This window comes from Monodelphis domestica, chromosome 5 (genome assembly GCF_027887165.1).
Source record: "Monodelphis domestica isolate mMonDom1 chromosome 5, mMonDom1.pri, whole genome shotgun sequence".
In the NCBI taxonomy this organism is placed as follows: domain Eukaryota; kingdom Metazoa; phylum Chordata; class Mammalia; order Didelphimorphia; family Didelphidae; genus Monodelphis; species Monodelphis domestica.
Window position 1 is genome coordinate 13,048,989 of NC_077231.1, and position 121,896 is coordinate 13,170,884.

The following is a 121,896-nucleotide window of genomic DNA, read 5'->3' on the forward strand; positions in this document are numbered from 1 at the left end:
ATAGCTGAGCTCTTTGTGGTGGCAAAAAATTGGAAAATGAAGGGATGCCCTTCAATTGGGGAATGGCTGAATACATTGTGGTATCTGTTGGTGATGGAATATTATTGTGCTCAAAGGAATAATGAACTGTAGGAATTCCATGGGAACTGGAACAACCTCCAGGAACTGATGCAGAGTGAGAGGAGCAGAACCAGGAGAACATTATACACAGAGACTGATACACTGTGGTACAATCGAACGTAATGGACTTCTCCATTAGTCTCAATGCAATGTCCCTGAACAATCTGCAGGAACCAAGAAGAAAAAAACACTACCCACAAGCAGAGGACAAACAGTGGGAGTAAAAACACCGAGGAAGGAGAGACTCTGAATGAACACCCTACTATGGAAACCAATAGCATGGAAATGGGCTCTGGTTGAGGACCCATTTGACACCCAGAGGAATCACACATCGCCAATGGGGAGTGGTGGGGGAAAAAAAAAAGGTGATCTTTGTTTCTAATGAATAACGTTTGAAAATGACCAAATAAAATAATGTTAAAAAAAAAACCATGAACGAGTCACTTACCCCCAAGGTGCCTTTGTTTACCCATCTTTACTCCCTACTACTTAGGCTAAGTTTCACAGAGGGACTGAGTTTCCACTAAGTCTTACAATAGGGTAGAGGTGCTTTGTTTTGTTGGTGGCCTGGCCTCCATGGGCACCCAGACTGATGAAGTCCATGGATTTACCCCTTCTCTTAAAAATTGTTTTAAAGGTAGAAAATATTTAAGATTATCCAGGAAACCACTTATATTGAAACACAGTGAACAAAAAAAATTTTTTTAATGTTCTCGGACTCCAGGCTAAGAACTCTTGCCTCCTTGTAACCTAGAGCGTCCCTGCATCTCCAGAGTTATACGAGGGAAATCTCATCAGCCTGGGAGTCCCATCAGGGCCCTCCACTGCAGCTCTTAGTGATCCCAGAGCGATTCCCCAAAAGAAGGCATCACCTGCCACCCCACCAATATTGGGGATGAACAAAGAGAAAAGATTCCATCCTGTCTTTGGAGCTAATCAGGGAGAAAGGGCTCACAGGATTGTTGTGTACTTACAGGAGGAGACCACCTGCCCTGGGCAGGCATCAGGGCTGCCATCCACCAGCTACAGCTCTGGGCTGGGGTTATCAATCTGTCTCATCTTGAGCAGGGCAATGAGGCTCCCAGGAACAAACTTCCAAGGGTCCAGGGCTCCTACCACACCTGGGCCAACACTTACCTTTCTCCACAATGCCCTCAAAATCCAATGGACCCCAGGACCCTCCCCATCACATGACTTTTCCAATGGCCTGGATTTCAGCTATGAAAGGTAGTCCCAGCTGCCCAGATCAGGAGAGCTTTCCAACCACTGCCATGAATTATCCCTGTTCTCAATAGGAGCCCAGCACTCTGGGCAGAAGCTCCAAGCCCACCCTAGACAGGCTGAAGTCTTGGCTAGGCTCAGGACTGGTCAGGTCTTCAGCCTCATGACAAGGGGCTGAATTCAGAATCTCAGAGCCCTAACTTTCTCCTTCTTAATACCACATCATTGCAGGACATGTTGATGAACAGGAAAGAAAGAAAATTCCAGGATTTTGAGTTAACGAGAAAAATGAACACTATACAGAAAACATCTAGCTGGAGAGTGATCCAATAATTAAGCCCTGAGGACTTCAAATTAGCAACACTGATTACTTTTTGTTTTTAAACTCTTACCTTCTGTCTTAGAATAGTACTGGGTTTTGGTTTCCAAGACAGAAGACCAGTAAGGGCTAGGCAATGGGGGTTAATGACTCACTCAGGGTCACACAGGCTAGGAAGTATCTGAGGTCAAATCTGAACTCAGATCCTCCCAACTCCAGGCCTGACAGTCTATCTAGCTTCCCCTCTTCAGGCCTCATTTGTAAAATGAGATATTTGGATGAGAAGGCTTTGTTCTGTGGTTGAATGCCACAATTCTAAGATGATTCTGAATTGTCAAGAAAAGATAAATTTATGCTCAGTATGCTGAGGATAGCATGCTGAGGGAGGGGGAAATCTTTATATTTCTAGAAAGATCTAAAGAGAGATTTTAGAAGAACTTTTCTTTAAAAAGCTTAAATAGATATTTTCCAATTAACTGGAAAATTAGTTTATGTGAAACTCCTCCTTCTCCAATCATGAACCAATGAATCTTTGTTGTTTATTCGTTTTGGTTGCATCTGACTCTCAATGACCTCATTTGGAATTCGCTTGGCAAAGATTCTAGAATGATTTGCCATTTCCTTCTCCAGATCATTTGACAGATGAGGAAACTAAAGCAGAGTTAAGTGACTTATCTAAGGTCACATAGCTAGGAAATATCTGAGGCCAGATTTGAATCCAGGACCTGCTATCTCTAGACTAGTGCTGTATCCTCTGTGTCACCTCACTGCCCTTCTACTGACTAATTACTCAAACACCACTGAGAAGGCATGAATAGAGGAAAAATACTAACAGAGCAAAATGAAGGGCTCTCCTTCTCTCCCCCTCAAAGGAGTGGCCTCCCAATCTCCATCATTCCACACAAGGGCCAAGATTCCAAGGTGACAAAAGAGGACCCCAAACAAGTCCATGGATGAAACAATCCAAAACAGCTAATCAGGAGAAAAAAGAGGGGGATCCTATGGCCGGGAGGCCGCCTGTAGGAGAGACAGGCCTCCCAACTCAGGGTAAGGAAATTCCTGGCATTCCTGGCTCAAGGATAGGTAATTTCACACATGCAGGCAGCAGGAGAGGAGCATGAATCATCAAAGGGATAATCTCCCCTGACTTCTATAGGTCAACTCCTAAGACAGCAACACTTTTCAGAAGGAAATCCTGCTCCCAGTGCCTACCCCCATGAAATCATCTGAATCCTCCATTAGGCTTTCCACAAACTCGGACCACTCCAGCTTCCCAGAGCAGCAACCAATGCCCAAGGGGAGCTTCCCCACAGAGGAGGGGGCCATCAGCCCAAGGGTGGACATGCAGAGGAGAATGGAAAACACATCTCATGTGTACACCAGGTGACCATCTATCATGGCTGGACAAGACTGCCCTGCTGGGAAGTCTACCAGACTTTTGGAGAGAACAGAGAACTATTCCCTAGGCACTGCCTGACCCCCTGCTTGCAGAGCCCACAGGATTTAAGGGTGGCACCTACTCGAGGTCACTATTAATAAATGGGGCAGCAAGATAATCCATTGGGCCCTTCTGAAGGCAGCCTCCTTATTACCTGGGCCCAGGCACAGCTCATTAAGATTCCAAGCCTACCAAGCCAGAACAACCACATAGCCAAACAGACATCCTCTAAGACATGTCCAACAAGGGTGCCCAAGATTGACTATAAAAGCAGGGAGTCTGTGAGGGCAGTCCAGGACGAAGACCACCAGAAACTGTGGAAGAGTTATCTCTCCAGATAGCCCTCCTAGACTGAGGTATCTTTATAGATAAGGGGAAGAACCAAAGACCTAAACCACATGCACAGGCATGTGGAAATAAGCACCTTACAGGTCTCTGTGAGATGGTCTCTGAGGGCAGGTATGTATGGGCTGACAGGCAAGTGTCTGGTCCTCCTCTGTAATGGGGAAAATTTAGCTTCTGGGATTGTTATAATATTGAACAATGGCCGCCAAGGAATTTACTTATGAAATTCCTAAAATGAAACACTCAAGTCAGAATGGAGTTTATGGAGGTTTAATCACACTGGGAGTATGGAAAGGAGAGGGAGAGAAGGAGAGAAGAGAAAAGGGAAAGGGGCGACTCAACCTCTGACCAAGGCAGAGTGAGTTCTAGGCCCAAAGGGCCAAGGTGGAAAGAATCAGTCCTTAACTCACATGAGTGATCTGAAGGAAAGCTGTCTGCGGGCGTCCTCTCCCTCCAAGCTCCTAACACCAACTCCCGTCTAGCTCTCTCCACAGGAAGTCAGCGAATTCCAGAGGCTGTTCCCTACCTCACTTCCTGTGTCTCACAAGTGCCAATGGTTGACTCTAGCTTAGCTTAGGACAGCCCAGGTGGGCAGTTAGTTATTTCTGATTTGTCATTGACTAGCACATGCCCGTGTAGTGTGGGTGTGCACAATTTTTTTTTGTGCTATACCAAGATGGAGACTTTTAAAATTCACACCTCTTGCCAATGCAGACCCCCAGTAGCCTCAAGAACTCAACAACCAAGAGCAGGAGTCTGGGACCATTCTCCCTGATCAGTGGGTATCCCCCTGGCTGCCCATACAGACCAACAAGTCATAAAACCCTTCAGACTAGAAGGTTTAATAGATGTCACCATCTCATATACAAAAAGTCTGCTCAAGTGACCCAGAGAAAAAAACCCACCAACCAAAAAGGAGGGGATGCAGGTAGTCAGGCCCTTGGTGGCATTGGGTCACTCCCCGAGCCACCTCCCCCAGAAGTGCTCATTCCCATGAACCCACAGACAGAAGAGACTTCTGTTACTAGGGGTATCTGGATGGCCTTGGCCCCAAATTCAGCACATGCCCAGCTGACCCCTGCCCACTGACAAATGGAGAAGACAGGTCTTTGAACAGGCTGGGCTGGAACAGAGAATGCAGCCATAAGACCTTGGCAGAGGGACAATCCCTGCTCTCTCTCTGGATGGTGACTGGGGAGAACAATGGCACCAACTGTCTCCCTACCTCCTCAAGTCTCTCTCAGCTTCTAAGAGGAAGGAGTGTCAGGCTGTGACCCCAGGAGCTCCAAGAGGTCCTACGACAGGAGTCAGTATGGGGCAGAGACCTGGTAGATGGCCCAACAGAGACATGTCAGGCTATTCAAGCTGTGACTCCCAGAGATCCAAGAGGTCACAGTGGCTACACGAGGTACAGAGATATAAGTCCACACAGGGCAGAGGCTTGGCTAATGGCTCAGCAAACACACGTCCTGCAGCCCAGAAGCCATTTGTCCATCAATCATGGGACAATCAGTGAAGGAAGATCTTGGCAAGAGTCACTTCAGGTTCCAGCCTTCTCCAGGGACTAGGGGGCTGAGGGCAGATGGGTTTAGGCTTCTGTCTTCTTAGCAAATATCTATCCCTTTGGAAAAGATAAGTTACTGTTGGGGCTGATACACCATCTGGACCAGGAATCACTGGAGGAAGCACCTTTTCAAACCTAAGGGAAGACTCCATCGAGTACCAGGAATGCAACCCAGAAGCACTTAGGAGTTCTTAGGGGAGTGAGCCCAGGCCAATAAGCATCACATGCTTGCCTTGTAACCCAGGAAGGCCTACAGTACCAGGTTTCTCATCACCATTGTGGAGATGAACAAACCAAGGGTCTTGGAGGGAAGTCCTTGTTCACCAAAGAGCTAATAAGGTCACTGTGGCCTGAGGACCACTACCAACGTGGTCACTACTCAGCTCCTGACTCTGCCCCTCATAGTGACCTCTATGTATCACTATGTACTCTCAGTTTCCTCATCTGAAAAAGTAGAACACTCTCCTTACACCAGCCCCTGCCTCAAACAGTAGTCCTTAGAAAGTGTCTTGTCCACAAGAAGGGTACCAGAAAAATATAAATAAACAAAAGTCATTCTCCTGAGTCCAGGGGCAAGATCAGTGTCAACAACACAACACAATATCCCAACTCATGATCCATTTCCATTCCAAAGGACAATGGATTCAGCATCACCACCCCCAGCAAAAGAAGGGCCAATCCTAAGAGCTTCAGAAGCTACCTTGGGGCTAGCCATGGGACAACACAACTTGGCTCATAGGCCCTTCCTTCCTTTTTCTGTATCCTCTCCTGTTCACTACCTCTGAAGGCCACAGTCAGTCTGTGCCCTGTGGCACCAGAAATTTGAGCCACTTGCTCAAGGCACACACCAAAGACACCATTCATCTCAATTGGCAGACTGGTCTAAGGAGAAGATGCTGCACCCCCCCCCCCAAAACCCCCACCCCTCCTAGCTGAGCTGAGTCCTATGCTATGGACCTAGCAGCAGTACTGGCTCAGGTCCTGTGCCCATGATGAGTGGATCCCCTACCTGATCATATCCTGGTTCCCAGGGCACTGCACACAAGCATTCCTCAGGCAGCGGAAACATTCTGCAATGAGCTGCAGGTGGGGGTCCAGGTACACCAGGTGGCCAGTCTCTCGGCATGCCAGCTCTACCTCATGGGAGGATTTTGTCAGGATTTGTTTGATGTCCTGAAAGACCTGCTTAGACGCTGTTTCTCTGAAACAAGAGGAAAGGGAGATGGTCAAGGGGAGAGGGAACTTCCCAAACTGGCTGAGAGGACAGGCACCTGCCAGGCAGAGCCCCACCAGCAGCCCCCACATCATGAAGATTTAATAGGAGTCTTAGTCAAGATGGCGGCTTAGCAAACAGCAAAAGTTCAGACCTCATGGAAGACCCTTCCTTACCGATACAGACTGAATGCTCCTAGGGCACCGAAATTCAAGCTGAACAACAGGACAGAAGTGGGGAACCCTCCTTCTGGACTCAAATTAAAAGGTATGCCCCCCCAAAAGCCAGAATCCGAGAATACTCAGGGCTAAGGGGAAGGCAGAGCAAAGGTCCCAGGACCCCTCCCCCACAACCCAGAGGGCTGAGCCCCCAGCAGCAGCGAGAACCTCTGAGTGGGCAAAGGTGCTGGTTTGGAGGGTCTACCTTGTGAGCAGCGGGGAGCCGGGCTCGGAGCATCCAGCTTGGACAGTGAGGAGGAAGCCAGGGAGAGACAGGGCCGTGGCTGGGTCCCTCCATCAGGCTCCAGTCTCACCATTGCCTCGGGGCACATCCAGACTAATCCAGTTGAACCTAATCCCATCAGAACTCCTCAGAGTTTAGGGAGGCGGGCAAAGGCACTTGCAGACAGCAGAGAAGCAGCTGGAGAGAACTGGAGAGAGCCTGGACCGCCCAGCCTTCCAGGAGTCTTCAGAGGCTCAGAGCTTCATACCACATACAGCCCGACCCAGTTGAACTCAATCCAATCAAAAGCCTCCAGAGGAAAGGGAAGCTAACATTCCTCCCCTAGAGACTGTACCAAGAGATCTGACAAAGCTCCAAGAGGGGAGACTGACAGCCCCAAAACCAAAACAAAATGAGAGGAGCAAGAGCATAGACAAATACGGGAAGCAAAGAAGGGGTAAACTCGAGCAAACAACAGAAAAAGAAGAAAGAAATTACAATAGACAGCTTCTGCACAGGTAATGAGCAAAGAGCGAATGAAACAGAGGGGGAGGGATCAGCAAAGGCAAAATCAGAAATCCCAGTGAATTAGATACAGGCTTTGGAAGAACTCAAAATGCAATTCAAAACACAATTAAGAGAGGCTGAAGACAATTGGGAAAAGAACTTAAAAACTAAGATAAGTCATCTGGAAACAGAAAATAGTATCTTGAAAGCCAAAATCAACCAGCTGGAAAATGAGGCAAAGGAGATGAAAGATGAGGTGAAGAAGATGAAAGATGACCTCCAAAGAAAATCTGACCAAAAGGAAAAGGACGACCAAAAAACTAAGGATGAAATCCAGTCTTTAAGAACCAGAATACAACAACTAGAATCAAGTGACCTCACAAGGCAGCAGGACACTATAAAACAAAACTAAAAGAATGAAAAAATTGAGGAAAATATGAAGCATCTCATTCACAAAACAGAGGATTTAGAAAATCGTTCAAGGAGAGACAATTTAAGAATTATTGGCCTACCAGAAGACCATGACAAAAGAACAAGCCTGGACATTATATTACAGGAAATTATTAAAGAAAACTGCCCCGAAATCCTTGAACAAGAGGGAAAAGTGGAGATTGATAGAATCCACAGATCACCTCCTGTACTTAATCCCCAACTGACAACACCCAGGAATGTTATAGCCAAATTCAAGAACTATCAGACCAAAGAAAAGATATTACAAGCTGCCAAGAAGAAGTCATTCAGATACCAAGGAACCACAGTGAGGATAACTCAGGATCTGGCTGCATCCACACTGAAAAAAAGAAAGGCATGGAATACGATATTCCGGAAAGCAAGGGAACTAGGTCTACAACCAAGAATCAACTACCCAGCAAAATTGACTATATTCTTACAGGGGAAAGTATGGTCATTCAACAAAATAGAAGAATTTCAAGAATTCATAAAGAAAAGACCAGACCTGAACAGAAAATTTGATGTACAAGCACAGAACTCAAGAGAATCATCAAAAGGTAATTAAAAAAGAGGGGAAAAAAGAAAAACAAAAAAAAATTGAGACTCAAGTTAAAATGATATAAACTGGTGTTATTACCTGGGCAGCAAAAAGAAGTATACTTAGAGGGAACAGCAACAAACTGTATAGGATGAAGATTTAATAGGCAAGCTAAGTGACCAAAGGGAGGTGCTGAGAGTAGAAGTGGCCCCTCAACATTTCAGCAGCTTTCACTGACTAAGAAGCCAAATGAGTGGGGAAATGCAGTATGCTCCTGGGAAGCCCAAATCCATTAAAGTCTCTAACATTTCTAAGGTTTAAGATAGGAAGTGTAGAGCAGGGAATAGCAGCTGCCTAGGGCCAGAAACATTTGGATTGAGGCCTGATGCCATGATCTTGGACAAGGCCCCAAGGCCCTGAGGGCTTGGGCCATCTCCTAGGACTAGAAGGAACAGAGATGGTGCCAACCTGCACTGGTAAAGAGGGAGTCCTCACCCAGGAGCACCCTTTAGCCAGGAACTCCAATCCTGTCCCATGTCCCATGTCAGTCTCCAACTGCCAGGGGCTAGGATGGTAACCAGAGTGGAAGAACCTGAATGTGACAAGGAATTCTGCCACAGAGTCATTGTGGGCCTCAGCTGCCTCATCCAGAAGGCCCTGCAGACTCCACTGACTCCACCAGACTTCCTCATGCCCAACTGAAAACCAAATCACAACTGAGACAACCACAGCCTTGGTCCTGGATGGAGAATGGGCTCCCCATGGATGACCAGGAGCCCTGACCAATTGGGGGGAATTCAGGGAGCAGAATGGGAATCTGCCAGGTTTGACTGTGCACACTGGTTATATGCTTTAATTTTTCATCCTTATTTTCCACATGGGGTAAGGATATACTTGTATACTATACAATGTCGATTTGTAATATCTTCTACCAGTCTCTATGCTAAAGAATATAATACCATATTTATCATACTAAACTATTCTATGCTATTTATCATATTCAATTTTATTATATATTACATTAGTCTTCACCACCAATACTGTTAGCCTCATTTTATAGACAGGGTAACTGAAGATGCAGCTTCAGCTAGCCAAGCTTCCTCACTGGGTCCAGAGCTCCAACCATCAAAAGCAGAAGCTGCTCCAAGGTTACCAATCAGAGCAGTTCCCATAAACACATACACACTTGCATGCATGCATGCCATGCCTTCTGCCAATTTTTGACAGACTCTTCCTTAAAAAGATGCCATGCAGGGGGCAGCTGGGTAGCTCAGTGGATTGAGAGCCAGGCCTAGAGATGGGAGGTCCTAGGTTCAAATCTGACCTCAGCCACTTCCTGGCTGTGTGACCCTGGGCAAGTCACTTGACCCCCATTGCCTAGCCCTTACCACTCTTCTGCCTTGGAGCCAATACACAGGTTTAAAAAAAAAAAGATGCCATGTGGCCAGAAAGGCCACAAGTCAGGACTACTCATGAATGGTGCCATCAGGTCAGTGCTAAAGAAAGCCCTGTAATGGCCCACCAGAACTCAGGGAAACAGGTTCTTCTTCCTAACAATTCTGTGAGTACTTGGCTTTTTGACACAGGAGACCCTATATGTCAAGAGCCCCAGATACTGGGCTCCTCCTCAAAGGAATGATGAACTAGAGGAATTCCATGTGAACTGGAACAACCTCCAAGAATTGATGCAGAGCAAAAGGAGCAGAACTAGGAGAACATTGTACACAGAGACTGATACACTGTGGTACAATCGAATGCAGTGGATTTCTCTACTAGCAGCAATGCAATGATCCAGGACAATTCTGAGGAACTTATGAGAAAGAATGCTATCCATATCCAGAGAAATAACTGTGGGAGCATAAACACAGAAGAAAAACAACTGCTTGATCACATGGGTTGATATAGATATAATTGGGGATGTAGACTCTAAATGATCACCCTGGTGCAAACATCAATGACATGGAAATGGGCTTTGATCAAGGGCACATGTAAAACCCAGTGGAATTGCTTGTTGGCTACAGGAGGGGATTGGTGGGAGGAGGGGAGGAAAAGAACATGATACTGTAACCAAGGAAAAATATTCTAAATTGACTAATTAAATAAAATTTTCACACACACAAAAAAAATGAGAGGATTGAGGGTGCTATTCTCAGAATGAGTACTCAGCTTACAAAGGCTAGTTTGTTACCTTTTATTGATTGAGGACTTGGGGATAAGCTTGGGAGGTAGACTAATGAAAGACAGAAAGGGCAATGAACAGCTCAGTTGCTCCCCTTACCTCCCCTGAAGTGGGTTGGAAGACACTACAACCCAGTCACAGGTGTTTTGGATTGTAGGTCAGGATGTCATATGGAGTCTTGCATGGGGAACTTGTATATATTGCCCTCTTGCTGCTTAGTCAGTCAGCATGTCTTAGCCTGTCATTGAAGTGCTCCCTTTCATGAAGGGAATAAACACCTGCCTTTTTTACACCTACCTTCTGACTTCAGGTTTTGTTTATTTGAGTAAGAAGGGCACTTGTCATCTCATACCTGTGCAAAAGGAGGAGGAAGGTGCCAAATGGCAGCTCTGTAGCTCACTTCCTAGGACACCCAAAGAGTGGGATTTCAAATCAAGGCAGTATTTAGAGGAAGGAATGGTCATAGGCCCTGGACTGTGGACAAGCAAAAAGCAAGCAGCAGCTGGAGCAGATCGGGACTTCAGTTCCCTTTGCTAGTCCCATGTGAATCCTGCAGCCAAATCCCAGAGCCCACTATGAATCAGCTGTCTAAGACCACTGGAACTTCCAATCTGTGGAACGACAGCAGGCATGTTCAGTTAAATATAGACCATAGACTGCAGAGCTTAGTTAGGCCAGGAAGGTAGCAATCAGACTTTGCCCTGGATCAGACCAGCATTCCCTCCATAAGGGTACTGAAGTCAGTAAGAAGGTTCAAAGAATTGGGGGTGGGGGGGTGGAGCAGATCCCCATCATAAAAGGCTTTTATGGTGACAGAGTTACTCAAGAAACAAACCCAGAAGAAAGTGATTTCAAAACATATATGAGCAAAGTCTCAGAGAAACACCTATACACAGTTAACTAATATTCCTAGAAGAGATGAAGCAAGGGTTAATATTTTTTATAAATTAAAGTGCTGAAGGAAAAAAATTGAAAAAAAGTTAGTTATGGAAGAAAAAATTGGGAAAAGAATTAACTCCCTGACACAAGAGATACAAAACCTGCCCAAGCAACAAACCCCCTAAACATGAGAATGGATCAAATAGAAGCCAATGACTTCAAAAGGCAAAAAAAAAAGTCAAAGGGCTGAAAAAAAGAGGCAAATGTCGAGTATTTCATAGCAAAAACAACTGACCTAGAAATCAAATTGAAAAGAAAGAAGTTGAGAATCACTGGACTATCTGAATGCCAGAACCAAACAAAGAGTCTGGACATTGTATTTCAAGATATCATAAAAGATTTCTTGGAACCAGGAAGAAAAGTAGAAACAGAAAGAATCTACCAATTGCCTCCTGAATGTTACAATCCATGTATCAAACACCTGGCAGGTTCTTGAACTGCAGAGGGGCAGCAGACTTGAAATATGGAATGGAGGAGGGAGAAAAGAAATAACACAGAGACCAAGATAGATTTTAGAAAAAGCCTCTCAGCCTCTTCATTTGGGGGCTTCCAGCTTCAGTTTTTATTTGCAAGTCAATCCATTATCTTACTAACATTGGTGATAAACATTACAATAGTTCACATCAAGGTGAAAATAAAAATTCTTGTTACAGGGCAAATACCCCTTTTTTATGACTATATATGAATAGGTGCTAAGACACAGAAGGGAATGGTTTCAGAAAAACTTGGGAAGACTTCTATTAATCCATAGTGAAATGATCAGAAGAACAATATCTATAATTACCACAATATTGTAAAGGCAAATAACTTTGAAAAGCTTGGGCATTCTGATCAATTCAATGAGTAAGTAGGATTCCAGAGGACTCATGATAAACCATGCTGCCTGCCTCTGACAGAGAGGTAAAGAACTCAAGAAAGAGAACAGGATAAAATTTCTTTTGGACATGGCCGATGAACAAATTTATTTTGCTAGACTACACATGTTTATAACAAGGATTTTGTTTTTCTTTCTTTCTCAATGGTGGTGGTGGGGAAAGCAAAGTCAAATTTTTTTCTGATTTTTTTAACACTTATTTTTAAAAGAGAAAATTCAATAAGATCCCTAGAGGCAGAGGACTCACTTAGCTTTTTTCTAATGCCTGACCTAACCATGACCCAAAAGGCATCCAACTCAGAGGTAGCCTAAACCACTGGTAATCATTACTCCTGAGTACTTAGCTTCTTTTTTTTTAATTTAAATTTTTTATTTAATTAATTAATTTAGAATATTTTTCCATGGTTACATGATTCATGTTCTTTTCCTCCGTCCTCCTCCCCATAGCTGATGCAAAATTCTACTGGGTTTTACATGTATCATTGATCAAGACTTATTTCCATATTATTAGTATTTGCACCAGGGTGATCATTTAGAGTCTATATCCCCAATTATATCCACATCAACCCATGTGATCAAGCAGTTGTTTTTCTTCTGTGTTTTTGTTCCCACAGTTCTTTCTCTGGATGTGAATAGTGTTCTTTCTCCTAAGTCCCTCAGAATTGTCCTGGATCATAGAGAAGTCCATTACATTCGATTGTACCACAGTGTATCAGTCTCTGTGTATAATGTTCTCCTGGTTCTGCTCCTTTCACTCTGCATCACTTCCTGGAGGTCATTCCAGTTCCCATGGAATTCCTCCACTTTATTATTCCTTTGAGCACAGTAGTATTCCATCACCAACAGATACCACAATTTGTTCAGCCATTCCCCAATTGAAGGGCATTCCCTCATTTTCCAATTTTTTTGCCACCACAAAGAGTGCAGCTATAAATATTTTTGTACAAGTCTTTTTCCTTATGATCTCTTTGAGGTATAAACCCCACAGTGGTATGATTGGATCAAAGGGCAGGCAGCCTTTTAATGCCATTTGAGCATAGTTCCAAATTGCCATCCAGAATGGCTAGATCAATTCACAACTCTACCAGCAATGCATTAATGTCCCAATTTTGCCACATCCCCTCCAAAATTTATTGCTTTCCTTTGCTATTATGTTACCTAATCTGCTAGGGGTGAGGTGATACCTCAGAGTTGTTTTGATTTGCTTTTCTCTGATTATAAGAGATTTAGAACATTTTTTCATATGCTTATTGATTTATCTGAAAATTGCCTATTTATGTCCCTTGCCCATTTATCAATTGGGGAATGGCTTGATTTTTTGTACAATTGATTTAGCTCTTTATATAGTTGAGTAATTAGACCTTTGTAAAGAGTTTTTTGTTATGAAAATTTTTTCCCAATTTGTTGCTTCCCCTCTAATTTTGGTTACAATTGGTTTTGTTTGTACAAAAACTTTTAATTTAATGTAATCAAAATTATTAATTTTACATTTTGTAATTTTTTATAGTTCTTGCTTTGGTCTTAAAATCTTTCCTTTGCCAAAGATCTGACATGTATACTATTCTGTGTTCACCTAATTTACTTAAAAGTTTCCTTCTTTATATTCAAGTCATTCACCCATTCTGATTTTATCCTGGTGTAGGGTGTGAGATGTTGATCTAAACCTAACACTCCTATACTGTTTTTCAATTTTCCCAGCAGTTTTTGTCAAATAGTGGATTTTTGTCCCCAAAGCTGGGATCTTTGGGTTTATCATAGTGAGTACTTAGCTTCTACCAAGACCTTGAAAAGGAAGAAAAGAGAGAAGGAAAAAAGGACCAAGGGAGGCAGCAGCCAGGCTATCACACACAACAAATTATTTGAAGCTAAGATTTCCAAGTCCAAAAAGGATAACTGTGCTCCTAATTCCTTGAATAAATATTTTGTCTCAAATTCCCAAGGTGGGGAAGGAGTTTGGGTGACTGGGGGTTCAGTGGCACATAGAATTACCCTGGAAGCTTGCCTGCTGTCTGGGGGCACAGATTGAAGCATTTTCTGGGAGCTATCTGAGTGGCCTTGGGCAGCCCTGTGACTCAGCTGCCATCAGAAAGAGCAGCAAGCCCACCAATTAAGGCACACTATAAAAAGAAGGCCCTTTCACAGCCTCAGGGCAATTGTCTTTATTTTTTTTCCAAGGCCACAGCTTGGAGGAGCACATGGAACCATTTGCTAAGGGATTCTGAGTCAATCTCAAAATATAGAAAACAGTGGTCAGTGTGAGCCAACCTTTACAAGCCCACTACACTGAATTCCATTGGATAAATAAAAAAGACAGGAAACAGATCAAGCCATGCTCTCAAAATAAATGGGTTAGAGGAGATTGGTATCAGGACTCCCAGTTCAATCCCCTTCAACAGCAGTCTCATGCCTAAGAGCCTCCTACCTGACCTCCAGGGGCCTAGCCAGGGATGGCAGACAAGCTGAAGCAGTCCCTGGGGGGTGTGGGTCATAGCGAGACATGTCATTTACAAAGCCAGTTGGTCCCCACCTGATAGGAGTTGGTCAGGAGTCACTGACCCAAGACAAAAAGTTTCAATAGTCTTCACTCAGTGAGTATGAAGTAAATGTCTTAAAATGTTCACCTTCCTCCCTGCCATCTAAACAGGAGGGCCAGAAGGAACCTTAGAACTCCACTATCTAATCATAGGAGTGGAAAACTCTGAAGGGATGGGTCCTTGCTGGAAGGCTACCTCCTCCAACTCCTTCCATCGATGAGAAAGTTGAAGTCCAGACAATCCCAATAATCTGCCTAAGGCTTCCCAGGGGGTACAGAGTTGTGCTTGGAGAGGTGCTGGGATTCTGGCCCACAGTTCCTGGCTCCCTGCCCATATTCATGATTTCCAGAAGGTACAACTGATGGCATTTGTGTTCACATTTCTGATAGAAGGCAATCTTCTGCCTCTTCCCTAGTGGAAAGACCAAAGTAAAGAAGCATTCTGAGAATGCTCTCATTTGTCTTTCATGGCCAATTATTGCATGAGGTACATGACTCACCTGCTAGCCTCCCCAAAGATCACATGCCAGAGGCCCCCTTGCATTCATGACCCATTCCTGGCCATGGCTCTTTTGAGCCCAGTCAATGCCACATGGGGAAAGCTCTCAGCTACTGCCCCACTCCCTCTACTTCTACTATGGGACTTCATTGGATTACAGACTCAAGGAACTTGAGGTCCTCACCTTCACTGAAAAATTCACCTCAATCTCCTGGGCGAGACTCACTCTCTGGGGATCTGGCCAAGGGGAGACTTGGGCCCCAAAGACTCTACATGGAGGGGTTCTAAGTGGCAGAAGAAATCACAATGATTAAACAAACCACAGCCTTTTTTCCTAAGTGACAAAAATCTTCAATTCAGCAAAAGAAAAAAAACTCAGTGGTCTGAAGTCTGTAGACCTGGGTCAGAACTAAACTCTGCTCCCTTCTCCCCCTCTCCAGGCCTCAGTTTCCTGAGCTATAAATGAAGGAAATGGGGCAAAGGCCAGATTTCTAAATCCCAGGTTTCTGTTCTACCCCAAAGGTCAGGAAAAACAAATACAGATTATGAAAGCACTCTTGTTTTCCCATGCCAAATCATTCTGTTTCTTTTCTAAAAGGTGACAAGAATCTGGTGGGCCCCAACACTGAAAATCAATCACACTGTCACTTGAAACATGAACTTTCTATCTCAGTTCAAACCTCCAAGTCCTTCACCATCTCTTCTCCAATATCCTAATTCCAAGGAACTCAAATGGTGGTGAGACAATAAAAGCTGCTCTTCATCTAAGGGAAGCTGGGACTTCTGACCAAAATGAAGTGTCTGTCAATACGTCACAAGGCAATTAGACTAAACCAGCACAAAGTTCAGGAGACACCAACATGAGAAAACACACAAACAGGATTTGGCTACACCCAAAACCCACGATATGCTTCCTCACCTAGTCTATCCATCCAAACTGACTCTCTCCACACCAGCCTCTTATGAAAGTCTGGTCTTGAACCAAAAAGGCTGACCGCCACAGCCCTTAAAAAGAAAGACTGACAAGAGCCTCTTCCCCAGTTCAGTTTGAGAGAAAGAAGTCTCAGATTCATTACCAGAGGTTGGTGAAAGAAGACACCAGCACCCTGATAAACCTCAGTGGAAAAGGGCAGGCAGACCCACTCAATTAGAAAAGCTAAAATCTCTTGTGTTTCAGCCTCATCAGCCTCCCCCAACCTCATTTCCATTTTTTTCTGGATCCATCTCACCCAGTGACCCCTCATTCACACACCTGACTCAGCCCAGGAGATCCCAGGGAAATACAGAAGAGTTCTGTCTGGGCAAGATGAAAATGAGAGGCACTGATAGATAGCCAAAGACAATGTCCAGAATTCTCCCTCAGCTCTTCTTACAGCTGATCTGGCTGAAGAGGGAGATGGTTTTACCAGGGAGAAACACTGGCTACACAAGTACCAACTTGGGGCAAATAAAGGAAGGAATCTTAGAGGATCCCCCTATCCCAGCTCAGGCTCTGAGTGTTTGCAAACACATTCTTGATGGAGAAACTAGCTGTGGGCCACTGTTATCCTCCCAGGGGCAGTATCTGCTTCCTGTTTGCCAGTGCCCAAAGACATGGGGAAAGCTGCCACCACTCCACAAGGAAAAGCAGGCTCAAGGCAGGAGGAGGGGGTAAACCAAATCAAGGATGGGAATCAAGTAGAACTTGGCAGAGAGCAAAGGATTGAAACCATCCATCCCTTCCATGGATGGGCTCAATGACACAGGGGAAGGGGTGGGGGGTCCTGAGTATGTGCCTGCATATGAGTGTGTGTGTTCATGAGTATATGTGTGTTTGAGTGAGCATGTATGCATGAATGTGTGTGTGTACAGGCAAGGGTATGTTTGGTAGTATGGGAGGGAAAGGGTGTGGGGCAATTTGTGAACTCATGTGAATGGATATGTGAGTTACGGTTAGGGTGTGTTTATGGGACATGTGGGTGAATGTGCGCATGTATTTGGGGGGGGGGCGTGTCTTACCAGGACCTGCTGTCACTGCTCCTTCCCCAGCACTTCTCAGAGCTGACGCAAGTTAACAGCACTGGAAATGGCCACAAAACCGAAGAATCTAGAGGAACAACTAGGGAAATAACTGAGACTCAAACAATTCCAGTCAGAACAAAAAATGTCAGCGCTAGGATGGGCCCTTGGAACAGAGGATGGCAAGGCTGGGAGGGGCGGGAATATCGGAGGTAGGAGGGACCTCGAAGGCTGGGAGGGGCCTTAGTACAGGACAAGTCAGAGCTGGAAGGGTACTCAATGGTAGGAGGGACCTTAGAATAAGGATGTTAGGTGAGAGGAGACAAAGAACAAGGGATGTCAAGGCTGGGAAGGACCTCAGAACAGAGAATGGAGGAGAAGGAGGGGCCTTAGAACAGGGACTGACAGAAGGGGAGGCGGCAGAGAAGAGGTGATAAATAAGGTAAGAGGTTCTAAGAAAAAGGGGGAGCAGGACGGGGACGGAATCTCAGCACAACGTCACCTCCGGGGCAGGGCCTCAGCCTTCCTCAGCTCAAGTGCTTCCCTCCCCAGGTCCCAAATTCAGTTTTCTCTCCCAACCCGCCTCGGCCCACTATTCCTCCGTTACCGGTGCCGCTGCTCACGAAGCAGCCCCATAAGCTCCTGCAATCGCTCCAGCTGCTTGTCCGGCTCATTATCAGCTTCTAGCGTCATCAGCGCCGACTCCACCAGCCCCGAGCTAGTTCCAACACGGTCCAATTCCTCGCTGGGCGCCGCCATCTTTGTGAGAGGGAGGGGCCTGTGCTCAGAAAACCGCCCCCAACGGCCTGCCTGCCAATCGGCTGCGCGCCGCGGGCCCCAGGCCTGCCCTCCTGGCTCGAGCCCCGCCGCCAGCAGCTTTTCCCCCAATTGAGTATCTCGCTCCTCTTCCTACAAAGTCTAATGCCGTACGAATCCCACCCCTAACTTTCCCTTTACCAATCCGCGGCGTCCTCCTCTTCTCGTCCCGCCTCTTCAGCCTCACGAGCCCCTGTCACTCAGTCCTCCAGGCCCCGCCCCTCACCTGGCCCCAGCTCGGGCCCCGCCCCAACTTCCTGAACACCGAATCCCCTGCATGTTTAGTTCCAGGAGCCCCGCCCTCTGACGACGCCATCTGTTTCCAGCTCCGCCCCCAGGTCTCCGGCCCCGCCCCCCGCAACCTTGCTCTGTGCTCCGGTAAGGAGCTCCCAAGGAAGCAGAGAATGAGAAAGTCAGCTTTGGGAACATTTGCTAAATCTGGCTTTTAGGGCACAGGTGACTCCCACTGAACCTCCAGAAACCCCGAGATTTGGAAAGCAGACATAGATACTCCTAAAATACTGGAAGCACAGACTTGGAGGTGGGAAGGACCTCAGGAAGCGGGATATGCACCCAGGTCCTCTGACTTCAGACCCAGAACTTTCCTCTGTAACTACCAAATTCATTACTGAAGAGTTGTTTTTAGGATATATGGATTTTATTCCTTGTTTGAGTTATGAATATAGGTTTTTACACTTCAGGCATGCATTTTTAGCTAAGACGGGAAGGGAAGAAGACGAGTTTCCTCCCCACCTGGAAGCTTAATCTAAAATTCTAATTGGATAAATCCGCACTAGCCATCCTCCTCTCCTCTAAGGAGAAAAGTAGTTGCCAGCCACAAAAGGACAGAGCTGGGAAATAAAGGTGCCACAACTCACCATAGAAAACAGCATTCTTCCTGATCACCCCTGCAGATGAGTGAAATCTCCCGTCCCAGAGGGAATATAGCATTGACTTTACCTTGACTGCCATCCCTAAAAAGGGTTTGGGTCAGATAGATGAGCAGATTAAGTATTCCCTGGTGGTAAAATAAAATAAAGATGGGGGAGCCCAGAGCATATTTTTAGACTGCAAGGAAAGAGTTGGAGAGACAGAGGACCAATAGAGCATCCAAACACCCAAAAAAGATGAGAGAAGTTGGGATCCTGGTTTGGCCTTAGCAAAAGTGTCAGCACTACCTAGAAGTACAGAGAAAAGGAGTAAACAGTAAAATGGAAATGAGGAATCTTCTACAGAACCTTCTTTGCCTCCTCTGATTGTGTAATCCAAAGTCATATGTTTCACATATAATCATTAGCAAATTGTTTGCCTTCTCAAGGAGGACAGCAGGAGGAAGAAAATTTGGAACTCAACATTTTTCAAAACAAATGTTAAAAAAATTTTTAATGTGTAATGGGGGGGGGGGTTCCTTCAAGTCTAAAGTACCATGTCTCTGCCTTATCTCCTTACCCAAAGATGAACTCCCTGAGAGCAGAGGTGTGTTAGACAGCAATCTCTCCATGTACCAAGTGTAATACCTCACATACTTCTTAACGTTTTGATTTGTTGATAAGAAGTGATGTTATTGTAGAGAATAACACATCTGGAGTCAGAAAAATAGGGATCTCATCCCAGCTCTGCTTTTTGAAGCTGACTGTAAGACCCTGTGCCAGTCCTTTCCCCTCTCTGAATCTATTTCCTCTTTAGTAAAATAAGATGACACAATGACCTGTCGGAAGCCTTCCAGCTCTGGATGGAAGAATCCGCATCATTAGTACCAATGTGAAAGACTGTTTCTCCTTCCTCCTCTTTCCAAGGAGCAAACATCAGGAATATGGTTTGGCTGGAAGATCAAGATGGAGAGGGAAGGAGCTGAGCAGCTGGTCCCATTTCTGCAGCCAGACAAGGCTTGCTCCCATGCAGGCAGGCTTCTTTCTCTATTTTCTGCCTGAGAGATAGAGGACACATACCTTTTCTGACACCTGGAATGCTTCCTATCTCCACCCTCCTCCCTGCCAAACCCACCTCCAAAACTCTGTTTGGCTTTATCCTCCTTCAAGGAGGAAGGAGTCTTCTAAGCCAATGAGGCACCCACTATCAACTCACTACCTTCTCCCTCATCTGCCCACCTTCCCCTCACCCCCATGACTTGGTGCTCTGGAGAAAACTATACCAGCTTGGGGCTGCTAGCACACTGCCCTCTGGTATGGGTCTGGGGGTGAGTGATCCCTGGGTTTAAAAGTGGTGATGGACACCTGGGAGCAACTATCCCTTCTGTCACTCTCTCTGAAGTGTCAGGACCCCAGAGCCTGGCTGCAACATCCCTTCAGGACTCTAAGGACAACTCTGAGGTGGAGGAGAATAGTTTCTGGTGCTATGGCTGAGCCCCCACTATTGAATTTCCTTGCCTGATTGTAGGTTGATTTTCACTCAGCCAAACTCAATATAGAAAGGAACATTTACTAAGATGATATAGTGAGAAGAGTTGGTGTAAGACATACTCCCTCCCAATGGAATTGTAAACCTCAAATTTCCTTAGACTTATAATTGTTGAAAATTTCACCATTGGGATATTTTCATACATGGAAAATTTCTTACTGATAGTCTATTGGAATGGGAACTCCATTGGCATGGGAGGTTCCTTCTCTTCCCTTCTTAAGATTACTTTAGGACAGAAACCCTTTGCTGAACAATGGAAAGGACTTTGACCTATGCTTGAGCATAGAACAGGAATTTCTTTGAGTCTTGATTGATTTTAGAATTGATACAATGGAGATACTTGGAATAAATCTCCACCTTATTCAGTCCTAATAGGATTGAGTAAGGGCTGCAGCCTAGATCAAAATTTAATTATTCCAATCTCTACCATACTCAAGTTAACAGGATTTAGAAAGGGCTGTAGCAAAGGAGTATAGATTTAATCATTTGAAAATATGACCTTCAACAGACATGTGCAAAAGCCAGAAACCTCTGGGCGGTCCTGGGTTAAGCGAGAGCCTCCATTGACAGGGAAATTGATGAAGAGTGATTGGTAGATGTGAGGACTGAGGGGAGGCAACTTGGATGGTGTCCTTAAAGATAGGAGGGTCTGGAGACTCGGGAGAGGGGGATTGAGTTTTTGGTCGGTGTGGTTCCTGGGGTCTGAGGAAGCTTGCTCTGAAGGAAGCTGAAGGTGGGGGCCTCTGAGACTGTTTCTCCATTTTGGACACGTGAGTGAAAGGGACTGATCTCTTTTCTTTGCCCCAGCTATCTAAGGGCTTGGGCCTTTTGGCCCAGCCTAAACAGAAGGGGTATTTAAGCCCTATTCCCTTCTCTCCCCTTTCTCTCTCTATATATATCTCTAATTCCTTTCTTGCTCCTATTGTAATTAAACTCCAAAAAAGGCTGACGGCTGACTTGAGTTTTTCATTTAGGAATTACATAGCTGATTCCTTGGCGACCTTAAATTAATATATATCAGTCTTTTAAAGTGATTCCCTTGTAACAGAATCCAGGTGAAAGTGTAGAGAGTACATGTGACAAAGGGGTACCATGGATTTTGATTTTTGGCAGTTCTTTTCTCCCTTTTGAGGGGTACTCACAAGATTCCCCTAAGATAGAAGAAGTTTCTTTGCTGGGCTTTTTACCTAGGGGTGAATCTGCCTTCCAAATCTTATCAGGACCCTGCTGGGGGAGAGGCAACAAAGTGACACCAGGATGCTGGTAGAAAATCCAAAATTCTCTGGACCCTTCAAAACACTTGCAAAAACATTCACTGCTCCTGGGTAGAATGAACTAATATAATAAAAATGACAGTCCTATCCAAATTAATCTACTTATTCAGTGCCATGCCTATCAAACTACCAAAAAACTTTTTTATAGAATTAGAAAAAAATTTAACAAAGTTCATCTGGAAGAACAAGAGATCAAGAATATCAAGGGAAATAATTTTGAAAAAATGTGAAGGATGGGGGTCTAGCAGTACCAGATCTTAAACTATACTATAAAGTAGTGGTCATCAAAACAATATGGTACTGGCTAAGAGACAGGGCAATTTAGTGTTTGAAAAACTCAAAGATCCAAGTTTTGGGGACAAGAATTCACTATTTGACAAAAACTGCTGGGAAAGGGGGCAGCTGGGTAGCTCAGTGGATTGAGAGCCAGGCCTAGAGAAGGGAGGTCCCAGCTTCAAATCTGGCCTCAGACACATCTCAGCTATGTGACCCTGGGCAAGTCACTTAACCCCCATTGCCTAGCCCTTACCACTCTTCTGCCTTGGAACCAATACATAGTATTGAATCCAAGACAGAAGGTTAGGGTTTTAAAAAACTGCTGGGAAAATTGGAAAACAGTATGGGGAAAATTAGGTTCATCTATGAACATCTTACACCCCATAGTAAGATACATTCAAAATGGGTAAATGACTTAACTATAAAGAGTGAAATAATAAATAAATTAGCTGAACATAGATTAGTATACCTGTCAGATCTGTGGGAAAGGAAGGAATTAAAGACCAAAGAGATAGAGAACATTGCAAAATGTAAAATGAATGACTTTGATTATATCAAATTTAAAAGGGTTTGTACAAACAAACCCAATGCAACCAAAGTTAGAAGGAAAGGAACAAACTGGGAGAACATTTTTATAACAAAACTCTCTGACAAAGGTTTAATTTCCCAAATATATAAGGAATGTACAATGTACAAATGCACAAAAAATGTACAAAATGTACAATGTACAAATGTACAAAAAATCAAGCCATTCCCCTATCGACAAATGGTCAAGGGACATGAATAGGCAGTTTTCACAGGATCAAAACTATCAATAAACTCATGAAAAAGTGTTCTAAATCCCTCCTGATTAGAGAAATGCAAATTAAAACAACTCTGAGGTACCACCTCACACCTATCAGATTGGCTAACATGACAGCAAAGGAAAATTGGAGGGAAATGTTGGAGGGGTTGTAGCAAAACTGGGACACTAATACACTGCTGATAGAGTTGTGAATTGCTCCAACCATTCTGGAGGGCAAATTGGAATTATGCCCAAAGGCTTTAAATGACTGCCTACCCTTTGATCCAGCCATACCACTGCTGAGTTTGTACCCCAAAGAGATAATAAAGAAAAAGACTTGTACAAAAATATTTATAGTCACATTCTTTGTGGTGGTAAAAAATTGGAAAATGAGGGGATGCCCTTTGATTAGGGAATGGCTGAACAAATTGTGGTATCTGTTGGTGATGGAATACTATAATGCTCAAAGCAATAATGAACTGGAGGAATTCCATGGAGACTGGAACAACCTCCAGGAAGTGATGCAGAGTGAGAGGAGCAGAACCAGGAGAACATTATACACAGAGACTGATACACTGTGGTACAATCGAATGTAATGGACTTCTCTACTAGCAGCAATGCAATGATCCAGGACAATTCTGAGGAACTTATGAGAAAGAAAGCTTTCCACATTCAGAGAAAGAACTGTGGGAATAGAAACACAGAAGAAAAACACTGCTTGATCACATGGGTCAATGGGGACATGATTAGGGATGTAGACTAAGTGATCATCCTAATGCAAATATCAATAATATGGAAATACATCCTGATCAATGACACATGTAAAACCCAGTGGAATTGCTTTTTGGCTACAGGATGGGGATTGGTGGGAGGAGGGGAGGGAAAGAACATGATTCATGTAACTATGGGAAAATATTCCAAATTAATTAAATGAATAAGCAAACACTAATAATATGGAAATAGGTTTTGAACAATGATACATGTATAATTCAGTGGGACTGCTTGTTGGCTTTGGGAATGGGGTTGAGAAAGCAGGGTGGGAGTGGGGGGCAGAGATCATGAATCATGGAACCCCATGGAAAAATATTCTAAATAAAAATTTTTTAAAAAGAAAGAAAGAAGTGCTAAGTATCCCATGCTTGGGGAGATGGGATGTGGAGGCAGGGAGTAGATTGTCACAACTGGAAAATAACAAATAAGGATAATAATAATAGGTGGAATTTCTATAGCCCCATAAAATTTGCAAAGCATTTTATAAATAGAATCTTATTTGATTTTCACAACAGCCCTGGGAGGTAGGTGCTGTTATTATCTCCATTTTACAGTTGAGGAAACAGGCAAATAGAGATTAGGTGACTTGTCCAGGGTCACCTAGCTAGTATGTGTCTGAGTCTGGGTTTAAACTCAGATCTTCCTGACTGCAGGCCCCCATGAATATCCACCTATCTCCTGGCATGACCAGTTGGAATGAAGCATAGAGTGTGTGTAGGGGAGTGATAGGAAGTCTGAAATGGCAAACAAGAGCCAAATTGCTCCTGACCCTAGGCTGAGGAGAGTTGGGGCCTGGGGCCATAGGGAGCCATGGAAAGTGTTAGAGCCCTGATCATGAACACCTGGAACCAACAGGGTTCCAAGAAGCTCTGATTTCTCTTCTCTCATTGGAGTAGATTATAATCCCTTGACAATTTAGAAGATGGTCTTTATGCAGTGTTGTTCCTGGAAGAAAAAAAAAACAAGCAGCCATGCCCTGGTGCTAATGAGCTCAAATTGGAGAATCAATTTGGGCTGCTGACCTGTGGTTCATCGAATCCTGGAATGACAGCATGACATTCCCATGAGGGAACACCTCATCCATTTTACAGAGGAGGAAACTGAGATATGGAGAAAGGAAAGGATTGGGCACAGAGAGTGCAGAATGACAACAAGGCTGGGATATGGGCTCCATTCACTGTTCCATGTCCCCAAAGCCTCTGCATTTCAGTAGACCTCATCACATGTTGGGTTCCATGCATGGTCACATCTTTGGGAGCCCCAGGTCACCCTCACACCATTAAAAATGTTCGGAGACCTTGAGTAGAGGTTGGCAAGGAAAGCTGACATGAGTTGGGAAATAGATGGACATGGGTTCTTACCAGCTCAGAGAGGGGTTGCAGCAGAGAGCCTTGGGGTCCAGGAGAACTGGGATGAGTTCTCCCTGTGGTGCCCAGGAGCACCAGGCAACCCTTGAAGAATGTAGGTTGTAGGGGAAAGCTAAAGGGAGGGATCCCCTAAAACCAGGAAATCCCAGATCTGGTCCCTCCCTGGCCCCTCCTCCCCTGACCAGCTTAGCCCCTCCATGCCCAGGGAGGCTGCATGGCTATGGCAGGGTGGCCAAAGAACCCCAGCAGGCGAGAACCAGGGGATACTGTTCAGGTGTAGTCCAGAAACCCATCAGGGACAAATATATGAGGGAGTTTGGGGAAGGCAGCCAAGCCACCAGGAAAGGTTCCCCAGAGGAGGTGGCAGCAACTGAGGCAGAGGAGAGGAGGGAGAGCATCCCAGGCTCAGGGGTAGGGAAAGGGGTACAGAAAAGCATCATTAAAGGCATCACCCTGGGCACCTGTACTGGGAAGAGGAGCCGGGTCCGGGGCAAGGGGCTACACTCCAGGAGAGAGCCCACAGTTTGCCCTTGTTCCACCAAAATGTCAAAGGAGAGGCTCCTGCCTTCAGTTTTCACAGGAGGGTTCAGGATGGGCCCTTCTGGGCCCACACTGGGGCGTTGGGGAGGAGAGGGCCCTACTGACCAGTGTTCGTTTTGGCCTGCTTTCCGCTGGATAAAAGGGAGTGGGGAGAACCATGGTGGTCATAGGGGAGAACTTAGCTCTGGATGCCCACTGCACTGATGCCTGGCCAAAGCTCTGCCTCGCAGACCCACTGGCCAACACTTGTAGTCCTGGGGCGCCATCTAGTGGACACACTCACAAACCCTTTTCGGCCAGGACCAAGTAAAGCAGCTAGCCAGGGGCCAGGTGCAGGAGCATTTTCCAAGGGGCAGGCCGTTGAAGGCTCCCTGCTGCCCCCCCCCCCCAAGCACCAGGCACATCTGGCACTCCAGTGACGGGGTCATTAAATACATCCCAGCTCTGCCTCTAAGTCACTTCTCCACTGCGGGCCTCAGTTTCCCCATGTGTCAGACTCAGACATCGTTCTATAATTTCTCAGGCACCTCCCCTCCTTTGACCCTCTGGGACTTGGACATCAGATGCCAGATTTAGAGCCAGAATGAACCTTGGAGACCACTGAGTGCCAGCTTCTTGTGGTTCAGATGAAGAAACTATCCTGGAGGCAGAATTTGAGCTCAGGTCTTCTGGCTCCCAGCTCAGTCCTGACCCTGATGACCTGACCTTCCAGGGTGAGCACACTCCCATCCTGGGCCCCTTGGCTGCTGACCCTCTTTCCCTAGCCAGCCTGGCCCATACCTGGTACTAGTTGTCAATGAAAGTGAAAAGACAGGCTGGCCTAGGGAGGAGGCCACGTGCCCTGGATAACTCCAGCCACATGGAAGGGATCTTTCCCAATCCAACCCTCCTCCCATGGCTGTAGCTATCAGCTCCAGGGACAGGAAGCTCACTGCTGCCTGAAGAAACTCTTAGCCAGCTCTGCCTTCTTGAGCCTGGAGGCCTCAACTCCGATCTCTGGAGCTGCCCACATCTTCCTCCTTGGCCAGGGGGACACCTAAGAGTCGAAACAACCCTTTTGCCTCCCTCTAAGCTTTCTTCTCTGGGCTAAACTCTCCTTAGCAATTCTACTGTGCAAAGAGCCCTGGTGTCATTTCCTACCTGGGTGACCTTGAGCAGGTCCAATCTCCTCTCAAGGCCTCAGTCTCCTCATCCACAAAATGGGGGGCTTGTGCTCTTAATTTATGAGGCATGCATTCATTCTTTCCATTGGCCTTTCTGGTCCTCTCCCACAGGAAGCCCCCCCCCCCCCATCCTGAACCTAGTGCTCTTCTTCCTAAACTACTTTGCATTTACTATAATTTTCCATTGTTCTTCTCTCCTCAAATAGAAGCTCCTGGAGGTCCCTGGCAGGTCCATTTCTATCTTCCTCTCCAGAACCTCACATGGTTTCTGGCACACTGAGAGCACTTCACCAACCCACATTGAACAAATGCATGAATCCTGTGATTTGAATCCCACAAATAATTATTCAGTACCTACTGTGTGCAAGGTCTTCTGCCCAACCACCAGGGACTCGGCAATGAAAAAGCTGACTGGCTCCTTGAGAAGATAAAACAGAGACCTAAATTAGGATAGATGAGATGAGGTCAAGGCAAAGGAGAACCTGGGGAGCAGAGAGAGAAGGGTCTAGCTCCAGACTAAAGGGGCTTGGGTTCAAACCCCACCTGTGGCACTTATTGTCTGCTTAAGACAAGTTGGGCTACTCACTGAGCCTCCTTGGGTACCATCTTCAGTGGCTCATGGCTCATGGGGGATGAGCAATAAATGACTATTTACAAGTCTATTATCCACCCATTAAATAGATGACTGAGCTAGACCTCAAATGTCAGAACTGAGAATGAAAACTGTCAGTGATGAGGAGGAGCCTTAAAATATGGAATCAGGGAGCAGGGGATCTAAAATATGGAATCTGGTGGTATCTAGAACAGAAATTGTCAGAGGGGGAGCACCCTCATAACCTGGAATATTGGGACTGTAGGGATCTAAAACAGAATGTCAGATATGAAGAGGGACCTTAAAACAGGAAATGTCAGAACTGGAAGGTCTCTTAGAATAAGGAATGTCAAAACCGGGAGCTTAGACTCTAGAGCAGTGATGATGAACCTTTTAGAGACCAAGTGCCCAACCTGCAACCCTCACTCCACATGTGAGCCCTTGCCTTACCCCAGACAGGGGAGGGACAAAGTGCTTTATTGGGCTTCTGGGCAGAGGGGTGGGTGATGGGGAAAATGTCCTCAGGCATGTGAAGAGGGGGAAGGGAGCAGCCCCTCAGGCATGTGTGCTATAGGTTCACCAACATGGCTCTAGAATATGCACTCTCAGAGCTAGGAGGGCATTTTGTGACCAGTGTTACAAGGAAGGGCATCTGAGAATGGGTTACTACAAATTCCTAGGAAGGGGTAAGATTAGCATACAGAGACCCCAAATGCCAGCTGGTCCAAGTGCCTTGTTCTACAGGAGAGGAATCTGAGGCCCCAAGAGGCCAGGCCCTGCCTACCTTCACACCTATTATGTAGGTGAATATTTTTAAATCCCATCGCGCACCATTACAAATAAATGAACCCAAGGTGCAGATAGAAGCAATTGTTGGCTATCCATCCTGCGCCCCCCCGCCCCAAGCTGGCCTAATGCACCAATCCCCCATCCCCCCTCTGGGGAGCTAGAACAAAGACTCAGCCCAGAGAACCCTCTGAAGGGGAGCTTTGTCCTGCTGGCACTGGATCATTTTTCAGAAGCTCAGGTTACCCCGGGAAAACTTTTTAGGAAGTTTCCTGATACAGGGACATTGTTCACACACACACACACACACACACACACACACACACATACACACACACACACACACACACTGGTCAGATGCAGCGATTAGCTCAGCTTTACCTCCTCCTAGGCTACACTCATCCTCCTGGCCACAAGTGACCCAGTAACCTTAACTCACTTTTTAAACCTTCCAAAGAAAAGACTTTTTTTTCTTTAAGGAAAGAAAATACTCCAGGTTTATGTGGCTTCTTTCTTTTCTTTTCCTTTTTTCCAGTGGGGGGGAAAATCTCTGGGACGATTTCTCCTTTTATCATCATTGCTCTCCTCCCAGAAACAGTCAGAGTAAGAGGGGCCACCCCCAGGAGAGAAGAGGAAACACAGACACTCGGGGTTCAGAGTGTTTCACATGTTCCTTGAAGCCCTCCCCCAGCCCTTCTCACTCTTGGAACATGAGGGTCCTACCCAGGCTGAAAAATGGGCTTCCCTGAAGAAGCTGGGAGACTTTGGTGGTCACAGGACCTGGGTTTGAATCTCACTTCTGCCACTCACTACGGAACCCCTACAGAACTAGACTCTATCTTTCTTTATCAGTAAAATGAAGGAGTGGGGTGGATGACCCCAGGGGCCCTTCCAGCTTAGAAGTGATGAGCCTCCTGCTCTGGCTTTATTCAACCAAGAAGGGGGCACGAGCACCCTTGGAAGCCAGGCCTGAGCAGGACCTGCAGAAGCTTTCCCGGGGGCTGGGATGTGGGGGAGACCTCTTGGCTCCAGGGGCTGCCTTCCTTCATTCCTGGGCAAAGGAGTGTCTGGCAAATAGGAATCTATTATAAATCACATCTCGAGTGCTACAAATGACAAAGAGAGCTAACCCTCGCCTGAGGGAGCCTGTCCAATTTGTCAGCTCCAATGATGGGCTCCCACTGGGGAACGAGCCCCTGCATGTCGGGCGCTCGCTAATTACCTCTGGAAAGAATCCACTCAGGCAGCCAGGAGTCTCAGCTGTGGCCTGGGAGGGCGCGGCCAAGAGGTAGGAGCCGGGTGCCAGGGACCCGGGGGGCCCCCCCATCCCCGGACCCCAAGCTAGTTTCAGCCAAGGCAAAAGGAGACATGCCACAGGACCTTGGCCAGTGCCACTAGAAATGCTTGCATTAAGGCCAGTAGAAGCCCTGGGAAGAATGTAGTCATTCACTCATTCATTCACTCACTCTCTCAGTCACTTGCTGCTTCTATTGAGCATCTATTAGGCCCAAGCCCTGGTGTCAGGCTCTCTGCCATCAGAGCCAGGGGAAAGGCAATGGTCCCAGGTCCTGCCCCTTGGGGATGACTAGGCTAAGAGGGACGAGCCCTGCCCACTTCTCTGTCTCCCTCCCTCCTTTTCTCTCTCTCTCTCTCTCCCTCTCTCTCTCTCTTCCTCCTTCCCTCTCCCTCTTCCCCCTCTCTCTCCCTCTCTCTCTTTCTCCCTCTCTCTCTCTTTCTCCCTCCCTCTCCCTCTCTCTTAATCTCTCTCTCTCTCTCTCTCTCTCTCTCTCTCTCTCTCTCTGTGTGTGTGTGTGTGTGTGTGTGTGTGTGTTTATCTCTTTCTCTTTCTCACTAATTCACACACACACACACACACACACACACAGTCATGATGTTAAATAATACCCAATATGTGCATGAACCGGGGCCTGAGAGAAGCACAGCACTCCATCTATGTTTAGCCTTAGAAGACAAGCACATTCTCCATCAAGACCTGGGAGCTCAAAGGCTCAGGGGAGATCCTTCATGCTGCCTCATCCTGTCAGTATGATACTTGGACCAGAGCCTCAGTTTCTTCTTTTTGAAAAGGAGCTACTGCCTTGGCCCTGACATTCCCTGGTCTCTGTTCTAGTTTGCCTTCCATCTCTGCCCTTCTACCATCTCTGTATTCCAAGGCCCCTCCTCACTCTTAGCTTAGCCTGGCCTCCCTGGAGGCAGGAGAAGAGTGCATCTCCCCACCAATGGTTCCAATTTACACTGAGGCATGAGGATATTTTCTTTTCCATAAAGAAAACACTAGAGAGATTTCCGGGAAGAGGAAAAGGCTGCTGCCTCCACACTTCCCAAAAAGGGGCAATGGGCTGAGCTCAGGCTGAGTCCATTTCTCAGGTGGGAGAGGCCTGCCCTTCCACTCACAGGGTGAGTGGGACAAGAGCCCCAGAGCACGGAGCTCTGGCCTCTAGCCCCAGCCACTGGTTGAAGCCCTGTTCCAGACACTCTCCAGGAATTGATCTGTGCCTCCATTTCCTCCTCCATAAAATGGGAACAACAATCATACAGGTTTGGTGAAGATCCCCGGATGCCATTTGTAATGCTCATGGCAAACCCCAAGGCATCTGATCATCTTGAACCTTAATCCCTGCCATGCACAAGTGATGTAGGGAGGCCTAGAACCCTCACCTGTCTTCCTCATTAGGAGAACACCAGGAAGAATGGTACAAAGGGAAGCATTCTGGACAAAGAAATAATCCTAGCCTTAAGCTCCAGCGGGCCTCAGTCCCCTTCTGACATGAAGGTGGGAGCAAGGCGACTTCTGAGGGCCCTTCCAGCTGGTGAGCCTGGGCAAAGTCAGGGCCTCGGGGTCCTCATTGGGACTGACTGGCCAACGAGATTTCCTCTTCTCTGAATCCTGCGATCCTATGTAGCTAGGTTTTCAGACTCTAGAATAGGAAGCCTCTTGTGTCCGAGTGGAGCAGAAGAGAGAAGGGAGACTCAGCCCCTGACCCCATCAGTGCAGACCAGGAGAGGATGTAAGGACATCAAATTGGGGCAAATAAGGTTCCATCTAGCTCCTTTATGACCAGGGACCTCCCTTTCAGATGAGGGTCCTCTGCACAGTTCTACATCAGTCCCCAGGCACAAGAATAGGGGCCCATTATTGGGGGAAGGGAACAGAAGCATGCCTCAGTGATGAACCCCCAGGAGTGTCAGGGGCAGGGAAAGTGGGGGAGACTAGAAAGAGGGCTGGATTGGGGCCAACAAGACCTAGGTCCAGCCACACGCATCCTTTCCAGCCTGGCTTCGTTCGTGTAAACCCACTCCCCTGCCTTCATCCATGTCTCAATCCATCCCCTCCAAGGACTGCCCCAGTTCCTCTGATCACAGAGGTTTCTTTATGAGTTGGGGTGGGGAAATGAAGAAGCGGAGACCAGCACGGCATTATCTCGCCATATGCCCTTGTTCATCAAGTTGAGAGGTAGAAGGAACCTTAAGGATCATCTAATCCAAGGCTTCCCTCACCTTACAGAGAAGCCTGTCACATGGCTGTTCATCATAGGGATCCTAGGACCATCAGTCTAGAACTAGGAGACTTTTAGTCCCAGGACAGTGGCAGGATTTGAACCCAAGTCCTTAGATGACACCATGCTGCCCTGATCTTGAGGAATTCCCAAATTACTCATCTAGACCACAGAATGGGCCAGTGCAGTATTCACCTTTCAGTAACCTCCTGTGGCCCAGCGGCCGGCTATGGGAGGCAGTGCTGACTCATCCTGACCCAGCTCAGGAGCATGGCACTCACCATGGGTGTTGCAACAAGGAGGCCGCCAACTCTGGGCTTTGTCTGAGCTTGGGCTTCCGGCTCTGCCCTGCCTGGTCCTGGCATTCAGGTCTGGCTCTGCCTGCTCTTCTCTGCCCCAGCTCTAGCCCCTGCCCTTATCTCTGCCTCTGTCTCTGCCCTCCCCACGTCCCTGCCCAGCCTCACACCAGCTCAGGTTCTCGAAGTCTTAGCTCATAGTGACAAAGACTGGCAGGTCTTGCTAAGCTACACACTTTGGGGTCTAACCCAGGAGGTTCTGACAAGTAGCCTCCAGTCTTGGCTTGAAGAGAGGGACATCCCTGCACCCTTGGGAAGCCTGTTCCACTGTGGGACAGCTTCAGTTCTTAAGAGTTTTTCCTAGACATCAAGTCAACTCTGTGTCTATGCCTTATTGTACCTTACTAACAGAACTCATGTTCCCCCAGTAGAACCTGGAATGACCAGTTCTCCTGTCCCCTTTCTGCTTTCCCTGGTTCTCTCCACTGCAGCAAAGCCAGGAGGAGTCTCTGGGCTGCTGTCTAGCCCTCCGTCCTCCTTGTCTTTCTGCTACAGGTCATCCCTGTCCTCCCAAAGTCTCTGTAGCCATAGTTATCCAGACGAGTCTGACCAGGGCAGAGTAACTGGACTCTGGCTCTTCCCCAGCCCCCATTTGGATCACCCCTCATCTCTCAGGAAACCAGAACCCCCCTCCACTTTGTCAGGCAGCTTTCATTTTCCACTGTTTGGTTTAGATGCTGCCCCTCATTCCCACCCACCCAGGCCCCTCTCATGAGCAAAGGACCCATTCTTCTGGCCCATCCTCCTTCTTTCTTTGATCAATGAAAAGCCAAGAGCCAGCTCTTTCCCATTTCCAGGGTGTGAGGCAAAAGCACCCAGAACCAGCCCCAAAGTGGTCCACCAAGTGTTTGCTTTCTGATGAAAGAAAACTTCTAAAAATGGGAATTCAAAGGGAAATTGTGCCAGTCTCTCTAAACCCCATCAATAGTCACCTCTGAAATTAATGATTTACTGCCCCCTCCATTCAGCTGTTTGCTTTGCTCTTGGCCCCCGGGGGTTCCCTTAGCAACTATACCGTCACAAGGCTCCTTCTCTCCTTGAACCCGAGGGCACCCTCTTGAGGAAGTGCACTGGGTCCTTGGAGGGCACAGGGCTTTTCTCAGTGTTTGCCAAAGTGAAAATGATGAATCAGCCTGTTCTGAATGGGCTCCTTTGGGTACTGCCTCTCCATCCTCATGCCATTGAAAGAAACTATTTGACACCCATACTGTGTCAATATGGGCCGCCACCTTCCTCTTCTAAAGACGTGCAGAGGCTTAACAGGCTCCAGCATCTCTCTTCTCCGAGATGCCCATGCACAGAGCTAAATGGACCTCGGGTCTCCCCCTGTACCCAGGGGACCCAAGCCCTGGCTGGACCCGCTGAGCAGTAGAGTCTGCCTAAGAATAAGTCCAGTCCCAGCCCCATGGGGTTTCAGGGGGCCCCCAGGACAGTCTTCTGAGAAGGAGGGGGACTGCTGGGCTGTAGACAAGTGTAGAGACCCCCACTCCAACAAGGAAATAGGTGCTCCTGAAGACCCAGAGCAAAAATAATGATGTTGCAGTTTTACTGTGCCTTACAGAAAAGTCCAGGGCAGAGCCAGGGCAGAGCAGGCTAGCCTAGTTTGGGCTAAAATTAGGACAAACTCTAAGCCTGGCTCCCCTTTCTAGAGTATCTGCCAATTCACAGAGCTCCTCCAACCATCTTGTGAGGCAAGCCTGCCAGATGGACCCAACAGAGAAAGAGGGAGGCGGGCCATCACTCCAGTCTGAATTCACACTCAGGTCTGGACACAGCTCTTGCCTTTCCTGTTCACACTGAACTGCTCAGCTCATGATATCTATGAAGATTTCATAGAGTGAAAAGCCAATTTCTCCAAACAAGGGGGCCAGAGATAGAGTCATTAATCTTGAGCTGTTGGGGACCTCAGTGGTCATCTGGTCTGATGGAAGGGGAAACTGAGGCTCAGAGAGGAAGAGCCACTTTCCCAAGGCAACACAGTAAGAGGCAAAAGTCCTCTGATTTCTGACTTCAGTGTTATTTCTCTTTCTACTGGATGCAAAACAAGGCTCAAATTCTTGTCCATTAGGGTTGAGAAGAGGAGCTGAGACCTGGGGTTTCATTGATTTGGGGAGCTCCCACGTGAGGACACTCCTCTCCCAGTGCAGATCACCCTCTGCTTTGTGAGTTGAGAGAACTGCCTGGGATCACCCAGTAAAATCTGTGTCAGAGGCAGAATTTGAACTGAGACCTCCCGCTTTTCCATGCCTTCTCTAGCATCAAATAAACATAGATACTAAAAGCAGGTGCCAGGAGGACTGATCTCCTCTTCTCAATCAGTAACGCCTCCTTGGGCCTAGTACCTCTGCTGGCCAGTCTGATGACCCAGATTTGTATAAAATATCTGCTCTTGGGCAGAGCCCAGGGCTGGCCTATGGCCAAGGAGGTTTCAGTCAATGCTTGTAGAACAGAAATGGAAGCTAACAACTCACACAAAGTAAAATTAACTGAGCTCAGCCCCCCAAGAGAGGAGAAAATTCCCTTCCCTCTCTCCTCTGTATGGGTGAGATACCATGGGTAAGGGTCTTTTGTCAGTCTCGATTACTGTGTGATTGACTGAGTTGAATTGCAGCTCCTTTTTCTCTGTCTCTCCTCTCTCTCTCTCTCTCTCTCCTCCCCCTTCTCTCCTCTCCTCTATCCTTGTCATCTCTCTTTCTCTTCTCCCCCTTTCTCCTTCCCTTTCTATCTCTCTGTCTCTGTCTTTCTCTCTATCCCACTCCCTCTCTCCTCTCTTTCCTATATCATTGTCTCTCTTTCCTTCCCCCACTCCCTCTCTCCTCTATCTCGCTGTTTCTGTCTCTCTCCCTCTCTCCCACTCCCTCTTTCCCCTGTTTCAATGGGTGACCACCTTGGAAAGTAGGGAAGATCACATTCAAAATGAAGGTGATGAGAAAGAGAAGAAAGAAGGAAAGAAAAAAGGAAGGAAGGGAGGAGGGAAGGGAGGAAGGAAAGAAGGAAGGAAGGAAGGAAGGAAGGAAAGAAGGAAGGAAGGAAGGAAAGAAGGAAGGAAGGAAGGAAGGAAGGAAGGAAGGAAGGAAGGAAGGAAGGAAGGAAGGAAGGAAGGAAGGAAGGAAGGAAGGAAGGAAGGAAGGAAGGAAGGAAGGAAGGAAGGAAGGAAGGAAGGAAGGAACTGTTTATTGAACTGAGTTGAATTCTATGACCTGTCCCTTCCTGACTGGCTCTTGGGTTTTCCTTAAGGGAAAGTGTGTTGGATTTTGAATGAAGAACCCTAGATCACTGGGCTTGGAGTCAAAGCACATCTGAATTCAAGTATGGCCCCAGAGCCTTCCTCCAATGATTTCATGAGACAAGCCTGCCAAATGACATGACAGAAGAAGAAACCAAGGCTAGATAGGGGTGGGTCCCCATCACTCCAGTTTAGAGTACAACTGTACAACCCTAGCTGTATAAACCTGGCCAAGTCCCTTAACTTCTATCTGCCTCAGTTTTCTCAGCTGTAAAAATGGGAATAATAACAGCATCCCCACACGCACCAGGGGTGTTGTGAGGAGCTAATGAGATCATGTTTACTAAATGCTTTGCAATCCTTCAAGTTCCACATAGATAATAATATTGTCATTATGGTTGTTGTTATGTCTGAGTTCCAGCTCTTGCTCCATCTCCCTTCAAAGGTCCTTGCGGTGCCAACCTTTGGGGCCCTGGCAGAGGTGGTCTGATGGGGAAGAATCGGTAAAAACAAGACATCTCCCAGCAACGAGATGACAATGACAGGGGCCACCATCCGACCTCGGGGAGTCCTTCCTTCCAGGCTGTCCCAACCTACAGAGTCCCACACCCATGAGCTCATGTTTGCCATGCAGGTGCAGGTGAGGAAACTGGGTTAGACAAGAATGAACACGCGGCTTCATAGACCCGGGAAATGTTCCTGTTTACTCGGTCGGGCGTTGTGTGGCTGCGACGGGAATTCAGCGTCTGTCTGTCTGTCTGTCCACCAATGGGGACAGGCTTCCCTCCCTCTAACTCCCTGCTGTTCCCTTGTGGTTAATGGGGAGAAGAAGCCTTTGGAAGATGCTGAGCAGGACCTGAGCAGGGATGCCCAGAGCCCTGGCCAAGGCCCCAGGCTCCAAGCCAAGCTTTGCTCCTTGCTCCTTGGGTGGCCTGGAGCCATCTGCTTCTTCTGTACAAAAGGACAGCGTTGGGCCAGCCCTTCCAGCTTTCAATTCTATTTTTCTAGACCCCAGAAGTGCTGATCCCATCCCCTCTTTGAATGGAGTGAGATTCTAGAAATGGGGCAGCCCGAAGCCCCAGGAGAGGAGAGAGAAGAGACCTGGACTCAGTCCCAGCTCGGCCGCTCATCTCTCCCTCTAGAAGCCTCAGTTTCCAAATTGCTGTTCGTATGCCCATTTATGTCTGGATCCACAGAGATGCCAAAAAGAACTTTTCCCCATTCCATACATGCAGTGCCCCAGCTCCAACCTCTGGGTCTTTGTAGGAGCTGTGCCCTATGCTTGGAATGCCCTTCTTCCCCCCTGTCATGTGGATATGCTGATGGAGGGGCATGTCACCCTGTTAGAAAGTGGGACAGGTCTTGCCTTTGCCTCTGTGAGGGAGGGAGTGCCCCTAGGCCAAGCATCCCTAGTGGAAACTTTCAGTCTCTTCCCCAGGCCACCCATTCTACACAGTGGAAGCAGCCTGTGCCCTGGTGAGTAAGCAGGTATTAACACAAAGCAACTGCTTCCTGACTATTCCTTGATGGAAGGCTCGGTGGCTTCTTGGGTTGGCCCCTCTATCTAGTTGCTTCCAATGTGTTATTTACTTGAATGGAAACGGAAGTTGGTCCCAGGCAAACTAGCCTATACTGGATGTGAGCAACCTGGGATTTATTTATTTGGAGAAATCCCCATGAAGCCCGCCAAGAGCTGGAGAAACCCTAAAGCCCAGAGAGTGGGGCCCAAACGGTCAAGAAGTCTCCTGGAAACTGAAATCCTAGGGTGGTGTGTGCAAGAGTCGGTAGATTGTGGAATTCTCATAGTGAGCATTTATGCCTTGGAAATGAACAGATCCTACCCGCTGGGTCTCCATTTATTGTTTGGCTGATTAGCTAGACTCGAGACACAGACCTCCTGTCTTTTCCACAAACAAGACCCCCCAGCTTGGGTCTAGGCATTCTCTCTAGCTGTCCCCCATGCCCAAAACTATCTCCCCATCTCTGCTCTCACTATGGACCTCCCTGGCTTCCTTTCATCCCAGAGAAACCCCCATTTTCCCCCAGAAACCCTCACCAACCTTCTAAATTCCAAAGCCTTCCCTCTGATGATTATTCCTTCTTTAACTGCATAAGGCTTGTTTGTACATATCTATTTGCTTATTGTCCTCCCCTTTAGATTGTGAGCTCCTTGAAGGCAGAGACTGTCCTAGTGCTTAGTAAACATTTAATTGATGGATTGAGTTTCTCTACCTGCATGAGGGCACTGAACTAGGTATTCTCGTGCCTCCTAGCTCTGACACTCCCTGTCCCAGGATCTCAGGAGACCTGTTTTCAGCTTGGGAATGTTCCTTATTTCCTTGTCAATGAGGACTGTGCATTCAGGGTTGTTACACCGACAATGCCAAGTACTTCTCAGTAGACCTGCCATCTTACTCAGCTCTGTAGCATTAGATCCCTTGGTTACCAACAGTTGTGGGGGAAGTATTGTGTGCCCTTGGTGAGTCCTTTGAGCTCCATTTTCCCTTAAGAAATCCCTGGTCATCTCTCAATTTTAGACTCCCAGAGTCAACCAACTGCATTATGGCGGAGGGTGGGAGGACCTTAGAAAGGGCTGGTCCTGTGATCTCCTGGCCTCCATTTCTGGGATATTTGTAGCAGAGCTATCATCATCGTCTGCTAAATGCCCGGTTCTCACCCTTTATGGAACCCACTAAACCATAGAAGTCCAGTTTCTCAGCATCAGGAAGGGCCTCAGAGGTCATAGGCTAAGTGGTATGAGACTCCGGCACCCCTGATCATGGTTCTCTATATGTCTTGTGTTAACTTGAAGGCCTTGAGCAGCAGAAAGTTCACCACCTCCTTTTAGATGCTCATTGTTAGGATTTTTTTACCCTTGCCTACAGCTTTAATTTGCCTCAGAGACATTCACCCATTACCAATCTTTCTGGGGCTACATAGGGCAAGTCTTAAATTGAGTCAGACCAGAACAGAACATGTATTTCAGGCCCAAACTGAAAGTCACAAGTACAGAGCTGCGATTTTTAAAGTGTGAAAGGGGTGACTTGGATAGAGGGGGATGGGACAGAGTCTTTGGTCTCTTCATTCTAATTCCTCCTGATCTTTATAATTTTGTTTCACTTACTTTTGGTTTGGGGTGTTACTATTCTTTCTATTTATACTGTGTCTCATTTCCTTGGTTCTACTACTTCCTGATCCAATGGTCCATGCAGATCTCTGTACTCATCACCCCCATTATTTCTTACAGCCTGGTAATATCCCATTACATTCATGTCTCATAATGTGTCTAGCCATCCCCCAACTGATAAATATCAGTTTCCAATTCTTTGCTATCACTAAAAGTGCTGCCATAAATGTTTTGGTGTCTATGGGACTTTCTTCTTTTCAATGGTTTCCCTGAAGAATAAGCAGTCATGGAGTCTCTGGATCAAAGGGTATGTACATTCTGGTCACTTTATTTGCACAATTTTAAATTGTTTTCCAAAATAATTGTATCATTTCACAGCTCCACCAACAATGTATTAGTGCTATTATATAATAATTATATGTAACATAAGATTATGTTTTATTATCCTTAGATAACTCTGACATTGAATGGTACCATTTTTTATCATCTTTGCCAATTTGTAGAGTATGAAGTGAAACCTCAAAGTAGTTTGATTTGCATTTCTCTTATTATTAACAATTTGGAATCATTTTTCATGTGGTTTGAAAACTTTTGCAGTTTTTCTTTTGAAAATTATTTGTTCATATCCTTTGATGACTCATCTAGTAGGACCTAATTCCATGCATTTTTTTCTGGCTATCCTTCCTCCATACCGGGAATTCTCTCCTTCCTCATCTCTATATGCTGGCTCCTTTCAAGTCTCAGTTCAAATTTTGCCTCTTTCAGGAAGTCTTTCCTAGTCTCCCTTAATGGTAGTACTTTCCCCCTCTAAGATTACTTCTCATTTGCTGTGTATACATCACAAATGTACCTGGCTTTTTATACATTGTGCCCTTTATTGAATTGTGAAAGCTCCTTGAGGGTAGGCCATCTTCAGCCATTCTGTTACATCCTGTATTTAGCATAGTGCCTAGCACATAGTAGGGGATTAATAAATGTTTGTTGACTTGTTGTAGAATATTATTACATGAGGCTATATCAGGCCCCTGTGGCAAATTAAGGGACTCTTTGGTGGACCTCATCTTTTGTCTCACACAGAGAATCCGTTTCCTGTACAAATTAAACATAAAAGCCCGGGGTAGCCTTAGGAAATTATCTTTTGTCTCATTCAGATGTTGCCTTCCTGAGGCCTTCATCGGTGATGATCTTCCTCCTCAGACCACCCATAGCACCACCCTAAGTCAGGCCATTCCTTGACATGGCTTCCAATGTCGCAGCTTCTTCTTATCTTCTTGGGCACCAAAAAACTTTTAAAAAGCCCACTCACCTGACAGATCTCTCTGTCCTACTAAAATGTAAAGGTGAAAATTAATGGTTGAACAATAATTTCATGAAATTATATGGTTGTCAATATTTATTATATCTCGAGTCAGAAATTTATTTACAAGTATTTATAAATAGAGAAGAAACAATAAAGAGAAATGTGAGGAGATAGAGAAGTTATCTATCCTATCTCAACCAGAAAGGCTGGTAGTGAGTAACCTCCTCCAAGATGGAAACTAGTCTCTTAGGAAACTAGGAAAGGAGTCAGCCTTTCACTCATCCAACGAAGTAGTCCAGGGGTCAGAGTCTAAGTTAAAGCCAAGCTCCAAGCCCACCATCCAAGCTGCTGTCTCCAGGGAAGCTCCCTCAAAGACTCTCCCCAGTCAGAAGACTATCTCCAACAGAATCTCTATTTTCTCAAAGACCATCCTGGATGGAGGTAGGATAAGGGAGTAAGGATTGTCTACTCATAGGTCAAAGCTCAGGGTCTTTGGTGAATGTTTTCTACACTGTAGCAAAGTCAACTTCCTTTATTTCTTATTTTTTTAAACCCTTACTTTCTGTTTTCAAGTTAATATTAGAAGAGCAGAAAGGGCTAGACAATGGGGGTCAAGTGACTTGCCCAAGGTCATACAGCCTGGAAGTGTCTGAGGCCACATATGAAGCCAGGACCTCCCATCTCTGGGCCTGGTTCTGTATCCACTGAGATACCTAGTTGTTCCAATCAGCCTCTTTGATTCACTTTTGAATAATCTACAAGGGCCTTTTTAATCCCATCTCTGAACCGTGGGCTTGCCTGAACCCATCTCTTTATGAAAACAGCATGGTATGGTCAAGAAAGTCCTGGAATAGGAGCATGAGATTCTGAGTTTTCTACTTGGTATCACCTGAGCACAGCATTTCCACGTACAGGAGGCACCTACTCAATAGAGACTTGCAGAATGGAGCTGCAGCCCCACACACTGGCCCCAACCACAGAGAGGCCCAGATCAGAGGCTCTGGGTACCATGACACCAGCCCACCAGGCCTGTAAACAAACCCCACCCCTTGCTTCCAGCAAAGCCACCTCAACAGACCTCTGCTCTCCTCGGAAGAGTGATTTCCCCAGGAACCACAGACTTAACTGGAGAAACCTCAGGGCATGAGGTTGACATTATCTCTGGGGAAAGCAGGCATCACCTCTTTGAGGGAGCTGGGTCCCCTGAATGTCTGGTCTGGTCAGCAAAAGGATGGGGATGGAGGGAGAGGCCTCAAACCTGAGGGGCCTGGGGCTTTGGCAACTGCCAGAGTACTTAACTTTCTTGGAAACGGAAGAGTGGTGGCCCTGCTGGAGGAGAGAAGATGCCCATCTCCCACTTCACTGGGCCATTGGGTTCACATCTCCTCTGGGGTCCTGGAGGGGCTTTCTGTTCCCTCGGGGGAGTGCATTCGGAGTAGTGGGCCAATCAGTGCTGAATGGACACCAGGGGAGGAGAGCAGGGCCTTGAAGGGCAGGGGCTCCTTTAATTCTACAAAGGTAGAGAGAGACAGAAAGATGAAGTCCTCCATTCAAGTCCTGGCCCCTGGCAGCTCTCTTCCAGCCCCACATTCCACCTGCGACTCTTGCCCTGAAGACCTGGCAAGACTGGCCCAGGACCGGCACGGTGGGTGGGCGGGCAGTGCCAGGCAGCTCAGGACACCAACTTTCCCAGGGCCAGCCCCACAAGGAGCTGGCGGGCTTTCCTAAGAGGACGTTAAGGAGCAAGACCAAGATGAAGGAATGAGGTCCAAGGGGAGCAGTCCAGGGACTACGTACGGGAGAGCTCCTTTTCCATTGTGTAGACTAGGGGGCTGGCTCCAGACCGTGCCACTAGGGAAGTGATCCCCAGTCTGCAGAGGCTCTAGGGGCAACGTGACATTCACAGCGCAACGCTCTCTGTTCCATCCGTGGCCGGAAGTGGGCTTGGAGATCGTGATGTCGGAAGGACACTGGGGCCGGAGAAGGACCCCAGCTGGGCCGTGGCAGAAGCAGGGTTCAAACGGAGGTCTGTTGTCTCCAAAGCCCGCCGTCTCGGTCTCGGAGCCCCACCCAGCTCCTGCCTCTGCTTCCTGGAGCGCCCGGAGTCCCACAGATGCTCCTGGAGCCGTGCCTGCACATCTGATGCCTGGCACGGAGAACAGTCATCAGGGAGTCCCACCCCGCCCGCCGGCATCAAGCACTTCTTTTAATTAGGCCCTATGGTGGCCGCCCTCCAACCTACGGGCCAAGCAGATCAGAGTGAGTGCGCACGAGGCTGCTTTCCCTCGGCTGGGCTGCCGTTCAAGGCCTGCCTTAGAGCACGTGCTGCCGGCCGGCCAGAGGGATCCAGGGGTGGCTGATAAGGGGCGTTCCTCCCTGCCGCGGCTGTGCCAGGCGGGGCTGACCAGAGAGGTGACCCCGTGACCAGAGAGGCCCCACCGCTGCTGCCTGCCGCTCCAGAGCGGAAAACATTCCTTTCTAATTTCCAAATCCCGCAGGGCAGGCCACAGACAGAGTCCCCCCTCGGTCGCTCCCTCTCTCCTCAGTTGAGCTGGGCTTGTGCAGAAGCCAGCCTTCCCGAAACCTCAGCCCAAGCGCCAGAGGGATCCATTTCAGGCTGCGCCCTCGTCCCCCCAGAACGCCGGCCACAGCCCTTCCAGAGCCCGGGGTGGTCCAGCCTTCGGGGCTGGGGGAGCCGCCAGGATTTCAGGACCTCACCAGGACCCTCCCTTCCTTAGTCCCTCCCAGGAAGGACAGCACAGCACATATGGGGAGGGAGATGAGCTCAGGGGGAATGGCAGGTTCTGGAGAGACAGCTCGTCCTCCCTTTGTCGGGGATGAGGGAAGGAGACATAGATGGGTGCAAGGCACGGGGCAACGGTGCTCAGCTCTAAGGCTGGTGAGGCGCCTTTACCCAGAGAGATCCTGGGACCAGAGAATGCCTGCAGGCAGGGAGCTCTGACACCCTGGGTCCACCTCACAGACCCAGACACCATGGCGCTCCCACACTGCCCAGAGGAGAAGCACTGAGGCTCCCAGCGCTGGAGATCGCCCTGGGAGCTGGAAGGGAGCTGAGACTATCCAAACCCCAATCTCCTTCCCCTCTCTTTGGCCAGACCTTTGCAGTCAAACCTTCCTCCATGACAGCCGTCCTCAGCCATCTCTCCCTTTTCCTGTGGGGTTCATTGCCTGCTCTGTGGGTTGGAGCACGGGTGGCACCCAAGGGGATCCTAACTCCTCCCTGTGTGTTCATCACCTGTGTCTGTGCCTCCTGCAGTCTTTTGCCCCTCCCAGCACTTGGTGCAGCGATGGGGACGTTGGAGGAAAATGGGCATCTCCTAGGGTGAACCTGGTAGAAGGGGGCAGAATGGATGGTTAAGGGAAGGACCAGGAGGGACTTCAGAGCAGAGGCATGGACTGGAGAGTCTCCCGGTGCTCCCCATTTCCCACCTCTCCAGCCCACTCAAGCCCATCTATCTATTCATTCATTCAACATTCCTCTATTTGCCTACTCCACATAGACTCAGGGTGGGTGGGATCAACAAGTCAAGTCTAGTCTCTGCTACAGGTGGGCAAGAGCCAATGGAGAGAAGCCCCCACGCTCGGCTCCAGAGCATAGCTGGAGACAAACAGAAATTCCCAGCAGTGTGGAAGGGAATGAGAGACTCTTGCAGGGCACAAGCATCATCTCCATCCCACCCACATCAAGCCAGCTTCCTTCCTCCTTTAAATGATGCTGATCCGCGGGGGCCCAAAAGAGGACTTCACAAGGCAGCCTTCCAGATGTGCTCCAGCGAGGCCCTCCCGGACACCAGGGACCCTGAAGCTCTCAAGAGGGAAGGAAGGCTGAGAAAGTGTTGTCAAGGGTATAGCCACGCCATCCCTTATGGCTGATGCTAAGACCTCTGGTGACTCCCAGGCCAGCCCCGGGTGCTGACGTGCTTTGAAGAGAAGCAGGACCCTGGGAATCTCACTCTTCTACCCCAAGGCTACCCAACTCTCCTTCTCCCACCTGACATCCTAATGGGGTCTGCAGTTAGGGAACTTCAGTCCCGGGGGGCTCCGTTCTTTCTTCTCGCTACTTTTATCTACTTTCTGAAGGGCTGCCGGAGAGTTAGGGAGATGGCAATATCTGATCTGGGCTCTAGGCAACAGCTGCTTCCTTGATAACGCCACACAGCTCATTGGCTCTGCCTCCCTTATTGGGGAAACCATCTCCCAGGCAAACTTCTCATTGGTGAGCCCCAAAGTCTCTATTCCCGTATCCATCCCTACATTGAACGAGTATTTAGGAAGCACCTAATATGTGTAAGGTCCTGGGTGAGTCACCGGGGGACATAGACAGTGATGGCTGTCTTATGGGACCCTGAGGTCCGATGTATTAGCCATCCCTTGTGGCTCTAGATCACCTGCAAATCTGATAAGTCTGAGATCCAACAAAGTGTCCAGGATGGAACAAGACACAAGTCAGCTTCTCAGAAACCAAGAGCAGGAGATGGAGACTCTCTAAGGTTGACAGAGGAGGAAAATGAGACCTAGGGAGGGAAGGACTTGCCCAAGGTCACACAGATAGGCCCCGTAGAGTCAAGATTAGAACTCGGGATTTTTGGCCAGGGTTCTTTTCACCACTCACATCTAAATTAATGAGGTCATTTTAACACCTAAAAGTGAGGGAGCTCTCAAGACCCCAGATGAACCTGCCTGTAAGCTGGGAAATAGATGGTTCATTTGCTGATAAAAATCTTCTTGCTGCTGTGTGAGGCTTCAGAATTAAAAAGTGGTCCCTGACCCTGCCATGAATTAGACAGACAGACTTTGGGATGGAGTGTGCTTCTTCCATCTTGAGAACCTTGGCCTCCCAAGTCAGGAAGAGCTGGGTTCTAATCCAGCCTTCACACACTGGCTTCACTTCTCTGAGGATTAGAAATTCCAAATGCTATCTTTGCTGGCAGACGGAGCTCCTACTTCCCAGAAGTTAGAGGTCCTTCTTGGGGGGCCAGCCCTTAGGAGCCTGAGGAGTTCTGCTTTGGCCCTGTACCTACACTCAAGGAGCTCTCACCTGGGGCTACTGGTACCCTGAGGCAATGACAAAGGTTTGGCTACCCAGGGTGGAGAACTCCTATCTCTGTGGTAGTTATGGTCTTATAAAAATCTTGCAAGATGAGTAGGGTATGGATTATTAGTCCCATTTTATAGATGAGAATAGCTAAGGTAAAGAGGCTTGGCCACATTCACTCAGCTAGAATCTATTTGAAAACATAAATAGACAAAACACACAGATTCCCAAAGTGAGCCAAAAAGTGGGGTGGGGAGTACTGTTTGGTTGTGTGCCTTCTCCTGAAGGAAGCTGAGAGGAAGGACCACTTGGCTTCTGCACCTGTCTTTCCCTGGGGGGAGGGGGGCATGGGTCAACCTTGCTGCTAGCTTCAGACCTCCCCAGATGGACCAGAGGAAGGATAAGTGGGATGCCCAGAAGATAGAAAGACATCATCCTGGTGGAGTCATAATGGACCTTCTCATGGAAATAACCACATAGCACTTCGCAGTTTGCCAAACCCTTATTTGATCCTCACAAGCACCTGGGGAAGTAGGTGCCATTATTTATTTATCCTCATTTTTCAGGTGAGAAAACTAAGGCTGAAGGAGGGCTAATGCTTGCCCAGAGTTTTACATAGTTTATAACAAACTGAGTCAGGGATCCAATTCAGGTTTTCCTGACTCCTGGCCTCACACTCCACCTTGTATCTCCTCTTTGCCTCATGAGGTCAGGGATTGTTGACTTAAACTTTCTAAGCCCCACTCCCCACAATTCTTCATAGTAGGCACTTGGTAAATGATTTTTGAAGAAATTAATGAGAAATTATTGGAAGTAAGGTTTAAAGAAATGCAAACCCCTAGGCAACCACCAGCACTTAAGGGCACCTGAGGGAGCATGGAATAGCAAATTGAGCTAGACTAGTCCTTCAGACCCTGACCAGTGAAGAGACCATGTGTCAATTTCTTTAACTCCCAGATATCCATTTCCATATCTAGACACTCCTCTTACTCTCTGCTTTCCATTATGGCCTTCTTGAAATGAGAATTGTCCTCATTCCCAAAATTAACACTTTGCCTAATACGAATTATTGCTTAGTTTTGTTAGTGTTCTTTTTTCCCCACCAAGAACCAACCTTCACCTGTTCCATGGACCTTGCTGAGCTGCTGCCCCAGCTTTGCTCCAACTGAAGCGGCTTTGGAGTTTCTTGTGAAATCCAGCTACTTGGGCCAACTCACGAAGCCCAAAACAGTGATTCTCCTTATCAGGGAGCAACCTGGCCACCCTTTCTCTTAATGAGCTTGGGAGAGCAGAGCCATAATGAGCAATTTGGGCCCTTGGGGCTCCAATCAGCTTGGTAATTCATGGTGTGAAAATGATATGAGTAATTAAGGCAAATTCAGTTGAGTGGGTGGGAGCATTCTGCACTGTGATGACTTCCAGCTGCTAAAGTCAGTCAAACAGTCAACAAGCTTTTATTTCATCTCCTAGATCAGTCTCCACCTCTATCTAAAGTTTGGTGCCTTCTGAATTCCAGGGTCCCTAAATATGACCAAAGGCCAGGAAGGCTTCTTGCTCAAAATGGCTCTTTCCCACTTGCTCCCTTCCATTTCTTTGAGGACAGGAATAGTTCAATAGAAAGGGTTCTGATTCTGAAGCTAGAGGCCCTGTGTTCAAATCCTAACTTTGCTACCTCCTGGCTCTTTGATCAACCTCCCTGGGTCTCAGTTTCCTCATTTCTAAAATAGGGAGAATAATACCTCGTCTAGTTACCTCACAGGGTTATTGAGAAAATAGAGCCTCAACATAAAAATTTGAGCCATTATGAGTGCCAGGAGCAATTATACTTCCCACTCAAAGCCTTTGGCTATATCAGACACCAAGCCATGCAAACCAATGCAAACATAACATGCCCGTTCCTCCATAAAAAGCCAACCTCCACACCTTTGCACATCCAGGGTCTTGCTTCCTTCTAAATCTGACTCAGAACTCACTATTTAGAATCTTAGAACTGAATGCATCCTCAGGGGGCATCTAAGCCAGCCCCAAACCTGAAGAATACTCTTTATGATTCCTTTTTAGCTTTCCTGGGGGTCATCTAGGAAATACTCCTGCCCCCCTCAGCCAGCCCTTCCATTCTAAAACAGCTCTGATTATTAGAAAGCACTTTTCTCTGCTGAGCTTAGACCAGGGTCTGTCTCTACTCTTACACCTCTGACAGCTTCCCCTCTGCTGTGGTCACATGAAGCTATGGATATGAGCCACTTGGTCAACCAGGAAGTGCCCAGGTATAGACATGTCCATTCCTCCTGACACCGCCTGTGGTAGCCCATGAGGTCCTCTTCCATCTGGCTCCCAGTTGCCATGGTCTCCTCCTACTGACCCTCAGTCCTAGATATCCCAGCCTATTGCCCATTCCTGTATCTCCTCTTGTGTCCTTGCCTTGCTTTTGTCATCTCTGGGCCCAGGACGGCTCAGAAGAGATGCCTCCCTTACTTTGAAAGCTTCTGGCCCTCTGGCCCCCAAGATCCAATTCAGGGACAGCCTCCTCCACAAAGCCTCCCCAGTTCACCTCTAGACGGTCCCAGGTACTCTTGCCTGGACCCCACTCGCCATTCATTACACTCTGCACTCTCCCTTGTGTCATGGAGACTTCTAGCCATGGCTCATGTGGATGTTGGCTCCTGGAGAACAAAATCCTCTCACAGGCACGGAGACTTCTTCATCTTCCGGGGTCCTCAGATTCCTTAATGTGGGTCTCTCCTCCCTTGACCCAAATCTCAATCTACTCCATCCTTCACTAACAGCTGTGGCCCAAATGACCAGCCATCCCACCTCTACTGTCCCTGCCTGGTCCAGCATCCCAGAGCCCAGGACACCCTTCACACCACCATGACGTGTCACCAGTGCTTCCTAAGGACCTATGAGATGCTGCTGAGTGAATACATGATTGTGGGGTTCTTTATTTCCCATCTCTACCACAAATGACAACAGGGGTGCAGAAAATACATTCATTGCATTATCGCAGGAACTTGGCTACATACACGGGGGGGGGGTCCCCAGAGTGGGGAGGGATTGGTGTCTTGAACCAGGGTTCCTTTTTGGCAGCCAATCATCCCTTCTGAACATTCCGGGAGCATTGAATACCATCGAATACTGCACACGCAGGCACTGGCTGTGTTTCTTTGGGTCGGGACGTGCATGTGGCTAGAAAGGATGGAATGAAGGGTCATCTACTTCATCTCTGCCAAAGATCCTCCTCTTCCGGCCAACACCTGGTGGCCCTTTCTGCAGACGTGACAAGGCTGTAGGCCATCTCTGGCCGGGTGGGTTTCTCTTGCCCCTTCCTCCTAATCTCCAGCACAGTTCTGGGCGGGTCGTCCTCAGGACAGAGACGAGCAGACAAAGGGAAGAAAATATTGGGCCTTATACACAGAGGTGGGGATGATCCTGGGCGGCTTTGCCGACTCTCAGAACCAGTATTTGGAAACAAAAATGTGGACGTTGACCACATTGCGATGGGAGACCATCCCACCCACCACGTAGTTCATCTCCAGCTTAAGCGTAGCATAGTAGGGGCCCACGATGGGTCGGACTTGGCGCACCACACCTGTGGAGAGACAGAACATGGGGTCAGGGCGACGGGAGGGGGGTGGGGCAGCAGAGAAATACAGACCCTGCCTCCCCCCACCATGACCTTGGGCCCAGGCGCCGGCCAGATAGCTCATTTCTGTCTCCTGGGAGCTGATGCCTCCTCTTTGCTGCCTTCCTCTGGTGGGTCAGAGAGGATTGTTTTATCATGCTCATTGATTGTGGCATTCGAGAGTCTAGAGAGGCCTGTGTCCTAACCTGGACACATGCAGGCTGGTCGGCCTAGCCAAGGAGATGGGACCTGCCAAGAGGGTGCTGCCCTGTCTGCGTCAGGGAGGCCCTTCCTCATCTGGAAGTTCCCGGGTGACGGCTCACCGTCTGTGCTCTGAGGTTTGGACATGAGATGAATTCCTTGGAAAGCCTGGGGAGGCTGAGGACAATGGAGCCACGGGGGCCACAAAGTGGGAAGGGGCTGTCTAAACCAACCAAAGTGGCCAGTGTTGGTGAGGGTGTTCTCTTTCCCTTTAGGGGACCATAGCCAAGGACATATTTCTTCCTGTACTTGGCAGGACCCCTTCCTCCTCTTCCTTACAGAACAGCCATGAGCCTTAGCCTTCCCCCAAGGCTGCAGGCCTCTCTGTCCTTCCCAAGGTTCTGGTGCTGACCCCACCTATACAAGGCAGCATTTCTGCTTCCTTAATGGAATTCTTTGTTTGCCCCTCAGCCAACCCTTTTTCTCTCAGCTCAGAGGAACCAACCTACTGCCCTTCTCTGGTCAGCTTTGGGAGGACTCTCTTATTCAGCTAGTCCCCCAGGCTTCTAGAACCTTCCCCCATGTCCATGAAGACAACAAGGTGGAAGTCCTGAGTTCAAATCCTGCCCCAAAGGCTTCCTAGTTGTGGGATGCTTGTCAAGTCACTTCATCTCTTTCTGCTTCAGTTTCTTCCTCTTTAAAGTGCCAGTAGATTCCATGTCTGCCATCCAGAATATGACTATCACATCTATGACAAAGGGGTCCTCTCCCCTTGGCACTCTCCTTAGACCTCCAGCAAGGCCAGTGAAGGGCAATGAGTGTGTTCTTAAGGTCCAACCTGGGTCAGTGTGGAGGGGTGGGCAATGGCCAAATGATCCACAGAGCCTGGAGTGGGCTAGGGGGAAGGGACCCTTGGATCCTGGTCCTGTGCAGGCTGTCCCAAAGGCTTCAAGATAGGGCTTCAATGCTGGATCCTTAAGGCCCCTCCAAGTTCTAACAATCAAATCGGCCTCCCTCTGGGACCTCCATCCATGCAGGGGGATCCTACCTCCCCATCCTCAGCCCAGCCCTTCCTTCTGGGGCTGCGGGCTGTGAGGGGAGCCAGGGCCCAGCCCTTTCAAAGCATCCCCTGAAAGTGCCCTTTGGTGGGTGTACTCCACTCTGATTAATGCGTCTCACTGCCTGGAGCCTTGAGGTGCCTGTCGGGTGAGTCAGCCTCCAGATTGATGGCTGTTCCCTGAGTGAGTGTCCTCTGGGCCTCCCTACTGGGTGGGTTCACAACCCAGAGAAGAATAATTTATAGAGGGGCCAGATGATATCCAAGGCAGGTCCTGGTGGGGCAGAGATGCTCCCCACTGGGCCTGGGGGCCCAGATCATAGGAGCTCCTTCCCCCAGGGAGGGCCTTTTAAAAGGTTCTCCTCTCTGGAAAGCTGGGGATACCTTGGGGTGCTTGAACCTTCCTGGGGATGGGACTGAGGACTGACTTCATGGAGGAACTGGTTCATGATGCAGTGGGAAGAATTCTAGATAGAGAGTCAGAGAACCAAGTTTAAATCCTTCCTCTGCCTTGTAGCCCCACGAGACCTTGGGCAGATCCTCCATGTTTCCCATGAAGGGCCCATGTTCTGGGCCTTTGGAGTCAAATGAAGAGCTTGGACTGAGCGGCCCCAAAGGCTCATTCGAGCTTGAAATCTGGCTGTCTGAACTCACAGTCCATGGTTTCCAGAGCCCTTTCCTGGCCACCCTGGGAAGATGTTCACGTCTTCGTGGTCTCCACTTTGACAAGGGAGGAAACTGAGGCCACTTCTTTGAAGGTCAGGAGAGCCGGTGCTGAGATCAGCTGTGGCATGCTTCTCCATGATATGGGGAAGGGAGGAAGAAAGATCTCTGGGCCTTCCTGCCCCCAGGGATGAGCTCTGGGCCAGCCACCCGTGAGGAGCAGCCTTAGCCTAGTCCCAGAATCACCGACTCTCGAAGATCCCGACCCTCCTGAAGCATGAAAAGCCCCAAGTTACTGGCTATTCAGACTCGCCTTGAGTCAGCCCCTTCTGTGTCCGGCAGCTATCCTGGTGAGGAAGCGGCTTTCACCTCTGCCTTCGTAGACCCTCCTCTGCTGTGGCTCCTGACCCCTCCTCTAGGTGGCAGGCACGCTTTGAGGGCCCATCGTGATCTCTTCGGTCACCTATCGTGCCGGCTCCTTCCAGCTGCCTTCACAGGCCTCCTTCCCTGCACGGGCTTCCCACTGCCCCAGGCCTTCCTTAAACCAGGCACCTCTCCCCAGGTGAGGGATGCCCAGGACTGAATCCAGCAGGACGGCGGCCCTTCTGTAGTCTGTCACAATGGGAAACTGAGGCTCGGGGGGAGAAGCGGCGGGGCAGATCTCCCCGAATGAGGGTCCAGCATTCCCCTCCATTCCTCTCCTGACACTGGCCTTCCCCCGGGCCAGGCCCCGGGAGACAGCTTGGCAGGCGGCCACGGAGAGGCCGAGAGCGGCTCCCCTGGAGACTGGTCGGGGAAAGCTCTTACCTAATCCTGAGGATTTGGTGTGAAAGCCTCTGCAGATCCCATCTATCAGCGCAGGAGGACGGCTGGGCGGCTCTTTTCAGGGGGAATTTCTGAATCAGGAAGTGAGCGCCAGAGGAATGGAGCTTAATCCTTGGCCAAACGTTCCAAATGAGGCAGGAGGGAAGGGTCACGGACGGGACCATCTTCAACCCCTTTTACATCCCCATTTTAGAGATGGGGGCTGGCGTGCGGCTGGGCCAGGGAAGATCGACGGGGGGGGGGGGGGGGGGGAGGGGAGGAAGAAGGGGGTGCAGCCTGCCATTGTGGGGGGCCTGGCTAGGCAAAAGAAGGAGCTGGTGGGCAGCCTAGAACCCTCGGCCTTCTCAAAACTGCCATTCCCCACTGGGGTCCATGCTCCTTGGGGTTCAGGGTCCGGGCTCCAGAGGGATAGGGGAGCAGCTGCCCTGCCCAGACTCCAACCAGGCCTGATTCGCCTCCCAGGACACCCAGAGACAGAGAGCTGAGATTCAGCCCACGCGAAGGTCTGGTGGCCATGGTTGGGGCTGGGCCCAAATCCCTAGTTTCTATGTTCCAGCTGGAGCCATCCCAGCTGGCTCATCACCTTCCATAACATCCGTGGGCTATTCCCAAGGCTGAACTGATGGTATTTTCCATATCCTTCAGCATCTTATCCGCCCAAGAATTCTCAGGATCATAGGACCCTGCGGGATCCCCTGCAGGAAGGGGCTGACCGAGGCACCATAAGCATCAAGCAGCAGATTTGAACCCAGACCCTCAGCTTCCCAAACCAAGACTTCTTCCCTCGTTCAGAAGTGCTTGCGAGGGACCACTGGAGTCATGCGGAATCCTTCCGCTAGCTTAGCTGGTGCTCTGCTTTGGCTTGGGGCTCGAGGATCCGTCCATCCCAGCTGTTACCTCTCTGCCTCAGTTTACTCCTCTATAAAATCCGTCCGCCAGAACCACAGGTTTTCAGAGCAGGGAGAGCCTGGGTGCAGCTCCTCAGGTCCTGGCCAGTTCTAAGCACCTGCTTCCAGGGTCGAGGCTAAAAGGCCTCCAGCTTAGGAAGCAGCCCCAGGTTTGGACACTCAGGGGGAGAAGTGGGCGCCAAGGGAGAAGGGCTCAGATCCTTAGCCCATCCTTGCTCCCTGGCTGCCTCGGGGAAGCCTCTTCCGCCAGACCAGGAGGTTCCTCCTCCTACTGAGCCCAGTTTTCTAACTAACCGCTTCCCTCTCTGAGTCTCCAGTGTGCCCTGCCTGCCCTCTGGGGCCGGACCCAATAGAAGAGAAGGGGAGCAGGGAGAGTCCACATCGGGACTCTCAGGAATGAAAAGGGAGGCACGTTCCGCTTCCCCATTCCTGCTCGTGTCAGGGAAAGCCCAAGGACTGAGAGGGAGTGAGTGAGCGAGCGTACATGGGTGCAGGCACACTCACACTTGACCACAAGTGTGTGGGGGTGACGTATTTTGATTTTTTAAAAACATGGTACTCTGGTTGAGGCAGGGCAACTTCAGGATTGTCTTTGGGGAGCTCTCCTCTGCAATAAATCTCTTCCCTCAGGGCCTTTGCCCCAGCTGTTCCCCATGTCTATACCGTATCACCACTTCTTGGAATGCCTTCGGGACAGTTCAGGGTTACCTTCCTCATGAGATCTCTCAGGCACCAGTCCATCCTTTAGCTCACATACCCTGGCCAGCAGGGATTGTATTCTAGCGTGTGATGAGGAGGAGGGATTCCTACCTCAGACAGACGCCAGACGGTCTCTCTTATGAGAGAGAGAAGAAGAGTAGCTTCTGGAGCTTCAAAGGTAGTCTTGGTGCCCTCAAACGGGCCAGCAGCTTCATCAGGAATCCCCAAGCAAGGGTCAGGGATCTGAGGCCCCGAGCCGCCCTGGTCAGACACCGGTCACTCCTGGTCCATCATCATCATCGCTTCTGAGCTGGTCCCTGCCTGGGGAAGAGCCTCTAAGCCATGCCTCGTGGGGAGCAGTGGCAGGAGGAGCAGGGAGGCCTTTAGCCTGGAGAGAGCTTCCTGGAAAGGACGCCGGAGGGAGACAGACGGGATGCGTGAGCAGAAGCCGTCAGGAAAGGGGCCGTGCAGGCAGACACACCAAGAATGGTTTCCTTCCTCGAGAGGGATGGACAGACAAAATAGAGATGGGACTCCAGCCTGGGTCCCGCCTGGATCGTGCCGCTTGAGGATGTCCAGGGCCATCCTGGCCTCCGTCTCCCCCCCTGTCAGACTCAAGGACTCGGGCGGCCCGTCGGCTCTCACAAGTGTGGCCACAGTCCGGGGGGGGGATGGAGAGTCTGCCTCTGGCCTTCTGGCCTCTCCTAGCAGATCTGAAGGGGTTCCCGGCTGGCCTCCTGTCTCCCCCAAGAACTTGAGCCGCTCCCTTCAAAAGCTTCTGTGAGACACGCATCTCTGCGGCTGGCAATTGGCCAGGTTGGGCCCTGGGGAGGAGGGAAGCTTCCTCCCGGCCTGAGAACAAGCGGCCACTAGCGGAGCTCTGACTCAGGTGGCTCAGGCTGGGAAGGTGGCTTGCCAAGTCTCGGGGGAGAATACCAGCCACGGGGGGCTCTCATTACTTCCCTGGCGGGGCCTTTGAACACAGGCTTCCTGGCTTGGCTGGGCTTCCTGGGAGTCCGGAGGCAGGGGCTGCTTGGAAGGCTTTGGGGACAGCCTGGGGTTTTGTTTGGGCTTTGTGGGCCCTGCGCAGCAGCTTGAAGGGAGGTTTCACGAGAAAAGCTGGACTTTTATGTGGAATTATTTGTGATATGTGGTTGGAGGGCCTGGGAGGGAAGTGAGAGACCCCAGGACTCCCAGGGATCAGGCCTGGACCTGCAGCACATCCATTCATTCATTTCCTCCTCTGCCTGCCTCACTTTCCTCAGCTGAAAAATGGGCATTTGGGAGAAAATGACTTCTAAGGTTCCTTCTGAATCTGCCATTCCATGTTCCCGGGTCTCAGGGTCCAAGGAAAAATGGTAATGCTTGTAGGGATCCGAAGGGCCACAATTCCACCAAGGTGAGCCTCTGAATGCCCCCTTCCCAGCCCTGGCCCTCCCCGCCTCTGCCATTCTTCGCCAGTGAACTCCAAGAAGATTCCCTCGTGATGCCAGGGAACCCTTCCTTCATTCTTTCTAGAGCGGGAAGGGGGAAGGGGCTGGAGCCAAGGGGGGCTGCAAACTCGGACTGCTGCTGCCCAGGGATCTTTGGCCGAGGCCAGAGGGCCCATTCCATCTGCCCCATTCTGTCAGCCCCCAAGCCATTGGACAGCAGAATGAAGAGGCGGTCAGGATTGGGTGGTCCAATATCGCCACCTCGTGACGCAAATCCCAAACTGCGCGAGAGGAAGTTTCGTGGAATTCTGCAGGCCTGAGTTCTGAGGGCCTCTCCAGCTCTGGCATCCCCCATTCTAAGGCCTCTTCCCCGTTGTCTTTCTGTAGGTGTTCTCTGCTGTAGCGCCCCCTTTAGGTTTTCACAGCTTGTGTTCAGGACATCGCAGTCTACACTATGAATCCATCTGGACTGTTTCCTCTCTTGTGAAGACAGATTTTTTTTATCAATTCCACAAGTATTTCCTGAACACTTTGCTTTTTTTAAGCCTCACTTTCTATCTTAGAATCAATACTGTGTATTAGTTCCAAGGCAGAAGAACAATAAGGGTCAGGCAAGGGGGGTGAAGTGACACAGCTAGGAAGTGTTTGAGGTCAGATCTGAACCCAGGGCCTCCTGTCTCTAGACCTGGCTCACAATCCACTGAGGCACCCTGCTGCCCTCTTCTAAACATTTCTATTCCTTTCAGTAAAATAATCCTTGGAGAGGGGCAGTTGGGTAGCTCTGTGGATTGAGAGCTAGGCCTAGAGATGGGAGGTCCTAGGTTCAAATCTGGCCTCAGACACTTCCCAGCTGGGTGACCCTGGGCAAGTCACTTAATCCTCATTGCCTAGCCCTTACCATTCTTCTGCCTTGAAGCCAATACACAGGATCAATTCCAAGACAGAAGGTGAGGATTTTTAAAAAAATAATAATCCTTGAGATTGGGAAATAGAAGGAAATGCAGTTCTAATCCACATAGAGCTAACAGTCCAGGAAAAGCAATATGGTAGACACCCCAACTTATACAGCAATAAAATACTGCAGGAAGAGATCAAAGCTGTTAAACCCAAGCTGGACCTTGAAGGGTGGGTGACTGGAGGGAGCTCGCCCACCCTGCCTGACAGCTTGGCATTGGCAGGATTTGGCAGAGTTTGACAGACTTTGGGGAGGCACAAGGACATCAGAAAAGTGCACTCACCTACGGTCATGCCATCCAGATAGCGCTTAATGATGTCAAAGGAGTCCCTAAGGTTCCCTTCCGTGATGTCAAAGATGATGTCAGCGTGGTTGGCTGGATATGCAGGTGTGACGGCCCGAAGGAAGACGATCTCTGCCGGTGAGAAAGGGCACAAGTCAGGGGCAGACTGCCACTTTGAGCAGAGAAAGACTTGTAGATAAAATTGGACAGGGATGAAGAACGAAGGAGGAGATGTCAAAGAAGGGGGATGACCGTCAAACCAACAAGCAGACCTCTTCTGGAGAGCCCTTGCCCAGAGCATCTCCCCTAGATACTTCTTTGCCAGCATCCTTGAGCCCGATGAGAAATGTCCCTTTGAATGGGATTCTCAGCCATCGATACAGAACAAGGAGCCTCAGCTCGGGAATACAAAGCCCTCATCTCTCAGGCCACTAACAAGCTGGGTTTAGGCTAACAAGGAACAGAAGGATGTCTCAAGTGCTGCCTTCACGGCTAGAAAGGTGTGCATTGAATGACAGTGTAGCTAGGAGGGCTTGACACTGGTGGGATGGTGGCACCCACAGAGCATCATTAATGAGGTGTTCATTTGGAGGGAGGTCTTGGGGGAAGCACCTCATGGATCTGTCTCTGGTCCTGCCTTATTGAAAATATTGATCAAGAACTTGAATGAGGTCATAGATGACCAAATCTGCCAATGAAACAAAGCAAGGGGGAGAAAGTGCCACTGCATGGCAAAGCTAGGGACCAATAAGCTAGCAGATAACTACAAGGATGGGTCACGTCAAAGAAGATGAAATTGGGGTGGGGGTATTCTTTTTTTAATTAATTTATTTAGTCAATTTAGACCCAAAGAAGATGAAATTGGGGTGGGGTATTCTTTTTTTTAATTAATTTATTTAGTCAATTTAGACCTAAAGAACATGAAATGGGGGGGTATTCTTTTTTTTTAATTAATTAATTTAGTCAATTTAGAACCAAAGAACATGAAATGTAATAGGGATAAATGGCAAGGTCTACACATGGGTTCAAGAAGTCAGCTTCACAAACACTGGATAGGTGATGAGTAGGGAGAAAGACAAGAGTTACTATGAGGTGAAAAGCCCTGGGGGGGTTAGTGGGCTATGATGAGGTCAATATGAGTTAAATGTGGGACTAGGAAATCAGAAAACTTAACGTGGGGAGGAATTCCATGGAGACTGGAACAACCTCCAGGAAGTGATGCAGAGTGAAAGGAGCAGAACCAGGAAAACATTGTACACAGAGACTGATACACTGTGGTACAATCGAAGGTAATGGACTTCTCCATTAGTGGCAATGCAATGTCCCTGCACAATCTGCAGGGATCTAAAAAACACTATCCACAAACAGAAGATAAACTGTGGGAGTAAAAACACCGAGGAAAAGCAACTGCTTGACTACAGGGGTGGAGGGGATATGACTGAGGAGAGACTCTGAATGAACACGCTAATGCAAATACCAACACCATGGAAATGGGTTTGAATCAAGAACACATGTGATACCCAGTGGAATCGCGTGTGGGCTTTGGGAGAGGTGGGGGGGGGGAGGGAAGAAAAGAAAATTATCTTGTTTCCAATGAATAATGTTTGGAAATGACCAAATAAAAATTAAAAAAAAAAACGTGGTTTCTAGCTGTACAGTCAGCACAGTAGTATGATTTCCTTCCTTTGACCATGTTCAGCAGCTCATGTGACAGAACAGAAGAGGAAGACAGAGAGCTGAGACGTGGCAGGGATGGGTGACAGGAAAAGGGAGGAGGAAATTGAGATCAGAAGACAGTGCCGAGTTGAAATGGCCAAGACTGAGAAAGATGGGCATGGAGTCCAATCAGGGAGGATAGCCTGAGCCGTCGGGGAAAGACACCACAATCTTCTGACAAAAGCCAGAAGTAATCAGGAGACCTGACTCCAGCCTCCACACTGCCCACTCCTGCCCCCTCCACGTGTGCTCTGCCCACAGGCAATGCTAGAGCAGCCCTTGTTGTCAAGCTGACCCTTACCTTCAGGACGAGTGAACTCTCGGAATGTGGGCAGTGAGATCACTGTATGAGAGATGGTGTGGACAGGGTCCAGCACACAAGTGACATCATTGGGCCGACAGGACTTGATGCAGCGAACAGTATCCGTCTTCTCATGTCGGATCCTGGGAGAAACGATGGCAAAAAGACATGTGGATGGAAACGGTTACTCAGAAGAGAGATGGAGGGCAATGAAGGTAGGCAGGACCCAGCCGGGGGTGGGGTGGGGGGACATTTCCCAGGGGAAGGACCACTGAAGTCTAGGGCTGAACCTGGAGCCAGCAGATATGGGTTTGAATCCCAATTTTGACACTGTTGAGCTCTGCAGTCCTTTTATCTTGTCTAGCCTCATCTTGTTCTTTACATGGGAGCATAATGCCTGCACTGTTTACTTTTACATTTACAGTTACATTGTGAGAAAAATGCTTTGTAAAGTATGAAGCATAAAAGAAGCAGTCTTATTATTAGGAGAAATAACAAAGGGCATGAAGAGGGGAGGGGGAGACAATTAACACGACCTCCCCAAGTTTGAGTTACTTGGCTGACCCTGTGGACTTGAGCCAAGTGTCCCCGAGCATCCTCATCTCTCACAGAGGTCATAGAGCTATACTCTCCCCATCCCCACACACATACCCTCTGAGGTCTGCCTCTGACCACCTAGTGTCTGAAATACTCCAAGTGGGGGCCTGCATACAGTAGGTGCAAACTCTAAAGTGTCAGTGATTCCCTCTGAACTCTAGGGGTAAATAATGACTCCTCTGACTGGCCCTTATCTGTCTTTCCAGCCTCATTAAACATTCCTCCCTTTCCTGCTCTCTGTGGTCACACCAAGCTGGCCTGCCCTCTGCTCTTTATCTGGCTGCTGGAACAATCTTCCAAGCACAAACCTTCCCAGGAATCTTTAGCTGCCACAGACTCTCAGATGAAGCAGTAGCCATGATTCTAGCTTTAGAATATGGTTTGAAAAGTGGCAATACTAGCTTCCCTTTTACTCCCACTTTTCCCATTACTTCTTTTGAAATTCTGGATGACTTTTGCACGTCAAAGGTAATCCTATCATAATTTTGGCTATTTCTGTAAACCCACTCCTTGGCTATTTGATTGGCATACCACTAAGCCTGTAATTCAGGAAATGCCATAATCTTTGTTAAATTCAGCATGGCCCAACCATGAACAATGAATACATCTCCATTACATTATATCTGAAAATTTTTCTCATTTGTAAAAATCTATATCTACTATTAAATATTAATTGTAAATGTAAAATGTAAATGTAAATGTAAAAATCTATATCTACTATTAAATATTAATACAACTATGCTTTACAGCTATTTGCATTTATATTCATTTCAATGCATAAAATGCAACAAGGTTTCATCCACTTTCTCTGAGCCTCCATGACTTTTTTTTTGTCTACTTATTCTCACTTCTTCTACAGTTTCAGTTTCAGAGAATCTAAAGAATGGGTTTTAGAAGCTATGGAGGGAGAAAGGCAAGGGTTATTATCCTGAGGGTGTACTGCAGACCACCCAGAAAAAAGCAAATCAACGAGCCTGAAAAACATCACAAACCTTACACAGGAGCACATTATAGGAGTGACATGGGACTTCAGTTATCCAGACCTCTGCTGGACCTCTCTTTAACAAAAAGAAAGCAAACAGCTGGGAAGCTCTTATTTTACACAAGTGATGACTTATAAGAAAGTCCAGACATAATACCTATTATCAGATTGTAATGTTCTTTGCAGAGTTCCTAGCACATAGTAGGGCTTAATAAATTGTGCTCCCTTCTCTCTATTTTGTAAGTGATGACATGAAATTAGACATACAAAGCTATAAAACTTAATATATATAATGTATGTATGTGCATATGTGTGTATATGTATAGATACACAGACTTGACTAATGGGCAATGAGTTGGGTCCACAATTAAACAGGAAGAAAAGGGTGGGCTGCATGACTTTCAGAAACTTGCAAGATTCCTTTAATGACTCCCAAATTCTCTCTGAATCAAAGTGTTGCTCATCTTTTTAACACCAGGATCCTACCAGCACTGTGGTATCCTCGTGAAATATGCCAGCCTCCAAAGAGCTGAGAATAATTGTCACTCAGAGGGCATCTGAGAGGGGCATGGTAGGCATGAGCAGATTGCAACATGAAGCAAATGAATTACTATGAAGTGAAAGATGCCATCCAAAAAGTGTACAATGAAAAAAGATGATCATGGTTTTCATGATGTCAAGAAACATCTTAATATGATGTCAAGAGCAGGGAGTAACTGATAGAACTCTCCTGTGCTCCCCTTATCCTCTCAGGAGAAAATGAGAAAGGGCTCCCAAGACAATATCAGAGAAGGATGTAGCATGGGACTGAATGGAGTGGCAGCTGTGCCCTCAGAGGGTGCATCCACATCAGTGGCCTCAGAGATCCAACTGAGGTCGAGAGAAGGGGCCATCAAAGTCAAAACGATTCAGAATATTAGTCCAAGGGAGTAGAAGGTCTCAAAAATGAAATTTCAAAGATACCAATACAAGCAATTCTGATAGAAGAGAAGAGAAGCAACCTCAAGAGACCAATGGGGATAAGAAGGAAATCAATCAGCCCACTGGATTTCTGAGGAGTCTATCAATCCCAGAATCTTATAGATAGAGAGAATCCAAGGTCTCCCAGAATAACTCATACTTGAAGAATTTGCTCCACACCAGCCCTGATAAATGTTCAACTCCCTTAAAGATCTCTTGTGGCAGGGAACTCATCACCACCCAAGATAGTGAATAGCTCTTTAGGATAATTCTTGATGTTAGGAAGCTTTTCCTTAAGACTAAATATGGGGGACAGCTGGGTAGCTCAGTGGATTGAAAGCCAGGTCTAGAGATGAGAGGTCCTGGGTTCAAATCTGGTCTCAGACACTTCCCAGCTGTGTGACTCTGGGTAAGTCACTTAACCCCCATTGCCTAGTCCTTACCACTCTTCTGCCTTGGAACCAATACACAGTATTGAAAGGTAAGGGTTTAAAAAAAAACTAAATCTTTCTCCTCTGAACTTTTATCCTGTTTTTTTTTATTTTATACTTTGGGGCCAAGCAGATTAAGTTTCATCTCCCAATAGACAATGGCCCTTCAAACACTTGTGCATAGCTCTCAATTTTATGTCTCCAATTCCTTCGAGTGAACCTCATAGGGCAGTGATGGCAAACCTTTTAGAGATGGAGTGCCAGGCCTCACCTCCAAGAGCGAGTGCTGTGCCCCTTCCCCCCCAAATCCCTAGTGCACCCCACCCACCCCTTATCCCACAAAGGGGAGGGAGAAAGTACTCCCATTGGGCTGCTGGGTGGATGAAGTGAGGAAGATCCTCACTGAGTAGAGAGGGAGAGAGGAGTGGCCCAAGCTCCCCACTCCCCTCCAGGTCTGCTGCCTGCGAGCCACCTACCTTATCCCTGTGAGCTCCCATTGGGCTGCTGGGCATAGGGGTGGGTGATGTGAAAAAATGTCATCAGGCATGGTGGAAAGGGAAAATGGAGTGGTTCTGTCCAAGGCCCCTCTGCCTTTCTAGTAACAAATTCGGGGGGGGGGGTAGTCAGGGAGGGCGGCTATGTGTCAACAGAGAGTGCTCTGCATGCCATCTTTGGCACCTGTGCCATAGGTTCATCATCATCATTGTAGGGCAACCTCCAGCCCTTACCTTCCAGGTGGGCCCATTCTAGATCCAGTTCCATTTTTCACTGTCCCTCTTAAAGTGCAGCACCCAGAATCAATCACAGGCATACAGCTGTTGTCTGAGCCAGAAAGTGGGTCTGCACATCCCTTCTCAGACACTATATGCTTGTTAAAATAGTAGGAAGATGCTCTTGTTCTGGAATCATCGCTGCTTCACTGTTTGGATAATTACTTTGAAACCACAATGTACATCTCCAAACAATTTCAAGCTCATCCACTAACAAAACACTGAGTTGTTTAAAATAACTTCTGCCTGATCTGTCTTGGTTTGACTGCTGGGTGGATGCCAAATGCACCTTTTGTTTTACTGACAACAGGTATCTCACATATCACCTTTGTTATTACAGAATGTCACTAACCTGGGAAGACCCACTCCGTCTTCCCCTAAAGAGTCTGTAAGCTGATTATGCTGGCAGGCTGAAGCTTGGAAAGAGGGCTGCTTTTTCTTCTGGATATGCCTTACTATGAGTCTTATTCAAGAAACTCCTTGGAATTTCTGTCTCCCAGGAACTCCTAGGAAAAGTCCAATTTCCTGCACAAAGCCTTCTTCATAGCCATTGTATGTCTGTGCCTCACAACCAGAACCAGAAAATGTTACTGTTATTTCTTACATCACAGAATTCCATGGACTTAGTCATCTCCAGGTGGGCAGGCCCCATGGTGCAGATCAGAATGTGGGATTACTCTCTAGATCCTGGCACATAGCCAGTGCTTAATCAATACCAGTTGATTTCTTGACTGACTGATATCTTGTCAAATCTTCCACAGAGGATTCCACTCAGTGTCCTGGGTACAGGGTAGGGCGACCTGGGGGGAGTGAGATGGGCCCTCATGTTCTCCCTCATTTGTCTTATCCCTCTTGCTACATGACAATCCTCTATCTTTCCCATTCTTGCCCTTCAGAACACCACTGATGATGCTTCTTGCATCTTCTATCATGATGGATAGTCATTAACAGAATGTAAGCTCACTTTTATATTTGCATCCACAGCTCCTTACACATGGCACACAGTTAGTCCTTATTGATTGCCTGACCTGGGCATACATAGTCTTTCTCTTCCTCTTGCCACTGCGCATCCCATCCTCAGCAATTCTGATCGCAGGGCAATGACAGTGTCCTACTATTCCCAGATCCTTAGCAAGCCTAGCAGAATCCTGCTGTTATTTACTACTACATCCTAGCCAGGACATCCCAAGCAAGTTCCTAAATCTTTCAGGGTCTCAGGCCACTCTCCAAGGCTTTATTTGTTGGTCTGATTGGCAGGCAGAGCTTCCTCATCTTGGAGTTCCACTTATCAATGAAATCACAAGTCTGGACTGAAATGTATTCTAGGAATAAATTATATGATCTGGTGAAGGACTCCTGATAGCTAGGCACAGGCACATATCACAATAATTTCTTTTGTAAAGTGTCAGAAGAGGTACCAGAAAATGATCCAGACCAAGAGTGAGGTCCGAATAGTCCTGGTACAACTACCTAGAGACTATCTCAGGCTTCGAGAGCATCACTAAAGACCTACTGACTCTTCTCCCATCTATCAACAACTTTAGTGAATCATCATCTCTCTAAAGATGGAGGAAGCTATCAGGGACATTTGACAATGGTCCCCATCTTTCCCATATAACCATTAACTGAGACAAATAGAGAAGTGGAGATTCCAATGGGCTGATTATTAATTATGAAAAAGCAGATCATGTCAAATTGCTTACCATCTCTGGGAAGGGGGAGGGAAGGGAATGAGGGAGGCAAATTGGATCTTGTAACTTCAGATAATTTATGTGGGAAACTGTCTTTACATGTAATTGGCAAAATAAAATATCTTTTAAACAAGTTTTAAAATATAAAAAAGAATTTAAAAAGCCAATCATGACTGACATCAATGTTGTCATTTTGGAGCCCTTCTCATCTCTCTGATTCTCAAATGCTCAAAGTATACTTTGCTCTAAATTCAGCTTGTTTCTTTGAAATGAATCATAGGACTGGATGGCGAGCCTGAACTACAGTGGGGCCAGGGAGAGTTGATATCCTCTCTCTCCCCACCCCTACAGTAAGAACCATCTCATTCAGGGATTGTGGAAGTTGGCCTGACTTGGATGATGCCAGACATCTGGTTTTTGAAGAATATCATGCATCAGTCTTCTCATTCATGGCAAAAGGATAACTAATGTCCTTTTAAACACTGCTCCCATAAGGGTCATCCCAGACCACCAGCCACTGTACCAGCACTCTCAGAATACTGGGTGACTCTACAGTTCCCCCTAGTCCTATTCTTGTCTATGCAACCAATCTACTTTCACCTTTATTATTTTTTTTTCAATGACAGGGCTTACTGGAAACAAAGTAGGTGTCCATTAGTTAAGGAATGGCAAAACCAATTGTGCTAGACAAATGTAATGGAATACTCCTGTGCTATAAGAAACAGTGTCTGTGATGAATACAGAGAAGCCTGGCAAGATCTACATGAACTGATACAGAGGGGAATCAGAAGAGCCAAGGAAACTAGAAGGAATATAGACACAATAACGATAAGAACATACAAGAAAAGACCCACCAAATAAGCAAAATTTAATGTTGTGAAACTAGAATAACCAAGAAGGAACTTCCAACCTGGTAGGTGACTGCCCCTCCCAAAACCTGTGTTGGGAAAGCATCCACCATCACTTTGTTCCTCTGCTCCAATGACCTCTTCAGCCTCCATGCCAACCACTAGAATCATGAACTAGGAAATTAACTCTGCCATTTTTCCTGGGTGGGGACTGTTAGCCTACAATCCCTTGGTCCCATTCACCATTTCCATAATTTTCCAGACTAAAGTGCCTCTCCTTAGTCATCATTCCTCATATGTGTGATTTTCCCCCTTCTCCATTAGATTGTAAGTTCTTTTATTAACATCTCTGATGCGGGAAAATGAGAGGGGATCTGTTTTATATATATATAAAACATATATATATATATATATATTTATATACACCCCATATTCCCTCTCTCACCTCATTCATCCCCTTTCCAACTAAGCAAAGAAATGAATATGAAATCCTCCTCCTCAGCTCCTGGGTTAATTGGGCACCATTTTGTAATCTTTTTCTTGGATCTTTTCTTTTAATCAGCCAATTCTTTAACCAGAGCTTCCCTGGCCTCTTCCACCACCACCCCAAAGGCTATGGTTGATAAATCTGAATAACTGTAAATGGGTAGCCCATAGATAAATCACTTAGAATAAATTTATCTCTACTTGAACCTATTTCCCTCTTCACCTTGAAGGGATTTAGCTTAAAGATTTGGATGTTGAGTCTTGAACAAAACAGAAGTAAAAGTTATTGTATGAAAATATGACCTTAAAATATTCCTGTAATTTTAATTACCTCTGATATTATGACTGAAGAAATATATGTGTATATATATATACATTTATATATATATATATATATATATATATATTTCCTACTAGGAAATAAAATTTTCTGTATTAGTAGACAAAAAGAAACAAACAAATTTGAAAAAAAGCATGTAAGCTCCTTGAAGGCAGAAGATGTATTGTCTTTGTAGCTCCATCACTAAGCACAAATTTAGCTTAATAATGGGTTTTTTCATCCATTCCACTTGGCCCCAAAGAAGAGGAATGAGGGGACTATGGGTATGAAACCTTATAGATGAAGTCAGACTTGTGTAGGTTAATTTTGCTAAGCTATTTCCCCCTCTCTTGTTGATTCTTTGTTATAAAGGATGGCTCTCTGAGAGGGAAAGGGGAGTGGTGGAGAATCAGGTGCGTTGGGAAATGTAGGTGATGTCATGCAAAAGATATTGATAAATTATTTTTAGCAAAAGGGCAGCATTACAAATCAGTTTTTACTTTACATTACATTACAGATCACTTTTAACACATGCCCCACTCTGGACACTAGATCTTTCTCCCCCAACCCTTGTTTTAGAAAAAAGGATACCCAAGTCATCTCTATCAAGGAGATGAGAGTTTCTTAAGAGCAGAGATTTGCGTCTTAGCTAAACTACAGTGTATGCTTCAGAAGCCTTCAATGTCATCTTAATGTCAGCTGCCAACATTTTTGTCATTACTTGTGTTCCCCAAGCATGATGTTCTGTACACAGGAAATATTGGCCACAAACATGGGCCAAATGAAATGGAACCATTCCCATTATTCCTGCCAATGCAGCCTTCATTATGGGATGATGTCAGATGTTGGAGGCAGTCATTGCTAGAGCTGATCTCTCTGGGTAACCATTGGTCATGTCTCTCTTTGAGCCATCCTGAGGATCAGCTGATACAATCCTATAAGCTTTGCTTAAACACTATGTGCCAGGTCCTTTCCTCGACCCTGAAGACCCAGAGACATAAGAGAAACAGCAGTTTACATCCTGAGGAGAATGTTCTAAGGGCCAAGTCCCCGGTCCAGAAAGAGGCAGGATTAATGACTTCCCACTGCCTTGACTCAGGAAAACAGGAGAGCTCAGCCTTTCATGCAGAGGGAAGAAAGATCTCCATTTCAGACAGGTAAGGCAATGAGAGATCCCAGCCTGATGAAGAGGTTTACTGACTAGATCACAAAGTCCCTTGGTGAAAATAAACCCCAAACCACCCACAGCGCCCACAACATTTCCCTTTTCCCTTAAGCCAGTGATCATACTCTCAGAAAAACCAGGATTCCCTAATGGCTAAGGAAAGGGAGGCCAATTATCAGGGCCTGTCCTAGTGATGTTAGAGGCAACTGGGGACAGTGATGAGACCTGAAGGCAGCAAGCCCTGTCTGTGTGACCCTGAACAAGTCCCCTAAGTTCTACGTGCCTCCATCTCCTCACCTCTAAAATGAGGGGTTGGTCCTTCCCAACTCTAGGGCATTCCTCCTATTATCTGGCTAGACCACCATTTCCTCACATGGAAAATAAGAATACAATGAGGAGTTGGTCTATGGAGCTGCACTCGGGTTTAAAATGCTGTGATTTTATTAGAAAGAACAACAGATTCTGAACTCAGAAACAATCCATCAACTAGCACAAAGAAAGCCTTGTAATGATCCCATTCTGAAGCTCAGTCTTGGGTCACTCTCTGCCCTCTGCTAAGACTTGTGTGGACTGGCTCCTGCACATGGGGGGGGAGGGGGGGGCAGTCTGCCTTTAGAAGGAGACATTGAGGGCCGTTTGCTGTTTTATAGCACTCTATGATGTACAGAGTGCTTCCTTTCCACACATGATCTCATCTGACCTTCAAACAAGCCTGGGAGGTAGATGGCCCCCATTTTACAGATGAGAAAATTGAGGCTCGAGAGTGGGTATTAGGACTTCTTCAGGATCATACAGCTGTTAAATGCCGCCAGAGGCAGGATCTGAACTCATGGAGATGAGCTACCCCACCTTGCCTGGTGGGTGCCTACTCTGGACTTCCCTGTGAAGCTAGAAAGGCTTTGATAACAGGATCAGGGCTCAGCTGGATATCTAAGCTCCCAGGCCTCTAGCTAAGGGTGCCCGGGGCATCTCTGGAAAGCCATCTCCTCAGAGTTGTCCATAGAGAGGATACCACAGAGGAGAAGTCCTCCACCATCCAAGGATCCAAGGACAGGGAAGAGAGTGGAAAGACACCTGAAGGCCGGGATGCTGGTTCCAATTGTGTCACCTACTAGGGGTATTTGAGGGCAAGATATGAGCCTCAGTTTCCTCATTTGTAAAATAGAAATAAACTACTTGGCCTGCCAACATCCTAGTTGGGTGAAAGGGGACAGGACAGGACCAAAGAGCCACAAGGAGGATAGGGTTTAGGAGGAGTCTGGGAACACTTTATTAGGGGCCAGCAGAGAAGAGGGGAGGTGCTCAGAGCTCAGCAGTCACGAAGACATGAAGCTTGGCGACAAAAGTGTTCAGCGTGCCATGACGAAGCAGCTCCATCTGCACAGTAAGGAGCAGGTCCCGGGGCTCCAGGACTGGCCTGTGCAAAGCCACCACGCTATTGTGCACGGCCACTTTCTGAGTGGCGAAAAAGCCCTCCTCGTTCCCGCCGGTGATGGAGAGGTAGACGCGGTCCCCGGGGACGGCGCTGGAGGGGCCCATGCGGAAAATCACAGCCGGCACTTGGATGGTGGTAGGGAAAGAGAGGTGATAGTGGGTTATTCTCAAGGGCAGCCTCTGGCATTCCTGATTCTCATTACAAGGCAAGCGCTCACAGCGACTGCAAGAAAAGGAAGAAGACAAAGAAAGAGGAGGATTAGCGCCCAAGGAGCAAGCGAGGCAGACAGGACGGGGTGGAACAGGGTTAGGGGCAAAAAGATTAGGGGGGCCGGACCCCAGGCAGCATCCCCAAGAAGAGGGCTGGAAGGGCACAGAGGCCAAGAGCTGGGCTTGGGGAAGAACAGCAGACGTGCAGTGAGAGACCCGGCTTCCGACCACCTGGCACCCAACACCAGCCCAGGTTTCTTACGTGAAACGCAGGGGGTGAGCTAGATCCTCCCTAAGGGCCCTTCTGGAGAGAAACCCGAGCTCCCCAGCCCCCTGAGCCTCCCTTTCCCTGGTGACGGAGGGCTGAAAATGCTGTCACGACTTGCCAAAGGCTCGTAGGAGGAGAGAATTCCTTTTTAACAATGGATGAAACAACTCTAATTTCAGAAACTTCAAGCAGGGGATGTCAGGGCTGTGAGGGGCCTTGGAACACAGAAGGGCAAAGTGAGGAAGGGTCTTACAAGACAATCCTGTAATGGAAGAGACTCAAAAGATGCTCTTTGCTCACCTCCCCCACTTTCCCAAGATTGGCCAAGTACCTTGGCTGTGGGACTAAAGCTACAAAGGCAGCCACGAGTTGCTGACGTTCCTAGCAGGTGACAGCCAGAGGCACATGAAGGATCATAAACCCCTATGGAGCTCTGGGGGTGCCCCTGGTACTCCAGGTTCCAAGAGGTGAAAGGGCCAAAAGTGGTGGCCAGAAGAGCAAGGATGGAACCTCTGTGAGAGCCGTGAGTGAAGGAAGCACTGAAAGGAGTTGGTGGCCTGGGTACGGGGAGCAAAGGATGCTGGGAACAACTGGCCCCTGGGATGGGGTGTGGCCTTGGGTGGGTCCCCCCCAAGGGCTGGCAGAATACCCAGGGGGAAATCTTGTTGCAATCCAGGAAAGCAAATTCACTCACTCCCTCAAACACTTACTAACGCCTGTTGGGGGCTGCTTTTCCCAACTTTCCTCTGCCATCTGGTCCTGATACATTATCTGTAAAGGGGGCACCCAGAACAGAGAGGGGCCCCCTTTACAGATGATGTATCAGAGTATCAGAGAATCTGAGTTTCATTCAGAATCAGAACCATCCTAATTTGAGAGTGTTGGACAAACATGTGAGCTGAGCTGACAGGTAGTAAGACCCCCATCTCTGAAGAGAATGAGGCTCAGCCCTTCAGTAAGGCTGTAGATGACCTCTGCTGGCCTGGCTAGGTGGTTAGAGGGAACTCGAAGTACAAATCACCTTGGGGTTAGAGAACTTGCAATGGCCCCTTTCCAGCAATTACTCCGGAGTGTCTATAGGAAAAAGAGATCTCTTTGCCAAATAGTCAGAGGACAGCAGAGCTGGGCTGGGGGTGGGCTGGGGGGCTTCTGAATGAAGATAAAGGAAGGGGGATAACATGTATCTAACCCATGGGACGGGGAGGGAAACAACAAGAAACGTGGAACCACGGGGAACATGGTAAAAGCCATTAAAAAAAAACAAGAAAAAGAAGGAGAGAGTAGGGGGAGACCTTGGGCCAGTGCCAGAGCTGGAAGGGCCTGGAGATGGACTCCAGAAGAGGGGAGGGCAGGGCTGGGATGGGCAGGGCAGAGCCCTGGCTCTCCCTTGGGAAGCAACAACACTTGTAGGGGGATGTCCGAGAGGACCTCATTCAACCCCTCATTTAACAGAGGAGGAAAGGCGGCCCCAGCGGGGTTGGCCAAGGGCTCCCAGTGAGTGGCTATGGAAGAGAAGCAGCAGTCTCAGATCCAGGGGATCCAGAGAACTGGGTGGGAATGCTGCCCCTGCCTCAGCTCACATGCGCTGCTCTGGCCCATGGCTTCCCCCCTCATCTGTCAACTGGGCTCGCCAAGGCTCCTTGGGCCAGAATTCCAGGGGGCCGCCTCCGGGGAGGGGAGGAAAGAACTTGTCTCCCAAGCTCCGTGCGGGCTTGGGCGGTGTATGTGTTCTTACTTGTTCGGCAGGCGGCGCTGTTGGCAAGAAAGTCCGGGAAGGGCAGAGTGGGGGAGCTCCAGAGGCACCGGGAAAGGGAAATGATCAAAGTAGGACTTCTGCCAAGTTCCAACGGGCAGAGGCTGTGAAGACCGAGTAAAATGAAGGGGCCGGACCAGGTAAAGTCCAGAGAATAGCATTAGCACAGCCTGGGAGAGATGGGGGAGGGGAGAAAGAAGAGACAGAAAAGGAGGGGGGCAGCTGGGGGCTTGTGACCCATGCGGCCAAGGGCACGTGAGCTCCCACCTCTGCACCTCAGTTCCCTGCGCTGTAAAATGGGGGTGAGAGCATTTGTAGGCGTCCACTCCTCTGAGTCCCTTTGCCTTTCCCTCCAATGCTTGAGGGGCCCCCTCTCAGACCTCCCCTCGAGATAAAAGCAGAGCCCGGGTGGCACCCCGTGTTGCCCCTCTGCCAGAGACTGGGTGCCCACAATGACGGGGAGGGAGGACTGGTGGCGGTTCACATTCCTACAGCCCTCTTAGGCTTGCAGAAGGGCTTTGCAGCCTCCCCTGAGCTAATGACTACAGATAGCCTTATCCCCATTTAACAGCTGAGAAAACTGAGCCCCAGAACTGGGACTTGGCCCAGGTCAGACAACAAACAGGTGGCAGAGATGGGACGCAAACCCCCTCCCTCACCACTGTATCACCCAGCAGTAGCAGCAGTTTGGAGTCAAACAGCCCACAGTGGGAAGGGACCATCCTGAGTGGCCCCTCTCAAGGACAGAAGACCCCCCCCAAGGCGGTGCCGACACCCCAGGCTCCTCCTGGTGAACTGCGTGCCTTTTGGTCCTCTGGCCGATACTGGCCCCACTCTTGTGAAATGATCAGTGGAAGCTCTTGGCCATCCTTCCAAATCAGAAGAGTCCCTACGGGACAAAGTGGACAAGAACTGAGCGCTGTCCAGGTTTGGGTGCTTTTCTAGGAGGTGTCGAGAAGGAGAAGAGGGAGGGAGGGAGGAAGAGGAGATGAGGGAGAGGGGAGGAAGGGGAGGGGGAGGAGGAGAGGAAGAAGAGAGGGAGGAGGGGGAAGAGGAGGAAGAGGAGGAAGGAGTCCAGGGAATTTGGACCCTAGAATTACTGAGTGGGAAGAGAGGAGGTAGAAAGTGAGAGGAATGCAAAGGAGGAAGCACTCTGGATGCCAAAGAGAACTCTGTGTCTAGTTGGACCAGCCTTGGTGACATTTGACTTCCACTTCCATACCTGCACAGCAGCCATCCCTCCCCCAGGAGGAAAGATAGAGGGGAGAAAGTGGCGCCAGGGAAACCAGTGAAAAGACAAGAGATGCCCAGGGCCTCAATCAGGGAACTACTGTCCTGACAGAAATGATGTGATCTGGCCACAGAATGGATCACCAATTGCCCTGGGATGGGGAAGCTGAGCCCTCCCTGGAAGGATGGCAGGGCCCTAGACAGCCTTAGGACCTGCCTCAGTTTCCTTCTCTGTAAACAGAGAGGTTTGGCTAGACTCCCTCCCATCTCTCTGCCTGTCACCAGCAACCACCAGTGACGGGGGCCTGAGCCCTAAGGCAATCGGTCTGGGTGCTTCCTTGGCCTGTGGCCAAGCTAGCCACAGCTAGCTTGCTTTTAGGCTTTGCAGCTGTAAACAAGGTAGTCGGATGTCCTGGGAACAAAGCTGGATCTTTTCAAAACCTCCAGTCCTAGAGACTGGACCAAGGCCTGCAGCAGGAAGGGGAGAAATAGCCCAGGATGCCCAGCTGCTTTGGGAGAAAGAATCCCAGCCACAGACGTGTCAAACGAGCTCTCAGCAGCCCGGGTTGGCCCTATCAGCCATTAGGAGCTTTGCAGAAGGCAGAGAGGGGTGGAATGCCGTGGTAGGGAGAGGGAAAGGTCAGTGCCCAACACAGGAGAAGCTCCTGCTGCTGTTCATCCCCAGTCCAGGCAGGATCATGAGCCCAGGCCAGTACAGGAGGTCTTTCACAGTCAACCCAACTCCTTCTTGGGTCCAGAGACTGACAGCCAGGGCACAGAAGCAAACTCCACTGAATTTGGAATCTTCCAGGACATTGGAGGTGATGGCATCCAACCCCTTCATTTTACAGGGGAGGAACCCCAGGCCCCAGGTATGAAGTGACACATGCACACCATCCCCCACCCCACACAGCCCACATCCCACCCTGGCTCCTGGTCCCAGGTCTGAAGCTCTTGGTATAAGGCAATGCCTCTAAACAGCCATGTTTGACTGGCTTTGACTTGATGCATTTATAAAGGCCTTGGGCTTCGGGGGGTGAGATGAGATTCAAAGATGAAAGTGGATAGTCCACACACACACACAAATTCACAATCTAGTGGGGACAGGCCATAGACATTCACACCAACAAGTACAGTAAGCTTGGACAAAAGAGGCAAATGAGACCCAAGGGCTAAAAAGAGGAGGAAGAAAGCCCTTTCCTTGAGAGGGATCAGGGAAGACTTCCTGGAGTAGGCAGAACAGGAGTTGAGCGTTAATGGGACAGCAGCATTGGAGCGGGCCAATGGCATCCAACTGGACATTTTAATCTGATTCAGCCCACACTTGGGAGTGCCGGGCACCCACCCAGGCTTCACATTGGACACCTCTTCCGAGAGGGAACTTCCTCCCCCACTGTAAGGAAGCAGTTTCTAAGGAGTTAGCTAGAGCAGTAAGTGATTGCCCAACAGGAATCTGGGATTGCCCAGTTCTGAGGCCAGCTCTATGCACAGCCATGCTGCCTGGCATGCCTCTCAGCTTTAAAGGATGCTTAGAAATTCACCAGGTCAAAAGGGGGGGCATCCAAGGCTGGATCATTATGAACACTATGGAGGAGGATGCTAAGTAGTCCAGTGCATCTAAAACAGGGGTTGTTATGGGCCCCTTGGGCAACCCAAGGAAACTTGCAGCTCCCTTCTTAGAAGAATGTTTTGGGATTTGTAAAATATACCAAGGTGCAAAGCCAAGCCACTGTATTTTTTGAAAGATGCCATAACTCCCTTCTCCAATTGGCTGAGAGCCCTGAAAGCTACTCACAGACCCCTGGGTGGGCCAGGGGAGGGGGGTCTCAGGGATCCCCTGTTAAGAGCGGGCATGGAACGACTGGCGTGAGACAAGGTTGAAAGAGGCTAGTTTGGGCTGGGTTCTGAAGATTGGGTGGAGGCTTGAATCTGACCCAGCAGGCAAAGAGGAGGTTTTGAAAAGAGACAGGATGTGACCAACTAATCAGACTTTTCCTTCTGGTGCCTGGTATCCAATGGATCCCAGAGCTATGAAAGCTCCCTGTCTTGCCTTCCTCATCTGGAAACAATCAAAAGGTGACTAACCCGTGCTTAAAAGAAGCATTGGGGCCTCCCTGGGATCTCTTTTGAAGAAACTAGGGTTCTTTGGGCATCAACCAACCAGAAAGCATTCATAAGTGTCTCCAGTGGGCCAAGGATTCTCAACACAAACAGACATAAAGAGTTGCTACCCTCATGGGCTATTTTGTAATTAAAAGAGGAATTGGAGAGAAATGTGGGCGATATGTGACTGGCATAGGCAGGGAGATAAGAGGCCCACGCCTTGGGAAAGAGATATTTGCCCTGTTGTCTAGGATTTAGGACCACAGAGAGAGAACAGAGCAAGGGACCTACTAGGTCCACAGATTCTACCAGACTCATCATGTCCAAACCTGAACTCATGATCTTGTCCCTAACCCTTCTCCTCTACGGAACTTACCAACACTGTTAAGGGGGCTCCAGCCCTTCCAGAGAGCCAGGCTTAAACACTTAGTGTTTCTTCTGACATCTCTCTTACCCTTATATCCTACATCTGACCTGTTGCCAAGTCTTGTTCTGCCTTCTCATCGTCTCTCCTAGCCTCCCTCCTCTCCATTCACACAGTTGTCCCTCATCACCTTCTGCCTGGACCCCTACAGTAGCTGCTGGGGGTCTGCCTGCCTCGAGTCTCTCCCCATTCCAGCCCATCACCCATTCATGCCCCCCTCCCATTGAGGAAGCTTCAGTGGCTCCCTATCACCTCCAGGATCAAATATTCAAGCCTTCCCCACCTAGTGCTCCCTTCCTAGGCTGGCTCTGCATTGGCCTCCCAGCCATTCCTCATGCCTGACACTCCATCTCCAGACTCCAGGCCTCCCTCCTGGAATCCTCTCCTTCTCCCCTCTCTCTGGCTTCCTTCAAGGTTTCATTCAGACCCTGCCTTGGGCAGGGGGTCTTTCCTGGGCTCCCCTAGGATTGGTGCCTTCCCACTTTGATTACCTCCCAGTTACACTGCATCTAGTTGGACAGACCTAATTGTTTGCCAGTTGTCTCCCCCATTAGCTTGTGACTTCCTCGAGGACAGAGCCCAAGTTTTCATCTTTCTTTGTATCCTCAAAGCTTAGCAGAGTGCCTGGCACATAGGAGGGAAGAGATATAGGTTTGCTGACCAAACGATAAAGACTGGGGGTGGAGGAGAAATCCAGGTCCTCTGCCTAGAGACCCTGTATTCTTTCTGTTCAATCAAGGCTTTCTCTGTCTAGTCACAGGATCCCACTTTAAATATCTGAGTGAGTTTCCTTTCCCCAAGCCTCCTCCAGGGAGTCATCCAAGGCCAATCCTGAGCTTCAGAAGAGCAGACTCTAGCCCATGGTCCCCAGTGGAAGAGACCCCCTGGCTACTCACGTGTCGCCTGATCTGCGATAGTTCTCTGGGCAGTCAAAGGAGAGACAGCGGAAGCTGCCCTGAATGTTGAAGCAGGTGGCGTTGATGGAGCAGTTGTGGGTCCCTGCAGCACACTCATCGATATCTGTTGGGGGGTGCAGGAGTGTGAGCAGTGGGATGCTTTTCCCTGACATCACACCATCTGGGACCTTAACCCTGGATCTCTGGGCAGTGGTGGTCAGATGCCTGGGAGGGTCGGGGAGAGCTGAGATGGGACCCAGCCTGGCATGGAGTGAGCAGAGACAGTGAGGGCTTGGCTCCATCACTGGAAGAAGGGAAGACCTGAGTTCGAGCCTTGTCTCAGATACTGACTTCCAGGAGATCCTGATGTAGAAGCAGATAAACTCCCCCAACTGGTCTGTCCCTCCTTTGGAAAAGTTAAAACCTTTTAAAGGAAGCCTATTCCAAAGCCGTTGGGCTAACTTGCTCAAGAAATCGAAGCAGTCTTCCTTTAACCCTGCCTTTTGAAATAAGGTCCAGCTCCCTAGTCTCCAGCCCAGCCCAGAATGGACTCCTCTTGGAATCCCTTTGGGTGAGTTGGTGTCAGGAGCTCCCAGAAGGCGTCACCTCAGAGCAGGCTCCTCTTTCCCCAGGCCCGAACGGCGCTGAAGAAAGATGTTGATTCCTTGGGGACACAGAAGTAATTAGGGAGTTCTTAGACCAGCTGGGAAAGAGAACCCTTAGCGGGAACTCCTTAGAGGAGACGGGATGCTTTTAGGAAAATGGTTCTCCAAGAAAGAGCGAGACACGGAATTAAGGGTTGCTCTCTCTTGGATGAAGCAAACTGTTTACTGAACTGTTATCTAAACTCTAAAAGCCTTGCTCGGGGCTGACTATTAAATAGTCTGTGTTCAAGAATCCTCTCAATTGTTACTTCCAAATAGCTGGTCTGCAGCACTGGTTCCCAATGTTTTGTTCCTTGAACCTCTTTCAACAAAAACAAATGTGTTGTGAACCCCTACAGTAATTTGATATACTACTCATACGGTTATGCAATTCCTGACTGCTCAAGATACCAGGAAAGAGGATTCAGCTCAAACCTCTTAGAGCTTTGTCCCAACTCCCCTAAGGGCTTCCCAGGTCACCAGTGGGACCCACTGTGCTAGAGAGGTGCCCAGCTGTCTTTTTAAACATTTTCCCCTCTAAGAAGAAAAATACTTAGAATAATTTTGGTTAATAAAAACTCCCATTTGGTGCTGACTTCTCAAGGATGCTGGCTTAGCACAGTGCCTGGCACCCAAGAGGTGGTTAATAAATATTTACTAGTTGATTGAATGATTGATTGGATGGCAGCTAGTACCCCTTCTAAGGATTATTCTCTTGGTTTAATGGGGCCTGAGAGGAGGAAGGAAGACAGAGAAGTTGATAGGGAGGGAGAGAGAAACAGAGAAAGAGAGGAAAGGAGAGAGATAAAGAGATTGAGGGGGAAAGAGGGAGAGAGACAAATTGAGAGAGGGAAGCACAAGGGGCCAAGGGACAGGAAGAAGGCCTAGGCTCAAAGGGTCAATAGCTACTTAATACAGTAGGTGATTAATAAGGGGTAGGGTCTGCTCCGAGCTTAAAAGGAACAAAGGGACAGAAGAGGACGAAAGAAGACTTTTCTAAGTAGATGGGGAAGTCCTGGGATGGAGTGAACATGGGCATTCTGAGAGCAGAAAGTAAGCAGAGTCTGGCCCATCCTCTGCGAAGAGGGACCTGAGGCATCAGCAGGATGGGCAGAAAGGGTTGGTGTATCCCCTAGCCCTGTGAGAGGCTACATTTCTATGTCATCCTTAGCAAATGGGCCCCCCCTTCTCCTGGCCCCCTTATTAAGTCCCACTTGGACCTACCTTGACAGCTTCGTCCATTGGCTGCCAACCTGTAGCCTGTTGATGGGCAGTTACACTGGAAGCTCCCGGGCACATTGATGCACCGATAGGAGCATATATGTCCTCCCGTGGGCAGAGCACACTCATCGATATCTGCCAAAGAGAAACCCAGGAGTGACATAATTTGTTAGAAGCAAAAGCTAGCATCATCATTGTTCTTATCATTCCCTTTTTACAGAAGAAGAAACAAAGGTAATGTGCCAAGGTCACAAAGCAACTAAGTATCGGGGCAGGATTTGAACCCAAGTTTTTCTGACTCCATTTCTAATAATATTTCCCTTATCTCATGCTGCTTTGCAAGAAAGGTTACAGGGGAGTCCATTTCATTTCAATATAAAGAAAAATTTCCCAGAGGTTATCCCTGCAGGAGATACCAGCTTAACTAGACATATAGACTTGTTTTGCCAAAAGCAAAACTACTCTGTTATAATTATATAATACTTATTCTGTTATAAGGGATGACTTCTGGCGAGAGAAACAGTGGGGAATAGAAATGACAAAAGAATAAAAGGTTATCAATCCTAATTGATTAAAAATGTTTTAAAATAGGATGGGCTTTGCCTTTGCCATGCCCCACTATCCCTCAGTGGAGGTCTCCCAGCCGAAAGTGGACAGCCCCTGGTCATCTCAGAGGGAGGGAGGATTCCTGCTTGGAATGAGAATTAGAGTATGAAGACGTCCCTTCCAGCTCTGGGGTCTGCTGCCCAAGAAGGCTGCTTGGTCCTTTGTCAGACAGCATCACCTAAGTTTCAATTGGAAATGGGAATGGCCCCTGGAACCTGGCACCCACTGTCCCATGGCCTAGTGTGTATCCTCAGGATGTCGGTCTAGGGCATCCCATTCTCACACCTGGATACCCCAGAACAGCAGGGTCTTATCTGCCCCCACAACACACATCAAAGCATAGGCCCATCAGGAGCGTGTCATTTGGCTAATCACTGTGTTCATTGAATGAATGAGAACGCGAATGAATAAAATTTCTCAGGGAAAAATATGTTCCAAAGAAATAGAGGGAAGGCCTTTTCCTGCTTATGCTGGCCACTTCCTACCTTCACATGTGATTCCATCCACATCACTGAGCTGGTAGCCCCGGCGACAGTAACACTGGTAGGAGCCATACACATTGGCACACTCTTGGCTGCAGGGGCTGCTGCTGCATTCATTCAAGTCTGAAAGAGAAATCAGCCCTTCAGGGTGCCAAGAACCAAGAATAAAAAATGCAGGGAACAAGAGGGAAGTCCAAGCGCTAAGATATTCTTTTGTCTTTTCCTTAGTGAAGGTAAAATATAACACCTACATACACATCCTAGAAAGTAAAACTTAGAACATAGAGTGTCAGACTGGGGGGAACCCATAGTAGAGAACATCAAGTGGGATATTCTTAAAATGTGGGATGTCAGAACTAGAAGAAGCTTTAGAACAGGGAATGTTAGAACTGGAAGAAGCTTTAGAACAGGGAATGTTAGAACTGGAAGAAGCTTTAGAACAGGGAATGTCAGAACTGGAAGAAACTTTAGAACATGGAATGTCAGAACTGGAAGAAGCTTTAGAACAGGGAATGTCAGAACTAGAAGAAATTTTGGAACATGGAATATCAGAACTAGAAGAAGCTTTAGAACAGGGAATGTCAGAACTGGAAGAAACTTTAGAACATGGAATGTCAGAACTGGAAGAAGCTTTAGAACAGGGAATGTCAGAACTAGAAGAAATTTTGGAACATGGAATATCAGAACTAGAAGAAGCTTTAGAACAGGGAATGTCAGAACTAGAAGAAGTTTTGGAACATGGAATGTCAACTGAGAAGGATGCTAGAATACAGAATGTCAAGAGCTAAGGGGAGCTAAGAACAAGAGATGCAGAACCTCAGAGATTTTCTGGTCCAGCTCCTTAAATGTGCAGAGGAAAAATCTGAAGTCTGGGCAGTAGAAGCCACTTGTCCCAAGTCTTGACAAGACTTTTTTCTGTTGCCTCCCATGGCCAAGTCCTTTTGTACTTATTAACGACACAGATGGGGTAGTGTATGGACCTGGTCCCCTTGAAGGTGTCCCCATCCTTCCCCTCTCACCTTCACATGACCTCCCATCAGAAGAAAGCTTGAAACCCACAGTACAGCTGCAGTGATAGGAGCCTGGGGTGTTTTCACACTTGTGGCCACAGAGACGCCCGGGGTATCGTCTACATTCATTGATATCTGAAAGAACAGACAGTAAGTGGGGTTGATGGTTCCCCTCCATTATTCCAAACTCTGTGGCATGACTCTCTGCCTCTTGAAATTCCTCTTGGCTGCCTGGCATTTTGGCTAGAAGAGGAGTCCTGGATTAGGGATTAGGAGATCTCCATTCCACCCTGTTCTTGTTATAATTAAAATAGTGCATGGCATAAATTATAATAATTAAAATGGTTGATGTTGTAAACTGTAGTGAGTTAAAATGGTGGAAGATATAAATTATGATAGATTTAAGAGTGGGTGAGTAAATTGTGACCGCAGAAAATATGTTTCACTACAGTGTCTTGGTTCTTAAATCAAATATAAGGTGGTCGCCAGGGAATATATTTCCAATTATTCAATATACCCAAGTCAACTGGGTTCTATAGAGATTTAAATTAATAATACAATGAGTAATTAAAGGAAAGAGAGAAAAAGGAAATAAGTATGAAGGACCTTAAGCCAACATGGCCTAGACCTGAGTCTTAAGAGAGAGAGATCAGTCAGTCAGTCTTTTATCACTCACCACAAGATTTGTCTTAAGCAAGGATGTCTGGGGAACAGAGTCTCCCCAGAGAGAGTTCCAGCCAGAGTCAGCCTCCCAAGGGACTTCTTCTCAAGAGATCTTCAAAGGGCCTCCTCCAAAAGGATCTATCTCCAAGGATCCTATCTCCAAGCCTCCTCACACGAACTGCCTTCTAGCCCTGTCCACAGGAAGTGAGCGAATTTCCGAGGCTGCTCTCTCTGTCACTTCCTGTGCCTCACAAGTGCCAATGGTGGCTCAAGCTTGGCTTAGGACAGCCCAGGTGGGCAGTTAGTTATTTCTGATTTGTCATTGACTAGCACATGCCCGTGTAGTGTGAGTGTGCACAATTTTGGGTGCTAGACCAAGATGGAGATTTTTAAATTCACAATCCCCCCTGATGGCGTAGTCGGAACATTAGTTTGCTGTCTCTCTCTCCTCTATTTCCCCATATCTACAACTATTATAATTTTCCTCTTAGTGGGTAAAAATTTTGTATACACTTACAGTTAGAATTTTTGGGGGTGCAGTACACTTATGTTTAGTGATCAATTGGGCAGACTAGTCCCCCAATCATCATCAGGGGGGATTGTGAATTTAAAAATCTCCATCTTGGTCTAGCACCCAAAATTGTACACACCCACACTACACGGGTGTGTGCTAGACAATGACAAATCAGAAATAACTAACTGCCCACCTGGGCTGTCCTAAGCCAAGCTTGAGCCACCATTGGCACTTGTGAGGCACAGGAAGTGACAGAGAGAGCAGCCTCGGAAATTCGCTCACTTCCTGTGGACAGGGCTAGAAGGCAGTTCGTGTGAGGAGGCTTGGAGATAGGATCCTTGGAGATAGATCATTTTGGAGGAGGCCCTTTGAAGATCTCTTGAGAAGAAGTCCCTTGGGAGGCTGACTCTGGCTGGAACTCTCTCTGGGGAGACTCTGTTCCCCAGACATCCTTGCTTAAGACAAATCTTGTGGTGAGTGATAAAAGACTGACTGACTGATCTCTCTCTCTTAAGACTCAGGTCTAGGCTATGTTGGCTTAAGGTCCTTCATACTTATTTCCTTTTTCTCTCTTTCCTTTAATTACTCATTGTATTATTAATTTAAATCTCTATAGAACCCAGTTGACTTGGGTATATTGAATAATTGGAAATATGTTCCCTGGCGACCACCTTATATTTGATTTAAGAACCAAGACACTGTAGTGAAACATATTTTCTGCGGTCACAATTTACTCACCCACTCTTATATCTATCACAATTTATATCTTCCACCATTTTAACTCACTACAGTTTACAACATCAACCATTTTAATTATTACAATTTATGCCATACACTATTTTAATTATTACATTCTCACTTCCTTGGAGTCAGTAAATCATGAGGTCTCAGGCCCATAAGGAGCACAGCAGCTCTCCAGTCTGAGCAGTGATCCCTTCCATAACATTCTTGACACAGAAGGGGTCAGTCAGAGTCTTTCTGAGGCTTCTTGGAGCTCTGGACCTCAGGTGCTTCCTCTGGAAAATGCATCTTTGCTCTCTCTACCAGGCTAGCTAGGGTGGCAAGAAGTTATAAATGTTTAGGTAAGAAATCACTGCAAGGATCCAAGTGGAGATGGAATTCAGAAGCCTCAGGTAATTCCAGGATGGAGATTGACCTTAGAAGTCATGTCAGTACCCTCTGTCTGATCTCAGAATCACTTCCATACTAATTCACCATGTTGCCTTGATCAAGGTCAGATTATAAAAGATGGCAGAGCCAGAAGAACTTTTTTCCCTACCTGAATAAGGTGAGTGGACATTGAGAGCCTCTAACGGCCCTGCCAGGTCTAGATGTATTCCATGTTCTTGTGCCACCTCTCTCCCTAATTTTACAGATGAGGAAACTGAGGCCCAGAAATACGTCTTTCCACTGAATCTTGGAATTAACTCTTTTTAAACCCTAAGCCTCATTTGGTCCATCTTCCTCAATTTTGTGGATGAGAAAAACAAGACCTCTAGACCTCTATATTTTAGAAGTTAAACCTTTATAAAAGAAATTTGATGCAAAGATTTTCTCCCCATTTTAGCTACATTGACTTTGTTCATATAAATACTTTTAAGTGTTGTGTAATCATAATTATCTATTTTATCTTCTGTGATCACAAATTCTTCCCCTAACCAGAGATCTAATAGATAGTTTCTTCTTTGCTCCTCTTTATTGTTTATGATGTAATCAACCCTTTACGTCTAAGAGTTTGTCCTAGTATATGATATAAGATGTTGACTTGGACCTAGTTTCAGCCATACTGCTTTCTGATTTTTCCAATAGTTTTCATTGGATAGTGAGTTCTTGCCCATATAGCTGGGACCATTGCATTTGTGAAATATTTGGCTACTCTGTTCATTTGATTCTGGCTATTGTGTACATAGTCTGTTCTACTGATCACCTAATTTCTTACCTAGTGCCAAATTGTTTCAATGATAATGGCTTTGTGTTACAGAGTTTGACATCTGGTCCTGCCTGGTTCCTTTCCTGCCTACTTTTAAAAATTAATTCCCTAAGGTTCTGTTGGTACAAAAATATTTATAGCTGTGCTTTTTGTGGTATCAAAAATTGGAAAATGAGGGAATATCCCTTCATTGGAGAATGACTGAACACATTGTGGTATATGATGGTGATGGAATCATGTTCTAAGAAATGATGAACTGCTTGATTTCTATATGAACTGGAAAGACTCCATGAACTGATATGGAATGAAATGAACAGAACCAGAAGAACACTGTACACAGAAAGTGAAACATGTGAGACAATCAAATGTAATTGACTTTGCTACTAATAACAATGCAATGATCCAGGACAAATCCTGAGGGACTTATGAGAAAGGATGCTATTCACATATAGAGAAAGAACTGTGGGAGTGGAAACACAGAAGAAAATATATAATTTATCATTTGTTTGTATGGGTGTATGATTTTGGGATTTTGGTTTTAAAAGATGACTATTACAAAAATGAAAAATATGGAAATGGAATTTGAGTGATAATATATGTATAACCCAGTGAAATTGCTTGTCAACTCTGGGAGGAGGGAGGGAAGAGGGGAGGAAGATAACAAGAATCATGTAACCATGGGAAAATATTTTAATTAAAAAAATTAATTCCCTGATTTTCTTGATTTTTTGTTTCTCCAGATGAATTTTATTTATTATGCTTTTTTAGTTCTAGAAAATTATCGCTTAGTAGTTTGATTGGTTTGGCACTAAATAAGTAAATTAATTTAGGTAGTATTGTCATTATTATTCTATTGGCTCAGACTACCCATGAGCAATTTGTATTTTTCCAAAGATTTAGATTAATTTGAACTCTGTATAGGGTATTTTACAATCATATTCATGAAGCTCCCTCAGCACTCTTTCTTCCATTTTACACATGAGGAGACAGAGATCCAATTAAGTGACACAATAGAAATTCATCCCTAGAAAACATCAGAGGCTCGATGGCCCTTAGGACAGAGAATGTATCTGGCACATAGTAGAAGCTTCACAAATACTTGTCATTGATCAATTGATGTGTGCCTGTGCTATTCCAAGTGCTGGATAGGCAAAGAGAGATAAAACCAGTGCTTGTCCTCAGGGAGCTTACCTTCTCTCTGGGAGACAACACATAGGAGTTGCTGATAAGTGGAAACAGAATGTATCCAGCATGAATTCAAAGAACTTGGAAAGGTGGGGAAGTCCAGTATGGCACCTCACATCAATCACCTTCATCATGCTTATAGTAAACAATCCATTTCTTTTTTTTTTTAACCCTTACCTTTTGTCTTGGACTCAATACTATGTATTGGTTCCAAGGCAGAAGAGTGGTAAGGGTTAGGCAATAGGGGTCAAGTGACTTGTCCAGGGTCACACATCTAGGAAGTGTCTGAGATCCGATTTGAACCCAGGACCTCCCATCTCTAGGCCTGGCTCTCAATCCACTGAGCCACCCAGCTGCCCCCTAAACAATGCATTCCTGCAGATTGTATGGTTCCAAAGTAACTGCACTCATCCCTTCATTGACTTCTTCACAACTCGGTAAAAATGGCAACAGGTCCCAAGATGATAAATTGTGAATCAGAGAAATTAGGGGACCTGCACAAGGTCATACAGTGCAGGTCCAAATCTAGACAAAGAGCTTCCAATTTCAAAGCTAAGTTTCCTCCTGGCAGCCTCTCAAAATGACACGGCCAAGGTCACTGTTGTCTTTGGGGGAGAGCTGCCTGCCTTCAGCCTTTCCCCCAAACCCATCACAAGCTCAAAAGTCCTTTACTGCCAGGCTTCAGGTAGTGCTGACAGGGCCAAGGCCAGTGATGTACATACCTGCACATGTTCTGCTGATCCCATCAAAATAATAACCTGCCTTGCAGTCACAGCGGAAACTGCCAGGAGTATTGATGCAGAGATGTCCTGCTCCACAGGGCTCAGAGGGTGGGGAGCACTCGTCCACATCTGGCAAGACAAGAAGAGAAGTGTGAAAGCTGTGGGTATGGTTGGACTCTTAAGGAGAAGCAGAGAAGTGGAAGGAAGGAAGGAAGGGAGGAAGGGAGGAAGGGAGGAAGGGAGGAAGGGAGGAAGGGAGGAAGGAAGGAAGGAAGGAAGGAAGGAAGGAAGGAAGGAAGGAAGGAAGGAAGGAAGGAAGGAAGGAAGGAAGGAAGGAAGGAAGGAAGGAAGGAAGGAAGGAAGGAAGGAAGGAAGGAAGGAAGGAAGGAAGGAAGGAAGGAAGGAAGGAAGGAAGGGAGGGAGGAAGGGAGGAAGGGAGGAAGGGAGGAACGGAGGAAGGGAGGAACGGAGGAAGGGAGGGAGGGAGGGAGGGAGGGAGGGAGGGAGGGAGGGAGGGAGGGAGGGAGGGAAGGAGGGAAGGAGGGAAGGAGGGAAGGAGGGAAGGAGGGAAGGAGGGAAGGAAAGAGAAGGGGGAAGGAAGACTTATTTACAGAGGCACATGGATTTAATTCCTTCTTGAAACTGATATTCCTGATGAGAATCTCTCCAATCCAAAGAGAGGGCTGCATATTGGGAATCCAGGTCACAGAGAATCACAAAAGCCCTCTTTGTACCCACCTACACATCTTGTCCCTTCGTCATTCAGGTGGTATCCTCGGCCACAATTTGGCACATTTTTCTGGCAAGTGTAGGAGCCCTCAGTGTTGATGCAAGTCTGACCACTAGGACATGGAGCATTGATACTTAAACATTCATTGATATCTGCAGAGAAAAAAGAGAAATGGTAGCCTGAGTAGGACTCGGAGTCTAAAAGCTAAACTCTCAGGGAAGTGCCAATCTCTGCCCCTCTCTTTACACAGCCCTAAGCAAAGAGGCTACGTGGTTGAGGGGAAAGAGCTCTGGGTAAAATCAACAACAAAAGGGGGCAGCTGGGTAGCTCAGTGGATTGAGAACCAGGACTAGAGATGGGAGGTCCTAGGTTCAAATCTGACCTCAGACACTTCCTAGCTGTGTGACCCTGGGCAAGTCACCCCCATTGCCTAGCCCTTACCACTCTTCTGCCTTGGAGCCAATACACAGTGTTGATTCCAAGACTGAAGGTAAGGGTTTAAAAAAAACAACAAAAAAAACAAAACAAAAAACCCTGGGTTCATATCTCATCTCTGCTAATTAACACTGTGACATCAGACAAATCACATCAATCCAGGCCTTAGCTTCCTCATCTATAAAATCTATAAAATTAAGTTTTAGAAACCTGGGAAACCTCTTCCAGCACTAGATTCTAAACATCACAAAAACTCTCAAGCAAGATCTCAAATTTCACCCAAAAAAAGGTCAGCCTCAGGAACCCCACAGGACAGCCACATGGATATCTGCCTTCAAAAGCTCTAATTTTGAATTCAGCAGAGAAACCACCAGCCTTGACATGACATGAGTAAATGGGAGACAGAGCAGAGGAGAAATTGTCTCTGGTTTTGAATTTTGATTTTGATAACATCAATCATTGGGACCAAAGAGAATCCTCAGGCCTCAGCTTCCTTCTCTCTGAAATGCAGGTATTGGCCTGGATGGTTCCTAAGGACCCTTCAGCTTTCAGTCCTAAGAGCCTCTGATGCAACAAGAAACTATGAAAAGTACCCTAAAGAGATAATAATGAAAAATGTTTGTACAAAAATATTCGGGGGTGTCCCTCAATTGGGGAATGGCTGAACAAACTGTGGCATCTATTGTGCTGAAAGGAATAATGAACTGGAGGGATTCCATGTGAACTGGACCAACCTCCAGGAATGGATGAAAAGAGGAGCAGAACCAGGAGACCATTGAACACAGAAAGTGAAACATTGTGGGACAATCCAATGGAACGGAGTTTGCTTACTACAAGACAATCCTGAGGGACTTATGAGAAAGAATGCTCTCCACATCAAGAGAAAGAACTGTGGGAGTAGAAAGAAGAAAAACAAATGACTTATATGGATACATGGTTGGGGGTTTTGGTTATCCTCTATTGCAAAAATAAATAATATGGAAATAGGTATGTGATAACATTTGTATAACCCAGTGGAAGCACTTATTAGATCTGGGAAGGGAGAGGGAAAAGGGGAGAGAAAGAAAATGAACTATGTAGACATGGAAAAATACTTTTTAAATAAATAAAATAGGAGGAGGGAAAAAAAAGAAACTGTGGCAAAGGTCTAAAAAGCCCCAGGCCAGTCATCCCAATATCTGCTCCAGTGATCTCCCACCTCCTACAATGACCCAGAAACAAAAGCTCCAGGTGAATAAGGAGATTTGAGAATAGGTCAGAGTTGAATGAAAACGTGTTCTCCATCTAGCCCTGTGGTTTGTACCAGGGCAGAATCAATGCCCCCAAGGCCTGTCCTCCCAATTGGAAGTGACAAAGCCTGGCAAGACACTATGAGTCCCCAAGAGGAATGAGCTCTGGTTCAGGCTCTGACCTCAGAGAGCCTGGTCAAGATGCCTAGCCCCTCTGGGTCTTAGTTTCCCTATCTCTCAAATTAAGATCATGATATTAGCCTATATCAATGTGGGGCTTTGGTTAATAATGCCCCAAAGTTAGAGACCCTCTCTAGGGCTCTTCTTTAAAGCTTACAATGGTCTTGTATCTACACTCTCCATTTTCACCCAGGTCAGCTCTCCTCCTCTTCATCCCTCATCAGCTTTGCCATGAGCCACCAATGGACAGGCCTGACCTAGGAGAACCCAGGATGAGCTTGTTCAGGGGCAGTGGGGGGAGGAGGGAACTGTCTTGCCCATACAGTCATGGAGAAAGGGCATGTCTTACCGATACAGTTGCCCAAAGCATCCTGAATAAATCCACTCCTACACTGTAGCTTGGGTCTGCAGCGAAAAGATCCTGGCGTATTCTGGCAGACAAAGTTGGGTAGGCAGTTGTGAATCCCACTCTCACATTCATCAATGTCTGGTGTGGCAGAAAAAATAACCAATCAAGGGTCAGCAAGAAACCCTGAGCCTCCTCCTAACATTCCTTAAAATATTTAGAACTCACCATCTCTGTTTATTTATTCCACAGTCACTATGCACCTAGCATGTCTGTTTGAGGCCCAGCCCTCAGCAAAGAGGGAGACCCAGACAAGACAATCACATATGAAATTCCAGCATCTTCTATCTGAAAGGGGTCTTCGATATCAATTTACCAATGAGGAAAAAGGTATCTCTTGGTGGTATGGCTTACCCACCATCACACAGCTGGCTGGGAATAGAATCAGGACTAGCACTCCTGAGCCTTTTTGGGAGGCTGATTGACAATCCAGATCCACCTCTGTGGCCCCAGATATTGATAAATTGGAAAATATGTTTGAGGATGGCAAGGTGGGGGAGGACAACAAAGGGGAGAAGAGGGAGCTGTGCTGCTACTTCACCCAGTTAGAAATGATCATAGATTTTGCTTTTTCCACTCCATCATTCAGCCAACATTTTTGCCAAGAAGAAAACCTCTTTGGAAAATGTTTGCAGAAGGCTAGGGGAAGGAAGAAAGGAAGGGAAGAAGGAAGGAAGGAAGGAAGGAAGGAAGGAAGGAAGGAAGGAAGGAAGGAAGGAAGGAAGGAAGGAAGGAAGGAAGGAAGGAAGGAAGGAAGGAAGGAAGGAAGGAAGGAAGGAAGGAAGGAAGGAAGGAAGGAAGGAAGGAAGGAAGGAAGGAAGGAAGGAAATCCTACTCTTATAATATGAAGAGAAAAAGGCTCCCTGACCTGAAATAGGCTGAGTTTCTGCACAGCTAAAAAACTTGATCTGAACTTCAAGGATGCTGGAAGATAGAATTCAAATCTGAAGTCAAGGACTTGCTCTCTTTGTGACCATGGTGAAACCTCTCAACCTCATTTTCTCCTCTATAAAGTGAGAGGGTCCTAGTCCAGCTCTGTCTAAACATCTTTTCCTACAAAGCCCAGATCTGGAGACACACACAAAGAGATTCTACTCTGACAGGGCTTTTGTTATTGCTGTTGGTCTGGTGTTGACGCCCAGCCACACTTCCCCAGGTCTGAGACTTACCTTTGCAAGTGTTATCCTCCATGAGCTCATAGCCTGTGCCACAGCTGCTCTCTCTTTGGCAGCGAAATGCCCCCACCGTATTGATGCATATTTCCCCAATTCGGCAGTTGTGCGTCCCAGTGATGCACTCGTTGGTGTCTGGGAAGGACCAAGGAGATGGAAATATAAGAGACAAGGCCATGGAGGTATCACTGACCAAACTCATGGACAGAAAGGCAGGAGATGGGCTCGGACCTGTTCCTAGAGCCCTGTCATGGAGTCATCAGCACCCCAGAAGTTGTGGCTCCTAGACTTTCATTAGCTAGGGCTGATTCACAGTGTGACTTCCATGAAATCCTTCCTGAGAGGCCTTCACACACTATGTGGTTGTGGCAAGATTTCAGGCCCAATTCCACCAGCTATGATGGGGGTGGCATGATAGCGGTGGCCACCAGACCATGGATTTACTTGGTTTTATTAGATCAATTCAAGAAGTCAATCGGGGATCCTTAAAGTGTTAAGGAAGCCCCCGGCAAAGGGAAAATGAGCGTGCTGAAGCACCCCAAGATCCTCAGACAATCTTAGGTGAGGCAGAAAGGCAACATGGACTGACAACCTGAAGTCCTGGGGCCCCCAAGCCCTGGGATGCATTACCTTCGCAGGACACCCCATCAGGCAGGAGCTGGTAGCCCACAAAGCAGGAGCAAACGACGGTGCTTCCTGTGTCTCGACACTGCTGAGTACAGGGACCCCCGCCTGAAAGCCAAGCATAGGGGGTTGGAAAACAAACCCACACATTCCATCATCTTCTTTACTCCCGACAATCAGGATAACCCATCAGCCTTATAAGGCCAAGGATTGTCACCTTCATTTTACAGATGAGGAAGCTGAGGCAGAAAAAGGCCAAGCGACTTCCCTCCAATCACACAGCTAGGAAATGCTGTCCTAGGGCTCCGATTTGGCTCTTCTTTTACTCTGACTCTGATAGTCCTATCGCCACCCTTTGCTGTCTATTAGGGAAGCATGTTTATCTATTTAACAGGTTAAGAAATAAAGCTTTTTCCTCCAACATCCTCTCCTGGCTCGTAGGGAAAGTCCCTTGGAAAGGCGAATGGTCATTGATTCAGGACCAAAAGGCTTGTTGTTAGGTCACTGGACTAAAAGGCATCTGTATCTGGGAGAGGAAAAGGAGGGGCTCTGCAGCCTCTGAGAAGCAGCCCCGATGGCCCCCCTAGACCTCATTTTCTAGAATTGCATAATGGTGCCCAGGTGCCATTCCCCCACCTCACACTGGAAACTCCTTGAGGGCTGCGGCCATTCTTTATCCATCTTTATCCCTCCTCAACCCCCTAGCACAGGCCTCTGCACTCAAAAGACAGATATAACTGCAGTGAATGGACGAATGAATGAATGAGGGGATGAATGGAGGAATTTCCTCATCTACAGACGTGGGCCAAGTGCCTGAAATATCTGAAGCCTTCTTCTGGGGGCCATAATCCCAAGAAGTCAAAACAGGGTTCCAGCCCTCCCTGGACCTGGACCACCACATACCTAAAAAGAAAGCTCCCAGAGAAAGGGAGGTCAGGGAAGCCTCCCTAGAGGAAGAGAACTGCGCTGGTCATTATAACCAGGCACACTTCAGCCGGGCGAGAGGAGGGTTTGGGTAGGAGAGCAATGAAGAGTCACAAATCAATGAACCCCAGGCATTCATTAAGGGTCTACTCTGAGCCAGAAGTTTGGATTTGTCCCAACCAGCAATGAGGAGCCAGTGAGAGCTTAAAGATGTTGCCCCCATGCTAGAAGCAATTGACTCCAAGGATTGGCATATAAGAGAAGCAGCCCTTTTAACATGCATACAGTAGGCACCAAATGTTTGCTGAAGGAATGTCTTGCAAGAATCTGCCATCTTAAAAAATAAATAAATAAATAAAATTTAAAAAAAAAGAATCTGCCATCTTCTCTCACCTCGGCATCGGTCATGCAGATAGGGGTCTTCTTGGTCAACAAGGTCCTCCTCAGGAATTTTAGCTAGACCAAGATGGAGAAAAGGAAAAAGAAGTTCAAAGCTGCTCTCCCCAAATGGACCCTCACCCCCTGAAAAGAGAGCCCAAGGATCCTCTCTTTTATTTATTTACTTTTATTTTTTTAAACCCTTACCTTCCATCTTAGAATCAATACTGTTTATTGATTGATCCTAAGGCAGAAGAGCCATAAGGGCTAGGCAATGGGGGTTAAGTGACTTGCCCAGGGTCACACAGCTGGGAAGTGTCTGAGGCTAGATTTGAACCCAGGACCTCCCATCTGTGGATCTGACTCTCAATTCACTGAGCCACCCAGCTGCCCCAAGGATCCTCTCTTAAAAAAAAAAAAAAAAACATGGTATTTTAAAGCCCATGCTTGGGGCCTGATCTTACCTGGTCCAATCCCATTCTCTGAATTCATTTCAAACATTTATGAAGCACCTGAGGCTCCGCAGCATTTAAGTGACTCTTCCCTGACTCTGACTGAACTCATCCCATTGCTCTGAGAAGGGGCTTACTTCCTGGACCCTCCCAGCTGCCTCAAGCCCTCCCTCAGACACCACCTTCAGGAGGTCTTCCCTGACTTCGTCTCCTCTTGCCCCAAAAAGGAATGAGCTCAGCCCCCCAAATTGGATGAAAACACCTGCAGTCCCCACCTCGAAGGACAAGTATGAGGCACAAACATGGGGAATCGTTTTTTAAGTCTCGTCCCCATTCATTAGTTCAGGTCTATCCTCTTCATATCACTGCTACTTCATAGGGAGGAAGAGTGGGGAAGAGGGTCAGGAACCCCAGGTTCAAATCCTACCTCTGCCACAAGTCGGCTGTATGCCCCCAGGCTGCTCACTGAAATGCTAAGGGGAGGGATGGTGATTCCCTTCTCCCCACCCACCCCCAAATAAATCATTCAATACATGAATGAACTAACAAATTCATGAACAAAGAAACAGAGACGAAGGGATGGATAGACAGGTAGACAGAGATGGACAGAAAGGCAGATGGACAGACAGATGGAGGCTAGGCAGATGGACAGACAGACGGATGAATGACTAGCTAGGCAGAATGCAGAGAGGAAAGCTAAAGTATATGGGAAGGGCCAAATAAGCTTCCCCGGGGCTCAGGAAAAGGTAGGTAGGAGAGAGGCATTACTGGGGTCGGAGGGGGCAGCGGCCACATCCCCAGGGGCGAGTTCTGAGGCCTCCTGGCCCTTGACACAGCAGGCCCGATACACCAGGCCGCACTGGTAGCCGATCATCAGGTTGTACTCGCAGCTCTGGCCTTGGGCCTGGGCTGCCTTCCCCAGCAGGCAGCAGTGGCAGCATTTCTGCTGAAAACAAGGGAAAGGGTTAGCAGAGGCTTCCAGAGCAGCAGGAAGGGAGCTTCTCCGGAGAGTCCCGATTGGAGACTGAGGCATGGGCTCTACCCCCTCACCTCTGCTGCCTCAGAAGCAACAGGCCTGGAAGGGCGATCCAGGTTCTAATCCTGGCCCTCCCCTGTATCGATCTGCTCCTCTGAGGAAGTCTCTCCTTGAGCAAAAGATCATGGGATTAGATGGCCATGGAGGGTCTGCCCAGATCAAAAATATAATGATCCTAAGGCACTTTGGCCTCTGTTTCCTCAGCTGTCAAGGGAGAGGGTGGAGGGTTCCTCCAGCTCTAAACCCACAACCCAAAAGCTCTTTCCAAATAAGAAGGGCCTGGGGAGGGCAGAATTCCCTGGAGGAGAGAATGGGGGGCTTAAGGGAGATAATGGACACCCATGACTTTGGGACCCGAAGAACAAGAATTTCTCATGTCAAGACCTTCTCATGTCAAGACCACGGACAGGCCTCCACTGGGGAGAAAATGGCAGCTGAGGGCCAGAATCCCCAGGAAGGAGTCTAGCGCCTCCCCTCCTGGGATCCAGGCCTCAGTTGCTTCGATCTTTGCTCAATAAAAATGATTTGCTCAAACTATAATCCTTTCAAATGGGAAAAATTGATTTGCCTGTCCAACATTCCCAAGACTCAGCCAACTGGACTCAATCTAATTTTCCAACCCTTATTTCCTCTTGGTCCCTATTCATCTTGCCGCGCAGCGGGACGTCAGCCCTAGCAGGAACATGCACACATTGTTGGTTCTCAAACAGGGCATGAGACGGGCCCTGGGGCTGAGGATGCAGCTCATCACAATGAGGGCCGGCCCCAGGGCTGAGGACGGGCTCCCAGGAGACCCCTTAACTGACCTTCTCAGGACCCTCAGGCGCACAGCGGGGAAATCTGGGCTCCTGCACAGAGGGCCCTCCAGCCTCGAACTGCCTCCTGAGATATATTAGCATTAAAAGTTCTGGGAAAGGGGCAGCTGTGACCCAACTGAGCTAAATGGGCCTACAGAGGCCCGGCTTAAAGGGGCCTTGATCCCGGCTCAGCTTCTGCTTTGCTGCCCCTCTTCATCCTGGCTTACAAGCAAACTGGTTCCCTCAGAAGGTGAAGCATGAGAGAAAGTGCTAAGTCCAAACCCAACTAGGATGAAGAACAGGGCAGGAGGAGCCCTGGCAGTCTGGCCTCAGCTACTCCCCCCCCCCTCTAGGATTGGGGATGTTCATGGTCTGAGCTAAGGCCTCAGACACCTTCTTCCCCATAGCATCATGCTGTACTCCAAGGCAAGCCTGGAGCAGAGCTCCTCCGGCCCTCGGGGAGATAGGACACTGGATAAAGGGCAGAGCGAGTCCCATCATTCATGGGGCAGTAGAGGAACCCTCAGAGACCCAGGAGAGGAGAGAGAAAGCAAAGAGGCCGCCTCTGACCCAGGGAAGCAGAAGAAGGACCCTGTTCACCTTAATGAACTTGGCCTCCAAGCTGGAATTGTCATGGTGGGAGTCACAGCCGTCCCCCTCGTGGGCCACATTGATGCCTGTGGCACAGTGGAGCTCCTCAAGCTGGTTTTGGCAGCACTGCTCCTGCACCATCCTGCCAAAGAGAAAAGGGGTGGGTGGGATGGAGGGCAGCAGCATTGATGCAGCCCCTACCAGGGATGGACCAGGCATCATCTCCTTGGATAGGAACGACCAGGAGGACATGGGCACCGCTACTAGCCCGGGAAGGTCGGAGTGGGGTGAGCCCCCAGCACTGTCCCTTCCTTCTACCCATGTGGAGGCTGATTATCCAAGAGGGGACCCAGCAAGATGATGGCGACAAGTTGGGAAACAAGGAGCACTTCCTGAAGGAAGGGGCATTAGGGCCAGTCTGGAATTCAGGGCAAGAAGGCCATGGAGTCTGCCCTCATTTTACACAGGAGGAGCCAAGGTCAGGTTACTCACCCAGGGACACAGTGAGTAAGCACTAAAGATGGAATTTGAACCTAGGCATTATGGATATCATCTCTAGAACCGAATGAATGCCCTGGTCCAGGCTTCCCCCCTCCCAAGACAACCGATGTCCCTCTGGTTGGGCCCAGAAGGCAAAGGCTTGGTAGTCCTCTCTGGAAAGGCCTTCCACAAAGTCTAAAGACCTTGGTACTTCATCAATATCACATTTCTGACGAGTATTTGAATCCCCCTGTAGCCTCTGGGCTTCAGAAATGCTGAACGCTCGCTCCAAGGGGGAGCAGTTTGTGATTCATAAAATGGAGCAAAAATTGGAACCCATCTTTGTTAAATAGTGGAGGGCTCTGGGGAAGGGGGCAGGAGGGCAGGGGGGTAAAGTCCCGCCCTTCTACTGACTTCCTGTGTGCCCAAAGGCAAGTCTTTTCCTCTCTCTGGAGAAGGCCTAAACTTCCTCCCTGTCCATGGACTGGAGGGGCGTGATACTCAGAGCCTTGCATCTAGGCTTTGGCTGGCCACAGAAAGGAGAGAAAGCTGGCCCAGATCAACTACAAGGTCCCTTCCAGCTCTCAAGCAAAGCTCTAAAATTCCCAGCCCTACAAAATGCCCCTAAAATACCAATAATTTTTCCTAAAAGTCAAGAAGTTAATTTATTTTAAAATTTAACCACTGTTTATTTAGACAAAGGCTGGGAACTTTTAATTCTGTGCTGTTTTTTTTTAAACCCTTACTTTCTGTCTTGGAATCAGTATAGAACAGTAAGGGCTGACATTGGGGGTCAAGTGACAGCTGGAAAGTGTCTGAGGTCAGATTTGAACCTAGGACCTCCCATCTCAAGGCCTGACTCTCAATCCACTGAGCTACCCAGCTGCCCCCGAATTCTGTGCTTTTATTCCATTTCTGAGTCAGCCTTATTCTACTAACATAACTGAACAACATTGCAATAGGTAAAGATTATTTGCAAAAAAACTCTTTTTTTTTCTCTTCATAAAACAACCCAAAAAAACCCACAGTTTTCACTTTTTTTTAAAAATTACACTTTCCAGAAGGTTCTCTTAGATCAGCCTCCATCTCCTAATCTCCTATTTCCTTTCCCAGCCTTCATAAAAACATTAGCCTCCAACGTTAGGTTTAAGACAAGTATGCCGTTAGGCAGCCAAGTTGACACCTTAGATCTTGTCTTTTACCAAGTTAATGGAAGGCACTCTGAGGATCGTGACAAGAATCCTGGGATGTCAGAGCTGGGACTCACACACACACACACACACACACACACACACACATGCATACTCACGCTCTGTCACATATGTATACATGTTTATATACACGCACATACTTCTAGAAACAGGGCTGAATCAGGCTCCAGGATTACCAGGGGCCACCTCAGAATCCCAGCTTGGAGCACACCAGCCCCCCTTCAATCCACAATCCCAGCCCACCCTTATCTGACGGTCTCTGAATCATAAACATTTGATTTTCCAACTTCCCAACAATCCAAGTTTCCTGTTTTTCTTGCCTTCGGTTGGCCTGTCCCTCTTCTGACTCTTCAAGAAATTGCTAGATTAGGATTTAAGCCTCTTTTGTCAGGGCTGGAGCCCAGAAGACTGTCCTCAGCCCCAACAGAAACATGAGATGGGGAAATGCCTGGCCCAGAAGACTGGAGCAGGAATCCTCTCCATCTTAAGCCCCAGAGAATTGGGTGCTCATTCCGTCCTTTGCTGGAGCAGTCAAGCTGGGGGAAAAGCAGGCTCCCCCCAAAAGTCTAATAATTATTATAATGGCCATGTTGCCTCATGTCTACTGGTCAGTCAAGAACCTGCATTCAGCATCTGTTTACGCCCAGCACTAGGAGGATAAAGAAAGACAGACCCTGCCACCAAGAGGCTACTGTCTACCATAAAGGGCGCTGGTGGTGGCCTGGGAAGGAGCTTTGGTCTGGGGAGTGACAGGAAAGGATGGGGAGCCACAGAGGAGGGACGGTGAGGGCTTGAGGAAGTGGGACAAGGAATAAGAAGGTGTAAGAACCTGGGGAATGGGGTGGGGGGACACTACCTGCACTCCTTGGACTCTGAAGCATATGGCACGGAGCAGTCACGTTTCTGGGTGGCCAGTCTATGCCCATCTGCACAGCAGTCTTCCAGAAGGACATCGGCAGTCCCTGCAGTGAAAGGGAAAGGAGATGAGTTGGGTAGCATTTGGCTCCCTCCACAGGAATAGAAGCTTTGACCCTTTAAGGCTATTTGGTGTCCCAGGGCTGGGAGTTCCTCCACCAGTGCAGGTTGCTCTCTTTTTACAATCTCTTAAACTGTTTTCAAGAGCTCCTTCCAAAGGTCCCTGACCTCAAAGAGCTCACTGTCTCCGGGGTGATCCAGGCACAAAGAGAAATCAACTCCAAGTTCTACAGATACCAGTGACATCTAGAGAAGGGGAAGGAGCCAGGGAAGCTGGAGATATTCAGAGCCCCCTTCCAAGGTCCTAACTCCCATTTCTCCTGGCCTCCCTCATTAGACTGGGAGCTCCCTGAGAGCAGGGACTGCCTCGGTCTCTTTTTGTGCTCCCACCCATACACACCCTTTATAAGAACTTCTTTTTTTTTTTAATTTGTATTTAGTCAATTTAGAACATTATTCCTTGGTTACAAGAATCATATTCTATCCCTCTCTTGCCTACCCCCACCCTTCCCGTAGCCCACGCACAATTCCACTGGGTATTACATGTGTCCTTAATAAGGACTTCTTGACTAATAACCCTTAGAGCAGATGAGGACTTAGGACTGTCTAACCCAGCTGTCCCACTGGACAAAGGAAGAAAATGAGGCCAAAGGGAGTCCAGTGACTTTCTGGTGGTCATACAGAGAGTTTTTACAATACACTTTTCACTTGGCCTACAATAAAGTGAAGTGGTTAAAGCTCAAGGCTTGAGGTCAGAAAGACCTGAGTTCAAATTCTGTCTAGACTATTACTAGTCTGATTCTGGGCAGCTTCCTTAATCTCTGTCTCAATTTCCTCATCTATAAAATGGAGAAAAAAAGAGCAGCTATTCCCCAGGGCCTTTGTGGGGATCAAATGAGATCCTATTTGTAAAGAACTTTGCAAAGCTAAATGTGCTATCTAAATTGTGGTGATTAAAAGGCCCCTTTGACGTCTCTTTTTGGGGATGGCTCAAATTGGCAGGGATTTTCTCCCTCAGGTGGTGCCTCAATGTTCCCTCCATCTCCTGGGGCTTCCAGTTCTGCCCTGGTTCTGGAGCCAAAAGGAACAAATCTCTCCTCCACCACATGTCATTCTAATGCTTGAAGACAGTTCTCAAGTGCCCCCTGATAAATGTATATGTCACGAAGAAGCTCATAATGGGAGGGGGGAGAACACTAATATACTGGAAGGGTAAAGAGGTTGGAGATAGGAAATACTCAACTCATTGAAATGGACTCAAAGAAGGAAGAACAATCAGATCCATTGGGGCAGAGAATTGATTCTTGCCCTATAGAGATACTTGTAGAAGGGTAACAAATGGACTGATGGGGAAGGAAGCAGTATAAGGGAGGGAGAGGGTGGAGGGTAGTTTAAAAAGACTCCAAAGAAAAATAAGAGGGGAATAAGAAGGGGGAAGGGAAGCAAAATCAAGTGCCCCTGAGTCCCCTCTTCATTGAGCTAAACATCTTCCATTTCCTCTGCTGATCTCACAATGGCAGTTCCTAGATCATCCTGGGGGAAACAATGGAAAAGAATAGTCCCAGATATCCCAAAGAACTAGGCTGGAATTCCACGTCCAGAGGGTGGACAGTGACAAAGTCCAGCCCTCTCATTCTGCAGGCAGACTCCTGAGCCCTTTTAAAATCATCCCTAACCTTGTCTGGCTTGAGGCCAGCCCAACTTCCTGTCTCTGGGCCTAGAACTGTCCCCTCTGCTCCAGTCCCTCCTCAGCAGCTGGCCCATCCACCTCACCTGTCCCTTTTTTGGCACCATTTGCCCAACAAGCAATGTGGGAACTCAAAGAGAGTTCCCACCAGTCCCTGACCTGCTGGGGATTTCTGAGAACTGACCATTCCCCTCTCAGTGGGCCCTTCCGAGCTTGGATTGGAACCAGCGCTGTGTTTTCTTACTAATTAATGACTCTTCAGAGGCCCAGCCCTGCATGGTGTATCAGCTGTTTTCCTTGGAATTGAGTATTTTGTTTTGTTGAGTTTGTTAGCCCTTGGGGTCAGGACCAGTCTTGGGCGGTGCTCCTGGGGGTGTCTTGGGCCAAAGGGCAGCTCCCCAGGAAGCAGAACAAGGCTGGGGCTGGTTTTAAAAAGTCTTCATCCCATCCATAAGGCTTTTCTGAAGGTTTGTACCAATCGACACATGTACCCAGCATCCCAGGAATATGTTCTGTACCTTCCCACCCACCACACCTTTGTCCATGCTGAGAACAGACACTCCACTCCAACACTATCCATTCCCACTTTGTACAGTTATAGTATCATGCTAGGCAAAAGGACCCTGAAAGCACATCTTACCTAACTCTCTCTTTTTACAGATAAGGAAGGTAGGAAATACGCATTTATTAAGAGCCTGCTGTATGCCATGTAAGCTCTTTCCAAACATCATCTTGTTTGATCTTCCCAACAACCCCTAGTGCTAATTATTAACATTATCCCCATCTTACAGTTGAAGAAATTGTAAATTTTCAGAAAAGGTAATCAAAACCTGGGACAGAGAGTGACTTTCCCAAGTCACTAGTTTAGGGGCAGGGCCAGGACTGGAACCCAGGACTTTTGACCTCTGGGGCTCTTGCCTTGAGATGTGACCCATTCCCCAAAGCCCAGATCCATAGCTGCCTCCTCTGATCCTCCCAACTAAAAAAGCTCTCTCCTTCCCAGAAGCTTCTACTTCCCTAAGCCTGCCTGATTTCAATAACAATTCTAATAGACTTTACAGTATGATTCACTGTGGAAGAATGTGGAAATCAAGAACCCCAGGGCTCCCAACAACTTTCACTTCCTGTTCAAGCCTGGGCAATGCCCAGTACTTGATCCCTAGGGGAAAGGCATTCTTTGGGGTCAATCCCACCTGGACCAGATCACAGTCAAGCCAAGGCTTCCTTACACAGCTTTTATGGCCTTCGATCTAGAATCACTTTTTAACCAAAAAACCTTTCAGAGAGAAGGCAGAAATTCTAGTTCTAACAGGCATCCCCATCCATATGAAGCCTGGCAGGGGCCATCCTGTCTCTGGGGTCAAAGCAACTGCCAATGCTTGTAGATACCCTCCTGGGCTAGCCGCTTTCTATCTATATCCTTTGAGAAAAGTCTGTGAAGAAAGTCTCCTGGAAGGCCCTTCATTTTGTCAGGTCACAGGAAACCTTAGAAGCCAGTAGCCTGTACTATGGCAAAATCTTCCAGCCCTATAGAGATGAGAATTATTATTCTGGAATGTATATATATGGGGGGGGGGGGTGGAGATGGAGAAAGACAGAGATATAGAAAGGGAGAGAGACAGAGAGGGAGAGAGGGGGGAGAGAGAGGGAGAGAGAAACAGAGAAATAGAGAGACAGAGAGGGAGGGGGAGAGAAGGAGAGGGGGGAAGAGAGGGAGAAAGAGGGGGGAGAGAGGGAGAGAGAAGGAGAGAGAGAGGGAGAGAGAAAGAGGGAGAGGGGGGAGAGAGGGAGAGAGGGAGAGAGAAGGAGGGAGAGAGGGGGAGAGAGAGAGGGAGAGGGGGAGAGAGACAGAGAGGGAGAGAGGGAGAGGGGGGAGAGAGAGGAAGAGAGAGGGAGGGGGGAGAGAGGGGGGAGAGAGAGGGAGAAGGGGGAAAGAGAGGGGGAGAGAGAGAGAGACAGAGAAAGACAGAGACAGAGAGGGAGAGAGGGGGGAGAGAGAGGGAGAAACAGAAATAGAGAGACAGAGAGGGAGGGGGAGAGAAGGAGAGGGGGGAAGAGAGGGAGAGAGAGGGGGGAGAGAGGGAGGGAGAGGGGGAGAGAGGGAGAGAGAAGGAGGGAGAGAGAGAGGGAGAGGGGGAGGGAGAGGGGGAGAGAGACAGAGAGGGAGAGAGGGGGGAGAGAGAGGGAGAGAGAGGGAGGGGGGAGAGAGAGAGAGAGAGAGGGAGGGGGGAGAGAGAGAGAGAGAGAGGGAGGGGGGAGAGAGAGAGAGAGAGAGAGAGAGAGAGAGAGAGAGAGAGAGAGAGAGAGAGAGAGAGAGAGAGAGAGAGAGAGAGAGAGAGCACTCTTACCTATTAGACTATAAGGTCCATGGGAGCAAGAGCAAGGCAGACTTATTTCTGTATCTTCTCCTTTCCTACCCTAGCATAGGAATTGGAACATGGTAGGTCCCTATTTATAAACATTTGAGCAAAAGGAAGCCTTTGAAGGCAAGGAATGTTTCATTTTGGCTTTGAATACCCAGGTGGCTAGCATAGCTCCTGGCACACAGTTGGTGCTTAATAAATATTCCTGGATTGCTGGTTGATTGATAAAGGGTGTTCAATAAATAGCTTGTTAAGCAATTGGATGAAGCTGGTGACCTACCATCACCAAGAGGGAATGAACTTTTCCCCATAGCAGTAGATTTGCGTAGACCCCAGCTGGCTCCTCACATTTATGAGATTCCTAGCCAGGTCAGGTAGGGCCATTCGTGAGCCAGGCTGGCTGATCTCCAACATTCAAGTAAAATCCTAAAGCTTAGCTTCTGAGGCCCACACTAATCCAGGGAAGCCCTCATTTGAGTTATGCCCACTTTTAGATCCCCCAAGGATATCAGGAGTGGATGGAGAGGTAGGAGAATAACCAAGGGAAATGCTAGAAAGAGTTGTCAGACCTCATCCATCCCTGTTCCTGGTTTCAAATCCCATCTCTGCTCCTTGCTATCTCTAAGGTGAATCACTTCCCTGCTTTGGGCCTCAATTCCCTTCTCTGTAAAATGAAAGATCTAGATTCCACCACTTCAAACATTCCTTCTGAGCCTGATTTCTGACACAGGACCCTTATTTGACAACTTCTTTTACAGAGGAAGAAACCAAGGCCCAGAGTGAAAAAGGAATTTGCTCACAGCCACAGAGCTAGCTGCAGCCAAAGCCAGGCTAGGTAACAGATCTTTTCCTTACTTATAATGTCTCTTGGCCATGTCCCTGGGTAGCAGAAATGCACAGAGTGGAGGAAAAGGCAGGGAAGGATGGGAATTCTCTTTTATTAAATGTGAGGGGGTCAGGTTGGATCATTCTTATTGCTGAGGGACAGATGGGACATAGTTCTATTCATGTCTCTTGGATGTTCTCTTCACCAACCTTCGAAGGTAAAGATTCCCAGAATTCCAAGCAGACCCAGGACCTCAGGGAATCTCTTAAGCTAACTCCAGAATTGTGGGATTCTTCAAGTAAAAAGGGGCCTCCCAGGCATTAGTCCCCTCTGCCACATTCCCAACAAGAGGCTGACTATCCCCTCTCTGCAAGACCTCCCAAGGCAACCCCTTCCACTCTGCTAGGTTCTCCTGACCTTGAACCAAAATTAGCCTCTTGGCAGCTTCCCCCATGGCCAAGCCAAACAAGGCTGATTCCTCTTCCACAAGAGATCTCTTATAAATACCCCCATTTTATGAGTGGGGAAACTCTTCAAAGGCACATGAACAGGAAAGAGAGGGTGGATTTGAACCCATGTCTCTGACACTGTCCCTTCATGTTGCCTCCAGAGAGCTCTCTGGAGAAAGGATGCAAGCAGACATTATCAGCCAGCCAAACTGGAGCTGCTCTTGGCCTTGCACAATAGAAACATGTTAAATGATTCAGTTGGAAACTGAGGGGATGTCCATCCATTGGGGAATGGCTGAACAAATTGTGGTACTTATGGGTGGACTATTATTGTGCTATAAGAAATGATAAACAAGATGATTTCAGAAAAAGCTGGAAAGAGCTGCAGGAACTGATGCAGAGTGAAATCAGCAGAACCAGGAGAACATTGTACACAATTAGAGCAATATTGGAAGATGATCAACTGGGAAAACTTGGCTACTCTCAACAGTGCAATGATCTGGGACAATCCTAAAGGACTTATGACAGGGAATGCTCTCTGCCTCCAGAGAAAGAACTGTTGGGGTCATCTTTCACATCAGTGTATTTATGGGTTTATTTGGGGAGTTGGTTGTGTATGACTTTGCTCTTACAACAATGACCAATAGGGAAATGTGCTTTGCATGACAATAAAAAAAATTTTTAAGAATGAAAGAGAAAAAATAAAAAATAAAAATGATTCAGGCTCAGGAGTGAGGAACACTTCATTCACACCTGATCCCCACAGGAATCCTAAAAGGTTGGGTCTCTCAGGCCATTAAGAGAGCAACAAGGGGAAATTAGTGGGAGCCTCACTGGCTCCAGCAGAAGTGAAAACTAAGGTCCTAGGAGGCAACCTGAACAAAGCAGTGAGAAGGCAAGATGGAGGGTTCCAAGGCCTGGGTTCAAATTCTGACTCTATGTCTGGTTATGTCATTGTCCCCCTAACTCTATCCTTACCAAAATGACCTTGTATGCATTTTGCATTGATTTATCTGTACATGTGTTGCCCTCCCCCAATCCCTGTAGAAGTGAGCTCTTGGAAAGCAAGACTTGTCTCCCTTTTATCTTTGCTTCCAGTCCAGGACATGGCACAGAGTAGCCTTAATTAATAACCCTAATTAAGGGAGGGGATGGGAGGTGGGGAGGAAAGAGAGAACAGGTTTCATTTTTCCAAATAGCAAAAAGCACTGGGATGGGGGAAACAACAGGTTGATTTCATCTCAGTCATTGATTAAGAACATATGTGAGTCTAAGGCTGTGCTTTGTTTATTGGCTTCCAGGCCAAAGTCAACAAAGAGACTAACCTTTTAGCAAATGCTCCCTGGAGCCCGATGGAAGAGACACATGAAAGAAGCAAACGCCAGACTCTTGGGGGAAAGATCCCATTTCTCTGCCACATCTAACCTCCACTAGGACATGACCCAAACCCCCTGACTGCTTTGCTGTGTCTCCCCTCACTTATTCCACTTCAGCTCAGGATATAAAGATTCATTTGAGAAGAAAAAGCAAAGGCCAGAATTAAGATTAGTGCTGGACCTGGAGGCAGGAAGACCCAAGGTGAAATCCATCTTCAATTATGTTCCAGCTGGCTGGCTTGGGACAAGCTCCTCGATCTTTGTCTCTTTCCTTATATATGTAAAGAGGAAAAATAATAATACCTGCCTCCCAAGGTTGCTGTGCTTTGTAAATCTTAAATCAGTGTCAGCTATTGTTATTGCTGTTAATAGTATTATAAAACCCAGTTCAGACAATTCCAATGCATACAATTTCATGATGAGTTCTCTCTAAAATGCCAAAGTGCTAGAGGAGGGCCAAAGTGGAGTGGTGATTCTGATCCAGGGAAGGGAGGCTTCACAGAAGAATCAAGCCTGAGAAAGGGGAGAGGAAGGGAGGACAGGGGAGAGCAGGGCTGAAGACAACTACAGGAAAGGTCACATGGGATTCATCCCACTGCTAGGCATATACACCAAAGAAGGAGAGGAGGGAAAGGACTCGTATGTACAAAAAATATTTATGGAAGCTCTTTTTGTGGTGGGAAAGAACCAGAAACCAAGAGGCTGTCCATCAATTGGGGGATGGCTAGGAATGGGATCCAACTTGACTTGGATTTCAGGTTGGGCAAATGGAGTTCTCTTTGATCCATCACACATATTTATCTCCATGTTACTTTCCAGTGGGGAAATGTATTTTTTGCAGAACTTTTTGCCTGGTACCAGGAGGATCGTCTTTCTGGATTCAGACAATTCAACCTGGCTCTGATCTGACCAATTATGGGATGCAATAAATTCACTACCAAGCTGGAAGAACTGATGATCAGGATAGAAGTGGGCAGAATCAAAAGAAGAATTTATACAATAGCCACATTGTAAAGACAAGCGATGTGAAAAAGCTTTAAGAATTCCAGTCAATGCCATGATCAATCATCATTCCAGAAGACTCATGATGAAAACTGCTATCCACTGCCTGGCAGAAAAAAAATGATAGGCTCAGAGACACACATTTTCAGACACGGCCAGCATGGAGAATTTATTTGACTTGACTGTGTGTGAGTTTGTTACAAAGGCATATTGGGAGGCATGGAGAATGGGGTAGGAGTGGGGGGGGGGCAACTAATGAGAACAACGCTAAAAAAGGGAAGAAAGTATCCATGAAACGTGTAAAGAAAACATGCAGAAAAGATCAGAAGTCGCTGGGGGTCATCACAAATAATCAAGACAAACTGGAAAACGAGGGGATGCCCATCAATTGGGGAATGGCTGAGCAAATTGTGGTATATGTTGGTGATGGAATACTATTGTGCTCAAAGGAATAATAAAGTGGAGGAATTCCATGGAGACTGGAACAACCTCCAGGAAGTGATGCAGAGCGAAAGGAGCAGAACCAGGAGAACATTGTACACAGAGACTAATACACTGTGGTATAATCGAACGTAATGGACTTCTCCATTGATGGTGGTGTAATGTCCCTGAACAATTTGCAGGGATCTAGGAGAAAAAACACTATTCATAAGCAAAGGATAAACTATGGGAGTGGAAACACTGAGGAAAAGCAACTGCCTGACTACAGCGGTTGAGGGGACATGACAGAGGAGAGACTCTAAACGAAACTAATGCAAATATTGACAACATAGAAATGGGTTCGAATCAAGAACACATGTGACACCCAGTGGAATCACGCGTCGGCTATGGGGGGTGGGGGGAGGAAAAGAAAATGATCTTTGTCTTTAATGAATAATGCTTAGAAATGATCAAATAAAATATTATTTAAAAAAAATAATCAAGACAGTTTGGGAAATAATATGCTGAATAGAGTAAAAAAAAAAACACAGAGACCATAAGCCCTGAGTTAATTTGTGGGTAGGTGTATACATATCTACATGCATATGTGCATATGTGTATGTATGTATATTCTGTATATGTGTATGTATGTATATTCTGTATATACAGATACATTGAATGGACTGTGAAATCTGAAGTTTTAAATACAATCTTCTTCTATTCTTTGTATGTGGAAATGCCTATGTTGGCATCTGTCAAATTTAGAATGTTGAAAATTATATATTTTTGAAACATACTGCTCAGTGATATCTGGTCTTAGATGTTGGACCCACGTCTTCCTTCCAAAGATGCCCCATAGGATGTTTGCTCCCTCTTCCAAATACCATTTGAGAACAGCTCTCACACTGCCCCATTCTACCAAGTCTCTCTTTAGTTCCTGCAATGGATCTTCCAGGGACCCTTCTCCATCTGGGTCTCTGCCTTCCAGATGTGCTCAACTTGTTGATGTCTTTGCTGAAATGGGGGCCCCAGAATAGAACCCAATACCTCAGACATTTCTGACCGGAGCAAAGTATAGTGGGAATCTCCAGGTGCTAGGCTTCAGCAATTGTGGCCAAATATTTCATTAGCTTCTTGGCCACCGTTTCACAGTTTTGGCTCCCTCTGAGACTGTAGGTGCAACCTCCCCACCTGGGTTCCTCCCTCTCCCCAGGCCTTGTTCTCATGAACAGTCTCTGGCCACTTGTCACCACCTCTGCTCCACTCCTGCACTTTATCAGCACCCCAGAAGTCACTGAAGTTGACTAGAGAGCTCATCTGGACAAGGATGCAGGTGTTCTGGGCTGTCTAAGGTCCCTCTGGCAGCCAATTTGATAGTCCTGTCTCTCCTCTCCTTTCCCAGGGTCCTTCCTGCTCCCCCAAAATGCTTCCCTATGGACTGGTTTGTATAACCCAAGCCAAGAATTTGATCATAATCCCTCTTCATTTCCAGCTTGTTGATGCCGGCCCATCCAGAGCTCTCTGAGACCTGATTCCATCATGCAGCCTGTTTCTTAGCTCTCCTGATGCTATAGACCAAGAGAGGCAGCCAGAGGGCCAAATCAGGGCTTCTGAGGAGACCAACAAAGAATCAAGGAACCCTGTAATTGTCCGTGGCATTGTCTCTACCCAGAAGCCCCAGAAAGTTGTGGACCACAGTGTCACCCACCCACCACAGTGTCACTGTTGTATGCCTAGTGGGGCCCCCACTCCCCCCAAATAAAGCCATTCTCAAGTCCCATAATGAAGCCCTTTATACTTGCCAACCTGGAAAATAACAATAATAACAACAACACTAATAATAACAACAGCAATTATAATAATAATAGCAACGACAGGGGCAGGACCAAGGACAGAGATTATTGGCCCAGAGCTAAAGACTGTCTTAGTTCAGTGCTTTCACAATAATGGCTGGTGTTTCTCAAGCGTTTTAAGGTTTGCAAAAAAAAAAAATGGTCCATGGCCATGATCTTACTTGATCCTCACAACAACCTTGTAAGTAGATGCTCTGATCCTCATTTTAAAGATGGGGAAACTGAGGCAGAGCAGCTAAGTGAGTTGCCCAAGGTGACAAAATTGGTACAAAAAAGTCTGAGGCAAAGAGTAAAGAAAGGCCATCCTGACTACTTGCTCCATTCCCACCCCACTTGATCCAGGTAAGGTCATTGACTCACCACACAGACTCTGGCCAAGTGGGGCTGGGATAGAAGCAGCATCACAGAGAAAGACTGGACCTGGAGTCAGGAACCCTCGTTTCAAATCTCACCCTTTTCTTTTGACTGCCTCTCACTAGCTCACCCAGGCCACAACGGCGGCTACTCCCAGGTCTCAAGCCACTGCTGATTGGCAGGTGTAGAGGGTAAAAGTTGAAATGACTGAGAAACCAAAATTTGGAAGCCCACTCCCCCCAGGGACCACTCATCTGGTTTCAGATCTGAGACTAATAAGACAGAGAGCTAAGTAATGTAGCAAGGCTTTATTGTGGGAAAGGAGTGGGGGGAGGAGGAAGGGAGAACAAGGGGGGAGCCCACAACCTGTAGATGGCTAGGGGTCTCCCCTGGGATGGAGAAGGGGCCATCTTTTATAGGATGGTCTGAGATGAGGTAACCTGGATTGTCTCTATTGGTCAAAGTGGGGTACTTGTGTCCAAATGATTGGATGTTCCTAATGGGGCTAGCTTAGGGGGTGGGGACTTTTGGTTCCCAGGCTTGTATAGTCCTTCATATGGTACAGATGGTACATCAATCCATCATGGATTTGTCAGGTCATGGGAAGTAACAGTGCCCAAGAAGTGGAACCACTGCTTTATTCTGGGGTTCGAGCAGGTGCAGGGGAAGGGGGTGCTATTGACCTCGGCAGGGATTGGAGAAGGGGAAAAGTGGTTTGGGTCCCATGATCTTTCATCTAGAAGCCAAATCTAGGTTTTCAAACCTAAGCAAGGTTACAAATCAAACTCCTTGGTTTGTTCTGCTTCAACCCTCTTTGCGTAACCTGGATTCCTGACCTTAAGCAAGCCACCCACCTCAGCCCCTGTGAGAAGGATGGAGGAAAAGTGTGGGCTTCCTCCTCTGAAATGATGACTAGCTATTGGGAACATCACTTACAAAACAATCAACTAGAAAGATCTTAGGAACTCTAACCACACAAAGACCACATGTGACCCCAGAGGATTCTTGAAGATTTGTGAGGGGAAGACCTCACATTTGGGGGGAGGGGCACAGCCTACTGGGGGATTTGTTTGGCTTAACTAGACATATTCTCAACATGTAATGGGTTTTTCTTGCTTTCTCAGTAGTGGTGGTGAGGAGGAGAAAGCAGAGAAGTAAGATTTTCATTTGAATAAAAGTTTTTAAATAAAAGTCCTTAAAGGCCTCCTCCTCAATGTCTTCATCTGTACACTGGAGAGAATGATCCCAGTGGTACTCCCCTCACAGGGCTATTGGGAAAATTTATTGAGGTGTTGTGTCTGGTGTGCTTTGTCAACTTAAAGGGGTTCTTCATGATGATGATGTTGATGATATTAGAGCTAGAAGGGGCTTTAGAGACTAGCTAGCCCAACCCCTTTATTTTACAGATGAGGAAACTGAGGCCTAAGGAAGTTTCTTGTCCATGGCCACCAATGAACTGAGTGGCAAAGGTAGGATTTGAATCTAGGACCTCTGAGCACAGATCCATCACTCTTTTCATTATAGTCAAGTAGGGAGGACTAACTCAAAGACCCCAAGGCAGAGGTTTCATGAAATGTGCTGACTTTGGAATCCCAAGACCTGGATGTGAATCTCAGCTCTATTCCTCACCACATTGTTGGGGATGTAGAAGAAGGAATTGGTAGATTGGAACTCAATGGGTCAATCAGACAATTGACAAGCATTTAGTAAGTGCTTTCCGTGTGCCAGGCACTGTGCCTTGTGCCATTGGTACAAAGACTTTCCTGGGTCCTCTCTCCTTCCCCCTCTGTACTTTGCCATCTCCTCTTCCCTTGGAGATGCCTCCACCTCCAACTTCTGTTGGAAGTGGTGAGACCCATGCCCAGCCCTCCATTTTCTATTAAGTCCAAGCCATCTTCATTCCTTTCTCTCCTGACTTCTCCATGTATTTGCCAGTAGTCTTGCCCCTGTGTGGGTATCCTTCACATACACATTACACAGATTGTATACAGCACACACTGCAATACACTGCATAGACAACACGCACATCATGAAGCCACACCACACGTACCCATCATACATCTCACATACATCACATGTTCTCCCTTTCCAGGTCCCTGTTGTATGTTGTCCTTCCATAATAGAGTATAAACTTCCTGAGGACAGAGATCAGCTTTCTGGCTGTTTATGGCCTGTGCCTGGCACCCAGAGGTAGCTCAGTGTTTGGGACGTTCTGAAGGAATGTGGGAGAGAAGAGGGATTGGGTTGCCCACCACACTGACGGTCTGCAGAGCCTTTGTGCTAATCTCATTGCTGAGTACCTGTGAAACTGCACAGTCTATCAGGAAAAGGAATGGCTTGTATTTGAATGGACATTGGAAGATTCCGGAGATCCCCCAGCAAGATGAGGAGCCGGAGCCTGAGGCCCTTTGGGAACTGAATCACCAAGCATTTGTTCTGCTGCAGAGAGCACAACTCAGATGGGCTGGCCACTCTGTTCAAATGCTAAACATATGCTAGCCTAAAAGACTTTTAGGGAACTTAAAAGGCCAGAGCTCTCCAATACAAGGACACTCTCAAGGTCTGTTGGTACTGTTGTGTTGGTACTGACTGTGAAATAGGGGAGACACTGGCCCAGGACCACCCAGCATGGCAGGACTGCATCCAAGAAGGCACTGTCCTCTGTGAGCAAAGCAGAATAGCAATAACTCAAAAGAAACTGGACAGATTTAGGGACTTCTCCGTGCCAAATGTTCGTGCGCCTATTGGTGCCCAGCCTGCGGCAGAGCCTTCCAAGTGTAATAATTAAATTATATCTCTACTAATAAAAATATTATATTTTATGAGGTTTATTAAGGATCATTAGAAATCAAGGAATAAAGAAGATACAAAATAATTAGCTTACCACTATTCTTGCTACATCATTGCAAAGGAAGAGAGAGTGAGAGGTGTTACTGCCAATTAAATACCAATTGTGATTTCACCAACCTGGGGACTCAGGTGAGATTACAAGGAATTCTGGGAAATACCAAGGACTTCTGGGGATTGAAGTCTAGGGTTCAAAATCTCCATTTTTACACAAGCATATATTGGTGTGGTCAGCCACAGTTGGACACACTGTACATGGGTCCCAACATTGTGATATCATTTTGATCTTTTTTTCAAGCATGAAGGACACCTACCACCCACCCACCCAACCAACCCCGGTGCTTAGCACAGTGCCTGATACCTAGCAAGAGCTTAAAAAATGCTCTGCTAAGCTATCCAAGGCGACGAAGAATCCCTCTCCAGCTTTGAGAAGCTGACATGTTATAAAGATCACCAGATTTTTAGAGCAGGAAGGGGCCCTAGACACCATCTAGCCCCATGCCAGAATTTTACAGATGAAGAAACTGAGAGAAGTAAATGGCCAGTGGTTGAATACCCGAGAAGAATTTAAGCCTAGATCTCCCTGAATCCAAGCCCAACAGCCTCCATTCCCCCATCCCACCCCACCCCCAGAAGTGCCAAGATTTCACACCAATAACGTGACTCTCTAAAAGGACTAAGATTTATCTCCTGTCTAAGATGATGAATGGCCCTGGGCGTCACTGGATCAGGACAGATCCTGAGTAGCCCATCTGTTTGTCCATTATTTGGCCTGTCTCTGTGCTGCACAAAGACAGCTTAGTGAAATGGTAAACATCTGGAAATATAACCCTCCCTCCCACCCTTGTCTCTCTCTTGAGTGATTGAAGTCGTAGTTTCTAAAGAGGAAAAATCTCTCTACAGACTTTGAAGAGATTTCTTTAGAGAGATCCGGAGGTTACCCTGGGCGGAGGTTTTTATGAGGTTTCCAGACCAGGGGCCAGTCAGAAGTTTTACAGAGAGCAAACCCACAATGCCATTTAGCAAACTTTTAGTAGGCACTCAATTAAAACTGCAAAGGTGCCTGCTGGGCCCACAGTGCTACAGTGGAGAAAGCAGGGCCTTGGTGCCTGGAGACTTTCATTTCATAGACATCACCAAGACTTTGACCAAATGACTTCCTCTCTTGGGGAAAGAGATTAGGGATTGTCCTACCTCCCACTTTCTTCCCAGGGCTTGCTAAGGAGAGGGGCCCCCAGATCTCAGAGCCCCTCTAAAGGGGGACTATCTGGGGGCAGCTGGGTAGCTAAGTGGATGGAGAGCCAGGCCTAGAGACGGGAGATCCTAGGTCCAAATCTGGCCTCAGATACTTCCCAGCTGTGTGACCCTGGGCAAGTCACTTGATCCCCATTGCCTAGAAGAGTGGTAACTCTTCTGCCTTGGAGCCAATACACAGTATAGATTCCAAGATGGAAGGCACGGGTTTAATTTTTTAAAAATTAAATTAAAAAATTTTAATAAATTTAAAAATTTTTAAATAAAAAATAAAGGGGGACTATCAGAATACTGAGCATAATCCCTTACCTCCAAAAGCTCAAAGGCTAACAAGGAAGACCTGACAGATGTCAAAAGAGCAGAATGTAAGGTAAATGCATGAGAGGAATCCCTAGCAATCTGGTCCAACATTGGAAACATATCATGGAGAGCAAACATAGCTGTGGAGTAAAGTTGGTTCAAGACCCATCTGTGAAACCTCTTGGCTGTGTGACATCTCAGGGGCCCAGGCTACTCTGGAAGGTCCAGTTCAGGAGCTACTGATTCATTGGACTTTCCTGATGCCAAAGACATCATAGCTCTCTTTCTTTCTTCCCTTCCCCCCAAATTATTGTTTTGACTATGAAATTTGAAAATGTTTCTATTTTTTTCAATCTTATGCAATAAGGACTGTAAATCTACAGGAATTCCAGGTAGAAATCAGAATATTAACACATTCTGAGAAGGTGGAGAAGGGCCTCACACCTACTCTGTAAGGAGAAAGGGAAGGGAATGTAGCACCTACTGTGTGCCAAGCACTTTATAAATCTTCTCTCATTGGAAACTCACAACAACCCTGGGAGGTAGGTGCTTTTGTTATCCTCATTTAACACTTGAGGAAACTGAGGCAAAGGTTCAGAGACTCACTCAAAATCACCTAGCAAGAACGTGCCCAAGGTGGGACTTGAATGTGAATCTTCCTGACCCTAGTCTCAGCCTTGGTGTGAGCATCTCCGTCATCCTAGTTGTCTTGGTCCCTATTTCCATATACATGGGCTTCCTTCTCATTAAGGTAGAAGCTCCTGGAGAGCAGAGATTTGTTCATTACCTTTGGGTCAAGATGCCTAGCACACAGTAGGTATTTATTTAGGAACAATTCAGTGGTTAGTTGATTGAGTTTAGAGGGAAAATTGCTTTCATTTATTTCATCCAATGTACAAAGCACTTAGCGAAGGATTCTACACTGGGGGTCAGGGCAAGTCACTTCTTTCTGGGCCTAGATTCCTCCTGAGTGAAATGAGGGGTGCTGAGTGGCTCAGAGGATTGAAAGACAGGCCTACAGATGAGAGGTCTTGGGTTTGGATCTGACCTCAGACACTTCTATGTGGTCCTGGACAAGTTCCTTAACTCCCATTGCCTAGCCCTTATGCACTTTTGGCCTTGGAACCAATACACAGTAAGGGTCAGGGAATATCAAAAAAAGGGGGGGCCTCAGGACCCTTGAGCCAGTGATCATGTGACTGCATTCATTGATAAATCCCAGGAGAGATTCAGGCAAAGAGCCATCAAATTTGGAACTTGGAAGGCTCTTGGGCTATAATCAGTCACTGAGCACTGATTAAGCATCTCCTATGGACTGGGGACCAAGGACCAAAGATGAAGCTGAATCTCAGGTATGACCCAGGACAGACTCAAGAAGCCACCCAGCCCAACAAGAGAATCAGGACGCTCCAAGGCCCCGTAAAAAGTGGGTGGGAGAAACAGGATAATCCAAAGTCTCCTCTCCAAGGAAGAGTCTCCTGAGGGTCGCTTCAGTGACTAGGGGAGTGATCCAGATGGAAAAAGTCCTGACCTTCTTGAATGGGTAATGGGTAAGATTTCAAAAAGGGGAGAGTGGGTCAGGCATCTCAGGAGAAAGGGGGGAACAGAGAAAAAATGGAGGAAGAGAAGTCGGAGAAGTGTTCAAGGAGTCATGAGGAGTGAGTCAGAGCAAGTTTAGGATCAGGGCAAGGCAGCCTCCAAAGCTGACTGGCACATCTTGGAGAAGTTTTCTCTAGCATGCTTACAGCTGAGGACAGATGGACAGATTGCAGGGGTGAATCTGGAGGGAGAAGGAGGAGGAGGAGGCCAGTTTGGGCCTTGGGAAGCAGCACAGGTGGGGATAAGAAGGCCAGCTGCCTGCCAGGGGAGGAGGCTACATCCCAGCCAAGGGAGCGAGCTCCTTTATAAAGGGCTCCATGTTCTTTGAGAATTCATGGCTTCCAGCAGAGCTAGGGAGGGGACCCAACATGTGACAAGAAAAGAAACAACAGGAAGCCAGGGCGTCCCATTCTCTGATGCCGTTGCCTTCTCTAGACGCCTCCCCTCACACAGTGCCAGGTGATTCAGTGGGCAGGCCAGCCAGGGAAGGGCTGCTAAAGACACCGAGGAAATGCCACAGAACTGATGGGAGGGCAGACTTAAGGAAAGAGGCTTCTTCCTCAGCTCAGAAGAGGATAAGAATGGCATGTGGAAGCACTAGCTCCTGGAAGGCCAGAGCAAAAGAGGCCTCAGAGACTGTCTAGACCAACTTTCCCAGGCTACAAAGGACACCCAAGTCTTGTTCAGGGCCACACAGGGCTTTGATGCAGTCAAACTGAGCCTCGGTCCCCAGGTCTCCTGATCCCCAATCAAGAATGGCTCACCTCAAGAGAGTGCTTTAAGGCTGGCAGAGACACAGACATGTATATGTGCATGCATACATATACACACACACACTTCATTTGAGCCTCACCATAGCCCTGTGAGATAGGGGCTACTAGCTCTCATTTATAAGTGAGGCAGCTCTTGAACCCATCTCTCCCAGACCCAAGCCCAGCATTCTCTCCACCATGACACCAAGCTGACCACACCATCATGAGGGATACAAGGGGTGGGGGAGGGGGGTCTTGAACAAGGACCCCAGCCAAAAAATCCTTGAAAGACACACCTTTAGATCCAAATAAACCACAAAGGGAGAAAAGACTCCTGTCTAGATGTCAGTGGAAGGGAATGGATCCCCCCAAGTGTCACAGGCTTGAGTGGCACTATGTCACTCACTAGCTGGGTGGCCTTGGCTTTGGTCCTCAGTTTCCCTATTTGCCAATAGGAGAGAATTGGCCAAAGTGACTTCCTGCTCCAAACCCATAGCCTCCCCTCCCCTCCAGGGTCTCAGAAAGTCTTCAAGCCCCCAGATCTAAAGTCTATGTTCCTTGGCTTGAGGTCCAAGACAGCTAAGGCCAGAGCAGCCCATGAAGAAAGCTGCCTCACATCAGCCGGAGGACAGAGGAGCAGCTATGCTCCAACCTCAGTCTGAGAGTTCAGACAAACAGAGGGTGGGAATCTCCTGAAACACAAGCATAAGAAGATTCTCTCTCCCCTCTGGCAGCCAACCCATCTCAGCAGACCCTCTGCTGGCTTCATGCTTGTTCTAATCCAAACAAAACCACTTGGAATGACATCTAAGCCTTTTCCTTGTCAGATGTGCCCCCACCCACCCTGCAGCACCCCCAGAGCTGGATCAAAAGCCCTCCTCCTTCTGGAGCAGCCAAGAAGGAGGAGATCCCCTTTGGCACTTGGACAGTGACACAAACTCTTCCCTTGGACTAGGCCCCAAAGCAAGCTCTCCTTCCATTCCTTGGCCTTAGCCACTGATAGCAGAGAATCCTCAAAGGGGCCCCATAGACCACCTAATCCATTTTCTTCCTTTCAGCTCAGTGGCATGAATATGGGCTCTGGAGTCAGAGGGTCTAGTTTTCAATTCCTGTTTCTTGACACCCCCTTGATGGCCTTGAGCTAACCTCTTCTATGAGCTTCAGTCTCCCTCTCTAAAAAGAAGGAAGAGGTTGGAATAGATGACCCCAGAGGTGCCTTTCAGCCCTTGATCTATGATGTAGAAACCCCAAGAGAAGTGGTCATTTGCCTGGGGTCAGGGGCAAATCCAAGGGATCCTAAGAGCCCAGAGTCCCAAAAGTTGGGGCTGTGTGCAGGCAGACTCCACTCAGCCTCATGAGTTGTTTCCATGATGTTTGGAGCATGTCACCAGACTGCTGACTCTAGGAAGGCAGACTAGGGTCTTCCAAGCTCCGAGGCTGCCTCTGTGACCACTATGCTGTCCTCAAGGGCAAGAAGATCTCAAGGCCTACCTGGCTAGGGAATCCTGGTCACACATTTTTCTAGGCCTGTTTCCTCATCTTTAGAATGGGATTAATGATCCCTCTACCTCACAGGCTCAAAGGTTGGAATGTTCTGGCAGCTATTTGCTCAATGAGGCTATGGGGCTCAAACACTTCTGAAAATGAAGGCCAAGGGAACCACAAAGTAGAATCAGTCCAGCAGCAAGCTGGTGTTCAGTATTAATCATCCCTGATGCCCTGGACTGAGGACCCACAGAGTGAAGAATGTGAACTCTTTGAGGGCAGGAGCTGGCTTCACTTTTGTCTTTGTGTCCAGAGCCCAGCAGTCTGCCACACATTGGTGCTGAATGAATGACTTCCTACTCCTCCATGCTGCCTTTCTTCTTGGGAAGCTGCTTATTAAGGAACAGAAAATATTGTCCTGTTCTCAGCGAGCTGGAGGATTGTGGATCCCTCCAGCCAGATGCTAGGATTTCAGAAGATTTTCATTCTCTGGGGAAGTAGGGAGCAGGATAAAAAGCTCAATTCAGCTGCCATTTCCTATGTGCCTGAGGTACCTCTGACACTGGTGAGGACCAGGACCTTGAAGGATACCAACACAGATGGTTAAAACACACAATATTGGAGAAATTCATGAAGGTTGAACAAAGTACTCAAGGAGGTATCTTGGGTAGGCCAACCATTGAGTCAAGGCAGTGCCTGGAAGGGTTGCCATTTGAATTAGGCTTTTAAAAATGGGCAAGAATTCAACAAGTGAAGGAGAAGGAGAGTATTCTAGGTTCAGGAGCCAAGGTGGAAAGATAGAAGAGCACAAAGTATGTACAGGGAGCACAGAGTCATCCGGGTTAACTAGAATGTAGTAGTGGCAATAATTCAGCCCCCATCTCTACAAGGCAATGATGCTTGGCACATAGTGGGTGATCAATAATTAGCTGGTCTATTCATTGGTTATAAAATACTGGCACCCACATATCCCCTATTCCCCTTGATGGTCTTGATCAGCCTGACTAGGGAAATTGCCTTAGTCAGACATCTGGAGCTCTTAGTTCCTTTGTGAACAGGTTTTCAAAGCTGGAAGGGACCTTGAGATTTTCTGAGTTATTTACCCAGTGTCCAGGTTTCTGCTGCTTTACTACATAAAACAGCTCTCTGACATACACAGACTGTCCCAACTGGAAAGAACCTCTGAGGTTCTTTTGACAGATGAGGAAATTGAAGCCCAAAGTGAGGGAAGAATTTGCCCCAGATCTCCAAGGTACTAAAGGTAGGCAATGAGGGTTAAGTCTCCAAGGTACTAAAGAAGAAAGTTGGGATTTAATACCATCTCTTCCCCTAGATTTGATGCTCTGTTCCCCACACCACACCCACTGTGGTCCCCAAGCCCATACAAGAACTAAGCCAAGATGGTATTTTAGTTGCCCTCCAGACTTTGATGCTAAGTGCTCCACATTGCTTCTCAATGGTTTTTTAAAAGGAGAAAGCAAATGGCTGGGCACCTCTTGAGTATTTCTCACACATTCTGTACTGTTGCTTTTATCTGTCAGACAGTGGGCCTGCCATCTTCTCTAAACTTGGTGTCTCTAAACCAACAACTATTATTGGGCTTTGAGCCATGTGAGCCCAAAAGCCTTTACCAGCCCCAGTGGCAGGATGGCCATCAAGTACCACATATCACCAATTGTAGGCAATGGGTACCACACATTTTCCATTGCCCTCTACCCCAGCCCTTTGTCCACCAGACAGCTCTTTCTTGACTCTAACATTTGGCACTTAGTACTTGAAGTAATTTTTTATGGGAGACAGTCATGGGATCAAATGAATCCATAGGTAGATTGTAGGCCAGTGATGGTGAACCTGGGCATGGGGTGCCAAAAATGGCATGCAGAGCCCTCTCTGTAGGCACATATGCCTCCCCTGCCCCAGTTTGTTACTAAAAAGGCAGAGGGACTTAGGCAGAACTGCTCCCTTCCCCCTCTCCACCGTTCCTGAGGACATTTTTTCACATCACCCATCCTTCTATCCAGCAGCCCAATGGGAGCCTTTCCCCCTCCCCTGTGAGAGAGGCTATTCCCGGCACTTGGGAGGGAAGCATGGCATGCAATCTCTGGGAGGGCAGGGCACTCGATCTCTAAAGGTTTGTCATTACTATTCTAGCTATTTGAAGCCTCCGATGCCCAAGGAATATACAAACATGCCGCCTCATTGCCAACCCTGGATGGTGAATGCAGGACCCACCACATTTCTGAAGTTGTTCAGAGTGTGCCTCAAAAGGATTTCATGATGCAGACGGGTGTCAGGCTGGGGATCCCCAGTTTGGAGCTAGAAGGGGCCTTCAAGCTCCAGCCTCCCATCCTCGCTCAGGGGCAAAGGTCACAGAACTAGTGCTGACCCCACTTCAAACCACACTAACCAAGCTAAGCAACCACCTGTGTTAAATAAGCATTGGGGGAGGGACACACCAGCAATGGTGCCTCAAGGGCTAACAGCTGCCACATGTTCCCAGTAAAGTTTAGCCTTTGTTCTCGCTCCTACTTCCCGTTCATGTTTTCTCTAATCACCTCACTAAGCTGAGCAGGCATCAAGAGCAGGAAGCCCCCAGTTCTGGAGAACTTGCCCTGCCCCCAACCTCGAAATCACCATGCTGCCTCCCCAGGATTTCTGCTCATTTCTGCTGGTTCTGTAAGGCTGCTCTGGCAGCCCTTCACTGGAGGATAGCTGCCTGATGGGTAACCCCAACTATTCCCACCACACCCCCAAGATTCTGAAAACACAAGGTGTGTGGTGGTGGAGTGTTTGCAGAGCATGGCCAGGTGAGCGCAGAGAGCCTTGGCTTTGGAGTCCAGAGAACCGGGTTCTGCCCCCAGCCCTGACACCTAGGAGTCACATAGGTATTGGAGCAAGTCATTTCATGTCTGGGGGAGCCTGGGCTAGATGGTCTCCAGGGTCCCTGCCAGCTCTCCAATCACCCTGTGATACTATCGGTCACCAGCTGCTTTCTTTCAGTCCGGATGCATTTTGCCTTGCCCAGATCATGTTACGAAGCTTTCTGAGCCATAAATTCTTCTACTGTGGCCAAAAGGAATGTGGCAGCCCGGAGACCCAGGCAGCCTTTGACCACCCACTTTCCAAATACCCCAAGCCTGAATTGGGCCAAGCTATTCTCTCTTTGCTGCTTTTCAAACAAATACATTCCCAAATGGACTGAATAAAAAACATCCCACCAGGATGGTCTCACTAAGGTATTTATTTTGTTAAAATTCTGTATATGATTTCAGTGAGGGGCACTGACAATGAGGAAAAAAGATGTGAAGGGAGAAGGGGGAGGGGGTGCTGACCTGTAACCATGCTGCAAATTGTTTGGCTTGTGGGGACTTTAAAAGAGTCAAAAGGCTCACGTGGTTTTAAGATACTTGAGAACTGAGACACTAGAATTGAGCCCAACACAGAAAGGGATGGAGTGAGGGGTGTGAAGCATTGAATTAGATCTGGGCACAACCTCAGAAGTTCCCACCCCTTCATCTTGGACATAAAGGAATTGAGCCATTCTAGGAAGATGCAGTGATGTCCAGAGCATCAGAGGAATGATCTGAACCCAGGACTCATGACTCGCTTCAGAGTGACCCAGTGCTTTTCCCACAAGCCTGGCTGCCTTCCAAGAAAGGGCCTGAAGAGTTTCCTCATCTACAGAGATGTGTAACATAATGGGCTGCCCCCAAGATGTCGAGTCCCCCTCTCAAGGGCTTCAGGTAAAGGCTGGACACTCTTCTCAGGCAGGGCATTTCTCCAGGATGTTAGAGGATTCTTGTTCAGGTAATGACTGGACTGAACACCTCTTAGCTCCCCCAAAGCACATGGCACTCTACGATTTCTACAGCTTTGCTCAAACTATTTCCTACACATGGAACTAGGATGTCGATGCTCTCTCCTCTCCCCACTATCCTGATCTCTTCAATTCTGTGCCAGCCTTTAGGGCAGTGATGGTGAACTTTTTAGAGACCAAGTGCCCAAACTGTAACCCTCACACTGAATTTGAGCACCCCCCCTCCTTTGCCCCAGACAAGGGAGGGAGAAAGCATTCCCACTGGGCTGGGTAGAGGAGCAAGTGAAATGAGATATATCCTCAGGCATGTGTGAAGACAGGGAGGGGAGCAAGTTAGGCTGGGCCCAGCACTCCTGCCATAGATTCGCCAACACAGCTCTAGGGCCACCTCTTCCAGAAGGACTTCTAGAATCTTTTCTTTTGAGAATAACCTCCCCACCTCCTGACTACACCTAGACCTCAGAGGCTGCTTTTCTGCATTGCTATGTTTCACAGTGTTCTGTGCTGCTTTTGCTCAATTCCCCACAAGGAGGTGTGTTCTGCCTGGTACTTCCCCCATACCAACTACCTGAATCCAGGAGGCATATACTTAGCAGCAACTCTAGCTCTCATTTGAATATTTCTGGGAGCTGAGGGCCAGGGTCCTGCCTCTGGAACAAGAAAGAAGCATAGAAGGTGCCTGGGCTTATGTGTTAGAGAGGAGGCCCATGTGTTAGAGAGGAAGAAGCTGAGACCAGAGTGAGGAAATGACTTGCCCAAGGTCATGTCATGGTCTCAAAGTGACAGAGCCAGGATTTAGACTCTGGGTCCCACAATCGTTCTTGGTTTTTGTAGCCACAGTGCCCAAAGTGGGCCCTTACTTAAAGCACAGTGTTTGCTATCTATCTAGAACTGGCACTGAGACCCAAAGGAGGGCAATGACCAGCCTAAGACCACATGTGGTGAGCAAGAGCAATGGGTTTCAAAACCAGGGGCTCCGATACCTAAAAGGCAGCACAGGGTATGGATGAGAAAATATCATTATGGTCCTCTCCCAGTTGACTCTTCACAGGACACCAGGGAACTCAATGTGGCCAGAACCCTCCAGTAAAGTATATCCTAGGCAGGATTTTCCTGAATTTCTTTGACTTAAGGTATTACTCCAGGGTTACTAGACACTGACTGGAACAGAGGTTGACCCTGGTCATCCTGTCTCATTGTCCAGCCTAATGCTTTTAGACTCTGAGATCCATCATTCCTCTTGTCACTGATCCAGGACTTGGGTTTGGAACTAGGACTCTCCTAGGATCCTAAAGCATCCCACTTGGTCTCCATGAGGCACTGCCCTGGTGCCTGCCTCTGCCTTTAGCTGGGCTTGAAGCTGTTCTCTCCTGGATAGACCTTCCAGAGCACCACAATGAGGCCCTGGAGGTCAGGGGGAGGGGAGGGGAGACTTTGCCCTTGTCAGGGTTTGGTAAATACATGACAAAAATCAATTCCTAACAGTTCAGCTCTTTGGGATCTTCAACATCTATCTATCCTTCAGGCTTACCTAAAAAGTTTTCCTGATATGTCTGAGAGCCCCACCAAAAGAAAAATCCCTCCATCAAAGGCCATAAAAGGGAAGACTTGGGGGGGGGGGGGAAGAAGCCTATCCTTGGGGTGAGCTACCAGTCAGCTTGGAGGTCAGACCTCTGGTAAGAAGAAAGCTTGAGATGGGGGAAGGGTATAGAACCTTTCCCATGACCCATTTCTACAGCAGCCAGGCCCAGCAACCCATGCCAGAGGGTGGAAGCCACTATCCACTGCCAGGAGGCTAGGAAGGCAATCTCAGCTGACCAATTTCCACAGTTCAGTTTTCAAAAATAGGTGACAGATAGAGGAACTTTCAAGATCACCTAGTCCAATCCCCTCATTTTATGGATGAGGAAACTGAGGCCCAGAAGGGGAAGACACAAGGTCAAACAGATAGAACCACTGAATTTCAGAGTTGAGAAGAGTCTCAATGGCCATCTAATCTCCCCCCTATCTGAAGGAGAATTCTTGTGACCCAGTGAAGACCTCTGATAATCGAGGCAAGGACCATTCCCCTTACATGGGGATGATGCCCCTGGTGCCTCAGTATGCCCTTCCTACTCTGATCCATTCTTTGTCCCTAAGAATAAGGCAATAACAGAGGTGGGGCTGATGCCCCCTCTGGCTCCCATCCTCTCTCTTTCCACCAACCTTGCCTCCGTGGGTATTGAAACCCTGTACCAAGCATCCAAGGTAGGATCTGCGTTTCCTCTTTCTGAGGTAGAGGACAATCAGTTAACAGGTCTCAGTCAGAGAATCAATCTCCAGGTCCCAGACTTGACTGTGGAGTTTGATAAAACTAGCCCTGGGAGTGCACAAGTCTAGGCACAGCTAGGAGGTCTGTTGTAAATGGAAGGGAGATGTGAGCTCACCAAACTGGGCTAGGTAATGGATATTTCCAAGTGCTTTTCCAGAATACTCTCCTGAAGTCCTCAGCTTTTCACAAGCCTTCTCCCCACACCAAGTGCTAGAAGTACTGCTGCCCCATTTTACAGATTAGAAACATGCAACTCTGGAAAATGAAATCCCATCCATGACCAACAGCCACAGAATCAGGGGAAGAAGCCAGAACCTCAGACTGAGTCCAAAGCAGTCCCCTCCCTACTCCCCAAGACCTGGACTCTCCCAATAAGAAAGAAGGACTCTAGCAGGATGCCCATGGGGAGAGAAAGAAAACATGTGCTCTATCTCCCAGACTTTTTAGTCCCTCCTCCTTTCTCTTAAACCCCCCCCCCCCATCTCCCCAGCCGACAGGAATGGTTCTGGCTTTAATTGTTTTAATAACAGCTCTAGAAAGATATAGATTAGAGCTGAGGACTTTGCAGGCAGGATACCCCCAACCCCAGCCACTGCTTCCTCTCTCCTGCCCTCCATAACATGTTTTACATAAGAGAAAAGGGATGGGGAGCCAGGGGAGAAGGGCCCCCTCCCCCAGTATTGCTCCTGGCCAAGAGACAGACACCCAAAGCAAATGGAACCCAGAGCTCTCCACTCCCAAGCCCTTTCCCATTCTGCCACATTGGCCTAGGGTCAAATACATTGGTGAGGAGGTGAAAGAATAGTATTTGGAGGATTGGGGAGGGGTTAAATCACCTAGTCCCTTTGACAGACAGGGAAACCGAGACCAGGGACAGGGAAGCAATATGCCTGAAGTCACACAGGTGAGAAATACATCCCTTCCCTAAAAAAAGCTCTGAGGCAGGAGGGAGAGTGAGAAGGGATGGTGTGCAGTGGGGGAGGGGGTGCCCCAGGGAGGCAGTCTAGGCCCAAAAAGCTCTTGGGCACCTGGGGTGCAGGGGGAGAGGACGGAGATAGCCCCTGTCAGTGACCCTGGATTCCAAAGGAGCAGACAGGAAGCCAGAACACGACAGGACAGAGCCTGGAAGGGACAAGGAACAGAAGGATGGAGAAGGACCAAAAATTCCCGAACTTCAGAGTCTCAGAGAGAAGAGGGGTGCCAGGGGATCCCACAGAGAGGCTGTAAGAGGAAAAGGTGAGGTCTCCCACCACTGCCTCCTGCCCCATCCCCCTCCTAACGACTGCGCTCTGGGGGCGCCAGGGACCTCTCCCCGAAGCCCATGTCCCCCCTAACCTGGCCCCCTGCCCCCCCTTCCTGCTCCTTACCTCTGGCGGCCAGTAGCATGACGAGGGCCAGCAGCGTCAGCGGCCGGGGCTTCCAGGCCGGCTCCATGGGGCCCGGGACACTGGGATAGAAGGGGGTGAGCCCCCTTCGAGCACAAAGAGCGGCCCGGGGAGAGCAACGGCTTCTCCTCCTTCTCCTCCTCCGGGCAGCTCCCACTCCTTCCTTCTGGACGTGGGGGGCCGCTGAGGACCAGCCAGAGGGACCAGTGGATGACAGTGTGTATGTGTGTGTGTATGAAGAGTGTGACACTGGTTCGTGTGAGTGTAAGGACTTGAGGTGCTCACCAGACCCGGGCCGCCCGCGCGCCCGCCCGCTTAGCTCTGTCCAGAAGAGACTTGTCCTGCGCCTTTCAATTATCCCGCCTGGAAGCACTCTGGCCAGAGCCCAGCCTGGGCTCCGGGGAGCTGCAGCTGAGGAAGGGGAGGGCAGGACCGGAGGGGGGCGGGGCGGGGGCGGGTTGTTGGGGGGAGGGGGGGCGCGAGCAGGCCGATACTGGAGTAATTGCAGCAGGCCTCTCCCGGGCTGGATTTCTGCTTGTCTCTCTCAGTCTCTTTTGGTCTCCGATTGGGGTTCTTTTTTCTTTCTTTCTTCTTTCATCTCTCCCTCTTCTCACTCTGTCTCTCCGACTCTCGTGAGCTCTGAGGATCTGTTTCTTTTTGTCTCTTTCTGTGTGTCTGATCTCTTCCCTCTCTTCCCCTTTCCCTTCTTTCCAAAAGTGGAGAGAATTTTCTCCAAAACCCCTCTCAAGCTCCTACCAGGCCTAAGTCTAAAGACAACCCAAATGCTCTTTCAGGATGCCAGACTCTAAGAAACCATCTCTGAGCCACGTCTCTCAGGGACCCCAACTCCCCTTTGCCACATCCATCACAAGAAGTGATAATGGTCCAGCCTTCTGTGTGAAGACTCCCACTACCTCCCCCAGTGCAGAAAAGACCTTCCCTCTGAGGCCTTTAGGAGCCCTTTGCCCCCTGTGGAAGGCACTTATCACCAGCATTGTTCTGGATTCTACTTATCTGTCTTTGAGTCTTATCAGCCACCCTCTGGGGGCACTAGGAGGGCAGGGACCTCCTCTTATCTAAGCTTTGTTCAGTCTCTCTGCCTCTCTCTGTCTCTCTCTTTCTCCCTCTTTCTGAAATTCTCTCTCAATCTCTGTCTCTCTCTCCCTCCCTTCCTCCCTCACTCTCTCTCTTTCTCTTCCTCACCCTCTCTCTGTCTGTCTCTCTCTTTCTCTCTCTCCCTTTCTCTGTCTCTCTTTCTGAAATTCTCTCTCTGACTCTCTCTCCCTCCCTTCCTCCCTTGCTCTCTCTCTTTCTCTCCCTCACCCTCTCTCTCTGTGTCTCTCTGTCTCTGTCTCCCTCTCTGTCTCTCCCTCACCCTCTCTCTCTCTGTCTCTCCCTCCCTCTCTCTTTCTCTCTTCTCTCTCCCTCTCTCTTCTCTCTG

The 121,896-nt window shown here is 47.8% G+C and overlaps 2 protein-coding genes across 7 annotated transcripts in view; both read right to left on the reverse strand.

Annotated features, from left to right (window-relative positions):
* ATXN10 (ataxin 10) overlaps positions 1-18,210 on the reverse strand; it is an 81,117-nt gene extending 62,907 nt beyond the window's left edge. The window contains exons 1-3 of one of the 3 annotated variants that reach the window (XM_056797619.1): positions 18,136-18,210; positions 17,786-17,937; positions 6,017-6,208 (exon numbers count right to left, since the gene is read on the reverse strand). In XM_056797619.1, coding sequence (XP_056653597.1) covers positions 6,017-6,208; positions 17,786-17,937 — 344 coding nt within the window. In that variant the 5' untranslated portion in view covers positions 18,136-18,210. Of the gene's footprint in view, positions 1-6,016; positions 6,209-17,785; positions 18,034-18,135 lie in introns of those variants that run through there. The other 2 variants (XM_056797620.1, XM_056797618.1) reach the window with 2 other exon arrangements.
* Positions 18,211-47,462: 29,252 nt separating this feature from the next.
* FBLN1 (fibulin 1) lies at positions 47,463-120,884 on the reverse strand. Of its 4 annotated transcripts, none has more exons than XM_001378451.4 (17): positions 120,438-120,884; positions 94,257-94,362; positions 91,719-91,851; positions 90,054-90,228; positions 88,849-88,911; positions 87,538-87,639; positions 86,905-87,042; positions 85,679-85,816; positions 83,494-83,637; positions 82,756-82,884; positions 77,751-77,876; positions 76,735-76,854; positions 75,647-75,778; positions 73,779-73,902; positions 57,212-57,354; positions 55,195-55,326; positions 47,463-48,137 (listed from the first exon to the last, which is right to left on the reverse strand). In XM_001378451.4, the coding sequence occupies exons 1-17, from the start codon at positions 120,502-120,504 to the stop codon at positions 47,998-48,000; spliced, it is 2,112 nt and encodes a 703-aa protein (XP_001378488.1). In that variant the 5' UTR covers positions 120,505-120,884; the 3' UTR covers positions 47,463-47,997. The 4 variants fall into 4 exon arrangements, with proteins under 4 accessions (XP_001378488.1, XP_007502670.1, XP_007502672.1 ...); XM_007502608.3 differs by having other exon boundaries at positions 90,054-90,231; positions 120,438-120,854; XM_007502610.3 differs by lacking the exons at positions 47,463-48,137; positions 55,195-55,326; positions 57,212-57,354 and adding an exon at positions 66,707-67,117 and having other exon boundaries at positions 120,438-120,878.
* Between the last annotated feature and the right edge of the window lie 1,012 nt (positions 120,885-121,896).

Bases quoted from the DNA above. Each gene is read 5' to 3' on its own strand.
- FBLN1 (XM_007502608.3), bottom strand. From the start codon at position 120,504: ATGGAGCCGGCCTGGAAGCCCCGGCCGCTGACGCTGCTGGCCCTCGTC. The intron at 91,852-94,256 runs GTAGTGTCCCCC...TCTCTTTGGCAG, and splicing joins TCAGAGTCCAAGGAGTGCAG to GATGGTGCAGGAGCAGTGCT. The intron at 90,232-91,718 runs GTGAACAGGGTC...CCTTGTTTTCAG, and splicing joins TGGAGGCCAAGTTCATTAAG to CAGAAATGCTGCCACTGCTG.